Source organism: Ochotona curzoniae, unplaced genomic scaffold, assembly GCF_017591425.1.
Source record: "Ochotona curzoniae isolate NIBS_2020 unplaced genomic scaffold, NIBS_Ocur_1.0 contig_2321, whole genome shotgun sequence".
NCBI lineage: Eukaryota > Metazoa > Chordata > Mammalia > Lagomorpha > Ochotonidae > Ochotona > Ochotona curzoniae.
In genome coordinates, this window is record NW_024465421.1 from 19,427,233 (window position 1) to 19,557,353 (window position 130,121).

At 51.3% G+C, this 130,121-nt stretch overlaps 1 protein-coding gene and 1 long non-coding RNA gene across 2 annotated transcripts; one reads left to right on the plus strand and one right to left on the minus strand.

The window, feature by feature from the left end:
- Positions 1 to 45,185: 45,185 nt before the first annotated feature.
- Positions 45,186 to 65,809, minus strand: CUNH16orf72 (chromosome unknown C16orf72 homolog). The gene is made up of 4 exons (XM_040973353.1): positions 65,196 to 65,809; positions 64,390 to 64,470; positions 58,355 to 58,630; positions 45,186 to 47,569 (listed from the first exon to the last, which is right to left on the minus strand). The coding sequence occupies exons 1-4, from the start codon at positions 65,419 to 65,421 to the stop codon at positions 47,325 to 47,327; spliced, it is 828 nt and encodes a 275-aa protein (XP_040829287.1). The 5' UTR covers positions 65,422 to 65,809; the 3' UTR covers positions 45,186 to 47,324.
- Positions 65,810 to 67,396: 1,587 nt separating this feature from the next.
- LOC121151679 lies at positions 67,397 to 88,040 on the plus strand. The gene is made up of 3 exons (XR_005883193.1): positions 67,397 to 67,561; positions 77,119 to 77,258; positions 87,961 to 88,040. It is a non-coding gene; the product is annotated as an uncharacterized LOC121151679 (long non-coding RNA).
- Positions 88,041 to 130,121: the final 42,081 nt, after the last annotated feature.

Below are 130,121 nucleotides of genomic sequence, written 5' to 3' on the forward strand. Positions count from 1 at the left end.
CCTCTGGTGCTCGGGAGAGCCAGTTCGGGTGTAGAACAGGCCATGCTAGATCTTGATTCCCACTGAACCATGTGAAAGCTGTGTCTGGGCATGGATCAGGTATCACTGGGCTGCAACACCCAACGACAAGAACCAGAATGGGTGTGGCCAGTTGAACCAGGCCACTGTTCTTGCCAGGACAGACGGTGGACAAAATCAACCTGGACCAATGACCCACTGTTGTGCGTGAGAACTGCCACTGGGAGGAGACTCCACGGAGGAGCTTGGGAAACTCCTTCATAGGGTTACAGTCCCTGCAGGTGAGTGCAAGAAGCAAGGAGGCATGGAGCAGCCCAGACCATGGCAGGTTACAGCACCCACCGGCATACATGTGGGTCAGGTCTGGGGACAGACCAGTCTGGGCCAGCACATAACACCCACTGGCAGATCTGAGAACCAGGGTAGGGGGCAGGAGGAGCCAGATTGGGCTGCAACACCAGCCAGTTCGAATTAGGACCGGGACAGCAATCAGGTTGGGCTGGGATAGCCTGCAGCACCCAGAGCAGGAGCTGAAACAGGGGGCAGACTAGACTAGGCCAGGCTGTGCAATAAGACTGTGGATGCTGAGATGAGGCGAATCATGCCAGCCTAGGCCCATCAGGGCCAAGTTTATCAGCCCCAGGGGTGAGGAATCTGGCAAGGCTTGGGTTGCCTGGCTCAGATCCTGGGGACTACTTACTAGGCGGGTGCCAGGTTCATGAGCCCCACAGGTGGGGGATCTATGGGGCTTGCATTGCCTGGCCCAGGTCCTTGGACTCGCCTGTAGGAACATGTCCTACTTAATGAAAAAGGTAGCCTTTTACACAGGCCCTGATGTAAAATGAGAATTTGGTGCTGTTGCAGAAGAACAGAACTAACTGTGTAACTATCCCAAACAAATGATGACAGCAAAAAATTTCGGTGAATGCAGCAAACGGACAACGGGAGGGTGACATCATCCTTGGATCAGTGAAATGGGCAGCATTTCAGAACTGTCCAAACCACATGGACAGAACCCTCGGAATGTGTACACATTGAGACTCTGGGTATCAAGCAGAGGTGGCAGTTCTTCATCCCTGGATACTGGGATGTGTGGAAAGTCATGAATGGTTTCCCCTTTGTCTCTCCCTTTCCCCCAGGAACAACAGGAAGAAATAGCAAATTTGGAAGCAATAAGTTCACCCAATTTTCCCTAAACTTGGATCCATCCCACCCTCACCAATTATGCAATCATTATAAAAAAATTAAATTATTTTTTAAATTAATAAAATTTAGGACAAAATCCATTTTTTTAAAAAAGCTAACCACATCTACAAGGTGCCTTCCCCACAGCACTCTGATCAGTCTCTAAACAACCAGGTGCCGTGGCCTAACTAGATTTGGAGGTAGGAAGAACCATTGAAGTCAGTCCACAGAAATTGGCCCACAACTCCAGACCACAGTCACAGTTAACACAGAGACCAGAGGAGTCCCAGCCCCAGCCCCGCTGTCTCTCTACCAGAATTCGGAAACTTCAGGCAAGCTCATGCCAACGGTGGCCGCTGCCTTCCTAGCGGGACTAGTGACCCAAGAGTGGAAGTGGCAGTCACGTAAGGCATGAGAGGCACCGTGGCCTTCACTTTCAGTGTGAGGCAGAACTGAAGTTTTCTGCTACTTTAGAGTTCACCCCGGGGGCAAACAAATCAAAAGGGGCCCTTGGAAACCCTTCATTTGTAAATGAATGAGCTCACTTTTCTCTTACACCAATACTGGGAGGTGAAAGTTGGTTGAGGAAATGAAAAGTCACAAAGACAAGTACCTGACTGTAATTAAGCAGAGTCAATACCAGGCAGCATTGGAACCTGAGCCCTCTCCTCTCTAAGGGCCGCTGGGCCACTGCCATGGATGTTCAACAGTCTTGGGAGGACAGCTGGGCTGACGGTAAGGATTCCATACTGAGGAAGATCCAACAGGGTCCTCCAAGGCAAACTCATCTGTGTGTGGCTCTGGTCGGGAGAAGCCCATGAAATTCAGGACCTACCAATCTCTCACTCTCCTTGCTTTCCCTCCGAATCCTGGCCGGGAGTTCATGCACCCAAGGAGATAAACAGACATCATCCAGATGCAGTCGGCTCTTGTTCGCCAGGATAACTATATTCTATGGAAATCGCCAAGCACACCGAACTACCTAGACCTGAACTGCTGCTCTTCACAGCAACGTAACAGACTCCAGTTCCTACAAGCCTCTGTCACAACATTTTGTCAATCAATACAGAACTTTATTTTATCTGTGTTTCTCTTTCAAGACACTTGTTTAACATATTTTTTGATTCGTTAACATTGAACTGACAGCCAACAGCGCCATCACTCACTCCTGAACAAGGCAGGATGAACACACACGTCTCCCAAGGCACAGCACAGCCTCCTTGTGCTTGGGAGCCATGCGCGGTGATTCATCGCTACGCTTGGGAGCCTTTTTAGACAGAAAAATCACCCCAGAGGAAGCAAAAAAAAAAAAAAGGCTGCTAAACACCCTGCGAAAATAATACTGTGACTAATAGGAGAGCAGATACGAAGGCAAAGCATCACCCCAACTGACCTCAGCTTGGGACGTGCGTGTCGGTGACTCAGACATGTCAGCCATTCCGTGTGCAAGTGTGCACATGCCGCCAGTACTCACCATGAGACCCCAAGTGCATGTTACTAAGTAATAATAGTGAACTGACTGTCCTACGGCAACGGAATGAACAGGTTTGAAAAAGGCAACAGAGCTTCAAACACACTACCCCAAAGTGATCCAACCCACTGCAAGCTGAGAAAATGAGCAATCGCTCTACCCAAAGCTGCTCCTGTGCAGTGAGGTGAGACTGTCGGTGTTAAAAGAAGGAGAAGGAAGGGACTGGTGCTGCGGTGCGGCAGCTTAAGCCATGGCCAGCGATGCCAGGAGCCCTTGTGGCTGCCAGTTCCATTGCCGCTGTTACACTTGCAGTTCGGTTAATACCCTGCCGATGCACCTGGGAATGCACCAGAAGATGGCCCAAGCGCTGGAACCTCTGCTAGCCACCTGGGGAGACCCAGATGGAGTTGCAGGCTCCCAGCTTCAGCCTGACCCACCCATGGCTCATATGGTCATGTGGGGAGTGAACTAGTGCATGGAAGATTTATCTCCCTCTCTACCTCCGCCTTTCAAATAAATAAACAACCAACTTCAGCACCTGGCAGGTAGGCTGCCATCCTCATTCCATATGCAGCCATTGATGCCAATGGCCAATGCTTTATTTTGGCAGCAAAAGAGAGGCTGACACGGAATGCCAGAAATTCAAGACCAGACAGAGAAGCAGGGTGAAAACCCAAAAAAGACTTCGTTGGATTTTTAGCCGAAGGACTAGGCAGAAGGCAATCTCTGGTTTATTGGACATTCTCTCACCCGCCCCTGTGATGGTGGCTGATGAAAGAAGCGTGCCTGACAGTTCACTTAGCTCTTTAATTACGGAAAAAGACGAGCCCTCAGAAGTCAATCCATCAGCTGAGCAAGAAAGAAGCAAGTCTGGCTTCTAATTAATGCTTGTTCCAGGCTCCTTCATCCAAGGGCTGATTTGTCATTTTCTATTGTCTGGGTTTAATGAGTCCACTTGAATTAGGGCCTTTCTGGCAGGGCCACAAAGGTGGAAAAAGTTCCCTGACCCTGGGGGCTGCTCGCTCCTCAGTGATGTTGCCTGTGACCCCCTGCAGCTCAAACAGCTACAGCAGGTGCATTTACTGAGTACATACGATGTGTATCTAGGACTCTGTGTGTCTCAATGTCCTTGATCTTCATGTCCAGAAGGGCAGAATGTCTGTTGGCTTTCTGACTTCCAGGCCCTGCACTTGCAAGTTAGAAGACACAGAATTGTTTGGACCTCTGTTTTCCAATCTGTAATATGGGAACAACAGGAATATTACAGAGCTATAAAAATTGGATAAGGCCAGCAAAGTGCTTAGAACAGGGTCTAGCACAGAGTCACCACCATCACGTGCGTTCCACTTTTACTGCTACCCACATTCTACGAGCAAAGGGGCTTGAGTTTATGAATAGGGTTAAGGAGCTCAGCCAAGCCACACACATGCTCAGCAACAGAGCTGAAACTGGACTCTGATCTGTTTTATGCCAAAGCCAAGCTCTTAGATAATAAGAAGTGAAGGAATAAGGGGTGTGCCCACTCGTGGCAAACTGCCAGGGAACTGGGCTCGGCAGAACACGCTGTCACACAGAAAGCCCACAGCAGCCCTAGCGGACCATGCTGACTCCCACCGAGACAGCTCCAGCTCAGAGGAGAGAGCCCCCAACCAGTGTCAGAAAAACCCAAGGAGCTGCTCAGAATGGAGCCCATACACTACCTTAGCATCAAACTCTCCTAAGACTGCCAACCCTCCCGGCACCATCTTTAGGCATCCCGCAATCTTCAGCGTGCACACGCACGCACGTGGACAAACACCTTGGACCCATACCCATACCAGTCTTCTGCTCTCCATGCCTGTTGGTACATATTCCTTCTGATATCTGAAATTCCTTCCTCTTCCCCAGCCTGTAACCTACTTATCATCTGAAACTTAGCTCAGGAGTCATCACCTCCAGGAAGCTGTCCATAGCCACCCCCTCCCCACCTTCTACGGGATCAAGTGTCCCTTTGGGGGCCCCACAGCTCCCACAGTCTGCTCTCTTTGTCTCCCTAGGTCTTAATTACCCTAGGATTACAATTCCAGATGGATCCCATCCAATGAGTGCTGAACTGCTTCAAGGCATAGTCTAGAGCCAGGCACACAGTAGGGGCTCAGGAAATGTGTATGAATGAGTAAATGGACAAAAGAGCTCTTAAGAACCCACACAGCCTCTCTGAGTGCCCCTCCACTTTAAACGGGGATTTCACTAATTCTCCAGCTTCCAGACAAGTCATAAAAATCACTACTCAGGGTCCAGCACAATGGCCTAGTGGCTAAAGTCCTCACCTGGAGGACTTAATCCCATATGGGCACTGGTTCTAATCCCCAAGGCCCCACTTCCCATCCAGCTCCCTGCTTGTGGCCTGGGAAAGCAGTTGAGGACGGCCCAAAGCCTTGGGACCTGCACCCTGTGGAAGATCTGGAAGAAGCTTCTGGCTTCAGCTCAGCTCAGCTCAGCTCTGGTCATTGTGGCCTCACGGGGAGTGAATTATCGAACAGAATATCTTCCTCTCTGTCTCTCCTCCTCTCTGTATATCTGACTTTCCAATAAAAATAAATAAATCTTTAAAAAAAAAACCACTATTCAGTGGAGACTAACGCATAGTAGGTTTGTGGGACCACTCCTGCAAACACATAGTGGGTACACTGGACCACTCCCATGAAGAGAACAGGCAGAGCTCCCCAAGACAAAGGGGACATTTGTCACGATGCCATGGCTCTTTTCTGAATTACTAAGATGATAGTCAACCTGCTAAAATCAACTAACAAAGCAAACTTAAGGACGACAGAAACCCGCACGAGAGTCTTCAATGAAACCTCGTCTCTCTCCTAGAATCTTCCATCGTGTTTTTCTCTTTTCGTAGCTGTCCGTTAATTTTATTCTTTTCTTTCATGACGGAGTGACAGGCAGTAAGCGAAGCACAGAGGTCTTCTGGCTGCAGTTAAAGATCTCTTGTGCTGGATAGCTTTTATGATTTTATCTCCCTCTTTTCTCCCTCTGACTCGGTTCTATTTAGTTTATGAGACTCGCGATCCTCTACCAGCCAGCTCAGCACTTCTTCTTTCTGCTTGGTTTTATGCCGCAATCACAAAAACACCATAAAATATTAAGCTCTTGGCAAAAGCACTGCTGTACAAGCGAAGGTAGAGACCCTCTTGGAAAAGAACTGTTTTCTCAGAGGCCTCATCACATAAGCCTTTAAGATGGCCTTGCCCCAGCTTGTGCACAAAAACTCAGACTCACACGCAAGAAGCGAGACGTGGGCATTAGCATAAATCTCCAAATGCACTGTTTGTCCCAGAGCTGAACGTGTGAAACACCTTAGCCACCAGTGGAAGGCTGACAACCATTTATCTAGTAAGTTGCTATGGGTCAGAGCAGTCAGCTTATCTACCCAAAGTCACACAGCCTAGGAGAAGCATGGGTAGGATGTGGGTCAAGGTGGAAGCCACCACAATGCTTGTTGAACACCTCCTGTGTACCGCTTTCTTGTGTACTACTTCTCTTTCATCCAATGAATTCTCACAGCAGCACTAAGAAGATTCCCACACTCCCACCCAGTACACAGCTGATGACACTGAGGTCCAGAGAGACTCAGGGACTTGCTGTGGTCACCTAGCCAGGGGCAATGGAGGACGCCCACATCTCTGGTCAGTGCCAGCACCCATCTCTCAGCCCCAAACAGACCAGCAAGCCAGAATCTCAGGCCAGACTGAGCTTAAGAAGCAGAAGAAGGACCAAGGTCAGAGTCAAGGGGAAGCCTCGGCCCTGAGCCCCAGGTGGTTGCAGTGGCTGCTGTTTTCTTGCAGGAAAGAATTCCCCATCCAAAACTCACATTTGGGAAGCTGACCTTGGAGCATCAGGATAGCCGCAGCCAGAGCATGGTCTTATTCTAGAGTACATGACTCCAGGCGTCTCCTGGGAATGCTTGTTATGCGTGCTCCAGTCCCACGAGGATAGTCAGGCCCAAGCTGACTCAGGGACTCAGTGGAAGGCTGCAGAGAACAGGACTACATGAAGGTCTCAGAGCCCAAGGGACCGCTTTGGCCCCTAAAACTCAAACTGCTCAGCAAGAGACTCTCTCTCTGTAGGAGGACAAGGAAGGGCTCAAACAGGCCAGGTCCAGTTGAGTCTTTGTCATGACCCAGGACAAATGGCTTCACTTTCCTGGGCCTCAGGCTCCTGCACCCGTGGAGTGCCTCTCTAAATCCCCCTATGCTGCTGATGTGCAGGGGTCCTGCACCCACAAACTGAAGGAGACACATGGCCTGACCTGGTCTGAGCTGCCCTCTGAGTGCTCAAATACAGACCTAAGAGCCCGCAACCTGATGGGAGAGGCCCATGAGCAGGAGTTTGTGGAAGAATTCAGAGTCACCTGTTGGGGTGACTGCATAGACCTGCACAGCTCCCAATATCTAATCAACTCCATGGAACAATCTGCCCTCGCTGGATGTCCTGCCTGCTGGATGCCCTGCTAGATGCCCGTTATTTCACTCACAACAACAAGCTAGGAGATAGGTATGCCCATTAAGCCCTTTCGAACAACAGGAAACTGAAGCTCCCATGGTCAAGTGCAGATGTCTAACAAACAGCACAGCAGGAACTAGACCTCAGGTTTGTATGGTAGACTTCTGTGTTCTTTCTGCTACTTCTCCAGTCCCAACTGAAGCTCTAGAACAACTCCCAGGTTTGGTATCCATTCCGCCGGGAGCCGAGGGACCTCTGACTACAGCCAGGTGCTTGCAAGTAGGTGTCGATCCCAGAGAGACAAACTCAGATCCTTTGCTGACGGAGCCTCAACCGTTCCCCACAGGGCACACCGTGCAGGCTCAGTAAAACACGGCCATGGAGCACCTGCAAGTGAGAAGTTAACAGACGCACATAGGAAACATTCGCTTCCGTTCCCAGCCAAGAAAGCCCTTGATTGGAGAGCAGTAAATGTAACGCAGGGAGGAGCGGAAGAAAATTGCGTTCAAGCTGCCTGTCTACAGATTTACTGCTAAATGAAAGCCGTAGCTGAATGGGAAAATGTTGAAGATACAAAATTGAAATGGAATCACAAGCGCAAATCATTCTTGAGTGTCGGGAAATTCTAAAGGTTGCCTGCATAAAATTCACCTGGAAGGTGGGTGGAGTGTGGAGGACATGTGCAAACAGGTGGATTTACCTATCAGTCCAGGGTACTGCTCGCCAAAGAGCTCAGAACTGGAAAGGCAATATTTGGAACATTTTTAAGTGAAATATTGTACTCATTTATTCATTCAACAGACCCAGTCCTGAGGCTAGAGATACTTAGAAAGGAGTGGGCAAGGAGTGCCACAGATCTCTCATAACACAACACTACAGTGTGGGCCCCAGGGCGGTAAGAAGCCATTAATTCCAACCTTAGCGGACTCCCAGGGCTTCTCCTGGAAATAGAGACCCCCCCAAAAAAAATGGGTCCTGAAAGTGGGTCCCAGGGTGTCATGGCAAAGTGAGTTAGACCAAGAGCAGCAGAAACACACATTCCAAGGAATGAATGAGAGTCAGGATGGGCACAGTGGACCAACAGGACGAGAACGAATCTCCCAGCAGTAACACAGTTGGCATTTTGGAGCCATGTGATTCTGAGCTACAGTGGGCTGACCGTGCATCCAAGGATGCTCCCTGGTCATCCACTGGATGACCACAGCCAAGAGCACTTAGAAATCTCGATTGACCCAGTGAGTGAAAGAGAAGGGACAGGAGATGCGGAGGGAGGAGGAGGTGAGGAGGAAGTGAGGAGTATGGACTCGCCTTAGCTGTCATCACACCTGAGCATTTCCAAGACCGTGGTTCCTATGTCTTGTAGCATTCAATTCTCCTCGGTGCCTTTCAGCAGGTCTGTGGGCCACCAAGAGCCAGCACTGAGACTTCCTCCGTGCACCCATAGGCTTGGCCACCACACTGCCTTATCATACCCATTTTGCATGAATCCCTTGGAAATTTTAGAATAAAATTCTGCATTATGTCCAACGGGGGGTGCTCTGTTCCAAGCCCATTTTACATTTGATTGGGGCTGGTTAGAGTTCTGATTATGATGCTAGATTTTAGTATCTGAAGGGCCTTCATCAACAGACTTTAAAGCAATTGTTAGCAAATCATAAGAGAAGGGAAAATTCCCCCCCCACACACACACACACACCCTTTTCTTAATTAGGTTGACCCAGATTGATATGGAAAAATTTTCCAGACTTACAATATTTTCTCTCTTACGATTGAAAAAAATTACTGTTTTTTTTTTTTTTGAGAAAATGAGATTCTAGAGTTAAATTTATCTAACTGATAGTTTCAGGCCCCCACAGCAACAACAGATAGAAAAAGTCCTTGGGCCTGGTGCAACGGCCTAGAGCGGCCAAAGTCCTCACCTTGAACGCACCAGCATCCCATATGAGCACCAGTTCTAATCCCCAAGGCCCCACTTCCCATCCAGCTCCCTTCTTGTGGCCTGGGAAAGCAGTCGAAGACGGCCCAAAACTTTGGGTCCCTGCACCTGCGTGGGAGACCTGGAGAAAGTTCCTGGCTCCTGGCTTTGGATCGGTACAGCATCGGCCGTTGCGCTCACTTGAGGAGTGAATCCTCAGATGGAAGATCTTTCTCTCTGTCTCTCCTCCTCTCTCTATATATATATATCTGACTTTGAAATAAAAATAAATTTTTAAAAAAAGAAAGAGAACGTCCTTGACTGAGCCAGGGGATGACTCCACTGTGGACAGTGTGCGATTTGGATCCCTTTTGGTCTGTCTCTGGCTGTGTGTCCTGGGACGGCGTAGCCACCTTCTCCATGCACTGTTTCCAACCCCCCACACACACCCACTTCTCTCAGTTCATGCATGGCTAAGTAGCCAAAGTTTCCAAAAACATAAATCAGCCCAGGAATAGGTCTGATTAAATGAACTTAACCTCTTCCCATTTCACTCTCAAGGAAAGTTCACATTTCAGAATACACCCAACAAAGATCTTCCAAATCTGACTTTGGCTTTCTCTTTAAAAAAAATAAATATATATATGTGTATGTGTGTGTGTGTGTGTGTGTGTGTGTGTGTGTGTGTGTGTGTGTATTTTAATTGCAAAGTCAGATATACAGAAAGGAGGAGAGGCTAAGAGGAAGAGCTTCCGTCCGATAATTCACTCCCCAAGTGAGCACAATGGCCAGAGCTGAGCTGAGCTGAAGCCAGGAGCTTCCTCCAGGTCTCCCACGCGGGTGCAGGGTCCCAAGGCTTTGGTCCATCCTCAACTGCTTTCCCAGGCCACAAGCAGGGAGCTGGATGGGAAGCAGGGCTGCCGGGATTAGAACCGGTGCCCATATGGGATCCCAGCGCGTTTAAGGCGAGGACTTTAGCTGCTAGGCCACCGTGCCAGACTCAGCTTTGGCTTTCTATGTTATATGTGCTGGGGTCACATTTGGCTATGAGCAAAGAAACCTATGCTATTTGTGCAACCAAACAGAAGGTTGCTTTTTTTTTTTTTTTTGCAAGTGATAGAAAATCCAAAGACACCCCCAAGAGTCCCTGGAAACCCAGATTTTTTCTACCTTTCCATTCTGCCATCATCCGAAATTAGAATGCCTCATGGTCACAAGATAATGACTCAAACTCCAGACTTTTCATCCAAGTTCCAGACAAGAAAGGGAAGGAGCAAAGGGGGAAAGATACGTGCCAACAGGGCCTGTCCCTTTCTCTCAGGAGGTGACAGGTGACATCTCTTAGTCATCAGCGGTCACTTGAAGAGACCACCCTCTTACTTTGTCTGCTTAACCAAACCAAGGTTTCAATGGTCAGGAAGAAAAAGGGTGCAACCCTGGACTTGCTACTCCGGTTTGTCTGTTGGAAATGTGATGGCGATGACATCTGGAGGTGTGGTCTCAACCAGGAGAGCCTCCTGACTGGCACGATGGCACAGGCAGCCACGTGGAGGAGCTCCAGTGGGCACACCTAGACCTTCCAGGCCCGGGGGCCAAGGGCTGTGTGCTGCAAAACGCCAGGCTCTCTCTCACCTGGGGTCCTGCAACAGAGCAGATTCAACCTGCTGCAAAGTGGGGCTGGAAGCGCAGCCCCGCACAGGGGGAGCCCTGGGGTGAGAACGCAGGCCAATTAACAGTCCCGCTGTGGCTTTGAGTCCCTGACACCGAGCACCCAGCCAGGCCCTACTCCACGAGCACCGAGGTGGTGGGCACTGGCCATGTGACAGCAGTCCTACCTGCTGTTGGGTTGTCTGCACCCCCTTCCTGCCTCAGAGCCTTTGCTAGTACTGCTACCTCCGTCAGAGCCGTTGTCCCCCCAGCTCTGTACAAAGCCACCCTTGCCAGCAACACCTTTGCTCCCCATTCCACCTGCTCACCCTGTGTCCCCCTTTGGACCTCCCCTCCCTTCAAGGTCTGGCTGCTGCAGATGCTACTTTTCTTAGCACTTAGGTTCAGTCGAACGTGGGAAGAGACCTGGTCCAGGCCTTTCATCACAAACAGGAGGGCACAGCAAACCCACAGAGGTGGCAGCATGCTTTGCCTAAAGTCACACAATGGATGTATTTGCATGGGCACATAGCATTAATATTCACACAGGAGCCCCAGAGAGATTTGGAAAACAAATGAATTTCGGTGTTCAAAGTGGCAAGCTCTTCCTGGATAAAGCAAAGCGCCCCTGTCAACCCGCCCCCTCTCAATTCAGAAACACACTCAGATGGGGCTGCGTTTCCTTTGCGAGGGGAAGGGCCAGCGAGCCAGACAGCGGGAGCTGGACACGCTCGGCGCTGGAGCGTCACAGCACTGCTGCCTCGGGTGGCTCGTCGCTGAACTGAAAGCGTTGCAGACCGAGAGAGCAAAAATCTAATTCGAGCTCATTTCAATAAGAATTGATCGAAGGGCTCATTACATAAAGCAATTTTCACTAACCTAACTTTTAGCGCGTCTCCAGCGTGGGTCAGAGGCTTGCCTGTGATGGCAGCGCGTGATAAGGGGAAATTGGCACACAGCTAAAGCGACCTTACAGCTGCAGATTCTCTGTGTTCAACTGAGCTAAGCTGTTCTGTGCATTTTATATATATATATATATTTGCATTGAAGAGGAAGGGTAGAGAGGGCTTGGAACTTGGAATAATTTTTAGTATGTTTATTTGTATGTAATTGAAAAGCACAGAGAGACAGAAGGACAGACAAGGCAAGATCTCCCCATTGGCTGGCTAGGTCCCCCAAATGCCCACAACACGAGAGCTGAGCCAGGCCAAAGCCAGGAGCCAGGACCTCAACCTGGGTCTCCCGACGTGGGCGGCAGGGACCCAGCAGCCTTCACCGTTAACAGGAAGTGGGAGTGCCTTCACCCAGACACTGTGACGTGGGACACAGGTGCCCCAGGCAATGGCTCCATCACTGTGCCCAACACCCACTCCTGGCACTATCTGTTACAAGGTTCTAGCTTCTCAAATCCACATCCCTGGTTACTCATGAGCTGCAGGCCCTAGCAGCTCTTCATCTCTAAGCATGCCTACGTTTCCTGAGAAAAAAATGGACTAAGAAAACAGAGATGATGTCCTTAGCAGACGTTCATGTTCTTGACAAAAGGTAGCTGTAAAAAGCTCCGAATGTCAATGGATGGGCTCAGCGTATCAAGATAGAGACCCCTCTCCGGAGATGTACCTGAACAAGATGGCATGGAGGGGGGCCCGTAGCCTGCGGCCAGAGGCAGCAAGGCCATGGTCAGAAACGACATGACCCCTGCGCCTGATCTGGACACTCCAGACCTGAGAGCCTGCATTTCCAATCAGCCCCCAGCTGATGCCAGCACTGCCTGGAAGGCCACACTGCAGGAGCCCCTGCTGGCTGGACGTTACACTGGGGACAGAAGCCTCGCGGTGCATGCTATACGGTTCTGCACAGAAGCTGTGCATCAGCTCACCTCAGAAGCCAGCGCTGACACCGATTCATGGACCCAGAGCCAGCCACAGACACGTAAAGCCCCCTCCCACCCCACGATTCTAGAGTGAAGCCGGAGCAGAAGCCAACCATCCCTGCTCACCGTGTAGCCTGTGGACCTGCAGAAACGCCTGGGAGCTGGCTGGAAGCACAAGACTTGACACCTGCATTCTAACACCATCTTCCCTGCCCCAGGTTGTTGAAGAAGCATGGACACAAACAGCATCCAGCCTGGAATGACAAGACCAGCTGGCTGCATGGCAGAGGTACAGTTGGACTCCTTGGGCGATGACCCTGGAAAGGATCTTGGTGAGGAGAGAGACTTGCTCAGGTCCAGTGGGCTAGATGGGTTATGCCGTGTGCTGGGCACCGGTCCAAGTACAAGGCAACCAGCCAGCCTCAAGGCCCTCAGGACACAATGAAATGAAAGGCTTGGGGCCCTCAGGGAGCAGCCCGGGGTGCCCCTCAAGGCATGTCCAGCATGAGCACCCTGGCACCACAGACTTCCTCCCTACACATGGCATTCCAGGCACCTGCCAATGTGAGTGTATTTGTTGAAGGAAAAGTGAATGCAGTGCTGGTAGAGCAGGGAGAAAGGCGAGGCTCCTACATATAGAAGGATCCAGAACCAGGCTCTGCCTTGCGTATGAAGGCCCCACGGCCCCAGTACCACATGGCATGTGCTTCCTCCCAAGCGCCAGGCCATGAACGCCTCAGACTCACTGAGCCTCATGGCCTTGGCTGTAACCACCCAGCCCTGCCTGACAAGCGACAACGTGACACAGACTACCAGGAACAAGGGATGTGGCTGTGTTCCCCAAAGGCACCATTCACAAGAACAGAAATCCATCGGAGCTTAGGCGAGGCCTTAGACAACAAGCAGAGATGTGTGAACTTGGTCAACAACGGGGCTGGACTGAGGAGGGCAGAGGTCAGCTGGGACAGACCAGTGAGGCAGAAGGACAGAAGACAGAAGATGGGGAGCAGGAAGTCAGGCACAGGGAGCCAGTTGGGACAGTGGTGCTTCCAGAAGAGATGGACCAGGGCCCAAACAGGCACCGTAACACCAGCATTCCACAGGCCATTGGTTCAAGTCCCGGCTGCTCCACTTTCCCTCCAGCTCCCTGCCAATGCACCTGCGAAAGCAGCGGAAGATGGCCCAAGTGCTTGGACCCTTGCACTTCTGTGGGAGATCCAGATGGAATTCCAGGCTCTTGGCTTTATCAGCCTGGCCCATCCCTGACTGTTGTAGCCATTTGGGAAGTGAACCAACAGGTCAAAGAATCTCCCTCCCTCACTAACTCTGCTTATCCAAATAGATACACTGAATCTTTTAGAAAGAAGAAGGAGGAGGAAAAGGTGTAACTGGTTCAGGGTCGGTGAGAGCCTGGCCTGAACAGAAAGCCTGGGACGTGAGAGAGGCTTCCATGTCCAAGGTGGGAAAGACAGCATGCCACCTCACTCACTGGAGCAATGAGGGTCGCTGTGACCAGAAGCAGGGACTTGGCAGGGTCTGCAGGGAACCAGGAGCCGATCCCGGAGGCTCAGAGAAGTGTGTCAAGAGAGATCATTGGCCGTGGTGGCAGCCCAACCCCGCTGGAGAAGATGCTGGGGACCCCCAAAGCTAATTCTACATCCTGGACCCAAGTCAGGTGCATCACGGGCCCACAGAAGGGATACCCCTTCTGAAGCTCTCAGGTAGCCTTGGAGGAGCCCAGGCCCACGGAGCTCCCGCAGTGCCAATGAGCGCCGCAAACGCAAGCGGAGAACTGCGTGGCCAGCATCCTTTCCAGGGCCGGCCCCCCTCTGCTCGGGCAGGATCCCGGGGTCCGGCGCGCGTTGCGATGCTGCCACCGGGTGGAGATGCGCGGAGCTGCCGCGGAAGTGGGATGGTCTTAACACCCCCAAAACGACCGGGGAGGCTGCATCCTGTTAGCACCAGGCGGGGCGGTGGCTGTTTTTAGCTGAGTCTCTCTTGCTGTGCCACTTTCATCATAGAAACTGACTCTCTACACCCAAAAAAAGCTGCTACGTGCTTTGCACAAAGCTGTCGGAGGGTCCATTTTAGCTGCATTTGGGCTCCTGGGAGGAAGGAGGGGCATGCGGCTCCCAGGAAGTCGGGCCTCTTCTTCCCGAGCGGGGGTGGCGTGGTGGGGGGTGAGATCACCAAATCCTGTAGGTTGCGGCTTCAGCACCAAGCCCTGGCAGAGGACACATGGTTGGCTGAGGATCGAACCTGGCCACCACGGACTCGGCGTGGTCCCAGTCCCTGGCCGCAAGCTACGCAGATTCTTTTGCAGATTCCAGGAGATGGGCGCAAGGCCTCCACGTGGCAAGCAGCCCAGAGGTGCGTGGTCCTCTGAAGCAGGGACTGCTGCCTGTGCCTGCTTCCAGGGTAGACTGTGGTAGGCAAACAGCAAAGCGCATTCCGTGAAGACCTAGCCACCCACCGTGTGCCAGGCTGCTCCGCAGGGCACTGTGAGTGCAAAACGGAGCAAGGCACACAGGCCACACTGTGAGGCAGAACTGGCACACAGCAGCCAAGCCGAACAAGTGTGTGGCTAGGGAGGGCGCAGGGTCGTATGGGATCGCAGAAGGACCCTAGCCCAGCCAGAGCAGGGCGATCTGACTCCAGTGGAGCCCCCAAAGCTGAGTGGGTCAGGTGATGAAAGAGGACAAGTGAAGGTTTGCTGGCCACGGGACAAGCGGATGCCCTGGCTGTTAGCCGAACCCCAAAAGTTGGAGGCATCACCATCCTGCGCAATCCCCCCAAATCCCACAAAGCCCTCAGATCTCTTCCCATTTTCTTCTCCTCTCAGTGCTGCCCCCACACTGCCCACCCGGCAGAACAGGGACATTGGCTTGCGTCTTTGCCCTGTAAGGTCCAATTTCACCCCTGAAGAGTTTGCATTGGTCAGTGGGAGGGGTCCAGCTGCTCCTAGGCCTGGCTTCAAAAACACGGGATTACTCCTTTAACTCAGAAATTGAGTCTCAGGGTCACTGTTCCCGTCCTGCCTTGCTCACAGTGGCTGGCACCCGCAGACACAGCCATTCTGGGAAGTCACTGCCTTCCAGCGGCAATGCAGTCCTCCAGGGAGGACGAGGCAAGGGCCAGAGGTGTCTTTAGGCGTTACAATGCCAGGGAAGTGGACAAGCGCTCCTGACCGCTGGTGGGCGGACGGGGACGCCACCAAGCACCCTACACACATTGGGCAGCCCCCAATACCGGGTCAGCTGGCTCAAACGCCAGTGATGCCAAGGCTGGAAAACAGCATTGTAATGTAACCGTGGCGGGCACGAAGGGAAGCCGCCAGGCGTGTGTTAGGCCATCCATCCTGCTGGACAGAGACAGGTACAAAACAGTGAGTGTGACTGTCTAGCCCTTACTGCATGAGGCCGCATCACAGGCACCAACACTGCTCCCAGCCCCAAGACAGAGGTCAGGCGGGGTCTCAGCCCTTCCTGGTGCCTGCTCCTCCCACCCACACTGACTGAGCACCTGGCGTCTGCCAGGCCTCCACAGGGCACGGGTGGTGATGAATACACGGAATCCAAGCTTCTGGAGAAGGCAAGGTTTGGTGGGTTTGGGTGACTGGAGCCGCCTGGAACCAGGGCACAGGCAGGTGGGACTCCAGAGGACCCCCTTCTCAACAAATAGCCTATGCACGTGGTGCCCCCTAGAGGATAGTTTCTGAAAAGCAGTTAACGGCACTTTCTTACTGACCTATAAAGTGGTCATGAATTGCTCAGAAGGGAGAGGTCAGTGGGGAAGGGACTGCTGGACAGCATCTTAAAGGGGTAGGGCCCACGCCAGGAAGGGATACAGAAAGTGAAGCCAACAGAGAGATGACTAACAGAGAGACCAACACTGGAGACATGACAACAGCTTTGGAACACACAGAACTCACCCCGGTGTGCCAGGGGTCTCTGGATTCTCTCATACTGCCTTCACTTCCACCCTGGCAGGTGCACGTTATTCTATCTGCAGAACTGCTGATAATGGAGGTGAGCTTCTGTAGCTAAATGATGCACTCCAGGTTGCCACACACTCAGAAGTAGGAAGGCAGGAGAGATTGAATCCATAGAGTCTTATTCTAGAAACTCCAGATTTAACAACTCCCCTGTCAGATAAGAAGAAAACCATTCCTTAGCCCAGTGAGGAATGAACATGTTTGGGTTTAAGGACATAGCCAAGATCAAAAACATGTTGACAGCAAAAAAAATAGCTCCTTCCCAGTGTCCAATGCCAGGCAGGTGGCTGACCCTTGATCCTCTGGACCTGGGAAGGTGGGGTGATTTCCCTGTGGTTGACCCCAGTCGATAGCCAGCAAAGGGAGGAACACTACAGAGAAAGACATTGTGCCTAACTGTAATTGATTGGTGATGTCTGCCTTGAGTGTGGCCAAGGGGAATAATATCCACTTAACCTACAGCTGCCTGCCTGCTAGGAGCGGATCTCCAAGGGGAGCCAGGGTCTGTGGCTGTAACAGAATTCCACAGGCTGGAAAATTTACAAACCAGGGAAGGTCATTCGGCTCATGGCTCTGAAGGCTGGGCAATCCAAGAACCTGGCACCAACAACCGGCCAGTGGCAAGTCCATATATGTTCAGGGTTTTGTTTTTATTTGTTGATTTCTTTTTAGCAACAGGGAAGCAGAGAGAGGCCATCTGACAGATGAAGATCTCTAACTGGCTCACTCCATAAGTGCCCGCAATAGTACAAGGGATCTAGGCCAGGTATCCCATGTGGGTGGCAGCAAGCCAACTACTAGCACCATCACTAAATCGGGGTGTGAACTGGGACTTGAACCCAAGCACCTGCTATGGGTGACAGGAGGCTGAATGTCCACCCCACAACTGGGGTAGGGTCATCAAGGCCACAGCAGGCCAGACCCCAGGGTCCCAGAACCTAGGATTCTATGGAACCCACAAGAGGCTGCCTCAAACTTGATACCGTATTTGGACCATTCTCTCTCATTCAGTAACCTCATTCACAAGTGCCTGGGAACTCCATCCGGCTTGTCCTCTGCATCATTCCTTCCCACCTGACTTGAACTCATGGCGACACTTGTTGGAGAGGGAGTGGCCCATGAGACTCAAGGAATAACCAAAAGAAACAAGAATGACTCAGTAGCCACAGAGCTCACTCTGAACGATCGCCCATGATGTTGCAGCATGGAAGTGCCTTCCCCATGGGGGACACACCGGAGGGGTGGAGGCGTTTTGGGGGGCGGGGTGTCCTTGCAAGCCCAGGGACTCCTCTGTTTCTACGAAAGGAAAACCCTGACCGACAAAGGGCCTCACAAGATAGACGAGGACCGCAGGGCTGAAATGCTAGGAAGACCACACAGTGGGTGTTCAGTCCTCAGAGCCCCACCCTTGCATCCCCTTTTTCTGTCCCCTAAAAGCCCAGCACAGGGTCTCAAGCCTAGCCCTGCATGATGACTGCGTTTTCCTACTGTCACCTGCCTAGCCGGTCACAACTCCTCACCGCACCCCTGAGGCCACAATACATCCCCATTCCCTCACTGAGCCGCCAACAGTTCCTCCTGGCCTTGTGTCAGGTGCGTATCTGATAACTGTCCCTTTGTTCCTTGCGTGACTGCTTGGAGGGCCTGGCAACAGTTAGTAAGTGAGTAAGTTAGAGGTGCTCTTGTCTTCCCATGGGAGTGACATGGCAGCCCTTGGTGGCTGCCACAGGTCTTCAGCCTTCCTTGGCTCGTGGACCCATCACTGCAGTGGGCACCTCTATCTACCCTCTGTTTCTCTGGGTCCCAGCCTCCCTCTGGGACATGGGAGATAGGGGACCACCCCAGTAGGACCGAGTATGACTTCATCTGAACTGATCCTATCTGTAGATATCTTGTTGATAAAGATCCTATTTCTGAAGATACACTGTCTGGACCTTGAGCATAACCGGTGCAGGGGTGGGACACGCGGCCCAGCCCTCTACAGAAGCAGGTGCTCTATTCCTTTGTGGACAAAGGAATCGATAGCACCTCCTTGCTCTCGAGGATTCAAGTGGGTGGTCAAGGATACTCAGCCTGGGCAGGCATCTGGCACCGTGGGATGCCCACATGCGAGTTTGGGTTCAAGTCCACGTCTTGCTTCCAGCCTCGCATCCTGCTAGTGTGCGACAGGTCACGGTCCAAGCACCTGAGCTCCTGCCACTCATGTGGGACACTCGGATGGAGTTCCCACCTCCCAGCTGAGTCCAGGCCCAGGCCCAGCTGTCATGAGAATTTAGGAATCTCAGCCAAGGTGTGCAAACCTTGCAAGCAATTGTGATGTGTGTCACCTGGTAATCTGTAGCTGATAATAAAATGCCAAATGTTGCAAATATGTGTGCGAGTAGATTCAAGGTTATTCCTAAGAAATATCACTTTCACTTGCTGCATGTTGATTAGGTGTCTCCAGTGGGAGAGGAGGGGAGTGAATTTCCAGCTAGGCAGGGACAGGAGTGTGTCCACGTGTGATTGGACAGGAAGCCAGAAACGCCTGGTGTGTGCCCTGTGCCCTGTGAGACACATGCAAAAGTGTTGAGCTTTCTCCGTGTAACACACCCACATTCAGCATCCAGTTCCTGGCCGGGGAGACCCAGCGAGGGGCCAGAGAACACTAGGAATGCAGCTGAGGGAGAAAAGGCCCCGTCACTCCTCATCCCCTTGACGGAAGGCATAGAGTTTCACCCTCATGGGAACTGACACAAACAGTAGTTTCTGACCGACAGGATCGTCCTGGGGGCCTTGCAGGTCTGGGCGCCCCTGCTGACCTCAGCGTCCCTTTCATTCGCCAATGCGATGTGTCTTCTTCTGGGGTCATTGGCTCTGCAGCAAATTCTTGGATCACAAATCTGCTCTTCAAGGCTCCCCACATGTGCAAACTGGGCCATTTCTGGAAACTTCTGTGCCTCTGTTTCCTCAAATGGAGATGACCACAATAACAACAATACTACTAACATCTCCCAGGGAGAGCATGAGGATTAATTAGCATCACACACACACACGTGGCGTGCCTGACACCATGTAGGGATGGGCTGAGGGCTAAGTCCAGCACAGCCATCACCACTACTATTAGTAGCTGTATTATTATTAGAGCTATTGTTATTTCAGACATGTCACCAGGGTCCTTTTCATCCTGCATGATGTATGTCACTGTGCCAGGATTCAGTGTCTCAGTGTGTGACGCTTCTTATTCTGCAACAGACAGAAGTAGGGGACATTTTCACTTTGCTGTTTATTGCAGTTAGGAAAGTGTCCCTGGTGGTTACAGATCCAGCAAGCAGGCTCTTCCTCTGTTATTCTTATGCCAGAGTTGCTGGATGGTGCGTGTGTGTGTGTGTGTGTGTGTGTGTGTGTGTGTAGCTGGGAGGTGTGTGTGTTTATTCCTCACAGTCCCCACAGATCTGGCATGTTTGCGTTGGTTGCATATGCTTGGCTCATGTCGCCCGCATATGTAGTGATGCCATCTCAGAAGAGATAGGGAAAAACGTCAGACGTAACCAGAGTCACCCACTGTCCCAGTTTGCCTGGGATGAGCAGAATTCCTGGAGATTCAGGTTGGAAATCAACAAAAGCCTGGGCAAGCCAGAGTACATAGATCTCGCCCACCACAGCCTGGGTGGATATTCCCTAAACACCACTCTTTGGTCCCCCACTTGCCCAAGCACTTGCGCCTGGACTGCAGAGTCAGAGGTGTGGGCTCAAATTCCAGCCCCGCTCTCTGTGTCTCCCTCTGCTCAGCTCACAGATGGGGTTAATAATTGAAGTAACCTCACTGGTGGTGAGGATGCAATGCCCTATGGAATGGAAGGGACTTCAGCCTGGCCTGGCCCACAGGCAGCTGTCGACAAAGCTTTGCGATTCTTGTAATTACATCTGCCAGCACCTCTGGTATGCATTTAAACATTTTTTTAACATCTGCACACTCTGAAAAGGCTTACCTGCATCTATTATCTGATGCAACTGGACATCGCTGCCCTACTGGAAATCCATCCCCATTAGTCAGAAATAGAAATGCTGATGCAGATTCATAACTGTCCCCGGGAAGCAGCGACACTCAGCCCACGGATGGGATCCCCACACCCTCGGGAACACTGCCAGGTGGCCCGGTCTCTCTGCGGAAAAGGAAGTGGGCTGAGACATGCACAGCGGCAGGACAAGATAAAAGAAGAGCTAAGAGCCCAGCCCACGAACGCCAATCCAAATCCACACACAGCACGCATGTGCTAGGGCATCAGGAAAGAGCCGGGGACCTTAGGGGACCGTGGGTTTCCCAGACCTTTGTCCTTCACAAAGCAGGCATCTAAAGCACCTCTCCATTAGCTCCAACCTGCCCCCCAGTGGACAAGTAGGGACTAACATTGAGCAACTCTGCTCGGGCTCTGCTGCTTAGCACGTCTCTTTGCCCGCCCCGGGGCCTCAGTGAACCCCATCTACCAAATGGGCAAACTGATGTTCGCCTTGCAAAGTTGCCAAGGAGACCAGACGGGGAAAGGTAAACGCACCCCGTGGCCCTCTAAGCATTTGAGAGACTTGAGTTTTGCTGTCCTGCCCATGCCGGGTGGGAACCATCTCACTCCTGGGCTGTGCCGCCCGGGTGATCCACAGCACAAGCGTCAGCACTAACGGCCAAGAACGGAAGATGGTAATTTTATCACTTTTAGGTAATTGTTCTCTTTTTTTATTATTTTTTTCTTGGGCTTGCAAACCTGAGCTCCCACTTAAAATACTCCAAACATTGAACTTGAATCACCGTACAAGCTCCAAGTGACAGGCTCATAATACAATTAGAGCAGCTGCTTATTATCTCTCATTATGGAATAATATGTTCATTAATAGCGCTTCTCTTCCTTCGCCGCAACATTCTCCTGCTAAAAATAAACACAGATACCAACTCTGAGGATGATTGAGTGCTGGGCTCAACCACTGAGTGGCCAGCGGCAGCTCTGGATGGGACCTGGCAACCAAGCATGCAGTGGACCAAACCCCGCCTGGGCTCGCCCTTGCACCTGCTCAGAGTCCTCTCTCACCAGCCCAAGTGAAGGTGAGAGGAAATCGGAGACCCTGCTTGGGCTGTGTCAGGCCTTGTCCTGAGAGTCAGAAAATCAAGACTAACTTCCTGTGTTATGCAGGGTGCCAAAACCAATGGCAGCTTCCTCTGGCAGTCCTCAGGGCATTTGCTGCCACAGGGAGTGGGAAGCCCGGTGCAACCCTTGGAGCCTCCACATAATGGCCTGGAAGCTTCCAGCATCCCTCACCTGCACTGCCAATCTCCAAGATCCTAAGACCGGGGATGAAGGTTTTGGGGACCTCTTCTCTGGCCTGAACTTGCTCTGCTGCAACTCAAAAGGAATCAAGCTGAGCCTGGTGCAGTGGCCTAGTGGCTAAAGTCCTCGTCTTGCACACGCCAGGATCCTATTTGAGCACCGGTTCTAATCCCAGTGGCCCCCACTTCTCATCCAGCTCCCTGCCTGTGGCCTGGGAAAGCAGTCGAGGACAGCCCAAAGCCTTGGGACCCTTCACCTGTGTGGGGGACCTGGAGGAAGTTCCTGGCTTCTGGCTTCGGATTGGCACAGCACTGGCCGTTGCGGCCACTTGGGGAGTGAACCATCAGAGGGAAGATCTTTCTCTCTGTCTCTCTCCTCCTCTCTGTATATCTGACTTTGCAATGAAAATAAATAAATCTTTAAAAAAAGAAGAAGTCAGTTTCCTGTGCGTCCAGGGCCTAGGTGTGACCTTGGGCCAAGCTGCTTGCTTCAAGCTTTTTGTTCCCAAAACAACAGCATACACGTATCATCCACTTGCAACATCCTTGCAAGTGCAAGTGCATTGTCTTCTCAAGTCTCATTCCAGCGCTGCAAGGGAGGGATGACCCCTCCCTTCTCACAGATGAGGATGCTGAGGCCCCGTGGGAGTAGGGCAATAGACAAACTGCCCCAGGCGGCAAGAGGCGATGCTGGGACCAGAACAGTTCTGTCCGGCAGTGAAGGCGCTCCTCCTTACACAACCCACACTGCACAGCGGGTTCTTCCCGGAGAAAGAATCCATAGGGTTTGCCCATGCATGGGGATGCCGCCATAGAAGCTCAGGTCGGAGCCCTGGGAGCAGACCCTAAGACGGGACAAGTGGTCTGCTTAGGAAAGACTCCTGGCCACATAAGCAAGAAGAATGGGAATGGAGAGCAGGGACGGAGGGGTGGGCACTCAAAGACACCAACCCAGCAGGATACCCTGTGTGCAGGCTGCACCCCAACACCAGTGGGCAGCTCTGCCCTGGCTTACACAACTCACCCCATTTCTTGGGGAAGGGGCTGGGGATCTGCAGGGCCATCTACTATGCCCAGCCCTGACAGCTGATGGCATGACTCCCAGGTGGTCAGCCTGAAGGTCCAGGAGCCAGAGGCACCAGAGCAGAGCTGCTGTGGGGTGAACGTCTATAGCCCCTGTCGCAGCAGCCGGAGCAAGGCTTGCCACGGTCAGCTGGTCTACCGCACCATGGGTGAGAAGAGGATGAGAGGCCGATTTTAGAATCATTTATTGATTTGCACAGTGTCAGTTCTGATTTCAAAAAAAAAAAGTATTTGCTTGATTTTAAGACACTATTGCCTGTAAAATGCACCTTGGTTGTAATAACAGCTTTTCCAGACTTAAAAAAAAAGAACACCTGCATTAAAAGCATTCTAATTTCAGATATGTTTAAGAAAAAGCATCCTGAATTCTAAACAGTATGCCTTTGTCATGCCGTCACCATAAGAGCACCTGTATGCTTCTGACCCTCTGGCCCAATTTAAGCTTAGAAAATAGAGTTATTTTCTTGAAGAATTCATTCTGGCTCTGAATTCTGTGATCTTTATTCCATGGCCTTGCAACATCTTTGTCATGGCAACACAAGGCACATTCGCATTTCAGAAAGTGCCTCTGCCTACTCCATACGTCAACACAAAGATTCCCACCTTGGTATTTTTAAACAGATGATTTCAGCCCCTCGCGTCCAGGTCGCTCTCCTTTAGACAGCAAAGGGAGCCATGGCTCACTGTGTCGCCAATATTAAATTGCACTTTTATGTATCAGCTGTATTAGGGGCCAGCTATAATTCTATTACAAGGAGAACTAACATTTATTACTGGACTGTTCCTCCCAGACGCTGTGCTAACAGCTTCAGATGTAGCATTTCACGCAATCCCCAAAACCACTCCAAGGACAAAAGGAACTGAATCCCAGCAAGGTTGGCACTAGCTTGCCCAAAGTCACACGGCAAATCTAAGATCTTGTTGGTGAAACGCAGCCTTCGTAATCAGCATCTTGTCAGGCTTAATAAACACAAAGACCCAGCCAGAAGAGGATGGGGGAAGCGGGAGAGAAAGGAGAAAAACAAGGTGGATGAGTTCCGTTCGGAAAGATCCACCCACCCCGAGACGCTGACCGCCTGGTGTTGCTAAGAGACCAGGGCCCCCGCATTCTGCTTCCCCGGGCCTGGAGCTGCAGCCCCGATCGCCCCAAGAAACGAGCATTCCTTTCCCTTTTCTATATTCATCATTTGTCCTCCTAAATATTCTCCAGCCAAAATCACTCAGCCAAACTCTTTAGTCACAAGCTTTTTTTTAATCGGTCCTCTGATCCATTTCATTTAACGTGTCATTTTTTATCTGTATTTTTCTTTCTTCCTCACTGGCAAAGTTTTACAGCACCGTAAATCTGGTGTCTTTATAATCTTACATGAATCTCTAAGGCGTTGTTTTTCCACTCTGGGGCAATAAAATCAGTAGTTAGACATTAAGGCGCATTAGCACAGCTGTGAGGGAAGCCTGGCCCAGCGAGGGTCAGTGGCCGAGGCTCCAGGCTGTCCCAGACAAGCCCCTGCAATAATTGTCCCCTTAAGGCCTCATTCCTGTGACTATGGACAAAAACAGATGATGCCCAGCAAAGTGAAGCAGACAGAGTATCCAGTGGTACTTAGCGTCCTAAGCTACAGAGAACAGGAGCTTGGGACTTCTACGGGCAGCTGGTACTGACAGGGCACGGGCCGGACATGGGGGAATAATGGCCTCAGGCACAGGCTACCTTGTGGTGCCAACAGAGCAGCGAAGTGGGCTCCATGGAGCCCTCACCAGTCGGCCCAAGTCTCCGCACCCCAAGTCATGCACAACTGGAGAGAGAAGAAAGCCCCGCCAGGAGCCTCTCAGCAACGTCAAGAGAGGCCAGCACAGGCCTCTCCCTCTTTCCATGTGTCAAGATCTCCACTTCCAGTCTGACACTGGACCCAAGATGTGCCTATCCCAGGAGGCAGCCCATTCTCCTGTCAACTGTCAGTCATCAGCCTACACCACCCATGAAGGGTGCCCGCCCCCACATGCCCCTGATATCTGGCTGGACCTCACTCTGTGGTAGGAGGGAGGTGTCCACAGGGGAGGGTCCTGCTGCGGGCGGGGGGTGCTGTGAATGAGGAAGACAGAACAGCAGGTCTCCCACAAGCCCTCCAGACACCTGCAGCCCCAGGGACCTTGGATGGATGCCCGGAGGCCAGGAAGCTCTGAGCAGAACTGCTGAGTCGACTTGCTTTGCGCCTAGACCATCTCTGATCAGAAGAAGAGCCACTGTGGGGCTCCTTGGACCCTGAACCATTCTTCCTGTTATCTTCCAAAGGTTCCTGAACGTTTCCTTGTGTCGCTCACTGGGCAGGGGTCCCTCTGCGGGATGCCCACCTGGGAGGACCTGCAGAAGTTCTTTCCCTTTGGTGCTCCCTAGTCAATTAGGAAACAGCTGGCCAATTCCTGCGTTGCCCACTTGAAGCTGTTATTTTCCTCACAAATGGTGAGGTTCCCAACAAACAGCGAAATTCCCTTCCCCCTGTCGGCCTTCTCAGGGTTTAAGCAGTACTCGCAGTTCAGTTCGAACAAGCAGGCCAACGTGAGGCATAAGATGGAGGCCTGAGGAGAATGGCCCCACAGGACTTGCCCCTGGACCTGACACGACATCTCAGCAGGGAAGCAGTGATCAGACTACACCTGCAGCTCAAATCGCTGGGCTCCTGCCCGCCCCTCCCCCAGGGGGAGACCTGCTCTGAGCTTCTGGCTCCTGGCTTCGGCCCAACCCAATCCTGGCCATTGTGGGCATTCGGAGAATGAACAGACACAATCTAGACTGCGGTCTCTTTCCTGTTCTCACTCTTGCTGCCTCCAAAGCAAATCTAAAATCAAATAAAGCTCTAGCCCCAGCCTTGGTCCAGCCCCCCACGCCGACTGCCACATCCTCCGGCCTGTGGGGAGATGGATGCAGCTAATCTCCATTAGGACTCACGGAAGAAAGGAAGGGCCATTCTTCTTATAATTACAATTCAGCTCTCACAGTTAACGAGTGTAATATGTCAGCTTACATAACAAAAGGAAGACAAAGCAAACGGATCTAATCAGGAAAGTGAAGAACAATTGGGATTGCTGGTGGTAGAAGTGATGGGTACAACACAAATTAGGGGAGAAAGTGCCCTGTGGCCGCAGTGTGGGATTCAGACCCCCCACCACCGTCATAGTCAAGGCCACAGCCTCCAGAAGCCACTTGCAGCGTGTCCTTAGCGAGAGGTCTTGGGGGGAGAGTGGGCTGGTGCTATGTCCATTTCAGATATCAAAGAACTGAGGTCCAGAGAAGCCATGCATTAGTCAAGTGCCACAAAATACATTCCAAACACACACAAGCAGGTGCCCACTCTACAAGTGCACGCAACCAGACACTCAGCAGGGCAGGGATGATCCAAGGGACAGATCAAGACTGCCTCACACCAAATCCACTCCCTTTCAGAGAAGAAACTTAATCCGTATGGATCGACCAAATGAACTTCCTCGAAGTCTCCGTTCTAAGGCAGAGTGTCTCAAAGCGGCTGGGACAAGCAGCCCAGGGCCTCCCCAGCTGCCATCAGCCGTCCAGGCCTCACAGGGCAGCTGCTCCTGCTCCAGCCAAGCTTCAGTTCTGCTTGCACAGCCCCCGGCAAGCCCTGGCAGTGGCCTCTGTTAGCCAGCTATGCAAGGTGTTAGCTAATGAGATATTGATTTTTTTTTTTCCTTCTCAGAAGCAAAATTGCAGGTGTTGCTACAATCGATAGCCAGGGAGAGAAAGTGGAGAAAGAGCAGGAAGTGCAGGCCCATAGGGTGTCCAAGCACGGCTGCTTGACTGCGCCAGTCCCGCTGTTCCTCCCGGGGGCAAGAACAGAGCCAGAGGCTCGGACAGGAGGAGTGCACGGTGTGAGTGGACGGCAAGTTACATGCTGTGTTGCTGGGGCCTCACGGGGCCTTCACCACAGTTCTAGAAAGGAGAGATTGCCTTTGCTCAGCACATGAAGAAAGCCATGCTCTTAGCCAATGTCAGACAGCTGGGACTCAAGTGTGTGTAACTAACCCGAGTAGCTCAAACTTACTCTAAAGAAAACCCTGAAACAAATGTGCAGAGCTTCCTGCGCACATCTGTTGCACCCACTCAACCACTAAAACAGAATTTTTTTTAAAGATTTAGTTTATTTTTATTGAAAAGTCAGATATGCGAGAGGAAGAGAGAAAGATCTTCCCTCTGATGGTTCACTCCCCAAGTGGCCGCAACGGCCAGTGCTGTGCCGATCCAAAGCCAGAAGCCAGGAACTTCCTCTGGGTCTCCCATGCAGACGCAGGATCCCAGGGCTCTGGGCCGTCCTCGACTGCTTTCCCAGACCGCAAGCAGGGAACTGGATGGGAAGTGGAGCTGTCGGGATTAGAACTGGTGCCCACATGGGATGCCGGCGCATTCAAGGCGAGGGTGGAAGATCTATGTGTGTCCTTCTTTCTGTAAACCTCCTCTCTATAAACCCAGAAGACTGGCAGCAGATCTCAAGGCTCACAAGTGGTGAACTGCCAAATGGTGTCCATTCCCAAGGAATAGCAAAGGGATATAGCACAGCTCTCAGGTAAGATCAGAAACTTTTCCTTCTGCCTTGTTTGTAGGTTGCCATGGTGATGTGAAGGTAGAGTTGAGAAAAAAAATCTGGCAAATTTCTCTAATGCCTGTGCATGCACACACACACACACACACCTGCCCAAGGGATATAAACCTGGATATTTACAAGAAATCAGGGGCCGGTGTTGTGATACAATCAATGAATTAAGACACTGCCAGTAGTGCTGGCATCTCCGTATAAATGAGCACGAGTTGAGAGCTGGCTGCTCAGTTTCCAGCTTCCTCCTCATGCACTCGGGAAGGGTAATGGAAGATCGCTCAAAGGTTGGTCTCTCCCACTCAGGTGGGAAGAGGAACCTCGTTGGAGTTCCTGGAGCCTGTTTGTGGCCTGGCCCAGCCCTGGCCATTGTGGCCATTCAGTAAATGAATCAACACAGCTCCCCCTTGCCTCTCCTTCTCTTTGTATAGCTCTGCCTTTTGAATAAATAGATAAATCTTTTTTAAAAGAGTTAAGAAATCAAAAAAGCATTAACTAAATATCTTACGGTTCTTTTGGATGGAAGTCCTCTGTCTCTGGGGTGACGTTGGTGTTCCAGAGACAAACAGATCTCGCAATTGTAACCTCCCCCAGGAAGCCCTCCAGGCCAGGCGGGGTGTTGCCTTGGTTTCCAGAGAGGCCTATATGCAGCTTAATCCAGGAATCCATCAGTCTTCCCTCCAATCATCAGCCACCGGTGCACCTCCTGATGGCTGCAAACAGCTGCCGGCAAAAAGGAGCTATGTTTTCGCTTCATTTACGATACCCAGCACAGAGCACCCAGCACAGAGCAACCGGCACAGAACCCAGCCCAGCCACCTGGCACAGAGCACCCAGCCCAGCCACCCGGCACAGAGCACCCAGCACAAAGCGCCCAGCCTAGCCACCCAGCACAGAGCACCCAGCCCAGCCACCCAACACAGAGCGCCCAGCCCAGCCACCCGGCACAGAGCACCCAGCCCAGGTACCTGGCACAGAGCACCCAGCCCAGCCACCCGGCACAGAGCGCCCAGCCCAGGTACCTGGCACAGAGCGCCCAGCCCAGGTACCTGGCACAGAGCGCCCAGCACAGAGCACCCAACCCAGCCACCCGGCACAGAGCGCCCAGCCCAGCCACCCAGCACAGAGCACCCAGCATAAAGTGCCCAGCCCAGCCACCCAGCACAGAGCACCCAGCCCAGCCACCCGGCACAGAGCACCCGGCACAGAGCACCCAGCCCAGCCACCCGGCACAGAGCACCCGGCACAGAGCGCCCAGCCCAGCCACCCGGCAGGTGCGTGCTCAGTGAAGTGAAGCTGCATTTTCTTCCTACAGTGCTTTTGTAAACCCACCAACATCTTCCACACTTGTGAGCCTTGAGATCCGCGGCCAGTCTTCCGAAGGGGCTGAATGATGTGCGTACTAGCTTAACGCTTCCCTGTTGTCGGACAGTTGAGCGATTTCCTTCGTTCTCCTTTTGTGTATGACACTGTGAACAGAACAGGTAAATCAAGTCTGCTCTATATTTTAGGTCACTCCCTAAGGCGCTATAGTCCAAGTCTGGAAACCACTGGATTAAAAGCGTATTGGCCATACTGAAGACTCTTGGGTCAAACCAGGAAACTCTCCTCCAACAAGGTGACCACACGAACCCTGTGGCTGCATTTGAATGTGTAATCTAAATACGTAGAGTGATATCACTGGTTTGTAATGACAGTGATATAATACACACCTCACCCAGGGCCACATAGCCTTCTCAGCTCTGAACGTGAACTATCCTCCCACAGCACTGTGAGCAAAGCGCTGTGATGATGGCCCATTTACAGACCGGGAAACAGGGAAGGACCTTCTTACCCTAAGGACACACAGCCCAAAGACGACACGCCAGGATTCAAATCCAGATAACCCTAACACAGGGCAGAAGACGCTCATGCATTCCTTGCTTTGCAGGACACCAAGCCTTTTGGCCGACCAATCGCAGGGTGAACCTGCCATTCCTGGGTCCCCCTGCCCTGCCCTCAGAGAGCCCGGAGTGTCATCCGCCTTGGGAGTCGCTCGGCCTTCCTAACACCCTTCACTGAGCGAGCCCTCACATCCAAGGCCTCGCAGGCAAGCGCATCCGATGAGAATCTAAAACCAGCATGGCTTTTTCCACTGTATTTGTCTGTTCTGTCGTTACCTGTTACTTTCCAACTGGCAGTTCCCTTTTCACACTTTCGAATAGTCTCAAGGCTTACACAGACTTTTAACTGTTTGGCTTGCTTTTTCACATGCAGAAAAAAAAAAAACATTTTAAAGAAAACAGGGAGAATAAACTCAAGGAGTAAAAAACTATCTGATTTTTTTAATGTTGTATTTATTTTGACACCCAGGGTTTATTTCTTACTTGCGGTATTGACTACAAAGTCTCTTATTTAAATATATCAATTTTTAAATTATGAGAACTAAGCCCGCGTGAAACCACTTACCCACCAAAGGACAGATTCAGTAACACAAAGGAAGCTGAAGGTGAGGGGTTGGCAGATAGCCCGTCCGGAGGGCGGTGGCCAGCACAGACATCAGACGGTCAGCTCCTTCTGTCACTCCCACGCAGAGGTCCCTTCCTCCAGATTCCCACAGGCTGAGAAGCTTGGGAGATACAACCTAAATCCGACATGGCACCTAAGGCCGGATGACGGAGGGCGGGTGCTGCTAGGAGAGCTAGGACTGGGAAGGGGGTGACATCACGACTTTATCAGGGCCCTAGGCCTGTGCCCCAGGCGGTTACAGACTACAGAACTGCTCCAAGCTACAAAGACGACAGGTAGTGTGCACACTTTGCCAAGCGAGTTCAGCAGCTGACCTGCTCTGGGTTTGCTACCCCAGGTCCTATCTGCTCTCAAGGCTACACCCCAGCTGCACCAAGGCTGAGCTAAGCCTTTTGTGAAAATACTCCATGGCCACGTCTCACACATGGCTTCCTATTAAGTGCAGAATACAGAAAAGTTATAAATTCAGCAAAAAAAATCACTCAGAGGCGTTGTGTGCACAACTCAAGCCTAGGTGAGGCTGGGAAGCTGGATGGGGTTTTGCGCTGTTTGGCTTCCTGGATTCCAGCTCTTGGAAGCGGGAGCCCTGTTCCCTCTTAGGAACACAAGGCTGGGAGGCGACTGGTACTGGAGAGAGAAGCAGAGCTCAAGGGAGCCGGCCAGCAGAGGGTATGCGCGGGCCCTCCCCAGCCCACCCAAGCCAGTGCCCAGCATCCCAGCCAAGGTCCCTTCTCCCGGTTAATAAGCCGGGAGCAGACAGGGAGCTAGCTAGCACTGGAAATGGGATATTTTTAAAGAGGCAGCTTAATGAGCAGCCATTGGAATTGAGACCAATTTTAATGTCTTTTTTGTTTTCCACCAACCCGTCATAGAAATTGCCACAAATGATGTCTTACTTCTGTTCCCTAACGGGTCTCCGAGATGGCGGAGAATGAATTTTAAATTGTTTGATCAGAATTAGCAACATTAGTCACTGCAAATAGCCTTTTAATTTCCACGGAGCTGCCAAGGGGAGCAAAAATAGACTTGGCGGGGAGGGTTCCAGCCAGCAGATGTGTTCGCGGCGGAGGGGGCCGTGTGACCTTGCTGCTGCCCCAGTTGTAAACTCCTGGCCATGGTGAGGGTTGCTCTCCCAAGCAGCCCTGAGCTAACAGGTGATCCTCAGTGGCTCTTGGAGGAGGTGGTGAGCCTGCGGATTCTGTTGGAAGTGCAGATCCTCCGTGTCACCCACCAGGACCCCAGGGACACCTGCCACAAGCTCCTGCTCAGTGCCCCTCATCCGACCTCTGACTCCCTCTACCAGGCAACTCTGCTCCCTGCTTCAAACTCCGACCAGGGCTTTCCAACTCCTTCTAGAACATTCCATGTTTTTCTTGCAAAAGTTTTTCACTCCAGGTTATCACTCCTTAGGCTCAGCTTAAAAGCCGTCATCTTTTAGGCACAGACAGGATTCAAACTCAGGTCTCTTTGTACGGGGCCAGTGCGTGGCACAGTAGGCTAACATTCCGCCTGTGACATCCTCATCCATGTTGGCACCATTTCAAGTCCTGGCTGCTCCACTTCCCATCCAGCTCCCTGCTCTTGCCCTGAGAAAGTAGACGAGGATGGCTCAAGTGCTTGGACCCTGAAGCCATGTAGGAGACCGCTTCAGCTCCTCTGCTCCCATATGGGCGCCAGTTCTAATCCTAGCAGCTCCACTTCCCATCAGCTTCCTGCTTGTGACCTGGAAAGCAGTCAAGGGCAGCCCAAAGCCTTGGGACCCTGCATCTGCATGGGAGACCCACAGGAAGTTCCTGGCTCCTGGCTTCAGATCGGCACAGCACCGACCTTTGTAGTCACTTGGGGAGTGAATCATCTGACTGAAGATCTTTCTCTCTGTCTCTCCTCCTCTCTGTATATCTGACTTTGCAATAAAAATAAATAAATATTTAAAAATAAAATGTAAAACAGAGAAGCTGGTATGGTGGTTTGACAGGCTAATCCTCCACCTGCAAGCACCAGCATCCCATATAGGCACGGGTTTGTGTCCCAGCTGCTCTACTTCCCACCCCACTCCCTGCTTATGGCCTGGGAAAGCAGCAGAGGGTGGCTCAAAGCGTAGGATCCCTGAACCCACGTGGGAGACCCGGAGGAAGCTGCTGGCTTCGGACAGGCTTACCTCCAACCTTTGCAGCTATTTGAAAAATTGACCCAGTGCTTGGAAGAACTCTCTGCTTCTCCTTCTCTCTATAAATCCACCTTTCAAATAAAAATAATTTCAAAAAATGTAAAACAGAGGGCCAGGTGGCGTGACCTAGCAGCTAACGTCCTCACCTTGAACATGCGAGGATCCCATATGGGCGCCAGTTCTAATCCCAGTGGCCCCGCTTCCCATCTAGCTCCCTGCTTGTGGCCTGGGAAAGCAGTCAAGGACGGCCCAAAGCCTTGAGATCCCGCGCCCGCGTGGGAGACCTGGAGGAAGTTCCTGGTTCCTGGCTTCAGATCGGCACAGTACCGGCCACTGCGGTTACTTGGGGAGTGAATCATCAATCAGAAGATTTTCCTCTCTGTCTCTTCTCCTCTCTGTGTATTTGACTCTGCCATAAAAATAAATAAATAATTTTTTAAAATGTAAAACAGATTAGAAGCAACATTCACAAAATACATATTATACGCATACATACTTACATACGTGGATATGTCTGCACATATTAACATTAATAAACACATGTTAATACATTCATACCCATTACCCAGAAAGGAACACCTGAGGAAAAAATCAGTTCCCCTTGCGATGCTATTTGAATTCAAATCCCACATCTCCCTATTTTCTGAAGTGGCTCTCCTCTCTGGTTCTTCCTGCAGCGATGGGGACAGGAAGCTGCCAGCTGATCACAGAGGACACACCGTTACAATGGCAACCATCTGCAGGCTGGTCAGGGTGCGGCAAACAAAACATGCGTCCACAACCAGTCCTGTCCTTATTCTACTGAGGAATAAAATACATCTCTTCCTCCCACAAAGGTCGGTGAGAGAGAACAGAAAGCGGGGAGGTCTGTGCATTTTGTGGGTGCTAAGGCTGCTGGGACCAAGGGGTCCACCCCTGACCCCCTGGACTCGGCCCGAGCTGGGCAGTCAGGGAAGCCCTGCCCGTTCTCCCGTGCTCACCATCACTGCCCTTGCCTAGGCCACGGTGCTACATCCGTCTCCACACGGGACAACTGCCCATGCGTCTGCCTCCGTCACTGGCCCTTGATCCCATAAGCCAGAATCCTCACCCAAGTCAACACGCCCAGGACGCACAAAGGCCTGGACCCAGACCTGCTCGCACACACCAGCATTTCCTCATTGCACAGTTTTGTGGCGGTGTGACACTCTCTTCCTCTTGCAAGGGAGAAATCTGAAGCCAATATGACAAAATGTTAACATCTGTTACCTCCATCGGGTGGGTATATGGGTGTCATGTCATTTCCTGTACTTTCCCGAAGGATTGAAGCATTTTATTATGAAAATGTTCCCAACCTTAAAAACAGAACGTAACAGGCTATCTTGGGACACCAGCAGGACTTTGGAACGCAGTTACTGGAAAAGGCATTTCTGTTTGAAACCACGTGCCTTGACACACATTCCCAGAGTCCCCACAAGTGCATTGGTGGACCAGGCCATCCCTGTTCTGGCTGTGTCCACAGGCCTGGGATGGCGTGTGCTGGACAGGAGACTGAGGCAGGGTCACTCAGCTCACCAAGGGCAGAACTTATTCCTAACAGAGGCCGGAATCACTACCCAGAGTCCCAACCACCTGGAGACAGAACCAGTCCTCGCCACTGAGTCATTCCCACCTCAGAGCACAGGCCGGCGGGGGCTCTGCACGGCACTGCACCCAAGATCTGTCCCAAACCCCCGGGGGGACTTGATCCCACTTCCTTCGTTGCAGACAGGCAACACAACAGAGCAGGGCAGACGCTCTGCCACAGCAGCGCTCAACGCCAGATGCACGCGAGCGCATCCAGAGCCGTGTTAGTGCCAGCACCCGAGCCCCGCTCTGCACACGCTGATTGAACTGGTCTAAGTGGGGGGCTGAGGGTAACCCTGACATTGGCCGTGCTGTGAGCCGTTGACGGATGCGGAGGCAGCCAAGCACAGCAGCACAGACCAGCGTGAGAAGGTTCTTCACAGATGGGCGATGACCCGGAAGTCCACCAGTGATGGCAGCAGGGAGGGCTGGGCAAGGGTGACGTGGCACGCCAAGAGCTATAGAGGAGAGAGAGGCTCGGGAGAGGAGCAGGGGCGCGAAGGCCTTTTACGCCTCTGGAGTCCAGCTACTCACAGCGCAAGGACAGAAATTCAAGTCCACTTGTGAAGCTGACGGCAAGCTGCGCCAGTAGGGGCGCTATGGTTCGGGGGGTCTGGGTGTCGCCCAGAGGCCCAGGTGGTGACAGCTTTGCCCACAGGGTCTCATGTTAATGGTTGGTGGATTAAGGGTGGACACTTGATCCAGTTGTGGTGTCTAGGAGGTGGGGCAGCAGAGGGTCACTGGGGTGTGTCCTTGGCAGGAGAACTCAGTCCAGCGGCTCAGTGTCCCCGTGCACCAGGTGACCCTCCCTGCAGGTGCACAGCCACCAACCCCACCGAGGAGAGAAGTGACCGACAAGTGTGGGGAGGGGCAGCCCGAAAGCTCCCAACTCCAGGCAGAAGTTGAAGCCGTGGCTCGGGGTTGGAAGACCCCCAGACTCCCAGACCCCTGAGCTGGATGCGCGCGTTTGGACAATCTTCCCAACGGGCCGCTCCGTAATAACCTATTTACATGGAATCCGTCCGTCCCGTGCTTTTTAATATGCAAATTAAATCACTCCGGGAACACAAATCGGTTCAACCTTTTTGGAGGGCAGTTTGATACTACCACCCAAAACTTGAAACACACTTACCTTTCAGTTCAGAAATCTCAGCGCTAAGGATCTGTCCTACAGAGACACGCACGCACACCTGTGAAGGAGTGTGGATTACGCTTGATTCGTGGGAAAGCTGGAGAAGTCACGGGAATGACTTGATTGCTCACTGACGGCAAGCTGGTTAAAAGAATGGGCTGGGACAGACGTCCTCATTCTAGATTTCCAAAGGGACTGCCCAGTGTGGGCACGGAGCGTGGGCACGGAGTGTGGCATTCAGGTTTCACACACTGATGCAAGGTATGCCACTCGCATCAGCAACCTCGTTTCTTGTCTCACGAAAGAAGAATTTTCATGCGGACAATTCCAGAGAGCAAAGCAAGGTTTATTTAAGAAAAAGAGAGAAAATGGCTCTTCCCCGAGAGACAGGAGGGCTCCAAGCTAGGAAAGACCCTCGCACAAGGGCAGTTAGCTTGTCGCCCATCTCAAGTGAGTTACCCAAAGAATAAAGGAAAGAATTTGTTCACGATAGCACCTGGCTCTGAATCAAAGAGCCTCAGAAAGGGTGGGACTGGTAACCTTCTCACACTCTACGGATAAGCTGATCGCTCGGACCCAGAGCTGAGGGCAGCGGGCGCTCGGACCCAGAGCTGAGGGCAGCGGGTCACTCCTTGCTCTGAGATCCTAAACTCCCAAGTTAATTCTGCCCCTCTGTCCTTCCTCAAGGAGAGGGTGCCCTTGAAAAAACGTGCTCTTGCAAAGTTTAAAAAAAAAATGGGGGAGAAATATGATTTTGTATGAGGAGGCAAAGGGGTGGCAGGCAGTTATGGTTTTTCTGGGCCCTGGTGAAGTTAGTTCTTAAAAATATAAAATTGTATTTCTCCCCCATGTCTTAACTTTATCCTGCTTGGCAAACTGAAATTGTCCGCGTGAAAATTCTTTCACGTGAGACAAGAAATGAGGTCGCTGCCGGGTTTCCTTCGCGTTGAACTTCCTACAACAATTCTATATAAGAAGTCACTTCACCAGAGACCAGAAACCCTGCCTGCTGTCCCATCTGGCTGCTCGCACAGCATCAAGCAGGGCGCTTGGGGTTAACACGCTGCCTGAGGCACCTGCCCTCCGCAGTGCAGCTCCCAAGCCCTGCTCCATGTCTCGCTGACGCACGCCCCCTTGTGGGAGACTCAGACTGACTTCTTGTCTCCTGACCTCAGTCTGACTCAGGCCAGAGGCTAAAGGCATTTGGGAGTGAACCAGTACACAGGAGAGCTCTGCCTCTCTGTCATTCAAATACATTATTTTGTTTTGGTTTTAAAATATTTATCTAGTGGGGGTCCACCACAGTAGCCTAGCTGCTAAAGTCCTCACCTTGCATGCCAGCATCCCATAGGGATGCTTGTTCTAGTCCCGGCAACCCCGCTTCCCATCCAACTCCCTGCTTGTGGCCTGGGAAAGCAGTCTAGGATGGTCCAAAGCCTTGGGACCCTGCACCCACGTGGGAGACCTGGAGGAGGCTCCTGGCTCCTGGCTTCGGATCGGTGCAGCTCCAGCCTTTGCAGCCACTAGGGATGTGAACCAGCAGATGGAAAAACTTTCTCTCTGTGTCTCCTTTCTGTATATCTGCCTTTCTAATATAAGTGAATAAATAAATTTTTTTAAGTGGAGCATTCTGAATTTGAACCAGCACCCACATGGGATGCCGGCATCACAGGCAGAGGCTTAACCTCCTACATCACGACACTCCCTCTTCCCCATCAAGTACTCTTGTATAAGTTATGCTGGACTGTGGCTCTCCCTGGCCTGACCAGCTGCAAACACCCTATTCCTAAGAAGGCCCGGGTTGAGACTCAGCATCTTTGCAGGAGACAGGGCCAGCCGACACCACACTTACAGCCCTGTATGCACCAGCAAGCTGAGCCCAAGGCAGAGCCCGTGGCAACCGCTGGGGCAGGACTGTGGCACCTGCTCCTGGCACCTGCTACAGCCTCTACACTCTGGCAGCAAGTTCTCCTGGTTGCCCTGCCAGCACAGAGCAAGCCAGGTCAAAACCGCCAAAGCCATCAGCTCCTCCAGCGTGACTACAAGATGAGAAATCACAGCTGAAAAACCAAAGCCAAGGGTTCCCGGTGGCCATGACTTCAGCCGCTTTGGATGCCAAGAGTTTCCAGAACCCAGGAGCCGCGTGATGGCGGGAAGTACCCCCCAACGGCACTGCCAATCATTTAAAAGTTGCCAGGAGTTGGCGGCCAAAGCTGCGTCATACTGGACAGGCCATTAGATCAAAGCATGAGCTCAGCCCGCCATCTACTCTGCATTAACAAAGTAGGTCCCGCTGCCAACTCAGCAAGATGGAGAGCTGGCCAGTGAGCCACAGGGCAGTCAGAACAGACGGAGTGCCCCACTTCCACGCTGGGTCACCAAGTGAGACTCCAGGGGGCCTGGAATAGAATACCTTAAATACTATCCTGTGAACAGAATGACTGAACGAATGAATGGATGAGTCTTCCCTCCAGTCCTACAAGCTACTCAATTCCAACAGCTTGGGTTGGGGTTGGCACTGAAGCACTTGGTTCACCTGTGGCCACCTGTGAAACTGGCATCCCATACAGACTCTGGTTCAAGTCCCGGCTGCTCTGCTTCCAACCCAGATCCCTGCTAATGCTCCTGGGAAAGCAGTGAGGACGGCCCAAAACCATGGGCCCCTGTACGCACATGGGAGACCCAGAAGCAGCTCCTGGCTTTGGATTGGTCCAGCTATGGCCACTGTGGCCATTCAGAGAGTGTGCCAGCAGATGAAAGATTCATATATGCATCCCCTTCCTCTCTCTGTCTCTACTCCAAGCCTTTAAAAGGCAGCTGATGCTGGGCCAAGCATGCTGGCCTAGTGGCTAACGTCCTCATCTTGAACGCACCAGGATCCCAGATGGGCACCAATTCTAATCCCAGCAGCTCCACTTCCCATCCAGCTCCCTGCTTATGGCCTGGGAAAGCAGTTGAGGACAGCCCGAAGCCTTAGGATCCTGCATCCACGTGGGAGACCTGGAAGAAGTTCCTGGCTCCTGGCTTGGCACAGCACTGGCTGTTGTGGTCACTTGGGGAGTGAATCATCAGACAGAAGATCTTCCTCTCTATATATATCTAACCTAGCAACTTAAAAAAAAAAAAAAGCCTCTGATCCTTCACTGAGAGATCCACTCCTGGGAAGAAGCTCCTTGCTGACGCTAAGGACGCTAGTATGGGGCCCAGGCTTAACCACTGACCTACACCAGGGACTCAGCTCCTTCCCATCCTGCAGCTGGCGACACCGGGGCAGCCCACTCATCCGAGAACGACTCCATGACGGCTGCACCTTGCAGCTTTCTCCAGGTTTTGGCAGCTTGAGAGGAGTGTCATGTGTGGGTCCTCAGTGCCCCAGCCCAGCGCAAGTGGTCTAACGAATGCTCTCATTAAAGCAAGCCCTGGCTTTCCTGCCCATTGATTCTATAAAAACACACACACGCACTAAAGGAATGGTGAGCAAAACACCGTGTAACTCCAAGATGACCGCAGTGGTGCTGTTTTCTGGCACCTCTTGGAAAGCGGTCCCCTTCCCGGGGCGGCTCACCAGAACGCCACCTCCCGGCACCTCCCATCACCTCCCAGCACCTCCCAGCACCTCCCGGCACCTCCCGGCACCTCCCAGCATCTCCCGGCACCTCCCGGCACCTCCCGGCACCTCCCGGCACCTCCCGGCATCTCCCGGCGTCTCCCGGCACCTCCCGGGACCTCCCCGCATCTCCCAGCACCTCCCGGCACCTCCCGGCACCTCCCGGCGTCTCCCAGCACCTCCCGGCACCTCCCGGCACCTCCCCGCATCTCCCAGCACCTCCCGGCACCTCCCGGCACCTCCCGGCGTCTCCCAGCACCTCCCGGCACCTCCCAGCATCTCCCGGCGTCTCCCAGCACCTCCCGGGACCTCCCATCACCTCCCGGCGTCTCCCGGCACCTCCCGGCACCTCCCGGCACCTCCCAGCATCTCCCAGCACCTCCCGGCGTCTCCCAGCATCTCGCAGCCACCTGGGTACCCAGAGCAAAGCGATCCCATGGCGCCCCCTGCTGACGGAATGGGGAATAACGGTGAAACCAGCGAACAGTATTTTTCTGAACTTTCTGAGTCACCAGCCACTTCCCAAGCCATGCTCTCCAAAACCGCCTGGGGAGCTGCCGTCTGCCTGCCCCCAGACAGGGAGGGACTCTCGAGAACTCAAGGAGTTAGAGTACCTTTATTCTGACTTTGAAAATCATGCGTGTAAGTCTCCCCAACATCCCTGAGCAAGGGATTGTATGAAAAACCATGCATAGGGCCCAGCCGAGCAGCCTCTAGATGGCAGTGTCCAGCCAGGATCAGAAGGCGCTGCTGGCCCCGGGGACCTCCAACCACAGGGCCTGCTCTGGAAAAAAGCCCCGGGGTTCAAGTATTGGTACAGCCTGGAGGGGCGCACCCTTGCTAACCGAGGAGGGCAATCGCTTCTTGGCCTTTTGGCTAAGATCAAGTGTAACAAAGGGCAGCCAGACGATCATCTGATCAACACCAGCTCACATGTATGAGACGCTTGCTGCCCATCATCGCTCTCCCCAAATTAAGACTGCGTTTCTGAGGGTGGGCGGCCTCTGCAGCCCCTACCAGGATGCCTCGGTTCAGGTCCTGTTTCTGTGTATTCTAGCAGACAGCAGGTCAGGGTTCAAGTACATGAGCAACCTGGTTAGAGTTCTGGGCCCAGCCCTGTCTGTCAGGGGCATTTGGGGAGTGAGCTATCAGACGTGAGATCTACCTAACCCCATTTCCATACCCAGCACATCAGCTTGAATCGGTGCAATTCAGTCAGCATGCTATCCCTCATTCACCAGTTCAGCAACCTGCCCAGCAAGCATTCATTCTGGGACCGTGAACTTTGCGCCCAAACCAGCACCCATATGGGATCCCGGCACCTAAAGGGTGAGGAGTAGCCAGTTGAAACAACTGCTATGGGCTCACCTTGGGGGTTTCTATGTTGACCTAATAATCAGAATCTGGTTATTACTCCGGGCTATAAAACCAAGATCGCTTCCATGTTCCCCTTAAATAAGACATCTCAGTAGACTGACGGTGAGCAACACGGATCACCCCAGAACTGCGGTGCCTGCATTTGGTGTACTTAAGTTGGGGAGCCATTGAGGGACTTGGCCCAGCCACCTGCTTGTGGCTGAAGATTCTCCAACTGTGTAATTGCAATGAGCTGCCACTGGGCCATGCTTGGTGGACACAGGGAAAGAACCCTCTCGTATGTACTTTCTGCCTTCTAAAACATTTTTTAAACCATATCATATAAGTTTCTCACCATATCGTGGGCATATTGAGAACCTAATTAAATCATTTACAATCTGATGAAACTGCTGTGTGTTTTTTTAAGATTTGCTTTATTTATTCTTTACTTTTTTAAGGTTTATATTTTTTGATCCAAAGGTCAGATATAGAGAGAAGAAGAGAGACAGAGAGGAAGATCTTCCATCTGAAGATTCACTCCCCAAGTAATCGCAATGGCCAGAGCCGAACCAAGCCAAAGCCAGGAATTTCATCTGGGTCTCCCAACATGGGTGCAGAATCCCAAGGCTTTGGGCCGTCCTTGACTGCTTTCCCAGGCCACAAGCAGGGAGCTGGATGGGAAGTGGGGCTGCCTGGACAGGAACCGGTGTCCATATGGGATCCTGGTGCATGCAAGGTGAGGACATCGGCCACCAGGCTACACTACACCAACCAATACTACACTCCGCATGGGTCCACAGTGTTTGACGTGGAGTGTTCCTTTTAGAATCTGTGCTTAGACACAGGGTTGCGGTATTGAAAGGTAGGGACAGAGAGGAAGATCTTCCATCCAATGATCCACTCCTCAAGTGACCGCAATGGCAGGAGCTGCACCGATCCGAAGCCAGGAGTCAGGAACTTCCTCCAGGTCTCCCACATGGGCGCAGGGTTCCAAGGCTTTGGGCCGTCCTCGACTGCTTTCCCAGGCCACAGGCATTCTAGGAACGGGAAGATGGTTGCAGAATGGGGTTAACAGCACCTTAACCCAGAAAATTCAGGACAGGTCACACAACTCACCGTCACCGGAGCAGCTAAGTTCCGCTCCCTTCCCTGCCGGGCACTGCCAGGATCCTCAGTCTGAGGCTCTAGAGGCCTGCAGGGACTAGGAAGCTGATCCTGGCGGTGAGGGTGCTCTCCCAGCACAAATGGCCCAGGGCACAGGATTAGGCAATGGGGGACAGGAAGGGACCGGGGGCAGTGGGTCCTAGGGATAGAGGCGGCACGCGGACTGCAGTGGACCTCTTGAGCTCAAACCCCACCTGGACCCAGGGGCCCTGCAGGACCAGCTCTGCCCTGGGTGACTGTCGCTTTAAGGGCCCAGTGGGAGGGCCCAGCTATCCCCAGGGAGTAACTGGTGTCAGTTTCAGTCTTTCACATTCCAATACCCAAACAGGAAGTGAGTAACCCAGGAGGAATGTAGGGCTCCTAGCCTTAAGTGCACCCAGGGGGAGGGTCAGACTTTGGTCGGTGTGCGGCTGGCCTGCAGGAAGATCTTGGCCTTGTCCCTGAATGTTAGGGTTCACACTAAAGCGGGGAGGCACACACTCAGGGTTCACCAGCCTGGAAACCAAGAGTTGTCACATGGCTGCCTTTGTCAACCCACTTTACAGACAAGTGAACCGAGGCTTTGGTTAGAGATCAGCCCAGGTTCCTAGAACTCCCCAATTTTTGAACCCATGCTTGAATTGGTCAATAGCGCTCACAGACACTGGCTAGACAGACTGAGCCAGCTGGCTTCAGATCCCAGTTGGCCACGCCTTACCCTTTTGGACCCCTCTTCTCCTTCACCCCTTCAGGGTTCAGATTTCCCTACAACTCATTCTTACCTGCACAGCCTCCGCGGGTTCACGCCCCAAATGCCCATGACCAGCCATGGCTGGACCAAGCTGAAGCCAGGGGCCCAACTCATCTCCCCAAGGAGGGACAGAAACCCAGGGACTTGTGCCACAACCTGCTGCCTTCCAGAAGCGGACCAGCAGGAAGTGACTGGAAGCAGAGCTGGGACTGACCCCCAAGCATCAAGTGACACCTTACCTGTGGCCTCAAAGCCCACCCGTTCACTACTCACAGGGTGTCTACAGTCCACGCGCAGACACTGCCAGCAGGCAAGCCAGGAGAGCACAGGAGGGTGAGAAGGGCTGGACATGGAAGAACCCTTCCCCATCCCAAAAAAGGGGGAGGGCCCAGCAGCACACAACGGGATCCCATATGGGCACCAGTTCTAATCCTGGCAGCTCCGCTTCCCATCCAGCTCCCTGCTTGAGGCCTGGGAATGCAGTCGAGGACGGCCCAAAGCCTTGGGACCCTGCACCCGCGTGGGAGACCCGAAGTTCCTGGATCCTGGCTTCGGATCGGCATAGCATCGACCACTGTGCTCACTTGAGGAGTGAATCATTGAATGGAAGATCATCCTCTCTGTCTCTCCTCCTCTCTGTATATCTGACTTTCCAATAAATAAAAATAACTCTTTAAAAAAAAAAGGGGGGGGGGGCCACAGACTTCATAAAGAGGCTGGAAGGGATTCCCAGAGGCAGAGCTCCAAGAACATCATGGTATTTTTACAGCCCGTAGCTGGAGACCCCAGCCCCTGCTAGCTGCACTGCAGAGAGAAAATCCCAGGACCACTACCCACCAAGAGCCTACACCTCTGCCCTGGGTCTCTGCAGCAGGGTGTGCTGTGATCCAGAGGAAGAGGACCTGAGGACAGGTGAGCAGCCGAGGGGCCGGGGCTGCGGCAGCCAGGCAGGCGAGGGTTGCCCATCACTGGTGAAGGTGATGAATGTACATAGTACTCACCCACAGCAGCGACCTCCCAAGGGCTACAGGCAGCCTCTCCCATGTCCTCCTTGCAGTCCTACCATCCTCCTGGGCACAGGCTGATGGCTAAGGTACACACACTGGCATGTCTCCGCACGACCCCCTTGTACGCCCATATTCAGGAGCACATGGACCCTTGATGTGTGTTTAAACCAGGTCCCCCCACCCCCAGTAAACACTGCACAAGATAAGGAGACTTGGGGTCCATGGAACACGGTTAAGCATGCTTCACTCAACAAGACTGCAGAGGAGTTGGCATGATGGCGGACACGCCCAAGGACCGAGGGCCTGTGTTTTCTCCTGTACACATCAGCCTCGACCTTGGCAGTGTCCCTCGTAGCTGTCAAGAGGCTGAGATGGCTCCAGGTCGCTGGGCAGCTCACATCCAGGGAGATGTTCAAGATGACTTCACCCACGCCCTTCTGCACAAGCCCTTCTCCCCTGCCCACGTACAAGCAGTAGCCAGTTCTTACATACTCAGGGTCCTTTTGACATTTATTTATCCTCTTACCTTGCCTCTTTGAAGATCCCCTTAGCATAACCCAGACCTTTTAGAATTGGTGTGAGCATGGGCACCCACCTTCCCCAGGGTGACAAAGCCCTGCCAGGTTCCGGAAGCTGTTGTTGGGTCACTCCTGGTGAGTCATGACTCACCGTACCCTGGGGCCTTGTGGGTGCCAACTTCCTCCTGCCAAGCCCAACCAACCACCCTGCCCCAGAAAAACCCACCAATCCCACCAGATTTCCTCAAAGTCCGGGGAGCCTGGAGGTGGGTGGCAGGCAGCTGCAAGCAAGGCCCAGTCCTCTGATGAAGCACTTGCCCTCAGCCGCGGGCAGCCTGGCACTACTGGACACCTGCTGCCTAGTCAACATCAGCTCCAACTGTCCTGGGGGTAAACCTGGCCATGGCTGGTCCTAGTAACGGACAGATGAAGAATCATGCCATCAGAGGGAGGAGCTGAGGATAAACTGAGGACGGGGGCTGGCGCAGAACTCCAGAGAAGGACCTCAGGCGCTGTGCAACAATTTCTTTCCAGATGGGTGATGACAAGGCACACACCATGCACCACCCCTGGCAGGGTCAGGCTGGGGAAATCACACCCACACCTCACAGAGCCCCACCCCAGCCCCACCTAATTCTGGGTACTCTACAAGCCCAGGAGGAAAAACCTGGGTTTGTGAAAACCCAAGAGACTTTTCAAGCCACCTTTTCTCTACTTGCTCATTCGAGAAACATTGGTGGTGAAGTCAGATGCAGTAGGCTACACGGGACAAATGGCCCCAAGCGTGCGTCACAACCTCCTGAGACTATGTGCTAACGTGGGAGGGCAGGGAGCAGAGAGAGGAAGAAGTCACTTGTTGCTCCGGGTGTGCAAAGCAAGTGTGCACACCCACTGTAACTGTGTCCATACAAGCAGTGCCAACGGCACATCTGCACCTCTTGGTGGTTAAACATTTCTTGAAAGCAACACCGTCACTGGAATCTGGGTGTCATCATGGGGAGAGGCAATCTCCTGCCCGGGAGCGCCATCTCAGCACTGTGAGCAGCGGGCGCTGTGCGAAGCCACAGTGGCACATGCCTGGACAGAGCTGCGAGGACGAGTCCAGAAGTGACCATCACAGTGCTCCATGGGACCCCACACCCTCCTTCACGAGTCAGACTGCAACTTCCCCCACCTCACAGACAACTGTAGTCACACGGCAGCCAGACACCAAGCCCCCAACTCGACCTGGGGAGCCCGCCTCACCTCCCTGAGGGCGTCAGTACTAACCATGTGAAGGTGCCACATCCTTGGCTGCCATTTTCATTTTCTTCCGAAAACTGCACTGTGTCAATTTCTCAATGGCAGGACCCACTGACAGCATGGGGGAGGGCTCAGAACACTGCTGTGCAAGGATGACTCAACCAGCTCGTGTCAAGTGAGGCAATGGGCAAAACCAATGGGCTGTGGAGAGTGCCATGAGCAGACTCGGTGCACAGAGGAAAGGACCTCTGCATGTGCCGGTTTTGGAATCCAGCCTGCACACTCAGGAGACTGAAAGCATCAATGTCACCTTTACAAAGTACCACACAATCGCTTCTCGGCCTTTTGCTTAAGATCAAGTATAGAAAGTGCCACACAAAGATGTCATCTTTCATGATTTGCTCTGCATCCTAACTGCTATGAAGACGCATTTCAAAAAATCCAGCTGTCAGAACTAAGTTTTTCCTTGGAGAAATCGGCTCCCTTGCTGCCTGGGGGCGCATTAGAGAACAATGGGGGAGGGGTGGGCACCACAGTACTTAACATTAATGCAGTGGAACAAAGATAACAAATGCTAAAGTTTTTAAAAAGTTTAATGGGGCCAATAAGGCATATAAATTGTGTTCTGGCAGACATGAAGACCTGCTTTCTCTTACCAAAGAAAATGGCACATATTTTATCAAAATTTGACAATCGAGAGTAAAGGGTTCTGAGAGTAAGCTTCAGAGCACCAACTTAAACAACCAAAAATTGTTATTCAACTTGGGAAGAGGAACTAGAACAAAGGTGTAGAGGAGAGATTAAATACGTAATCGTCAATCTCGAAGTCCCGCAGGAACCAGAGCTCCGGCTGCCTGGGAGCAAAGCATCGCCCCAGCACCCCAGCTCTAGAGCCCCAGTCACAAGGATAAACAAAGACAACCCAGCGCATCTCCTGCTGGACTCCCTCGGGAGCCGTTAGGCCACACAGGCTGGTCCGACTCGGGTAAATGACAGATTGCTAGAATTCTTCCTGCTATTGTTATGTTCAAACCAGGAAAAAAAAAAAAATACCCATTTCGCAAAAATTTAGAAATACCTCACTTTCATAGCTAGTTTTAGTATGGAATTCACTTCTTTAAATAAGGGCTATATCTATAAGGATTACAGAACTTCAATTCACACATTTCTAATATTCCATTCACATCTCACCCAGTCAATGAATATTATGGTTAACTTAGCAAAGTTTCTTCACAGAAAGATATTATTAAATAGCTAAAGAAATTGCAAACTTTAACAAAGTGCTGTGAGTAATTACCAGAAAAAAAAAAACCCTTACACTGATTTGCAATGGTCATTTAAGGATAAAAATAGGAAGTAACTGATCCTGGACTACAAGTTTGCAAGGAAACATTTTTCACTGTCCTACTTGATATATACTATAATATGATAGAGTAAATTACAGTACCTGGCAGGCTGACATCAGTTCTTCATCTAAAAAGACTATCGTTCAGTTCAAGGTATTAAAAATGAAGGTGAAACATGCTCTAAAACACCGTAGCTACAAGAGATCTCACACTCCAAAGAGGAACCTATTGGGACCTTCTATTTAGGTTCACCTAACATCTAGACAACCTCCATGCGATTCCATCTTTTCCAGAATGAGACTTTCCACTGCGCCTTTCAGGAGCGGGGCTGGGAGACAGGGGGAGCTGGATTTTGTTAAGTTGTGATCGTTCCAGCAGATAAAATAGGTCTTTATCATCTTCCATCTGTGACCATGGAACTGCACAAAACAGGGTGTCCATGAAGAATGGCAGAGTGTGAAAGCCCCAGCACCCGCCCTCCCTCCCCATCCATCTCCCGCTCACTTGACACTGCCCTAAAAGGAAGCCCATTCTCAAAGTTCATGACCTCTCTTTCAGGTCACCCTGAATGCCGGCTACATGTTGACATTTACCAGGAGGAAAATATCCTGCATAGGAAGTAGTACTTGTCTTAAAACTGAGTATTTTAAGCCTAGGGGGTGAATCTGGGGCAGGTGAGTAATATTGCTACTTTTAGAGCACTAACACACACAAGTGAGTCCAATAAAGTTCTTTGTATTGATTTAAGTATTACTTGCATGGCCATCATAGCACCTCTTTACATCACACAATCACCAGAATTGAGAAACTGTTGAAAAACTTAAATGTGGGCAAAGTCAATAACTAGAAGTTGCACACTGTAATACAGAACCAGGTGCAAGGTACAGTGCCACTGCAAGAATGGAAGCCTAATGATTTGACAGTGAAGCCAAATCGTATTTTTAGACAATTTTAGGAACCTGGCAATACTGTTGAAGCAAAAAATACTCAACACAGCAGGCAATGGACAAAACAAAAAAGGCATTCTATAACCAAATAAACATCTGATATTTTCTTTCCCTTTGAGAATAAATACAGTTAAGGTCACTTTTTGCCTTGGAACGGATATATGTTTGCCTATGATGATCTTGCTAACGACTACAGGATATCTGATGTCCTCTGCTAGGATTATAGTTTGAAGAAAGCCATAGTTACAAGAGGCATCTACTGGAAATACCTACAACTTCCTTTTATGGCAACCACTACAGAATTCACTTGTCTTAAACAGTGAACAAGGGAAGATGGCCTCATGTTTCCTTTGCAATCATAGTATATGTTGAGGATCAAGTGGCTTTCAAGCAGCATGGTGGGTGTGAAAATGTCTGCGGTTTAGATCATTCTGTTGCGTTTATGGGTTGGTGAGTCTGTAATGACATCGCCACACTGGGCTGAGGTACGCTTTCTAGTTCCACCATTGTCCAAGTGGAGTGCCATTTCTTCTGATATGAAAGTGTTCAAATCGACATCATGGAGTCCATTTCTCCTTCGACTAGCATTCGATCCACTGCTTACATGTGTAGGAGAGCCTGGGGTACTCGAACGCACGCTTATACTAGCCATTGCACCACTAAGACCTAGGAAGAAGAAAAGAGGGTTTAGAGTTGCTCGGTTATTCGACCCTTTTGAAAGCAACCCACTTTACTTTCCATGTTGTCACAGTGCCAAAAGATTTCTACTTCCTTTGTAAGAGGTCACCAATGAGCACTTTAATTTGGGAGAAAAACAAAAAACCCTGGTGATACTACCAGTTGTTGAAAACTTCCTGTGTCCAACACCAGACTAAGTGTCCAGGCATCGTGAAGCTCTCACACTTTCTCATTAACAAACACCTACGCTACACAGCTCACAGATAAGGACAGGAGGGGCTTGCTCTAAACCGGGGAACTCTGGTGACCCCCCTACTTTGGGTCACCAGTCTGATAGATCCCTCCAATGTGCTGTGTCCTTAAATGGTGCACAACAGAGACTAACATTTCCAGGCCCTTCACCCAGTCCAGTACACTGCAAGCCACCATGCCAGCACCGTAAGGGTATGAAGTGGGTGTGACCACCCAGTGTCAGGACTGTGTGTGACACACAGCCCGCCTTCAACAGCCTGCACCAGCCTCACCTCCCTTAGAAGAGCAAGGGCAGGGACAGTGCCAACTCCCAGGGCACACTCAGGGTGCATGAAACCCACCCAGCACTCACTGTTGGACTCTTTTACACACCTTTAAGGAACTCAAACTCCAATTCTACTCCTAGATGTTTAGGATAAACCTGTGAAAGGCACAATATTGGGCCAAGAAGCATGAACTGAAAATTTTAAAATCTGACATCACTTGTAGTGGATTTTCTGCCTCAACTCTCCCTCCACTAGCCCCACCTAGATATTGGTACTGATAAAATTCACACCTAAACCTAGGTAAACCAGTATTTCAGAGATCAACACTCCTAGGCTCCACATTTTAACATCAGCTGACAGTTTGACTCAGTGGGGGCTCATTCTAATCTTTAGAAAAGAAATGGTTTCAAATTGAATGGGAGGCACCTCATACCACATGAGTAAGTTGAATTCCACCTCAGTGGATAATGGTATTACCACCACCCAGCCCAGCCTCGGGCAGCACCTGCTCCCTGGCTCTGAGCACTCTACTCCAGGAACCTGCCCTAGCTCCTCTCCTTTGTACTGGCCCTCACAGGAACTCAGTCTAGGATCCCTCTGTAAGACTTGCCACAGTCATCATCTTAAAAAAAAAAAAAAAACCTATTAGGGGCTTCCTAGACCAATTACTCTCAAAGTGCTTTTTAATTTTAATCCTCCGAACAATACTGTGACATCTTCAGTACTTCCATCCTGCAGAAGAAAAATCAAGTCTCAAAGGCTCATTCGCCCAAGGCCAACAGGTAACCACCAAGTGCCGGGACTCACTCAAGGCGAACCTACATTCTTATCACAACTCTGCTGCCCCTGTTAAGGCCTCACACATCTTGGCAAGTGGGGCACGCGGGCCTAGGGCTGGCAGGCCAGAGACCTAGTTTCTCACAGCTGCTCTCTCCCTGCCGACACTGCAGCCCCAGTATCCCAGTGTGAGCGTCCTACCTAGCTTCCCATCATTTCGGTGGGGTGGGAGGGTGGCCTTCAACCTCTCAATGCACACTGCTTTCCTACTTCTATTTCAGTCTCTTGCTAACTTGTCTTCCTCCTGCTTTGAATTCTCTGTTCCTTTTGGAGACCAATCTGTAGGCTTTTCTTCTGCCCAGCGGGCTGGGGTCACCCAGGGTGACATCCTCACTCCTCAGCTTACCCAGGGGCATCATTTTCCTAATTGGTCCCACAGGGACAAACCTTTCTCATGTGCCCAAGGGCACACCCATGTTTATAACTGCCCAGTGGGCATCACAGACTTAGCATCTTCAGAAAAGGAACTGTACTGGATCTTCCCCCAAAGCACACCGGATTACTTCATTTAAAAAGAGAGACCTCTGCACAATCAACCCTTCCTTCCTTATAGTGTATGTTATCTCTACTGAACGAACTTAACACAGTACCTGGCACACAACATTCACTGAATTCTACAAAGTAATGCTGCAGGGTCCTAATCCTCCTAATTGAAATTCCAGGTCCAACTGTTGATGTCTATTCACCTCCAAGGCCAGAGATATACCCGGGCACCTCGGGACTGAAAACTTCACAGCTCATAAGGTGGTACCCCAAAATCACCTACAGCCTTTAATAACAACCTTTCCACACTTGCTGCATAATGCAAATTTGGGCATCTGGCAATTAACTGGGCTACTTCTATCACTAAATTTAGGAATCCCCCTTCACTTGAAATCACAGAACAAAATCCAACAAAGCCCACCCAAATGCCCTTCTTGTTATTGTTAGGGTCCCAGGGCAATGTGCCAAACACTGAAGGCTCACAACTGGTCAGAAGTGTCACAAGCCCTTGGAGCAATGTCTTACTACATCCATAAAAAAGATACTTAAAGAGACATAATTTGGTCTATTTGGAAAGCTCCCCAATATCCTCTGGAAACTTTCCATCCAGTGTAGGACAGCAGTCTGACAGGTCGAGTAAAACCACAATGCACAAACGCTACTCTCCAAACTGAAAGTCTGGTTTGGGTTCACCTATTTCATTGCCCCCAAAAAGACTTCACAAATGTTAAAAAAAAAAAAAAAAACAATTAAGATTAACAACCAAAAAATATGTATTTTTACAAATCCCAAATTTTATTTTATAAGCCAGTGACAGCTGCTGGGAGATGCAGCAGGAACCTTAGCTAAGCCACATGAACAGTCAGGCCTATACAAGTACAGAACATCGGAACATGCTTCGCAACCAAAAAGCTAAGTGATATGTCCTGAGGCCATACAACTTAATTTCTACCAAAAAATACACTTTTCCAAAAGGCTACAGAAATATCAATTGACAAAAGCAGAACAAGTAGCATGATTAGACAGAAGTCTCAATTGCTTAACAAAAGATAAGTAAAAATTTCAAAGTTTCTGCATAAATTGCAAATGATTAGTGCAGGAGCAAGGGGAGATTGAGATGATTTAATTAACCTTTAAAGCTTCCACTGCAGCTAATACAAATTTACAGTCTGGGTTATTGGAATTCGAGTTACATGGCAAATTATTAAAATAAGCAGCACAGAGCTATTATTATACCAAGTTCATGCTTAGGATGATAGGAAAATGCTGTTTTGCAGAATTAATTACATGTAATCCCAGTTTCCCAGTATAGTTAGATCACATACAGGCAGAGAAAGCAAATCCACCCCATTCATCTCACAACTGACTCCCTGCTCCCCAGCCCCTCCCCAGCCCTGGGGTGCACAGGCACTACCCCACCATGCAGGGCCAGGCCCTCCAGGCCACATAATGGGGGATTTGCAATCCCCACGACTTGATCCAAGGGGGCAGCATCCTCACCATGAGCCCTAGACAGCACCAGGGCAGAGCACTCCCCGTTCAGAGCTGTGTGCCGAGGCCAGGCCAAGAGAGCATTTACAGTGTCCGAGAGGGGTCACGGATGTACCAGAGGACTCGCCCATTTAAAGAGAAATCCTACCAGGAAGACCTTAGGCATTTGAAGGAGATACCACTCCCCACCCCCAATCTGTAGATCATAATACTGAATTTTTATTGAAGTACACTAAATCAAACCAGTTTACAAAGATACACGTGTCACACCAAGAAAACATTTCAGTTAAATGCTGACAGCCCAAAGTGCTTTCCATTTTTCAAAGACAGTTTTTAATGCCATGGGAAAAATACTCACGACGTTAAAATAAGAAAAAGAATAAAAGAGCAAGATACAGTACCATACATGCAGTATGATCTCAACTCGGAAATAATTTTCATACTTTATACATTGAAAAAGACTGGGAAGAAACGTACCACACATTGACTGCATTTAGCTCTATAGAGTGGGGCAACAAGATACTCAACTTTTTATTTTTAGGAAATTTTCAAGAAATGTCATAATTAGAAAATTAAAACTCAGATATTAAACTGCTTCACAACTACTGACAGAGAACTAAGTCAAGCAAACTGGCAATGAAGCATGGCCACATGGTCTTTTTTACAATTAAAAAAAGTCAAACAAAATATTACTACATTGTTCAAGACAATTTTGTATTATTGGTATCAGCAGCTTTTAAGTCCTACCTCCAGAAGTTTCCATAACTTGGATCTACTGATGTTAACATACAGAAAATGTCCATCTCAATTGCCTTAACCATTCTTGTTGTCAGAGGCTAGTTTGAACAAACGTATAATTCAGAAATTTTAGCCTTCAGCAGAGATTTAATGAAAGATTCTTCAAAATATTGTGACGAGGTTTAAACAATTAAATAGTATTGGTGCATTAATCTTACATCTGCATTTCCAAGTTAGGTTTCTTAGACACATTTTTCTGTAAAGCAGCCATCAGCAACAGTTCTGTTTTTTCAAACAGATGCAGACTACAGCACTGCACAAGCCTTGAGGCACACGCTGGGCGTGTGGGTGTCCTCTGACAGGAAAGGGATGCTCCCAGTAGTGAAATAAATCCCCCATAGGTCCTTGCAACAGTAAGCACCAAGGCCTCTCCTCCGCCCTCCACCGTCAGGCCACAAGCCCCCGACTCCACCCATGTGTCAGCAACCCAGGCATATTCTGAAGGGTCGGCTGTATCAACAGAGATGAAGAGTGACAGGAAAGGGATGCCAAGTGAGAACTAAACAGGAATCAACCTCTCCACACGTGTGCCCAGCATCAGGAAAGGCATAGCTTGACAAAGTTTAGTAAATCCCCATCACTCTGGCCTACACAGGCCATAGAATGTTTTGAGCAGTGAAAAAAAGAAAAGCTACAAAAACTTGTGTTCAGAGAAAATCCAACTGGTTCAGGTCACCTTTAATCACAGCATTCCATAAAGTAAGGGAAAAAATGGTAGCTACTTCATGCTTCCATCTGACAAATTTGCCACATGCCTTACTTTTTTTCTTCCTTTCTGCCCATCCCAGGCCAAGCACTGTGGCTTACAAGGTAAAACCACCACCTGTAACATGAGCATCCTGCATGGGAGCTGGTTCATATCCCTGCCACTCCACCTGCTTCCCAGTTTCCTGCTTGTTAATGACCTGAGGAAAGTAGGAAATGCCCCAGTGTTTGGGCCCCTACCACAGCACTGCACAAGCCTTGAGGCACACGCTGGGCATGTGGGTGTCCTCTGACCCCCACAGGAAGCTCCTAGCTTCAGCCAGGGATAATCTGGGAGTGAACCACCAGATGGAAGGTTTCTGTGGAGGAACCTGATGACTCAATGAGTCGGGGTTCCTACAGCCCAGAGATCTTGGGGGTCCTCCCCTGTACTGCACTGGGCAGGGCAGGGGAAAGGGAGCCACAAACGCCCAAGATGACAGTCACCCAAGGTGACAGCAACATGTGCACCTGGTTTATATCCTTCAACATGTGTAACATTCTACCAGGCCAGAAACCCTAACAACACTCCAGCTTGTCCATCTTTTTATCACCTGCCCTGACACCAACCTGCTCACCATGCTGAGGGCTCAGCAGACAACACAAAGACTACAGAATGAAAACGTGACAACACACACTTTTTAAACGGCTTCACCTTTTCCAGAAGTATCTAAAGAAATCCTAACCCCTAACACCAAATCCACAAAAGGGTTTTCAAACCAAAAAAGACGCAGCCTTCAGTGTTGAGGGGCTGCTGTCTTAAATCACAAAGAATTTACGGGGGAAAAAAGGCTTTCCTTTCACTTAATTATTTTAGAAATTTTCTGGTGTCATTAGTATGTGCTGGAGCACCTAAGTTAGCCCAAGCCCCTTTCTGTATGTATGCTAGAGATCTCCTTAGCCCACTGTCTTAGCTTGCTTTAAACAGAAGTTATAAACATGGCAGCGTACAGCTTATCTGTACAGCCTGTTCTACACCAGGCCCTACATGTGACAACATTTGAGTCTGAAAAGATGTGTCATTTTAAAAAGTTAACTACCAGACAGGCCCAGTGAAGATTACTACCAAGAACTAAAATCAAGGGCCTCAATGTCACCAGACAACCCTGGAAAAGTCACCTAGGCCGTGATGTGTGCGAGAAAGAGCTTTGGGTAGAAGCCATCAGATGCTTGCCCTATACACCCCGCACCCTGAACACACTCCCAGCCTCATTCTGGGCCCTTCTGTCCCAGTTCACACAACAGAGGGAGTAACTCAGCAGGAGGAGAGACAGCCTGGCAAACCAACGCAAATCCCTCTCCAGTCAGAAAAAACACATTTCACTAGATCAGGAGTGGGAAAGAAGCTCTGGAGCTTAGCAAGTAAAAATGAACTCTCCCTCTGCAATCTAAAAGTTGAGGCAAAAATGAGCAAGTCTGGGATCCTGGGCACAACGCCCAGCTTTGGAGTAGCACTGTCCAGGTTCCAAGAAGTCGCTCCCCAAGACCTAGGATCAACCAGTCCTCTTCCTTTCCTCAAGGCAAATAATGCCATGGTCAGTGGGTAACCTACACCACCCTGATACAGAACACACCACACTGGCTTAGAGAGTTGGGAAGATGCCACCCGGCGTAACCCAGAGCATGAAGCTTCTACACAAAGCCTGTGTGCTGCTCTCACCACAAAGCAAGAGACGGCAGGTCACAAAGCATCCGTCACCCACAGGGAAAACCCCAGACACACCAGACCTATGTGTTCTGACGTCCTCCTCAGAGCAGAAAGCCTGGAGACCTTCCCCACCTACTCTCCCAACCCTACAGAGCAGTGCAGGGAAGCAGAGGCAGAAACCCTAGCCCTGCCAGCACAGCGCAGGCGGGTGAGCCACTCTACCACGCAGGAAAGTATTCTACCTTAGCCCAGCACACCTTTCTTTACATTGGGGGAGAACCTCCTCAGCCCTATGTGGACAAAGCTAACACTGAAAATGCAGCCCAGAAAAACAGCCCCCTCTCAGGTGCACCTAGGACCACGAGGCACACAGCTTACATTTTACCCTAAATGCAGTCACTGCAGATTGTAATCCCTCCCCACTTGGTGTTGGACTCATTCATTTCATAAAATGTGTTAAACCTACATGGTGAACACAGAAGACACACCTACGAGAGCTTCCTGGGTCAGGTTTTTGTATAGTCAAAAGGAAAAAAGACAACTCCTCTATACCCAAGCAGCCCTGGCTGACTGGAAGGGAGAGAAGCCTTGGAGAGAGAGCAGGGCAGCCTGCGGAGAACAGAGGACTGAGGGAGGGCCCAGAGGATGAGCAGGCTGGCAGCATGAACAGAGATGGACTCCTGACGAAACAAGGTATTATTCATAAAATTGAAACAAGTATTAGCAGCAGTGTGTGAGGGCCACGACAACCCCAGGCTAATTCAGACTTCACCCACCTACAGGGTAAGCAACCAGTGAAGCACCAAAAGCAAAAGGATCACTCCGGGGCTCTGGTTGGGTCAGCCGAGGCTTAGACGAGAGACTACACTGAGCCCATACCCAGGCTTCAGTATGAAATACATTTGAAATTTCTGCTCCAGGAACAGCTTACATCAGCCACATTCCTGAAACATTAAAATGTAATTCAGACGCATGTTGTTCCAGCAGAAGTTCTCTGGAATCTGAGAGGCTAAAGGAGGGAGGGCAGCACCCTGGCTGTCTCCAATGGCCACGGGGATGTGCACGACAGCAGGACACACGTGTGGCAGCAAGAGAAGGTGGAAAGGAGGTGATCCAGAAGGGCCCACGCAGGAAGCAGCTGCAACTAGAATCCCAAGAATGAAACTAAGCAAAGTGAAAAACCTAAGGAAAGGCTTGGAGGGGCGGTGTCCAAGAAACAGAAGAAACAAGGAACAATCAAAACGATGAACTGGACCAAATGGCATTTGGTCCATCAGAAATATTACAAAAAATAAATTTATCTACGTTTGCAATAATGTCCTCATTTTCAGACTAGAATTTGAGAAAGTAAGGACAGACACTAACTTAGCACAAGCTTCTGTGCCTCCACTCTTCCTTTTTTTTTTTCCTTTTGACAAGAATGGGTTGGGTAGATATCAGGAGTTTGTTTTTTGTTTTAAATTGGAAAGTCGGATATACAGAGAGGGAGAGAGACAGAAAAGGAGATCTCCCATTCATTGTTTCACTCCCCAAGCGGCTGCAATGGCTGGAGCTGTGGCAATCCAAAGCCAGGAGCCAGGAGCTTCTTTCGGGTCTCCCACGCGGGTGCAGGGTCCCAAGGCTTTGGGCCGTCCTTGACTGCTTTCCCAGGCCACAAGCAGGGAGCTGGGTGGGAAGCAGGGTCACCAGGATTAGAACCAGCGCCCATATGGGATCCCGGTGCATATGAGACCAGAACCCTAGCCACTAGGCCACTGTGCCAGGCCCTCCGCTATTCCTAATGCCCAGATGAGTGGGTGCCAGAGTAGACAAACAAGCAGCAAGCAGCAGAGAAGTGTCAAAGCCAAGCACTTTCACAGCCTCTGCTCACCAAGCACCCTGCAAGCACCGAGCTTCTCGCTACACGGGGCCACAAGCCCAAAGAACAGAACATCAGGAACTTCCGTCCTCACAATAATCAAAGCATCTCATTTCTTCCTGCAAATAGAGTATATTTTATGTATCTCTGGGTGTGTTTTCATGAAGTACTGGCAGTATAGGGGCTTACGATTTTAAAAAAGGGCACGGGGAGGAAAACTGTCCTCTCCTACAAGGAGACAGGACATGAGGGACATGGCATCTGACCACATGAGCAGACTGCACAAATCTCATGGGAAATATACTTCCTGGAAATACGTGTGCAACGCAGATTTCTTAGGCCAAAATCATGTCTGCCTCAGAATACCAACGACTCTTTTTCCAGGTCCCTCTAACTCCAAAAACCTCAAGCACTTCCCCAGGAGCCAGTGGGCAACTCCAAATAAAGGACCTCAATGTCCACTCACACCTCATCAATCTGGCGGATCAACTGTAAGCAAAATTACATTCTGCCGTATTTATCCTAATTAAGATGTTTCTAACTATATATGTTAGATTACCTTAAAAGTTATCACTTGATTTACAGACTACTCAACACTCAGTTGTTAACCTAGCTTTCAGTCACCAATGCCCTAAAACTACAAACAATTCAAATTACTTTCATGCTCTAATCAGGCTAGTGGTTTCCCTCAATATCTGATGTGTTTGCAAATCATCAGAGCACAAAACTTGTTTTTGCAGACTTTCAAGGGGTCCTATTTACAACCCAGTTCTACCTGCATAAATTATAAGTATGAACTCTAATAGTACCATACCAGATGAGCGCTACATTATGAATTTGCTGGAAGATTATTTTTCTATGAAACTTGCTTTTCAAATGCTCACAATTTAAATATCAAATTATAAATAGTCCTTCCTATAACTATATCATGATTAAATCCCCAATGTTCAGGAACGTAAAAAAAAACATGGGTTGAACAGAATCAACTCAAGAAATACAATGAGAGTTGGAGGGCAATCATTTATCCAAGGACAGAGGCTGGCTTGACCTAAAATACACTGCGACATCAAGATTTCTAAGACTCCTGGCTTGTGTATTTCTTTAGCCTCTTCTCAAATACATGAGTATAATACAAAACCATATTGTTATGGAGTATGGAATGAGTCATAAACCCACTTGATGATGGAAATCAAGGACAGAACACTAACACTCCCATGCCCTAAAATTGGTCTGACAGACTGTGTACATCTCGAGCCTGTTTAAAGGAAAAGTCTAATTTGACAAGAGCTAATTGACCTCATTTCTGCCCAAGTTCCTCAAATTCAGCAGTCTATTCCACTACACTAGAGCTGTAAGATGCATCCACACAATATATCCACACCTTCTTCAAATAAATGTCCTTATTCTTAACTTGTCAGAAGCAATCAGGATTAAAGGCAAAGCAAAAAAGAAGCCTTTTCCCAATCCTGCGCTTGGATGGGGGATTTAGGGGGTAACCTAGGTTTCCTAGGCCACAAGAATCTGTACGGGCATTCACCTCAATGACACAGAAGCGCTATCTGACTACCAGGTTAAACACTGAAACGACCTACATTACAGCCCAGGAATATGAGCTCTGAACGGGCCCCAGTAGCTCACTCACTGCATCGACCTGCTCAGCTGCGTCCAAGATCCAAGCTAGCCATCAGTCTGACTTTCCATTTTGTTGAGTATTATTCTATAGCAGTGTTAGATGCTGTCATGTCCCAGTTCTACTTGGAAGTCTGAACTGGAGAGCAACACACCACACTCACTACCTTCCCCAGGCTTCTCCAGAAACACTAGCACCCCTGGGGACGTAGGCCTGCAGCTGACAGCCCAGCCTGCGGAGAGGGTCATGGTCTCTGGCTGCCCTTCTGAGGGCCCTAGCAAAGCAACAGGACTTGAGGGTGGCAGTCAAAAAGAAAACTGCCAGCTCTCCCATCTATCCGCTTTCCCTGTCAAAGGCAGTTAGTTCCCAGTCTCCACAGGATCCTGGCAATTACTGTCTTACCTGCTTGTCCCCAAGGAATTGTAAGTTTAACAATTCTCAAGACACAAGAACTTCCTGTGACTCAGAGTATGAAGATATATACAACATAGAAGTATAAATTAGTAAATTCTAGCCAATGTTATCTGTTATCATCACACCCATAAGCTCACACTAACTCTGAACATGTTTTTTAGGATGGTCTGCTGACAGTAACTGCCCACGTGAAGTCCTTGGCTTACATTCTAATGAAACATTGCTAGAGCAAGTGTTAACTGCAATGGACAAAAAACAGACAATAAATCTGGACCTAAGCCTACTCGTGAAAATGGGTCCACAGGCACATTCTTAACCATTTTTCCAAAGAAATATGTTTAAACGGCTTTACCATGCAGAGCTATGGCTTCCCGGAAGGGCTGCAAATCAGTCTCTACAGATGAGCTAGTTTCCGTTGAAGTAGCTCGGTTAGGGGACACTACAGTCAATCGTGGGGGAGCTCTAGAATTGCGTGGTGGAGGAACCTTGCCACACAGGAAGCTGATCAGATCTTCTCTGCGAATAGTTCTTCTGCGTTTTTTGACCCAAGCCAACACATCCTTATTGCGTCGCTGATAGCCAATCTGAATTCCAATATCAAAACTTCGTTGATGGGTATCCACGCTCTCTGTTAGAAAAGAAAAAGGATACATGATGAGCACTAGCCAGGCACGATTCACTTCAAGCCAACCATCTTACAAGTTAGCCAAGATGAGCAGGGGCTTCAAGTCTGTAGTACTGAGCTGAAATGCATCAATGCATCCCTGTCACCTTAGAAATGCAAGGTTCACACACAATATACTCCAGAGCTTTTCTTGTTCTTTAAAAAAAAAAAAGTGATCGCATGCCTTACTTAATCTAGCGTAAGAGCACTAAAGAACAGCGTAACTGTCAAACGTGCATTGATACCGTATTAGCCACACCTAAGATCCTGCTGACCTGAAGTCTCCCTTGTCCCTTCACTGCCAACAGGGAGACAGATTGAGTAAGAGGAACTACCAAGATCACAGGACAAAAGCAGAAGCGCAGCTCTTAACTACTCCTCAACAGATGACTACACCACGCACGAGGCTCGGGTCTTGCTCACCCATGCTGTCATTTGGAGACACAGTCCCACTGACAGGTTCACTGCACCAATTAGCAACACGCCAAAGGCAGTGGGAATTAAGAAATAGTGAGGAAAACTCATTCTGATCGACTACAACACCAAAACTAAACACCAGAGTAGAAATAAAGTGAGTCATCCATTTCCCAGGGTATATTCGTTCATGCTACTTGCAGTACTCAAAAGCTTTCTGTAACTCACAACCATTCCAACACACATTGCCTTAAAATTTTTGATTATTCTCCCTGTATCTACTGAACCTGAGTTTTTAGTGAGATGACCCCTATTCTTTTGTGGTTTTAAAAAAACTATCTGAAAATGTAAGCCACTAGTTATTTTCAGTTGAGTTGCTATGGCAACAGAAAACCAATGTTTTCCTTTATTTCTGAATCTTTAAAAACATCTGCACGTAGCAGATACATCTCTCTGCTACATTTCCTGGTTTCAGCTATCTTAATTCCTTGTCAGCTACAGCTGAAGTAGAGTCTGAAAAGAAGGACAACAACGAATAAAGACCTGTGTTCCAGAAAAAGACAGTCACCCACCCAGATACCACAAAGGATCTGAACTGAATAGACATGTTGCCAAACACACCAGCAAGGGCAGCGGCACAAGCCAATCGTTTCAACAAGGCTATCTCTTCAGCAGATGATCAGTCTGTATTGCTAAAGATTGACAGAAAAATGGAGTTATCCATTGCAGGCCAGCACTATGGCGTAATGGGTTAAACCACGCCTCCAACGCCAGCATCCCGAGGACACCCGAGGACACCTGGCTGCCCCACCTGCTCCAGCTCCCTGCTAGCACTCCTGCGAGAGCAGAAGATGGCCCAGGTGCTTGGTGCCTTTTATAATTTTTTTTTGTTTTTACGTAAACATTTGAAACTGAATTCAAGAGTCCAGAATCTAGTTCTCGCACCACTTGAGGGCACAGGGAGGCTAAGCCTCACATGGAGTCTACTGTAAAGATTAAATGCAGAACTCTAATGCACAATACAGACATTCTGTTGCTCTATTTAGTTACCTGAAATTCACAAAACTTGGCGACTTAGCCAGAACAGGTATCTCAATGTCATCAACAGGCTGAGGCTTGAAGGATCTTTCTCCAAGTCAGCTAAGTGGCAATTACTCCTACAACCTGTTTCTTTTTCCTTGGCAAAAAAGCAGCTCTTACTCTGCTTAGAGAGTAACTAACCATAAAAGCGCACTGTTAAGTCAAAACAAAACTTCCAAGAACTACTGCTCACTATAAATATTTCCACCTAAATTTTTACTATCAGACTGCCAAAGGGGGAAAAATAATGATATTTCATTAGCATCACAAACATTTGACTCACAGCCAAAATAAAACTATTTGCAAATTATTTTGAGAAACTCCTACACATTTCCTAACCAACTGGCATCCAAAAATAGGTACCATCATCCTGATTTACTCTTCATCTAGCACACACAGCAAACGGGGGGCTAGTGCAGGGAGGCAGGGAGCGCCACACCTCAGTGCCGCCATCCCAGCTGCTCACTGCAGAGCCCTCTCCATATCCTGGTGTTCTACAGTCTCCAGCGCCAATCAGCCTAGGGACAAGAGGCAGCAGGTGGGGAGACAACCCCCAGGCAGGGGAGCCTGAGGCCCGGAACTCAGTCAACTCTACCTACCGCCTCCCACGCACCCGCCACTGCCAAGGGACGGCACACGCTTCACAGCCTAACTGCCCTTTACTGGAAACACTGCCCAGCACGCTGACATACACTGTACACCAGGCACAAAACTCAGCTGGTACTCTAAAGTCCGCGTTCTGGTAGTGGGTTACACTGCCACCTGTGAGTTAGGTATTTTTTTTAAGATTTATTTATTTTTACTGGAAAGGCAGATATACAGAGAGAAGGAAATATACAGCAAGATCATCTGTCCACTGGTTTGCTTCCCAAGTGGCTGCGATGGCTGGAGCTGAGCCAATCTGAAGCCAGGAACCTGAAACTTCTTCCAGGTCCCCCACAGGCAGATGTGGCTGCAGGGTCCAAGGCTTTCCCAGGCCACAAACAGGGAGCTGGATGGGAAGTAGAACAGCCAGGATATGAACCGGCGCCCCATGGGATCCTCATGCATGCCTGGTGAGGACTTTAGCCATTAGGCTACCATGCTGGGCCCACATGTTAGGTATTCTTGAGTTCTGGCTGCTCCACTTCCGATCCAGCTCCCTGATAATGCACCAGTGATAACAATGCAAAAGGCTCGCGTACTTGGGCCCCTGTCACTCACAGGGGAGACACAGTTGAGTGCCGGTCCCTGGCTTCAGCAGTTGCGCTCATTTGGCAAGTACACCAGCACCCAGAAGAATGTCTAACTCTACCATGAGGACAGAAGCCCTTGGCAACGCTGCTGGAGTAGACACTGCAAGGCAGGAAGCAGCCTAACGTAAGCAGCGGCACACAATGCTCCAAGCCTCACAGGCCTCTCAGCAACTAATGGTTCAAATTCATCTTGGAATGCAGCCATGGAACTCAAGAATCAAGAGAAAGTGGTAAATAATACCTGAGAAAGAATAATTCCAGAGGCCACTCTCCCTGCCATAAGCCAGGGCAGGCACTCCAGTGCAGAACATCTGGGACACCAGCTCCCACTCCAGGCAGCCTCCAGGCCCCACAGCGGCCTCCACAGGTACCACCTCAACAGGGCTACACTCCTCTCCCATCCCGGCCACTGAGCAAGAAGCCCCAAGCAGGATTCTAGACTCAGGTAAGACAAAACAGCTTCCCGCTGGGGCATCAGGAGCAGACACCCAAAGAAATGGGAGGTGGACTTGAGAAGCCAGCAGGCTGACCAGGTAGGCATCAGCTCTCTTGCTGCATTATAGATACAAGACACACACCAGGCCAACCACACAGACGTCCTCAACGGAGAACAGCAATCAGAATGTCTCATCCCTTTCCAAAAAAGGATCCACCATCTGAAAAAACAGGTACCCCAACTGCCTCAGGAAGGAAAGACCCCAGCATACATTCTCTTCCATATCCTTCCATATTCACATTACCCCAAATGAAAGTTCAACTATCCAGAAGCCTGCTGACAACCAACTGGGCCCCAACTGGACCCTTCTCATTCTGACCCAAGGTGCTCATTTCGGCAGTCATCAAGCCCTCCCCATCCCGCAGAATGCCCCATCTGAACCTGCAAGACGACTGACTACACAAAACCAAGGCATCAGCCCACTTCAAAGGATCCTCAGAAATCTCCCTGTCACTTACAACCACTATTTAATGTTAAGCCCACTTAGGACACCACCACACTAATTCTCCTGGCTCTATTTAAGATCAACAATTATCCCTAACTCACTACAGGCCAGTCCTCTGAAGCCCACACCCTGGGAAGGAAGGCCGCGAATGGGGTACCACCATACTCCTCTGGAATGGAGGCAAGGGATACAGTGTGGCTATCCAAAACAAAGATGTTGCACTGGATAGAAAGCAGATACAAAATGTAACTAGTTCACTCACAATCCAGTACTGACACAGTAAAACACCACAGAAGGCTTACTTAAAATAAATGCCACTCAAATTTTGTGACCAAAGAAAACTACAAAATCCTCAGGATTTTCAAATGAAATCAAATCTGCAAGCATTTCAGAGTTCAACTCTGAGCTCATCTTCCTGTACTGTGAATCAGCAATGGACAAAGCCAGCCAGCATTAGTCCTAAGGGGAGACATTCGGGATACAGCAGCACGAGAGTCCAGGTCTCGCCTGTGTCAGTCTAAGCCAAGAGCCTGGCACCCTGAAACCACTGAAAATGTGTCCTTTTCCCCTTCAAACAAAAAGGTTTCAGCAGCAACAAAAAAATATTATCCTGCAATAAAACCAGAACTGAACTATCAGTAACTGCAATGCAAATTAAATAGAACTCAAAAAATACATATACTTTTCTAAGTAGAAACCAGCCACAAATAACTATACTGCACTGGGGTGCGTCACTGCCAAGGCCACTGTACCCAGCACAACCAGGTCGGTGACTGCCAGGCAGGACGCAGGGAGATCGCCACTGGCCACTAATCCAAGAAGCTGATTTTGCTTCCTGTAAATTACACTCCAAGGACCTCAGGTTTTTAAAAACTAAGATGCAGTACTAGATCAAAACCCCATTTCTAGAAAGGGAGTCTGGAGCCACTCCACAGCACTCCCTCCACCCTCAAGCATGCAAGAAACAAAATCCCAAACACTCAGCCGCCTAAGATCAAAGCTGCCAACAAGGGCACCATTTAATTATGCGCCCCCCCAGGCTAGAGTACTGGCTCCTCAGCCCCCCAAAACGAGCATTCCTCCTCACCAGTTTGTTACCGGTTCTCACATTACTGCCCCCGCCCCCCAAAAGCCAGGATGTCCACTCACGTATGAACCCCCCAAACAAGGTTGTTTGTCCCATAGAACGCTGCCATGCCTTGCAAACAGGCGCTCCACTGCCCGCTTCAACTGAGCTGGGCGTTTCTTACATTGCCAATTCCCAGAAATGCACAAAGCCGGCCAACATTTGATATTCTTACTGCGATCTAGAGTTAAACTCAAATCCCATTTCTACAGAACCTTACCAAATACCAAACACACATTTCCAAATCTCCAAAGTCAGTAAGGCACAGAATCTCAGCCTGTGGTTCCCAGAAGCCCACAGGCGACCATCAGGTGCACTGACATACCTTCTTGTCAAAGGGACTCCAGACAGGCACCCCCAAAGACAACCCTAGCCATTTCAAAGCAACCATGGATTCCCTGCCAACCACGGACAGATACAACACGGCTTCTAAGAGAAGCAGCTGATGAGAAGAGCTTCCTGGATATGTGCACGGCCCAGGTGAGCAGATTTTCAAAGCTCTTAATCGCTATTTAATTGCTCTGCACCAAGCAAACGCCACCCAATTCAAAATCTCCTCCCAGCAGGTCCCTCTCCTCGGTCTGTGGTACAAATTTTAAGAAAGAAAAGCAAAACCAAACCACGAAGCAGCAGCTCCCCTCCCTCGACGCCTGTTCTAAAGAGAAGCAGGGTCTCTCACCTGGCAGCTCCTGGCTCCCCAAGGCTTTGGGGCCTAGCTAACTGCTGGCTGAGGGGGAAGGGGCCAAGGGGCAGCCCGGAGCCGCAGCAGGGGAACCTCTGAGCAGCAATGTCTCCGGGACATGGGGTGCAGCGGGGTGTCCGCACCACACCGGGGAGCCCCGCCTGGCGCCGGGGGCAGGGGCGGGGCCTGCACCTGGACCAGGGTGCCCGTGGCCCAGGACACCAAAGCAGGAAGAGTGTCCTCACCTTTGTAGAGATTGGTCACCGCGGTGGCTGCGTTTTGGAAGGGAACCCAGAGAGAAAGTCCTGGCTGCTGACACACACGGTCTGAAAACAAAACCAACCAAACAACAACAACAAAAAAAAAAAAAAAAAGGAGAGAAAAGGGAAAAAAAAAAAACAAAACAACACAGAGAGAGAGAAAAAGAGAGACGGAATGTTATTTGGGCGTCAATCACTCCGGAACGGCCATATTAGGTTTCGCCATTTTGTTCAAGGGTTTCGGGAATCCCAAACTAAGTGAGAAAGAGCTGAGCAGGCCGCCGGGGTCGCGGCGCGGTGGGCGCGGGCCGCGGCGGGGGCGCAGCGGCTGGCAGGGGGGCGCCCCCCGAGCAGACCCCGCCCCGAGGCCGCCTCCGGACCACAATAGCGCCGCGGCCCCGGCGCGTCCCTTCGCCATTTTGTGATGGGGGGGCGGGGAGAGGAGGGAGGAAACCCCGTTAAGGTCCCTCCCCGGCCCTGGAGACCCGCCCCGGGAACATCGGGACCCCCCGGCCCCGCGACCAGCGGACCCCAAAGTCGGACGATCGCCGCCCCCTCCCCGCCGGCCTCGGGAGCCACCCTCCCACCCCCCAGCCCGGGGAGGGGACAGGGCCACCCCCCGCCCCCGGTCGCCGCTCCGCGGGGTCGGAGGCGTCGGGGCCCGGACGACACCCGCGGCCAGCGCCTCCTCCTCCGCGGCGGCCGAGGGTGCGGGCGGGGAGCGGGGAGCCGGGTGCGGGGAGCGGGGAGCGGGGCTGGGCCGGGCGGCGCCAAGATGGCGGCGGCCTCACCTTTGTAGAGCTGGGCCACGGCGGTGGCCGAGTTCTGGAAGAGGTGCCACAGTTTCTGCTGCTTGTGCTCGGGCTGCGCGGCCGCCGCCGCCTCCTCCTGCAGCTCCGGGGACAGCTGCTCGTCCTGCTCGGCCTCGGCCAGGCACTGACGCTCCCACTTAGAGAACCAGTGCTCGGGCCCGTGCTCTTGGATCTCGGCCTCTCCCTCCTCCTTCCGCTCCTCCATCCTCCGCGGCCTCCCGCGGCCTCGTCGCCGCCGCCGCCGCGGCCTCCTCAGGCGGGGCCCCCGCGGGAGCGTCGTCGTCGAGCGGCCCGGCGCTGGGGCCCGGCGGCCAGCGGCGGCTCCTCGCGGCGGGGGCGACGACCCAGGAGGCCTCAAGCACCCCGGCCGGCCCCGCGCAGCCCGGGACGACCCCCCGCCCCGGGCTTGCCTACCGCCACCACCCCCGGGCCCGGCTCAAGGTCGCCGCGGACCAGACGACGAGCACCGCCTCGCCTCTCGCTTCGCCTCGCCCGCCGCCCTGGCCACTACCGTCCCCCCATGGCGCCGCGGCCTGCCTAGAGCCGCCGCCGTGGACCCCCCGACTTCCCCGCGCACGCCGGCCAGCGCAGCCGAGCCCCGACACCGAGCCCCGCCGCCTCCGCCGCTGCCGTCTCCGTCGACGCCTCTGCGGCTCTGGGCCCCCGCCCTCCCCCGCCCACATGCTGACAGCAGAAGGACCGCCCCCTCGGGCCCGGCGGCCCGGCCCGGTTGGGGCGCGCCCGCTCCGAGAGTCCGCATTGGTCCGATCCGACCGGTTCCGCGTGCCGGCCCCTGAACACAGCGCGAGGATTGGCTCGCTGGCTTGTCGGCCTGACGTCACCACTGGGCGGGGTGAATGGAGTGAATGTCAGAAAAGATGAAGAGGAAGGAGGAGGGGGAGGAGCTGACAGTGGTAGCGTCCGAGCCGACCTAGCGAGCGCTGGCGGCGGGGGGGGGCGCCGGGGGGGGTGCGCATGCGCGCTCGCGGCCGGGCCCGGCTGCGGGGCGCCCGGCGGAGGTCACGTGACCCCGACCGGCGACCGCACCCCGCGGGGCTGTTCCGGCGCTTCCAGGCCCTGTGAGGGTGGAGAAGGGGGACGCCCAGCTGAGCCCGGCGACTGCGCCGCGGGCACGGAGGGGCGTGGCGGCTGGCCAGAAGTTTCTCCTGGCCCTGGGGCCTCCGAAGGGAGTAGAGAAAGTGGGGATGGGAGAGAGGGAGAGAAAAAGCCCTGCTGGAGGCCCAGTGGCCACGCGCTTTCCGTGTTTTTTTATGTCGAGACCCGTTTCTTGACTGGAAAGTGGAGCGTCAGAAGGCCCAGAGAGCCTTGGAGTGGCGAGGCCGAGGAGCCCCTCCTCAAACCCCGGTCCACCCGCAGCCTAAGGGGAGGAACGTGGGGGTGCCGGAGCGGCCCCCGCACCTGTCCCCGCAAACACACTCCCGGGCCGGACCTCGCGGGTCAGCCGCCCGGCCACCCTCCCGGGGACGTCCGCTCCGTCGGGGTCGGAGAAAAGGGGCGGCGGGAGGCCCCGCTAGAGGACCGCCACGCGTGGCAGGACGTGGTCAGCTGGCCCCGGGCTGCCCGCCCACCCAGGCCTGCTCCTGTGCCCCCCACCGAGTCCCCCTGTGCCCCGACCCAGGCCCGGCTCCCCGGGGGCTCCTGTCCTGTTGACCTCCTGGAAGCCAGGCCCTCCTGTCAGCTCCCCGCCACCTGAAGTGACCTCCTTTATTCGCAGTTCCTGGAGGGCTAGGATCCCAGGGAACCTTGCTGCTGCTTGAACAGGGAGAGAGAGAGGATGGAGACAGGGGGCGCAGAAGCAAGGGTGAGTTTTGGGGTTCCTAGGGGGCCGGAACCAGGCAGGCACTGGTCCATTTAGCACTTGGAGACACAGGGCTTGGGCCTGTCCCAACCCTGCATGCACGCTAGGCACGTATATTGTATGGGAAAAGAACGTTTCAATAGCGCTTACAAAAAGGAGGACCGCATGGGGGAAAAAAAATGACCTATGTTTTGTGTTTTTATTAAAGATTTATTTATTTATTTGAGGGTTACAGAGAAAAGTATCTCCCACCTCTTCGTTCACTTCCCCCAAATGTCCACAAGCCTCGCACTCCATCCAGCTCTCCCTCCTAGGTAGCAGGGACTCAGACTCCTCTGCCTCCCCAGGCCGCTGGCAGGGAGCTGGAGCAGAAGTGGAGCAGCTGGGACCCGGACTGCGCTGCCGTGGGATGCCGGCATGGCGGCCAGCAGCTCTGCAAGGTGTCAGAGGCTGGCCCCTGTTCGTGTTGTCCGGCTGAGGTGGCCTGAACGGACTTAGGAACACAGTTTGGTGGATGGGGAGCAAGGTAAGGGATGTTCATGCGAAGCCAGCTGACTGCTTGTTAAAACTTTGACTTGGTTCTTACTAAAGCGGCACGCTAGCAGGGCCACCTCGCCCTGGTTCTGTGAACACGGAAGTCATGACCGCTGCTGCTTAGCTGGGGTCAGCTCGGGCTCACCCGCCTCCCGGGTCTGCTGCCAGGAGCTGTGAGAACCATGGTGCCCTAAGCCCTTGTGTTTCCCACAGCCCTTGGTCTCAAGAGTTTTGGTTTAACGTGTGTAATCGAAAGTTTTCTGGGGCCTGCCAAGGCCTTAAATGACTTTGGGAGACAAAGCCACTGCCACGTGCGTTTCCGATGTTGAAGGTTGATTGCACGGGGAGAGTGATGGGAAGAGACAGGCGTAGTGTACACTTCGGTAAGCCAACTTTTCTAGTCTGCCGTTGATACGTCTTCTATGTTCATTGCAACTCCTTAGATAGGTTACATTTCAGCATCTGAATTTTGGACTGAGCTTAAAAAGGCCTTCCACTTACCAAATTCTTTCTCAAATCCCATTAAATGCAAAATGAAATAGCACAGTTTTCTACCCTTCACGGCTACCCTGTAGCAGAATCAAGGCACACGTGACACTGCAGGGATTAGCTGTAGCAGGCAGCAAAAGCAGACTCATCCTGTGATTATGGGGGAGAAGGCAGAGTTAGACCTGAGGGTCGGAGTCCACGGGAAGGGGCGTGAGGGGCAGGTGTGCAGCCTGGCACCTTGGTCACCTGTGAAGATGCCTGCCGCCCAACGGCTCTGAGCCCGACTCCAGCTTCCTGCGGAGGCAGTCGTACCGACTCAAACCCAGGTTAAGTTCCCAAGTCCCAGCTTCAGCCTGGTCCAGCCCAGGCCATACAGAATTTAGGTGGGGAACCAGTGGAACTCTCTTACGCTCTCTCTTGCCTATGTGTGTGTTAAATAAATTTTAAATATATGAAGAAAGTTAATAAAAAATATTTTCAAAAGGTGAAAAGATCAAGGATAAGCCTGTGATGGTATGAAGTTTTGAAATCAATACATTTTTTTCATAATACCAATTCCCCATGGATTTTTTGAAGGCTCTTCCTATTATAAAGCACAGAAAGTCAGTAAAATTAACAAGACAAAAAAATTAACAGGACAGAGACAGGCATTTAACAGCTAAGATGCCAGTTGGTGCGCCCACTTCTCATATCACGTTTTGAGTCCCGGCTCTGCTGATTCCATGAGCAGATCACATGTTTCCTGGCAGGTCGGACAGGGTGACGCAGATGTCTGGATAACCCCCTCCCCACGACCCTCCAGAGCAAGCCTGAGTTCTGGGCATCTGAGGAGTAAGCCAGAGGATGGGAGATGCCTCTGTGTCTCTCTCTCAGCCTCTCTGCCTTTCAAATACATATTTAAATATCATTTACATAACTATGAAGGATACCTGCTCATGTGGGTCTCTGATAAAGGTGGGGAGGGTAGAGATATGGAGGAAGGTGGGTGGATAGCTGTTTCAATTCTCTTTTTTTTTTTTTTTCTGTGCATACAGGGAGGTTGAATATATTTTTAAAATTTTTAATTTAAAAAATGTTTAATTATTGGGGCCGGCCTTGTGGCATTGTGCGTAAAGCTGCCGTCTGCAACATCAGTATCCTGTGTGGGTGCCGGTTCAAATCCCATCTGCTCTACTTCTGATCCAACTTCCTGCTAAAGACCTGGGACAAGCAGTAGACGATGTGATGACCCGTGTGCTGGGGCCCCTACCATCCGTGGGGGATGGCTGTGTGAAGTTCCTGGCTCTTGGCTTTGATCTGGCCCAGTTTGAGCCATTGAGGCCATTTAGGCAATGAGCTGGTGGATTAAAATCAAAATCTCATTCTCTCTGTTTCTCAACCATGTCTGTACCTCTCTCTCACATAAGTCTTTTCCATGCAGCCTGCATCTGGCTAAGCGGGCAGTGGAGAACAAGAGGTTCGGTCTTCCGGGAACATACCTTGCCCATTTGGCTGTTGTTAGGCACTGCTTCAGTGGTCACTCATGGCCTCATCTTTGGCAGCCTGGCTCAGGCCTGAAGTTTGTTAGCATGGGGGCTGCTTTGTGCTCCACCTGATTTAAATCAAGTTTACGAAGCTTCTGACCCTGACCTTTCCCTGTAAATACAGAATAACTTTTTCCTTTTTTTTTTTTTTAAGAATTCATTTATTTTTATGGCAAAGTCAGATATACAGAAAGGAGAAGAGACAGAGAGGTAGATCTTCCATCCAATGATTCACTGCCCAAATAGCCCAATGGCTGGAGCTGAACCAGTCTGAAGCCAAGAGCCAGGAGCCTCTTCTGGGTCTCCCACATGGATGCAGGGTCCCAAGGCTTTTTTTTTTTTTTTTTTTTTTTGCCATCCTCGACTGCTTTCCCAGGCCACAAACAGGGAGCTGGGTGGGAAGCAGGGCCACTGGGATTAGAACCAGCTTAGGATCTCGGCATATGCCAGGCAAGGACTTCTGCCCATAGTTCATGGGGAAGCACACAGCTCGTCAGTAAGAGAACCAGGGCTGTGGCTCGGGCAGTCTGTCACAGAGGGAAGCGGGCACCGGCGAGCATGAGACGTTCTCCTGGAGAGAAGGAAGTTGCTCGTCATTGAGAATTCTCTCTGCCCATAATCAGATTTTTCACCCAGCCAACTGAAACATCACAAGATATATATATATATATATATATTATATATATATAAAATATATATATATATTTTGCTCTAGAAAACTCTCCCAGTGACAGGAGAATGGACTTCAAAATGACCTGGAGGTGGTTCTAGGAATTGCTCATAGCATTACAGGCAGCTTTTAGAAGGGACCATGTTCAAGTCCTGGCTGCTCTATTTCCATCGCAGCTCCTCACTGATGTTCCTGAGAAAGCAGTTGAAGATACCCCAAGTACTGGAGCCCCATCATCCACATGGGAGGCCTGGATGGAGTTTTAGGCGCCATTCTGGTCATTGCAACCATTTGGGGTGTCCATCCTAGCCATCGCAGCCGTGTGATTCCAGCAGATTGAAGATCTCTTTGTGTCTTTATTTATGTGTTTGTTTGTTTGTTTATTGGTCTTTCCCTCTGTCATTTTGCCTTTCAAATACATGAATATTTAAGATATATATCTGGAAAATATTATTAACCTCTTTTCTGTAAGAATCTAGATAATATTGGCCAATTCTCAGAAGCTGTGAGGAAATAGTGAACTTTCCCAAGTGTATCCCAAAACCACTCCTGTAGTAGAATAATATACAGGTGTACATTAAGGTGGAGTCTGCTGGTCCCTTCCCCATCTCCACTCCATCCTTATTCTTTCCTGAGGTAGTCAAGAAGGCCATGTCCCCACCTTAAGGACTACAGTTCCCAGAATCCTCAGTGGACTACATTTTCCAGCCTTCTTTGCAGCTAAAAGAGAATGATGAAATAATGACAGGAAATCATACTGGGTGGACCTTCCAGGAAAGATATTTAAAGGGAACTGAGTTGGCTTGCTCTGCTCTTTTTTTTTTGCTTCCTCTTTTCTTTTGCCTGGGACACAGACAACATAGCCCAGGCTGCAGCCATGACTTTAAGGAAGGAAGCCATCGGTTAAGAATGGCGGAGCAGCAAGGAAGAAGCCCCAAGTGAACTGTTCTAAAGTGGGGAATAAGAAGCCTCCGCATTGTTATAAACAGTTGTGGTCAGATCCCCACCAGCTAAGCACAGCTCGTTACTCATCAGAGTCCATGGTGCTCACGGCCACATGCAGATTGCTCATGGAGAGACTGGAATTGACAGCCCGTTTGGCTTCTGCTGCTTTGGCTCTCTGTGTTCAGGCAACTTCTCATCACAGTGAGTTCTTTCCACTGCGAGACCTTGGCCTAGAACGGAAGCTGCAAGTCGCTGCCTGTTCTGAGGTAGCCACTCAGGATAAGAAGGTGTCCGTCATCCTGGCTGCTGTCTGACTGATGAATCACGTGCAATTAAAGTGTGTTTTCAGAAATGCTGCCTGTGGCCTTCCCCGTGGCAGCCAAGCTGTGGTTGCTTCTCAGCCAGACTTCCACACAGTGAAAGGGATGCCTCCTGGACCTCCCACTTCTGACAACCACATGGTACCCCATTTGCCCAAAAACGTGGCACAACCCTAAAAGCAAAAACAGACTTGGGCACATCAGCCCAAGTGAGCATCACAGCTGGATTTGCTTCTCAAGGAGCAAGATGGCTGTGTAACACAGCCATGCCGCTGAAGATGACAGAAACCCGGCCTACAGGTGAGGCCTACATGTCTGCGTTTGTCAGCAGCCCCCAGGGACACCCGTACTGTTAGTCTACAGACTGCATCTTGAGGAGGAAGGTGCTTCCTGGCTGTTCTCTCAACAAGGGTCCCCTTCTGTCGGACTGCTTCTAATCTCTCAGGTTTTAGCTCTGTTGTCCCTTCCTCAGATCTCAGCCAGTCCGAGGCAGAGCTTGGGGTGCAAGTCACTTGCTCATACTTCACCCTAATTCCTTTTCATAGCATTTGCTTATCTTAAAATGAATGAGGCACCTTCATGCTCTTAGCTGCCCATTTCTCCTTGCCCCTTCTAGAATGTTCCGTCAGGGTAGAGGCCAACTGTGCCTGCTGTCCAATACATGACTGCAAGTCTAATACCTAGAACAGTGCCCTGCACAGTAGGAGCTTAGCAAACATCTCTAGCCTCTCCCTCAGCAGGAATATTCTTTCAGAAATGAGCTGGTCCTGGTCAGTTATCTCAGACTTTAAAAAAAAACAAACTATCTGTTTTCTGATAAAAAAAAAAAAAAAGCACTGTTTGTCAACCATGAGAAAATAATTTCAGGGCCACACCAGAATCCTGGGTGGGGAGTGACTAGGTTGGCGTCCCTGCCTCTGCTCTCAACTCCAGCCTCCTGTCCATGCCCACGCAGGCGGGCAGCAGTGACGGTCCCTGCCGCCCTGCGGGGAGCTGAGTTGAGTTGCAAGGGTGCTGGCTTAGGCCTGACCCAGCAGCTGTGGGAATTCGGGGAGTAAATCCAGAGTTAGAAGACCTCCTTTCTCTCTGTGTCTTTCAAAAAATACGGATAACATTTTGGAATCCGTGGTTTCACTCGGGAGATGGCCCCGGTCACGGAGGTCTGCAGGGAAGTTGTAAGCAGGTTGCTGGTGCGGGCAGCTGGGTGCATCTGGGGGGGGGCCTGTTGGGGGTCTGTGTCGAGCATGCCTCCTACTTACCAGCTTGGAGTGAGGAAGCCGGGGCACAGCCTGTCACCAGTCTGTGTTGAGGGGAGACGGTGCCTGCTCAGCCTTTCCGGTATCCCTTGGGAAGAGGTAAAGCCACTGCTGGGGCCACAAGCCCCTACCACTCACTTAGAGGACCCAGACGGAGTTCCAGGCCTGTCCCGCCCTCAGCTCTTATGGACATTCCCGGAGAGAAACAACAGGGAAAAAATCTTTCATTCTCTCTTTCAAAAAAAAAAAAAAAATGAAAATCAAAGTCTGAAACTGGAGCTTTAGCGATGGCCAGCTTTGTGCCACTGCTCAGGTCTCTGGCATCCCATATTGGAGGCCCGGGTAGGCCAGCCACTCCATGTCTGACCCAGCCCCTGCTAATACACCTGGGAAAGCAGCAGAAGAGGGCTCCAGTGCTCGGGCCCCTGCACCCATGAGGGAGACATGGCTGAATTCCTGGTTCTTTATGCTGGTCCAGACCTGACTGCTGACATCTGGGGAGCAAATTAGCAGATGCAAGACTGCTCTCTCTCTTTTTTTATTAGTAAGTTAATAAATCTGGTTTTTAAAAAAGATTTATTTTCATTAAAAAGATAGATTTTCAGACAGAAGGAGAGACAGAGAAAGAGCTTACATCTGCTAAGTTCACATCCCAAGTGGCCACAAACAGCCAGAGCTGAGCCGTTCTGAAGCCAGGAACCAGGGTTTCCTCTGGGTCTCCCACGTGGGTGTGCGCCATTGGGGGCATGAACCAGATGAAAGACTTCTGTCTCTTCTTTGCTCTGGGTCACTCTGCCATTCACATAAATAAATACATCTAAGACATAAAGGGAGTAAATCCAGAGTCTAAAATTTTTGAAAGAAATCAAATATGAGATTGGTTTAAGCCTGCCAGGTAGAGGTGTGGTTGCATCATCCTCATATTTCCCCCCGCAGGCTAATCCTTGGTGGTGTAAGCGATTAGGGCAAATTAGCTATGCTCAGGTGTGCTTTTGACTTAAGTAGCACCCTTCAGCTCAGGATTACTAAACATCATTTATTTTTACCTTAGGGAGACTCTGCGAGACTCCAGCCCCCAAGAGAAAGTTAAGAATAGAAAGCAAACGGGTCATCAGCCTGGGCTGCAACCACACATTGTGATTCACTCCTCATCGGAAACTTGGTTCTCTAAATAAAGCGCATCCTGGTCCTTGCAGGAATCCAAGAACCACAGAATGCGCAGTCAAGGCAAGACACGCCACTAACAGACCCTTCTAGTCATTTGCTTGAGAAGCAGGTTGCATGGATTCAGTTCAGATTCTGGATTCCTGAGGCAGAAACCGGGTGAAGTGGCTAAATCAGTGTCTGGGACACCCACAGCGGAGTGCCAATGTAACATTGCAGCTACTCCACTTCTTGTTCAATTTCCTGCTAAGTAGCAGGTAATGGCTCAAGTACTTATGCCCTGCTTAGGAGAGCAAGGTTAGTCCCAGGCCCCTGGTCTCCGGCTAACCCAGCCGCTTCTGGTGCGAGCATCTGGGGAGATGAGAAGTAGCTGTGTGCATACATCTCTCTGTATCTTGCCTTCAAGTAGAGGCAAATGAGTAAATTTCCATAACAATTAGAGACAATTTTGGAAAGGAATATGGATTCATAGGCTTTCCTGCAGAGAGTTCAGGGCACCCACCCCACAGCATGGTCCCTCGGCACTGGAGAACATGGCAGACATCAGAGGGTAACTCAGCTTCCCCTTGCCCTCACCCTCGCCCTTTTTCCTAAAACCTAGAAAGAATTCTCTGACCTTCCTCCAAAGCAGGGTCAAAGCAAGGTAGCTGGCCTTCTCTCCGAAGACAGAGAAGAATCCAAACAAACAGGCCCTGCTGACATCCCCCAGCTGGCTCCCTCCAGGTCACAGCTCTTTCAGTCAATCACGTTTCTCCCTGCCAGCCCACTCTTCTTCGCAGCTTCCCTGCCTCCTCAGGCCTTCATATACCCCTGCACACGAAAGTCCCGTGAAATGACGCTGCCAACCTGCCGTGGGCTGCAGAGACTCAGCCGCACTGCTAACATAGGAAGAAGGCAGCTCCCTTCGTGTCGTGTGGCTTCCGAGATCCCTGTGTGGATACCCAGCCCTGCCCGCAGTGGCCTCACAGGAACACTGGTCTAGCACGGCTGGATCCCCCGTGGCATCAGCAAACAGCAAGAAGGTGCTGGTTGGCACAGGGCTCAGGGACCTTGGCATGCAGAGGTTGAATGCCAGCCCTGTTAAACGCAAAGGCTGCTGGTGGAGGGTGCAAAATGCTACCAGCACTTTGAAAAGGAATGTCAAAGTCACCAGAAAAATTCAACGTAGACCCAGCCTAGGTACCATCATTGCACCCTTCACTGTTTACTAAGGGACCAAAGGGGCACCTGTGTCCACACATACCCATGAATGTCCATTTCAGTAATCACCAACAACTGGTGACAACCCACACGTCCACCAGCAGGTGGGCTGGTAAATAGACCATGGCACATCCATGCCATCTAAGTCCATTGACTTACAGCACAGCAGCAAATGGGAGTGAACTGGTGATACACAAGACAGAATGGGTGAATGGCAAAATAATCCCTCAAGCAGTGACATAGCTGTTGCTGCGTTCACACTCACCTCTCTTCGTGCAAATTTCTGTGTGTAGAATTGATGGATTAGGTGGCACACCTTAAGTTTCTGGACATGAAATTTCATGTTTCTGTTGCAACCCTTACCCCCATTGCGTAAAATGTCTCTTTCGCTAAGTCCTCACCAACAGTGCCTATTACATAGCTGTTCAAACATCTCTGCGGACTGCGTCATCATGGTGGTATTGTGTTTTTTTAAAATAATTTATTTTTATTGCAAAATCAGATTTACAGAAATAGAAGGAGAGACAGAAAAATCTTCCCCCTGCTGATTCACTTCCCAAGTGACTGTAATGGCTGGAACTGAACTGATCCGAAGCCAGGAGCCCAGCGCCCCTTCCGGGTCTCCCGTGCAGGTGCAGGGTCCCAGGGCCTTGGGCCGTCCTCAGCTGCTCTCCCAGACCACAGGCAGGGAGCTGGATGGGAAGTAGGGTCACCAGGATTAGAACCAGTGTCCATATGGGATTCTGGTGCATGCAAGGCAAGAATTTAAGCCACTAGGCTGCCATGCCAGGCTCAAGTATATTTTCTTTTAGAGATGATGAAAATGTTTTGGTATTAAATTGTGGGAATGGCTACACATCCTCATGAATATGCTAAAAAAAATCACTGAATTATACACTTTAGAAGGGTAATATCATAGTATGTGAGCTATGTGATTATCTAAATTAAAATAAGGAAGGAGTTGGTGCTATGGAGCAGCAGGTTGAGTTGGCACCTGCGCACCAGCCTCCCCAGTGGACAACAGTTCAAGTGCCGGCTCCACTTCCAATCCGGCTCACTGTTAATGTGCCTGGCAGCAGCAGAGGATGGCTCAAGTCCTCAGGCCCCTGCCAGCCAAGTTGGAGACCTGGGATAAGCTCCTGGCTTCAGCCTGGCCCAGCCTCAGACATTACAAGCCATCTGTGGAACAAACCAGCAGATGGAAGACGTCTCTGTCTCTCCTTCCCTCTCTATTACTATGCCTTTCCAACAAATAAATAAATCTTAAAGCGAACAAAGTAAAAACTTGTCATGGCAAGAAAAAGCCGAGACAATTCAATGTCACATGGTGTTCCAGATGGGACACAGCACGGAACCAGAAGTAAGATAAAAACCCAGGGGTTCTGGAGTGTTGATGTTGCTTTCTTAGTTATCACAATTGGACAACAAATATCCAAGATGTTTAGAATTACAGGGAAAGCTTAGGAGAAACTGGACATGGGGTATTACAGGAACTCCATTCTATGTGGTGTTTCTGTAAATCTACACTGTTCTGAAGCTTCAAGCATGTTGAAGAACACTTGCTATAGATAGCAGAATGGTTAAGACACCACTTGGAGTTCCCAGGTCCCAGGTCTGACTGCCTTGTTCAAGTCACGGCTCCACTTCCAAGCCAGCATACTATTCGTGCCCATCCTGGGAGGCAGCAGGTGGCTCAAGGACCCAGTCTCTAGCACCCACACTGGGAATTTGAGTTGAACTATCTCTTGACTTTGGCCTGACCCAGGCCTGGACGTTGCCAACATTTGGGGGAATGAATTAACAAACAGAAGATCTCTATATGTTTGTCATCTTTCTGTCTGCCTTTCAAATAGAATGAAAATAAATTTAAAAACAAAAATTGGCCAGGGCAAACCCAGTTATAGTCATTGGGTCCTCTTGAAGACACACACGTATTCTTGCCTTTGGCTGAATGACCCAGGCTATTCTGATTTTATCACCAGGAACCGGAGCCCAGCTGTAGCCTGATGGGGCGCCAGGGACGCTGTTGGCCAGGCTGAGGATAAACACAGCAGTTCTCTTCTCAGCCCGCCTCTGACCACAACCACCTTCCTTCCTCCTCAGGCACCGAGTCACGCTGCTGGTGAGTGCTGATCCTAGCAGAACTGTAGGCTTGACCAATATCAGGAGACGACAGTAGACCTGCCTGAAAAGACTGACATGGTGTCAGCAGGTGGCCAGCTTCAGCCTGAATGCCAAGGCTTGTGACTGGGGGATCAGATGCTGCAAGGCTAAGCAGGTGTCAAACTTCCAAATGACACGGGACATTAGGGGACATCTCAGACACCAGTGTGCAAGCTTGCACGGTGCAGAGCTGTAAAAGGGGGAAAAAAACTGCTTTTGCAGAAATACCTGGGTTATCCATATATTCAACGGGGAAAAAAAAATACTACCTGAAACTGGAAATTGTACCCGTCTTATAAAACAGTATGTACACAGGAGGCAAAATTGTGGTTGAAGAGGTTTACGTCACGGCGGGAGGGTGGGGTAAGAGCAGGCGGTGAGCATCACTCTGCAAAGTCATGGAAGTTCACTGAAGTTACTGCTTTAGCAGCAGGAGAAGGGGGAACTGTGTGTGTGTGTGTGTGTGTGTGTGTGTGTGTGTGTGCGTGTGGCAAAGTCATGTGTGCTCCCTTTTCTGAAAACATCTGTGACTCTTCCCATGACATCTTGCACAGGGTCAAGGCCAAATGCTTTCCCAAGATTAACCTCCTGCAAAAGCTTGAGCCACAGCACTGCAGGACAGAAACAGCCGAGTTCTCGGCTCCTCTAGTTGCTCGGCAGGCTTTCCTAAAATCCACGGCAAGGATAATAATCTTGAAAGCCAATGCTTTGGATTTGTAAGATTTGTGAAGAAGGTGAGCTTCTCTCCCCCCTAAGTCTTTATGATCAAAACTGGATTCAAAGGAAATCCCTGAAGGCACCATGCCAACAAGCTTTGGCCACATGAAACACTGGATTACCGCAGGGGAACCTCAGGCAGGTCACGCTGTCCTTCCCTGAGACTAAAGCTTTTCGGAAGAAAGGAGAGCATCCCTGGGGAAGTAACTCAGACCCCCAGGAAGTGGGAGTGGGTGAGGCACCATCCACCCATCTTTGACTCAGCTGGAAAAGCAGCTTGGGTCTGTTTTCTAGTCTCATTACTTGTATAGATTTTTTTTTTAATTTCCAAAATAATTTTAGGGGGCTCAGACTTTTGGCCTGTTGATTAAGAGGCCATGTGCATCCACATCAGGTACCTGGGTTCAAGTCCCGGCTACACTCCCCATCCAGCTTCCTGCTGATACAGAGCCGGGAAGCAGCAAGGAGGGTTCAGGGAGTTGGAGATTGGGGTTGAATTGACAGGTTTCCAGTCTTGGGTTGGTCCAGGCCGAGTTGTTGCAAGCATTTGAGGAGTGAATCATTGGATTGAGTTCTCTCTCTCCAATACAGAAATCATTTTTGTTGTTGTATATCACATAGAAGCTGAGAGCCTAGTGAGGAGGTCCTGACACCTATACAGAAGAGACTGCCTGGAGAGTGTGGGTGGACTGGGATGGACGGATTCAGATTCCGTGGCTCTACTGGTTTGTTGGGATGTGCCAGCCCCTCAGTCCCAGGCTTCCCTCCTCCTCTGCTGCCTGGGCTCACCCTCGCCCTTTTGGCCTTTCATCTGAATATCATGGCAATTTCAAGAGGTTTCCGACAGGGTGTGGCTGAATCATAACGTTTGAGGTCCTCTCAGGACGGGCACCTGCTGGGGGCACATCCTGGAGTTGGGGACTGCCTACGGAAGAGCTCCGCAAGAACTTCACAAACGTGCTCACCCTCCTCAGAGCAGCCTCGGGGAACAGCGGTGGTTTTTGATAATGGGGTCTCAACCTCTGAGGCCAGACAGGTTGAAAAATGTGTCCAGGGCCACACAGCAATTGCCTGGGGGGCGGGGGGCAGTTACCAGACAAAGGACAGGAAGGCAGAACACAAAGCTTCTAGTGCTCCAAATTACCCATTGCTCATTTGAAATTAAAATTTAGCTAGGTGACCTATATCTTTTTATTTATTTATTTTTATTGCAAAGTCAGATATACAGAGAGGAGGAGAGACAAAGAGGAAGATCTTCCGTCTGATGATTCACTCTCCAAGTGATTGCAGTGGCCGGTACTGCACTGATCCAATCCGAAGCCAGGAGCCAGGAACTTCCTCCAGGTCTCCCACATGTGTGCAGGGTCCCAAGGCCCTTGACCAGTCCTCGACTGCTTTCCCAGGCCAAAAGCAAGGAGCTGGATGGGAAGTGGAGCTGCCGGGATTAGAACCGGCGCCCATATGGGATCCCGGCACGTTCAAGGCGAGGACTTTAGCCACTAGGCCGCGCTGCCGGACCCTATTACAATACTTTTCAAATAAATATATCTTTTTAAAATACAGTTTATTTAATATTAATATTTTTAATTGGAAAGTCAGATTTACAGAGAAAGATCTTGTGTCCACTGGTTCACTCCCCAGGTGGGCACAATAGGCAGAGATGAACTGATCCAAAGCCAGGTGCCAAAATTAAAAAGAATAGTAATAATAAAAATAAAATGAAAAAGCCAGGAGCTTCCTCTGAGTCATCCATGCAGGTGCAGGGTCCCAAGGCTTTGGGCCGTCCTTGACTGCTTTCCCAGGCCACAAGCAGGGAGCTGGATGGGAAATGTAGCAGCTAGGATATGAACCAGCGCCCATATGGGATCCCGGTGGATGCAAGGGAAGGACTTTAAGCACTGGGCTACTGCATCAGGCCCAAATAAAAAAAAATCTTTAAACAAAAGAGAAAGAGGAGGAAGAAAGGAAGGAAGGGAGAGAGGGAGGGAGGAAGGAAGGAAGGAAAGAAGAGAGAAAAGAAAAGAAAAAGAAAAAGAAAAAAAATCTCCCAGATTTCCCATGTGCCTAACTGCTAAGTTATTCCCCTAAATGACCACAACAGGCAGGTTTGTGCTGAGCCGTTCCAAAGCCATGCCCAGTTTTCCACATGGGTGGCAGGGGCCCAATTACTTGGGCTAGCTTTGGTTACCTTCCTGGGCACATTAGCAAGAAGCAAGATCACAAACAAAGCAGCCACCCATCAGACCGGCGCTCTGACGTGGGATGCCAGTCCCTGCTGTGCCACAACACTGGCCACAAGGAAGTAAATATTTTAAAAGAAATTCTAGGGCCCAGCGCAGTAGCTTAGTGGCAAAAGTCCTTGCCTTGCACACACTAGCTCAGCTCCAGCTGTGTCAGCTCAGCTCCGGCTCAGCTCCAGCTGTCGCCCCTTGGGGAGTGAATCATCAAGCGGAAGATCTTCCTCTCTGACTCTGCTCCTGTCTGTATATCTGACTTTGCAATAAAAATAAAATAAATCTTTTTTTTTTAAGTTTTTAAAAATAAGTTCTAACATGGGACAGGTGTTTGGTGTAGCAGCTAAGACGCCACTATCCTGCCCCACATCAAGACATTCCTGTCCTGCATCGGGACATTCCTGCCCCCCGTTGGAGTTCTGCCTCTGAATCCAGTTGCCTGCTGATGTGCATTCTGGGAGACAACAGGTACACGGGAGACTAGATTGAATTCCAGCTTCCTGGCTCAGCCTGGACCAGCCCTGAGATTGCAGGCATCCAAGAAGTGAACCTGTGGCTCAAGGATCGCTCTATTGGTCCAGCCACTTTGACTCAGTGTCTGCATCCGTAAGAACAGGCTTGATGATGACAGTATCGGGGTGGGTGTTTGGCACAGCAGCTGAAGTTACTGCGCAGATCGGTTGCATCCCATATTGGAGTGCCTGGTTTGAGTCCCAGCTGCTCCACTTCCAAGTCACCTTCCTGCTAACACACTCCCTGACAAGCAGCAGGTAATGGCGCAAGAACTTGGGTCTCGGCCACCCGTTTGGTAGACAAATTGAGTTCCAGGCTTTTGGTTTCAGCCTGTCCCAGCTCTGGCTGAGTGTGGGCATTGGAGAAGTGAATCAACAGATGGGAGATTCTCTCTCTCTCTCTCTCTCTCTCTCTCTCTCTCTCTCTCTGCCTTCTAAGCAAAGTGAGAACACATGCATGGAGTCATAACGATAACAGTACATTGCCCAGAGGTCCGTGTGAGGACTGAGTGAGTGAGCCCTGCAGTGCTTGCCTCACGCGAGTGAGGCATCAGGAAAGGCAATCTCTGAGGAGGGTCAGGAGTAAGAGAGCCAGCTCAAGCGCTGCGCAGCCCCTCCCTGCAGCGAACGCACAGGGCCGTCGTCCTCCGAGTGGGGCCACGGGGATCCTGGGCCATGGCTGCTGCCCAGAGACCTGATCAATACTGACAGAACCGATCGCTAAGCTGGCCGGGGGCTGCCTGTTGCGAGACGGGCAGGAGAGCTCTGCGAATAGCTGAGAACCAAACCCAAACAGGAACTGTGTTATCGCGAAGTAATTGGAGGGATGACTCCAGCATGTGACAGTGACTCAAAGCTCCCATTATTCCAAAGATTGTGTTTTGAAACAAATGTGTGATAGCTCAGAAAAAAGAAAAAAAAAAAGACAAAAAGAGGTAGAGGGGAGTTGGGAGAAGGGTGACAAACTGTGACAAATACTGTCATTAATGCAAAATTAGTATAGATGTTACATTCCAGAGGTTACCAAACAGCCTAGCTGAGCTCATCCATGCCTCATTATTGTGCCTAATAATTACCTTGACTAATTAGAGCAAAGGTTTTGGCGCATGCCCCTATTCCTAGACACTGAGTCACCAGTGACCCAGAATAACTCATTTTGCTCTGTTTGTGTCCTGGATCCTCCACATAAAAGCACTCTTGGCCAGCCCTTCAGGGACATTCCAAATGCCTCATGACTTGATACTTGGAAAACAGGATGGTTTGTGTATGTCAGGTCTGTAGAAACGTGACCTCTGCGTGTTCCGTGTGTGGGGTTCACCTGTTAATTGTGCAGGGACACTCCAGGTGCAGTTTGGCAAGCTCCGGCCTGACCCAGGACCCGGAAGGGCAACAGTGAGCAGGTAGGTAGGCCCTACCCTCACAGAACTGGCGGAGCAGGGAAGGTGAAGTCCCATGAGGAGAACGAAGCAGATCCTAGGAGGAGCAGTCTATTGTTGGTGAGCTGGCACGGAAGGCTCCTTGGAGCAGGTGATCCCTAAGGTAAGCACCCGAGGGCAGGAAGATAACAGTTTGGAGAACAGAGCAGAAGAACATTCAGGCACAGGGAACAGCCGGTGCAAAGCCCATTCAAAGCGTGTGCCTGAGGAAGGTGACGTGGGGTCAGGCCTGCAGCACACAGGAGCATCCCAGGAGCTGAGAGCTTAGCACAAGGCTGGTCCTGCCCCTTCTTGGCACATGACTGGACTATATTTCCCAGATTCCTTTGCTGTTGGTGGACCACGTGACTAAGTTCTGCCAATGGAATGTGAGGAGAAGCAAGGACTGCCTCTTTCAGACCTGGCCAAGAGCAACTGCCCAGGCAAGCCCTCCATGCTCCCTTAGCTTGGTAACAGGATCCTGGGTCCCTGAATCAGGGGTCAGAGGAGAGCCTAGTGTGTTCAACCACAAGGACTTGGGGGTTTGTCAGCTGGGGGATAGGTACCTTATTGTTTTCTTCAGTAATACAGAATCCACCCTCAAAGGTAGCGCACAGGGCCAGTGTCGGGCGCAGCAGGTCAGACGCTGCTTGGGGTGCTGACAGCCCACATCTGAACGCCTTGTGCAGTTCCAGCTCATGTCTCTGATCCAGCTGATGAGAATCGTAGGGAGCAGCAGGTGACGGCACGTGGGAGACCTGGATGGAGTTGTAAGCTCCTGGCTTTGGCCCAGCTCAACCCTGGCTGTTATGAGCATCTGTTCCTTTCAAATCGAGTGGAGGTGGGAGAGAGGGTGCTGGGGCAGGCAGGGGGCAGCTTGTCCTGACTCCTCCCATCAGCTGCCAGCTCCACTCTACAAGAACAGGGAGGCGGGAGGCTCTGGGTGTCAGGTAAGGCACAAGACACCCTTCACACTGCATCCCAGATGAGTACCGGATTATTTCTTAGAATCACTTGCATCATATTGCATCTCTTTTTGAAAAACCCCAAGCCACACTCAGACTCAGAGATTAGTCGTTGCTTATCTGAAATTCAAATCCGGCTGGGCACCCTGTGCTTCTGTTTGCTGAATCTGGCTTCTCCATGTCAGGCAGAGAACTCTCTGTGGAGGAAGCATGCCAAGCCAGAACTGGCACTCCGAATCCGGGGCAGGTGTGAGAGGGAGCAAACCGCCATGGGTATGCCCAGGATGGGGTCGTGAGGAATACAGGCTTCAGGTCCGAGTCCTGCCGAGACTCTCTGCTCCTGGACCAGTTGCTTGCCCTAGTTTCTCCATCTGTAAAACAGGGACCATCATAGTGCACATTTCATGGGACCATCCCAAGAAACCAGTGGGCTGACATGCACTGAGCACTTGGGCATCATGGAGTGGGACCTGGAGGCTGTGGAAGCTGCCCAGCCCACTCCTCTTCGCCCGCCCAAGCTCACCTGCACCTGCAAGCTTCCAGTTCACCCAGTGCGCCCCTCCTCCACTGTGCATGGCTCCTGTTGTCTGCCCAACAGTCCTGTCAGGAAAGTAGGGGGCCAGTTAAAGACCCTACAGCCAGCTTCAACCAGCCAATGTCCCAATCTAACATTGGGAGAAATGTCCCAGGCTCCTGACTCCACACTGGGGCTGCTCAGAGGACTTCCACCGCAGCCAACCAAGCTTCACGTTCTCCCTCCCGTCATCTGCACACGTATGCACCTACTCTTCATGAATTGCTCAGATTCCCTGCCTTGCTGCACTGCCTTTCCATGGCTCCCAGAGCCACCTGCCAGGGCTGGGGAGAGAGGGACACGGCATCATGAGTTGGCCATTTAGAGATGCATTTGGACAGGTGCGTGCTGGAGAAGGCGACGTGGGCATGCGATGTGCCACAGGGGAGGAACTGAAGCACAGATGCAGGCTTCCTCAGGAATGAACCTCAACAACCCTGCAGAGATGAGAGAGCCAGACAGACAGGGGTCCCAGTGTAGCATTCCGGGTCAACAAAGCACCAGGAAGAGACATCAACTCACGGAAGGTCACTGCCCCTTCTTCCCAAGTTGCAAGGGGAGGAATGCATATTTCTTCTTCTTCTTTTTTAATTTATGTCTTCATTTGAAAGGCAGAATTACAAGGAGAAGCAGAGAGAGAAAGAGATCTTCCATCCATTGGTTGACTCTCCACATGGTTTCTGCCACACAGAAATCAGGAGCCAGAAATTTTAAACTGATCTCCCACATGTGTGGCAGGGGCCTAAGCACCTGGGCCGTTACCCACTGCTTCACTAGGTACTTTAGCAGGGAGCCAGCTCAGAAGTGGAACCAGCATCCACATGGGATGGCTATGCTACAGGCTGCGGCTTTACCCACTGTGCCATGGTGCCGGCCCCAGTGGTCATCACTAACAAGAAGCAGAGATTGGATTTGAACTCTGGCCTTCTGATGGGGCACAGCCCACAGAGCAGGGAGTTCTTCACCAGCTTCCCGCAGTCTGCTGTAATGAGCAGCCACAGAACCTTAAAGGCAAGGAGTTGATGACTCATCTGTTGCTGTCAAGAGGCAGAGCCTGACCCAGTGCTGAGTCATCATGTCTGCCTCCCTCTGGGCTGACTCCCTCAGACCTCAGTTCTGGGCTTTCCCAGAGCTTGTTGCTAGACTGGGACCAACGGCTCTGCATGTCCCGGGCTCCTTTCTGCTCCTGCCGTAATGGCTGCAGCAGCCACCCTGACCCAGCCACACATGTGGGTTCTGGCAGCAGTCCCCACAGAGCCACACAGATCCAAGTGCAAGCATCTGAGGCTGTAGTGAGCAAGGTGCCAGTGACCGTGGAGTACACGGGTGCCAGTGGAATCCCCATGCTACCTGACTTGTTGAAAGCACAAATTGCCTTTATGCTTTAAGAAAGACTGTGAGGGGCCAGCACAATGGCTCAACTGGCTCATCCTCAGCCTGCAGGCTCCAGCATCCCCTGTGAGCACCAGTTCATGTCCCAGCTGCTCTGCTTCCAACCCAGTTTCCCTACTGCCTGGAAAAGCATCAGAGAAGGCCCAAAGCCTTGGGACGCTGCAACCATGTGGGAGATTTGGAAAAAGCTCCTGGTTCTTGGCTTCATATCAGTTCAGCACCAGCCATTGCAGCCATTTGGGGAGTGAATCAGCAGACAGAAGGTCTTTGTCTGTCTCTCCTCTGTGTAGATCTAGCTTTCCAATAAAAATGAACAAAGCTTTTAAAGCAATAAGGATCATGAGCTTCGACCTGAGAAGGAAGTGGGTGTGAGGCCTCGCTCTGCCACTAACGACCTTGGCCGTGCCCCCTTGCCACTCTGCACCTCAGCATCTTCATCTGGAAAGCGAGAGCTCGGTGCTGTCTGCTCGCACAGGTCAGCAGGAGCAGGAAGACTCCTGAGCTCTGCCAGAAGGAGAGAAACACGCCCCCACAGCCACCAAGTGCAGGGGACGTGACCCCTCTGGACAGAGCGGGGTGGGGCCGGGGCTGGCCAGTGAGTCAAAGGCTCAGAATGTCCAGATGGCCCCGTCGCTGCCGTTTCCCAGCCATGCAAGAGAGTCGTGCAGATTCCATTCCATCCCACCCACAGTGTGAGAAGACTTCACCGGAGGAAGAATGCTAACACACGTCACGACTGAGGACTCAGAGGTGGACGAGGTTAAAAATATGACTGGAATGGGCATTGAGCTGAGCTGCTCAGATGTCCTGGCCCGAGTACCTTGGTTCAGCTCCGGGCTTACCACTCCAGCTTGCTGCAGGTGCACATGGGGAGGCAGCAGGAAGACTCAGGTGTTGGGGTCCCTGCCGTCCACGTGAGGGAGCAGGCCGGAGCTCCTGAGGGCAGGCTCTGGCCTGGCCCTGCCCCACCTGTAGGGGGCCTTAGGGGGACGAATTAGTGGGCGGGAGTTCTTTGTCTCTCTCTCTCTCCAAAAAAATGTGTTTAATATACCTAATGCATGAATATTTTTATTGTGAAGAGTTTAGCAATCTGGATTTAGATAGAGCAAAACACAAAATCCTTTCCCAAGCTTCCACCATGTGCAGTTTGGAACACACCCACACCCTCTGTTTTCATTGACACGTGCGTGCACACGCAGCTAATTGCCAAGAGCAGCACTTTCTAGGGCTCACGTCCAGCTGAGGGAGAGGGAGGGATCACCCTCCAATGACTCATTCCTCAAATGGCTGCAACAGTCCGGGCTGGTCCAGGCCAAAGCCAGGAGCCAAATGAGTGCAGGAACCCAGGAACGTGGGCCATGATCTGCCGCCTTCCCAGGCAAACTAGCAGGGAGCTGGGTGGGAGGTGGAGCAGCTGGGACTTGAACCGGCGCTCATCCAGGATGCCAGCAGTACAAGCTCACCGTGCTGCAGTGCTGGCCTCTGTCTCCTGCTTTTTGTGCCTAATGTATCTTAGAAAGCCTCCGTGTCCGCTCCTGCAGGTCTGTTTCCATTGCTTTTATGTGGCGCAGTCCTGCCTGGCATCATCGGGCAAAGATGCTGCCATGCTTATCTGTTCACCCTCTGCTGGTAGAAGGTTGGGATGTTTCCAGTTTTCAAAATGTTTATAACTGATGCTTTCACCGTTGTTGCGTGTGCATACCTCTTCAGCCCCTTGGGTGGGTTTCAGAAGTCAGGACGTCAGTGTTGGAGAAACACTGGTACACTGACTTTCCACAGCATGCCTCAGTTTACCTGCAGGGTGTGGATCGGTGCCCTGCACCACTCTTTTAAAAAGCCAAGTATTTAAAAGGCAGAGATACAGAGTTTTTGCATTCACTGGTTCACTCCCCAAATGGCTGCACTGGCTAGGGCCAGGCCAGACTGAAGCCAGGAGCCAGCAGCTTCTTCCAGGTCTCCCATGTGGATACAGGGACCCAAGCACTTGGGCTACCTCCTGCTGCCTTCCCAGGCGCATTAGCAGGAGGCTGGATCAGAAGAGGAGTGGCCAAGATGAACAATGTTCATAGGAGTTTGTTGGTACCACAAGCGGCAGCTTCACGTGCTATGCCATAGCACCAACCCTCTCCTTCTGTGCTAACTCTGAATGTAGTTCTAGGTAGTGCCACTCTGTTGGGGTGGGGGGGGAATTGTGCCTGGGCTGGTGTTTTTCTCTGCTCTCCCCAGGTTACCAACAAGCTCTAGCATCTTTCCAAATGTTTTTGGAAACCGTGTTCTGTATCCTACTTCATGCCGGGCCTGCCAGAGACACAGGCATTCACATTTGTTTCTCAGTATAGCTCAGCTCCACCAGGAAATGGCTGCCTCAATAAGATCTATTTATTTATTTGAAAGACACACACACACACACACACACACACACACACACACACACACACAAGGGAGAGAGAATGAATCTTGGATCTGCTGGTTCACTTCCCAAATTACTGTAACAGCTGAGGTTGTCAGGTTGAAGCCGGAAGCCGGGAACTCCCTCTGGTCTGCCATGTGGACTCTCCCGGCACATTAGCTGGGAGCTGAGTCAGCAGCAGAACATCTGGGACTTGAACCCACACCCATATTGGATGCCAGCGACATAGAAGGCAACTTAACCTACTGCGCCCCAGTGCCAGCCCCCACAACTCTCTACACAGCCACTCTTACAGCCTCTGACCTCAATGCTGCCGAGAGGTCCACTCCATCCCGGAAGCCAGGGTGACCGGTGAGGGCTCACCATCCAAGACAGGCCGGCAGAGACAAGACTAACAGCTCCACTGCATTTTGATCTCCTGTCTTTTTGCCCTATGTGACAGGAGGCACCGAAGAGTACCTGGAAACCCCAGGAGATGCTGGAAAGTGAAGACGAAGAAGAAAAAACCACGCAGAGAAGCACAGGGTCCCGAGGCCCCATAGCACCGCCTCCACGGCCCGTCCCTGGACCCAGAGAAGCACAGGGTCCCGAGGCCCCACAGCACCGCCCTCCGCGGCCCTGGACCCGGAGAAGCACAGGGTCCCGAGACCCCACAGCACCGCGGCCCGTGCCCTGGACCCGGAGAAGCACAGGGTCCCGAGGCCCCACAGCACTGCCCTCCGCGGCCCGTCCGTGGACCCGGAGAAGCACAGGGTCCCGAGACCCCACAGCACCGCGGCCCGTGCCCTGGACCCAGCCTCTCGCAAGGTCGGAGTGCGTGTGGACCTGCCCGTTGTGTCGGTGAGTCGCCTGCGTTTATTTTTGGATTTTGTTAGAACCGCTTCGATGGGGGCCATTTTGGTTTGCTCGTGTCATTGTTCCGTGTGCCACCTTGCAATGGGTCCTGTTTGGGCCACGGGCTCGCGTGCAGCCCGAAGGCTGAAGACACGGGTGGAGGCGATGAACGCTCAGGTGATTAACTGCGCTTCGTGCAAGGAAGGAGCCACGGAGTTGGGGCAGGAGGCAGTGTGGGTGCAGAAAAGACAGTGGCAGGCTGAGCAGGTCCTTGCAGATGTTATTTGTTTTAACTGCCTTGGTGATGTGAGCAAATAGACGGTGGCCTGAGGAGCCGGCCTCCTCCTTGCCGTGTCTGACTCAGGCTTTCTCACATGTGGGGAGGGGTAGCGCCGAACAGGCTGGAGGCTGCCTTTTGTGCAATGAGCCTCAGCTGGCGCCAAGCGAGGCTTCACATGTGTGAACCATCGTCTTCGTGGCCTGGTGGTTTCCTTTCTTACAAATGAAGCTGGCTGGGCCCGGCGCGGTGGCCTGATGGCTAAAATCCTGGCCTTGCACGCACTGGGATCCCATATGCGCGCCAGTTCTAATCTTAGTGGCCCCACTTCCCATCCAGCTCCCTGCTTGTGGCCTGGGAAAGCAGTCAAGGATGGCCCAAAGCCTTGGGACACTGCACCTGTGTGGGAGACCTGGAAGAGGCTCCTGGTTTCGGGTCTGCTCAGCATCAACCCTTGCGGCCGCTTGGGGAGTGACGTCATTGGATGGGAGATCTTCCTCTCTGTCTCTCCTCCTCTTTGTATCTCTGACTTTGTAATAAGAATAAATAAATCTTAAAAAAAAAAAAAAAAGAATTGGCACTCATATGGAATCCCAGCATATGCAAGGTGAGGACTTTAACCACTAGGCTACTGCAATGGGCCCCTCCAAGACTATGCCTACTTGCCTTGTCCGGTTAACATTTCTCAGAGGTCAGATCAGGCTGACAGCCAGGCTGCAGTCTTGTCCGATTCTGGAAGGAGCAACGGCAGAGGCTGCAGTGGGAGGTTCGGTAATATGGCAGAATCACCAATCAGAGAGAGACCAAGAAAGAGGTTCTCGTCAGACTCACTCTGCTGGTTGGCCCTCAGGGACCAAGGGTGGAAGGTAGGAGTGAGATGGTCTAAAAGTCCTGCCTCCTATGCTTATTGGAGTCAAGGGGGGAATCCCTCAGTACCGTCGTCGTCTCCAGCATGAAATGGGGGTACCAAGGGCCACGGAGAAAGGTGCGTGTAGGTGGGCGACACCTTACGGGAAAGCGAGCTTGTTGCCATCTACCCTGAGGGTGGCCTCCAGCGCCCTCTAGTGTCCACCAGTATAGCCACAGTCCCGGCGCGGCAGGGTCCAAGGGCGAGTCCTTGAGGGACAGTCCGATGTCCTAACGACGGACGAGGAGGAGCAGGTGAAGCCTGGACGTGGGGGCCCGTGGGAGTGGGGGACGGTCCTGGAGTCCCCCACGGAGACTGATGCTGTCTGGTTCCTGCGTGTACGTTAGTGTGCGTGTCAGTGCTCAGAAGAGGGTCTGCGGAGATGCAGGCAGGACTGAGCGCCGGGAAGATTCAGCACTGTGGACAGGGCCACGTTGCTCCAGGACCCCAGCCCACTCGGGGCAGCTGAATCACCGCGGTGTACGGAGGGTATAGGACTCAGACACGGACTCCGGGTCTTATGAGTTATGTAAGAATAACTGAATAATAACACACATGGGTTGCTTTCTTCCTCAAGATACAATTAGCAATAATGGTGACAAGGGACATACTCGTGAGATCTCGTCCGCCGGTTCTCTTCCCAAATGGCTGCAACAGCCAGGGCTGGGCCAGGCTGAGACAGGAGCCAGAAGCTCTATCCAGATCTCCCATGTGGGTGCGGGGGCCCAAGCACTTGAGCCGTCCTCTGCTGCTTCCCTAAGCCATTCACGTGGAGCTGGGTCGGAAGTAGAGCAGCCGGGACTTGAACCAGGATATCAGTGTTGCCAGCAGCGGCTTCACCCACTACCTCACAGCGCCGGCCGCCTTTGTATGCCTTATCCCAGTTTGTCCTCATAAGCTCGCTATCAAAAACATGCTCTTCTTGTCCTGCCGCACAGATGAAGAAGCAGAAGCCCAGGAAAGTGGATTAACAGGAGTCAGAGTTTTCTGACCTTACAGGTGTACACACAGCACTCTAAGAAAACCCTCAGTGTGGTACCACGTTGCCGGGGGCCTCGTGTCAGGACTTAGTGTGGGTGCTGCTGAAACATGCTCCTTTGCTGCTTCATACATGGGAAGACTAGGCCGGCACCCTCTGGCCTAGTGAGGCTGGGCCCTCCGGAGGCCACGGCCACATCTCGGGTCGCCTGCTCGTCTCTGGAGCCATTTGCAGCAGATGCAGGTGCCCCAGAGCTTGCCTGCTTACTGCCCCAGGGGGACCTCTCCCGCCTCCTGTTCGCCCTCTGCCGTCCACTTCCCAGACCGCAGCTCTGTGAACTTGCTGGCAGGTGCGTGTCTGAGCTGAGCCCGTTGGGTGGCAACTCAGCATGCTTGTGGTGCAGCAAGGTAACACTAGGAAATCCCTATGTGACATAGTAGGATTTAGACCATGTATATGACAAGTTACCTGGTTCAACCAACTTCTTTCCTTCACCCTTGAAGTACTGCTACCTGGGTTTTCTAGAACCCCTAGAAACACCTAGGAAAGGCCATGGAAAATGCATGCTATGAAAAAACTACGTGAATATCAAAGCATATTTTTTCTGCACCAAAATAAATTTATCTTTTTACTCCATCCTTCTTGATTTTTTGAAGTTCCCTCGGGCTGTGATGGAGTGTTCCCAACCCTAAGGTCTACAATAGCATCCCGTCTGGGTGCCAGTTCTAGTCCTGCTTCTCCAATCCAGCTTCTTGCCAATAGCTGGGAAAACAGCAAAGGATGGCTCGAGTGCTTGGCCTCTGCCATCCACCTAGGAGACGCACACGAAGCTCCTGGCTCCTGGCTCTGGCCCAGCCCAGCCATTGTGACCCCTGGGGATGAGCCAGCAGATGGAAGCTCTTTCTCTCCCTCTCTCTTCTCTCTCTTCTTCCCCTCCTTCCTCCCTTCTCCCCCCTCCCATCTCCGTGTTTCTGCAACTCTTTCAAATAAATTAATCAATTTTTTTTTAAAAGAAGGGCTTTGAATGTCATTCTAGAAAGCTTTGAACTTGGCCGTGAAGTCAACTGAAATCCACTGAAAGGTCATTACTGTTCACTGCTTTTCTGTATTTTAAAACACCCAAGTGCAAAGGTGGTCTTCACTTTCGCCCTGCTGAAGTGACTTTAGGCTCCCAAGCAGTTGTAAGGGCTGCACTGAGGTCCTGTACACCTTTGCCTTCCTTCTCTTTAGGATATCACCCTGCATAAATGCCATCCAGTGTCAAAAGCAGGAAAGCAATTCTAGTCGTCACAAAGCTCGTTCACTGTCACCTGTTGTCACATGCATTCTGTGTGGGGCGTGTCAGCCCGTGACGTGTCCCGTGTGCAGCCTTCCCTCAGGCCTGGCCTCCCTTAGGACCGGCCGTCCCTACCAGGTGTGCGTGTTCTCAGCAACCAGGTGCCTCCCCCTGCCCTGTTCGGGAGGTCATAAATGAGAACTCTGATTACATGTGTGTGTATTCAGTCTGGATCGCTGTGGAATGTATGTCAAAGGGGAAAGGACAAGACGCTTCCCCTTCTGACTGCTCTCTGACATGAAGTTGGTCATGTGTGTTTCTCTAACAGGCAAGGAGTGTTGTCTTTCCTCCTGGGTTGGAGCGTCCCAAGAGCGGTGTAGTAATAACAGCCTTCTCTCAGCAGACTGCCTTGCTCGGCCAAAGGGCTTCAAATCAGTGACCAAACCGTGTGGGATGGCTTGCTGTAACCCCTTGCTGTACTTTCCTTTCTCTTTTTTTTTAAGATTTATTTATTTTTATTGCAAAGTCAGATATACAGTAGATATACAGAAAGGAGGAGAGACAGAGAAGAAGATCTTCCGTCCAATGATTCACCCCCAAGCAACAGCAACGGCCAGTGCTACACTGATCCAAAGCCAGGAGCCTGGAATCTCCTCTAGGTCTCCCACATGGATGCAGGGTCCCAAGGCTTTGGGCCGTGCTCGACTGCTTTTCCAGGACACAAGCAGGGAGCCGGATGGGAAATGGAGCTGCTGGGATTAGAACCAGTGCCCATATGGGATCCCGGTGCATTCAAGGCCAGGACTTTAGCTGCTAGGCCATGCCGCCAGACTCCCTTGCTTCTTTTTTATCTAGAAGGAATCATCAGAATAATTTCTGAAATAGTTCTGGTCATGATTCAAAATGTTTTCAGTTTTCCTCCTGTCTCCTCTTTCTTCCTTCCTTGTTGAAGGACAGAGTTACTGAAAGAGTCCGAGAAAGAAAACTCTTCCGTCTGCACATTGACTCCCCCGATGGCAGCAGTGGCCTGGGCAGGTGGAAGGCAGAAGCTAGGAACTACTGTGCTCTTGGACGGCCTCCTGCCGCTGCTGCCCGCCCCAGGTGCATTTCCAGGGAAACGGGTTGGCAGCAGAGAGCCCAGGACTCCTACTGGCACTCTCGTGCCATGCTGGCGTTGCAGGCCACGGCAGCACAATACCAGGACCAGTGATTCAGAACTTTGATTAGTACATCTCAGTCATGACTGCAAATGAGGAATACTGGAATTCAGTGTGGGGCGTAGCAGGTGAAGTCACCTCCTATGACAGGGCCAGGTCTCCAGTTGGCTCCACATCCCTCCCCTTTGGAGCACTTCCTTACTTTGTTGGAGCCTCATCTGGTGTCTTCTTGGCCCCAGCCCTGGAACCCATTGCAGGTTTTAAGGAGGGAAGTGACATGACTGGATGTGAAAGACCGCTCTGGCTACACTCTTAAGAGGCACTGGAGTAAGAGGTAAAAATGTGACAATCTTTTTAAAAATATCATTTGAATAAATAGCACTTAGAGGGCCTGGCATGGTGGCCTGGCAGCTAAAGTCCTCGCCTTGAATGCACTGGGATCCCATATGGACGCTGGTTCTAATCCCAGCAGCTCCACTTCCCATCCAGCTCCCTGCTTGTGGCCTGGGAAAATAGTTGAGGACGGCCCAAAGCCTTGGGACCCTGCATCCATGTGGGAGACCTGGAGGAGCTTCCTGGCTCCTGGATTCGGATCAGTGCAGCACTGGCCGTTGCGCTCACTTGGGAAGTGAATCATTGGACGGAAGATCTTCTTTTCTGTGTCTACTCCTCTATCTATATCTGACTTTGCAATAAAAATAAATCTCTAAAAAAAAAAAAAAGCACTTCAAGGATGCCGGCACAGCAGCAGGCTGGCCCGGGGAGAGGAGCAGAGGTTCTCGATCCTTGGTGGCAGTTGCTGGGCTCCAATGGCTCTTGGAATCCCGGGGTTCCCGCTCTGGGCAGATTTGACAACCGAGGAGAGGTCCCAGAGGTTCCCGTTGCTACCAGAGGGAGCCTTGTCCTGCCTCTCCTGGCCAGGGGCAGCCTGGGAGCCCAGCAGTGGAGTTTCCACGGGGAGGGAAGCCAGGACACCGCTCCCCGGCCTGGGGTCTGCACCGGGCCCGGCAGCTTCCCAAACATGACATCTGAACTATGGACAGAAAAAGAAAGCGCTTCTACAGTGGCAAAGGCATGCAGAGAGGAGCTTCCGGAATCAGCCCTGTTCTGGAAATTCGCCCAGCAGTTGCACAAAGACACAGGCGCTGGGAGAGAAGGGGATGGGTCGGGGATTCCTGTGCGGAAGAGCGCGGTGCCCCGGCCTCACGCCGTACACAGGCGCAGTCGCAGTGGGCCAGCCAACTGGCTAAACCAGCCGAAGCACAACCCTCCTCGAAGGAGACGCAAGCGTCGGCCTTTGTCACCGCGCATCAGGGTGGCTTCTTGGGCACCAGCCACAGAAACACGGAGGAATCAGCCTTCCTCCAAGTTAAAACGTCTCATGCCTTGAAGAACAGCATGGAGAAAATGAGAAGAAGATCCTGAGAACTGAATAAAACATCTGCAAACATATGCAAGAACCACGTATGGAGGCGTGCACCTGCGAAAGGCTTTGTGACAGGTGCCAAGCTACAGGCACTGGGAAGTGCTGGGGTTCCAGCACAGAGTGGGGAGACCACAGAGAAAGACAGATTGGGGAAAAAGGATTGGAGTGTCTTCACCGTAAGGAAGTGTTAAAGGTTTGAAGAGATTCCTAGGGCGTCAAGGCATTACATAGGCTTCCAGAAATAAGATTGCTATGTACCCATTGACACATCTTATAATTTTTTCTTTAACAAAGAAAACAACTCTTATAACTCAAAAAAATGTTTTAATCTAGTTTTTTCTTTTTTTAAGATTTTATTTATTTTTATTGGAAAGTCGTATATACAGACAGGAGGAGAGACAGAAAGATCTCTGATTCACTCCCCAAGTGGCTAAAGCAACCATAGCTGGGCCAGTCTAAAGCCAGGAGATGAGAGCTTCTGGGTCTCCCACATGAGTGCAGGGTCCCAAGGCCTTGGGCCACCCCCCACTGCCTTTCTAAACAGTTAGCTGGGAACTCGGTGGGGTGTGGAACAGCTGGGACATGAAGCAGTCCCTCTGCTGGCATGTTCAAGGTGAGGATTTAAGCACTGGGCCATCGTGCCAGGCCCAGAATTGTTTTCAGTTACCAAAAAAAAAAAAAAAATTACAGTAGTGCAGCATTTCCGTACGGCTCTCCCTCATCCTCCACTGCTGTTAATATTTGATATTACATGATCTGTTTGTTAACCCAGATCTCCTTCACCCAGCCACCCCTCCCGTGTCTAGCAACGGCCGTTGTGTGTACAGAGGCTCAGTGCGGGCTGTCCGCAGCAGCCGCTGTGTCTGAGAGGGCTGGCGGAAGCTGAGCAGTTGGAGTGCGAGACAGGTGCTCCGCACCTCGAGAACACTCGTGGCTTGGCTCTTCGCCTCTCCCGTCTCGGCAAGGCTTCTCCTTGCGAGGCAGCAGCTGAAGGCGCCGCAGGAGTTTGTGTCTCCTCGGTGAGTCCCTCTCGGAGGGCACTCAGCCTGCCTGCAGTGCCCATGGCCATGCCCCCTGCGTCCTCATCACTCCTCAGAGAAGTTGTTGGCCTCCTTGCAAAGGATCCAGCAGCATAAGCCTGCTCAGTCATGCAGCATGTGCACCGGGGCCAGACCATACACGCTCGGGCAACAGTGGAAAACAGCAAGGAGGGTGAGGGTGGAGAAGTGAGAAGGCTGGGGCACTGCCAAGGGCAGCGTCAGTGACCCAGCGGCTGTGGAAACCAGTCTGGCTGCTTCTCAGGAAGAGGGCCGGAATCAGCACGGCTTGCAGTTCCTCCCCCAGCCGTAGGCTCACAAGGTCGGCTCAGGGGGACCAAGCCAGCGTGTCCAGATGAGGTTCGCAGCAGACAGCCAGGAGGTGGAAGCCACCTCCGTGTCTCTCCGTGGGGGGCGGGTGAGCACCTGGTGGTGCGCCCTGTGGTGGAAAGGAAGAAGGGACAGGCAGTGGGCCACGCGGTTGACATGGCCAGTGCACCTGGGGCCCACGCTGGGTGCTGACTTCAGCTCTGTGCTGACGCAGGCCTGGGAGGCAGAGGGCGTGATGACATAAGCGCTGTCCTTCCTGCCTTCCACATCTGCAGACCTGGGTTGAATTTCAGGCTCTGGGCTTTGGACCAGCCGCTGCAGGCATCTGGAGAGTGAACTAGAAGTCGGGAATTCTGTCTTTGTATCTCTCTCATATAAGAAAGAAAAAAGAGGAGAGGTGAGGGGCCTGGCGCAGTGGCCTAGTGGCTTAAGTTCTCACCTTGAACCCACCGGGATCCCATAGGGGCACCAGTTCTAAGCCCGGCAGCTCCACTTCCCATCTAGCTCCCTGCTTGTGGCCTGGGAAAGCAGTCAAGGATGGCCCAAAGCCTTGGGACCCTGTACCTGCGTGGGAGACCCGGAAGAAGATCCTGGCTCCTGACTTCAGATCAGTGCAGCACCAGCTATTGCGTTCACTTGGGGAGTGAGTTATCAGATGGACGATCTTCCTCTCTGTCTCTGCTCCCTCTCTATATATCTGACTTTGCAATAAAAATAAATAAATACATCTTTTTTTTAAAAAAAACCAGTTTTTTAAAAATAAATTAAAAAATTTAAAATATAATGAGGAGAGGAGAGATGAGGCGAGGCGAGGCGAAGGGCTGGGTACTGATCCATGCTAGGAGGCATTATCCTATGGGATCGGCACTGTGACACAGTGAGTTTAGTCTACACCTGCTGTGTCAGCATCCTCAGTGACTCCGCTTCCGATCCAGCTCCCCGCCGACTGGGAAAGCAGTAGGAGATGCTCCGAGTGCGTGGGCCTCTGTATCCACATGGAAAACTCAGAGGAAGGTGGCCCAGTCCAGGCCATTGCAGCCACGGTTGTTGAGTCAGCAGGTAGGAGATTGCTCTGTCTCTCTCTTCCTCTGTGTAACTGACTTTCAAATCAATAAATCATTCTTTAAAATTAAAAATAGGTAGGTGAGTTGGTAAGCAGGTAGGTTAGTGTGCAAAACGATGTCTTCCACTTGCGAAACTGTAGCCTGACACATTATATAACAGTCTAGTGACTGTTCCTTAAATGGTTCATCTATGGGCATCCCCACAAACTGACCATGACCTTGAAAGCACGTTAGCAATGTGCTTGGCCCAGTGCCTAAGGTCTGACCAATTTGTTAACCCTCAAAGTGTCTTTGTTTGCTCACTGCAGTTGGGGCTGTTGCTGCCGGAGCCTTGGGGATGGCGCCCAGTGCTCTGGCCCCTGGGGATGCGAGTGCCCTGTCGTGTTATCGCCATCCCCTTTCATTATCCCTGCAAAACACCCACTCATGGAACCACTGAGTTACTGAAGCAAGGGACACAGGTGAGACCTCTAAGCCTGGGCCACAAAGACCGTGAACTGTCCCCCTTACTGTCCTTGGGCTCACCTGCCCTGGGAGACATTGGCTGCCATGCTGTCAGGACACGTGAACACGCAGTGGGGAGGAACTACTGCCTCCCACCGCACTTGTGGATGAGCCACTGCACAAGAGGGTTTCCCAGCCAGGTCACAGCTGTGCATGGCCCCAGTCAGTGTCTGAGCCACAGCTGGCTGAGAGTCTTAGAGCCAGAGCCGTCGAGGCAGGCTGCTGTGTGGCTCCTTAGCTGCAGGAACCACAGCAGCTGACAAAGCACTGTGTGGGCTGACAGGTGCATCAAAGCCACTGAATCTGGAGGTTATCCATCGTACATCTTAGAGGACCTATGTGTTGATGTCATGGTTTTATAAAAATTAGATGTAATAATACAGATAAGGTTTTAGCATACCACCTTGTAGAAAATGTTTGTTGTTGTATATTTTGTTTATTTAAAGCCAAAGTGAAAGAGAGAAAAGGAGAGAGAATTTCCATACACAGGCTCATTTCCCCAAACAGGTGTAGCAGCTGGGCAGGGCCAGTTTGAAGCCAGGAGCCAAGAACTTCAGCCAGGTCTCCCCCGTGTGCACAGGACCCAAGCACCTGGACCGTCTGCTGTTGCTTCCCCACAGACGTCAACGGGGAACTGGTTGGAAAGCAGAGCAGCTGGGACTCACACTGGCTCTTGGGCCTTTGCAGGTGGCAGTTTAGCTCCAGCACCAACATGCCAGTACCCAGGGTGTGTTTTTACAAATATGTGCGTAAGAGACGCCCAGGACAGTGGCAGAGAGGTGGGGCACTCAGAAGTTCTTGAACAGAGAGGAGAAAGGCGACTATGGCCCAGCATCTCGAGTGACGGCTTAGAAAGTGAAAGAGGCATGAAAAGCAGAGTAACCCAGGAACATGTTTTTTTGTGTGGCTGCCAAAATATTTAATTAAAAGATAAAGCAATCACTTGCAAGGCAAAAAAAAAAAAAAAAAAAAAAAGTCTTAACAGCAAACTCTAGCTTCTCAGATTCTCTTAAAAATTCCTAAAATAGGCTCACGATGTGCCCACACTTACCCAGGCCAGAAGCAGCCAGAATTAAGCAACAGCTGTCTGTAGGTGGTACGTAGGACCCCAATTAACCACAGTCCCCACCCAGCCCCACTACTGCCCAGTGCTGAGGCTGAGAACTGTACGTGCCTGGGTGTCTGAGCCCCTGGTCTCCTTGAAGTAGGGCAGTATTTCTCACTGCTCACTCAGTCAAAAACAGGAAAGTTCGGGCTTTGTGGTGCGGCCCTGTGAATTGTTACCTGGGACACAGGCATCCAAGATGAGCTCCGAATTGAGTCCTGGCTTCGGCCTGGTCCAGTCCTGGCTGTTGCAGCCATCTGGGGAGTAAACCAGCAGACAGATCTCTCCTTCTCTCACTCTATCCCCCTCTCTCTATAACTCTGAATTTTTTTTAATCAGAAAGTTAAATAGGAGGGCCTTTGGCATTTGATAAACAACCTGAGTGCTGTGTTATATGAAGAAAGATTGCCCAAGACTCCCTGGCATTCAGTTCCATGAACTGAACTTTCTGAACCTTAGACTCTTGATGAAACCTGTCAGAGGCTGACACGCCCACGAGGCGTGTGGGGGAGGCGTCAGAGAGCGAGCTTGTAACCACAGACTGGGAGGAAGGGGCGCAGAAGGAACTCTGAGCAGCTCTGGGAGCCCAACACAGACCGCAGGCGCCCTGCACGCTCGGCTGCTCTGAGTTACGCTGGACCAAAGAAGGAATCGCTCAGCAAACAAGCATTCAGGTGTAATGACTTGACTCAGGACATTTTTTAAGGATTATTTTATCTGAAAGGCAGAATTACAGAGAGAGAAAGGAAAACCGAGCTCTCCCCTCCACGTTCTGAGTGGCCACAGCAGCCAGAGCTGCAGGAGCCCCGTCTGAGTCTCCCACTCGGGGGGCACGGCCTGAGCACCTGGGGCATCCTTCTCTGCCTTCCCGCTTACATTGGCAGGGAGTTGGTTCAGGAGCAGAGCAGCTGCTCCAGTGCTGGTTGTCAGTGTCCAAAGTGACAGCTTAGCACACAGTGTCACCACGCCAGTGACTCCTTGCATTCCGTTTTCTTCTCCAATAAGTAGTAGTTTGGGGCCCGACGCGGTGGCCTAGCAGCTAAAGTCCTCGCCTTGAACCCGCCAGGATCCCATATGGGCACCGGTTCTAATCCTGGCAGCTCCACTTCCCATCCAGCTCCCTGCTTGTGGCCTGGGAAGGCAGTCAAGGACGGCCCAAAGCCTTGGGACCCTGCACCTACGTGGGAGATCTGGCAGAAGTTCCTGGTTCTTGGCTTCAGATTAGCGCAGCACCAGCCATTGCGGTCACTTGGGGAGTGAATCATTGAATGGAAGATTTTCCTGTCTGTCTCTCCTCCTCTCTATAATCCGACTTTGCAATAAAAATAAAATAAATCTTAAAAGAAGTAGTTGGCATTGTGGTGAAGCCTTCCGTACAGGCTGCTCCAAAGCAGCTGGGAACAGCAGGAGATGAGCGAGTGTTTGGGCCCCTCCGCCCAGAGGGAGAGAGCTGGAGCAAGCTCCTGGCTCCTGGCTTCAGCCTGATGCAGCCCTGGCCATTGCAGCCATCTGAGGAGTGAATCAGCAGTTAGAAGATCTCTCCATCTTCCCTTCCGTTCTCACTCCCTCCCTCCTTCCTTCCCGCTTCCCTCCCTTCTTTCCTCCCATTCAGTTCTGACTTTCAAATCAAAGAATTTTTTTAAAGTAGCTGTATGAGATGGGCTCTCTCGGCTGTGCTGGGGCAGTTGCTGGTCTACACAGCCTGCCGCAAGTTCCCCCCCAAGACCCAGCCTAGTTCACTGGGGCTCCCAGTAATGCAGATCATGACTCAGTAACTCCAGGACTAATCCTCCATCTGCAGCGCCAGCATCCCACACGGGTGTAGTCGAATCTCGGCGGCTGCACTTCTCATCCAGTGTAAGTAGCATAAGTTGTACAAGCCAGGAACCAGGAGCTGCTTCCGGGTCTGTCACATGAGTGTGGGGGCCATCTTCCACTGCTTTGCCAGCTCATTAGCAGGGACCTGGATTGGAAGTGGAACAACTGGGGCTTGAACCAGTGCCTATATGGGGTGTCATCAGTGCAGGCAGTGACTTTACCTACTGTGCCATAGAGCCAGCCCCACAATGGGAGATTTTAGAATCCTGAAAGATATGCAATATTCACTATGTCATGGCTATATGTCACACTTGTAAGTTGAATCATTATATATACTAGTGCCTTCTGTAGGAGTTATTTATATTATATATTTATTGGAGAGAAAGAGAAAGATCTTGTACCTGCTGGTTTACTCCTTAAGTGCCTACAGTAGCCAGGGCTGGGCCAGGACTTATCTGGAAGCTGAGAACCCAGCTCAGGTCTGCCCCCTGGTGGGAGGGACCCAACAACCTAAGGGATCAGCCTGGCATCCCACGCCTGCATTGGCAGAGGGCTGGAGCAGCTGTCAAACCCTGGTACTGCACTGCCCATTCACTATTTTTTTTTAAAGAAGATTTATTTTTATTGCAAAGTCAGATATACAGAGAGAAGGAGAGACAGAGAGGAAAATCTTCTGTCTGTTGATCCACTCCCCAAGTGACTGCAACGCCTGGTACTGCGTTGATCCAAAAGAACCTTCTTCAGTTCTCCCACACGTGTGCAGGGTCCCAAGGCTTTGGGCTGTCCTTGACTGCTTTCCCAGGCCACAAGCAGGAGGCTGGATGGGAATGGAGCTGCTGGGATTAGAACCGGTGCCCATATGTGATCCCAGCGCATTCAAGGCGAGGACTTTAGCTGCTAGGCCCCACCACACCGGACCCCCATTCACTATTTTGAAAAAAGATTTATTTATTTTTATTGGAAAGGTAGATTTGCCGAGAGAAGGAGATAGTGAGAAAGATCTTCCATCTGCTGGTTCACTCCCCAAGTGGCCACAACTGCTGGAGCCAGCTCCACAAAGCCAGGAGCCAGGAGCTTCTTTCCAGGTCTCCTGCATGGGTGCAGCGTCCCAAGGCTTTAGGCCGTGGTCAACTGCCCTCCCAGGCCACAAGCAGGGAGCTGGGTGGAAGTAAAACAGGCAGGGAGCTGGATGGGATCCTGGTGTGTTCAATGTGAGGACTTTTAGCTGCTAGGTCACTGTGCCAGGCCCAACCCGTCAATGGTTTCCACACCCTTGTTTGAAACTATCTTTTTGTTTTGCATATCTAATCAAGTGTCCTCATGCAGATATTATCCGATCAGCTGTTATACGAATGATACCCTGTCACTTGTCATCCTCTGTTCCTTGTCTTTCTACAAACCTCCAAGCTGTTGAAACCTGGAAGTTTCCCTTCCAGGGCCATGAGGTCAAAACCCAGGTGTGAACAGAGAAACAGAAGAGGCTCCTGAAGGGCGTGCAGGCATGACTCTGGGCCACGTGCAGCTCGGAAAGACCCAGTCCGCACTCCGCAGCCAGGCCCCTCACTCTGCAGGCGGCTCTGGGCATCGCGTGCGGGGCGCGTGCCTCTGGGACCCTGACGCAGTGGGCTGCATGAATACTAGCAGACACCTGGGCTTGCCAGGGACCCCAGCACTGCACTGGCTCGCTCCCATTACGGATGGTGGCTCATCTGGTGCCAACTCGGATTCCACAGAGAAGTTCACAGTGTTACAGAAGAACGCCTCGGGGAAGGGTGGCACAGAAGCCCCTTGTGCACGCCTCCTAACTGCCCGGCATGGGCAGGAAGTGGGGAAGGCGGGCCACCCAGGGACACATCACCTGGCAGGTGCAGCTGCCACAGCTCTCCCAGCAGGAAGCAGGCTGCCACAAATCCCAGGCACAAAAGCGGGCCTGATTCCTCCCTAGAAGGAGCCCTGGGGGACTCGCTCCCACACCCCTACCTCCCACTTGCAGGGAGAACAGCTGAGGGTGCCTGCCCTGCCCCCCTCACTCCCCACTTTGTTGTCCCACTCCCCCTCCCCCCCCCCACTCCCAGCAGTTGGGAAGCAGCATGGCACCACGGCTGGGCTACAGCCAGACGCCTCTGGGATCGCCTCCTCCTCAGCATCCGGACTCCAGAAGTGGCCTAGCCCTGTCGCCCACCTGCAATCCTGGCTGGGGAGAGCGGGGGACGGGCGGGGTTGGGGGGGGGCGGGAGACAAAGAACAGGTGTGGCCACCGAGGCCAGGGTTCAGGCCATTGCTGCAGGCTTGGAATGAGGAGCAGCAGCCGGGCCCAGCCCCCAGTCCTCAACCCCAGTCTGGAGCAGCCAGCCACCCTCCTCTGGAACCCGTCCCCTGGGGCAGAGGAGGGCTAGCCTTCCCTCTTGGCCCAATTCATGTTCAAATTACCCTGGACTTTGGCTGATAATGGGGTTTGGGGAGGGGGGTGGGGAGGGCTGGAGTATCTGATTTCCCTGCAGTTACGGCCCGCAGGGGCACCGGCAGCGCTGGGCAGGCCGTCCTGAAACGCCGGGCTGCTGCCGTTGCTTGTATTTTAAGGCCTAAAGAAGCAAAGAGATGGGCACTGGGAGATTGGACGCGTGGCACAATCAGGACACGTTCCTCTGAGGTCAGTCACATTTAGTGGTCTGGGCAGCTGGGCAGCGCTTGGCACGGGCAGGAAACAGGGTTGGATTGTCGCTGCTCAGCCAGTTAGTGGCTTACATAGGGAGTTAATTGTCCCTCCATCTAACCATTGCCTTCTGCTGCGTCGTGCAGCTCCTCCTCCCAGCATGATGAGATTTTCTTCAGCCTGGGATTGAGGTCCTCCAAGCCCCCCGCCCCTGCTTGCTGTGTCCTGGCCACACATTTGTGTGTTTCTCATCCTGTGTTCTGCCAGCTGCCGCAGGGTTTTCCCAGCAGACTCCAGCCCAAACTGCTCTGATAACAGTGTAGATAGAGGTCATTGGCCAAAGCTCTGTAGGAAACTGGCCCGGCCCTCGGCCTGAATTCCTTAAACCCTCTTGCCTGAGTCTCCCTGCAGACACAAGGGCAAGACTGCCCTTTGCCCTGTCTCTTTTCTGTTTTAAAAGATTTATTCATTTTGGCATACTGAGTTAAACTGCTGCAATGTTGAGATCCTCTTTGGGCACCAGTCATGGCTGTTCCACTTACAATCCAGATCCCTGCTAATGCACCTGGGAAAGCAGCCAGCTGGCTCAAGCGCTTGGGAGACCTAGAGGAAGCTCCAGGCTCCTGGTTTCACCTTAGCCATTGCAACCATTTGGGGAGTAAACCAATGGACTTAAAAAAAGAAATCGCTTGCTTGCTCTCTCTTCTTTTTTCTCTATAACTTTACTTTTGGAATAAGAAAAAGAAAAGGCAAGTGAAAATTAGAATACCAGTGTGATACATGAAAAACAAAGGACTTACTAGGAGCTAAGACCCCTGCACTCCCTGTCGGTAGCTGTTCTGCCTCCAGCCTGCTGCTAAGGGCTCCCACCTCCCATGCCGGGGACCCAGCCTTCCTCCTGGGCCCCTGCCTTCCTCCTGGACCCCTGCCTTCCTCCTGGGCCCCAGCCTCCCTCCTGGGCCCCAGCCTCCCTCCTGGGCCCCAGCCTCCCTCCTGGGCCCCAGCCTTCCTCCTGGGCCCCTGCCTCCCTCCTGGGCCCCTGCCTCCCTCCTGGGCCCCTGCCTTCCTCCGGGGCCCCTGCCTTCCTCCTGGGCCCCTGCCTTCCTCCTCGGCCCCAGCCTTCCTCCTGGGCCCCTGCCTTCCTCCTGGGCCCCAGCCTCCCTCCTGGGCCCCTGCCTCCCTCCTGGGCCCCAGCCTTCCTCCTGGGCCCCAGCCTTGCTCCTGGGCCCCTGCCTCCCTCCTGGGCCCCTGCTTCCCTCCTGGGCCCCTGCTTTCCTCCTGGACCCCTGCCTTCCTCCTGGGCCCCTGCCTCCCTCCTCGGCTCAGGCTTGGATGCAGGTGTTTGGGGAAACAACTACCAGGTGGCAGATCTTTCTCTGGCTTTCAAGTTAAATAATAACATTCTAAAAGCTTTAAGGAAGTAAACAAAAAACAAAATTGTAACAGAAATAGAGTTATTTCAGGTAAAGTGGTACATCTCAAGAAAGTTTTCCCAGGGGTGGGTGTTGTGGCATAGCCAGTTATGCTTCCATTTAGGATGCTTACATCCTCTGTTCTGGAATGTGCCAGTGATCCAGTCCCGTGCTGATGCCCACCCCAGGAGGTAGCAGGTGCTGGACCAAGTTGTTGGATCCCTACCACTCATGTGTAAGACCTGGTTGGAGTTCCTGGCTCCTGGCTTTTGCCTGACCTGGTCTCAGCTTTGGCAGGCATTTGGGTACCATTTTCAGTAACTTGTGGGTCTCTCTGGCCATCATTCTGCCTTTCAAGTAAACTTGAGAGCAAAAATAAATAAGGAAGAAAACAAGATTCCTTTAGCAGCTAACCAGCAGACAGAAGCACGTGCCCCTGAGCGCCCACATCACCACTGACCGCCAGAGGGCGCCCTTAGCACTCCCCGTCCACCTCCCCTGGGAAACCCAGGCTTGCAGTCCCAGGAGCACCTGCTGGCTGCGGAGTCTGTGCATGAAGGGTGGCAAGCACGGGAGACCCAAAGAAGCAGTTGGTGTGTGTGTGTGGGGGGGGGGGGTTTGGGGGGAGTCGGGGAGAGGTCTTGCCGGGGCGCAGTACTTCCCTTCACATAGCAGCCTGAAACCCTCCCAGCCGCAACCCCTTTGCATTCCGCAAGGTTGGGTCAGAGAGTGCACGTGTGCGTGAGCGGCTAGAATAACCCTGTAAGGGATCAGGCCGTTCTTCCTGTCTGTGTCCTGGTTTTCACTTACCGTAAATAACCCTGCTTTTCCAAGGAGCCTCAAGAACCAGGGAGGGGAAGGGCACGGGCGTAAGTAGCTCTGGACTGTTGGAAACCATGTCAGCCTTGGGCAGTGGTGGCCACCGAAGCCCCTGGAACTAGGTCTGTGAGGAATGGGTGCCCCTGGCCTGAAGGGCAGCAGGCAGTGGGAAGTGCGAAGAGCTGGGGCCTCCAGAGACAGGCAGACCAGAGTTCAAAGCCAGCTGCCTCGTGCACCATTCTGATGGTGTGTGGAGGCTTTAGTTTCCTCATCTTAGAAGAGGAGGTGGAGGGCCCGGCACGGTAGTGTAATGGTTAAGGTCTTCGCATTGAAGGCGCCGGGATCCCATATGGGCACCAGTTCTAATCCCAGCAGCTCCACTTCCCATCCAGCTCCCTGCTTGTGGCCTGGGAAAGCAGTCAAGGACGGCCCAAAGCCTTGGGACCCTGCACCCGTGTGAGAAACCCGGCAGAAGTTCCTGGCTCCTGGCTTCAGAATGGCGCAGAACAGGCCATTGAGCTCACTTGGGGAGTGAATCAGCAGACAGAAGATCTTCCTCTCTGTCTCTCCTCCTCTCTGTATATCTGCCTTTCCAATAAAAAAAAAGAAGAAGAGGTAGAGATGCAGGGTGAATAGGGATACGAATGAGGTTTTGATTTTTATTTTTGTTTTTTAAGATTTATTTATTTTTATTGGAAAGTCAGATATCCACAGATTTCCCAGGTCACAAGCAGGGAGCTGGATGGGAAATGTGGCCGCTGGGACACAAACTGTCACCCATATGGGATCCCGGGCAGGCGAGGTGAGGACTTTAGCCACTAAGCTACTGAGCCAGGCCCCATGAATGAGTTCTTAGTATTCCACAGCCTCCACACTCTGCTCTCAAGCCATGCTGCCTTCTGCCACTTGCTAATTGTGACTTCGGAAGAAATGCACTCACCTGTAGTGGTTAGGAGTAACCCGGCTGTTGTGGTTCTGGTTCTGCAGGTAGACCAGGCTCGGCTGGGCTGTCTGCTACTGATCTAGCTCAGAATCTCTCATGCTGCTGCAGCCGGCTAAGCTGGACTCAGCTGGATTGCAGCTGGGGAGGTTGAGCCCCAGGGCCCCAAAGCAGGATGGCCAACCTTCCAGCCCCGTCTCGAAGGACTCCCAAAGTGCAAGCTTGGAGCCATACAGCCCCTCAGTGCTTGGCCTGGATTTGACAAGGCATTTTCTTGGCCAACATTCAAGGCCAAGTCCCGCACGGCACAAAGTCAGCCTGGGAAGGGGGCCCAGAAGCCACAAGGAAGGGTGGGCTCTTGGCACAGTGATTAAGATGCAGTTTGGGTTGCTCCAGCCCATGTAGGAGGCCTAGTTAAGTCCCTGCTCTGTTCCTGACTTCAGCTTTCAGCTAGTACACACCCACGGAGGCCTCCCAGACCCAGGTCCCTGTCTCCTAGACTTGGGGTCCCTGCTTCCCGGAACCCAGTTCCTTCCCTCCCAGGACCCGCTTCCCTCCCTCCCAGGACCTGGTTCCCTCCCTCCCAGGACCCAGCATTGAGTCTGGACTCTGGGGTTGGCCTGGCGCAGGGCCCTTGTGAAGTGAACCAGCTGGATCAGTATCTCTTTGTCTTGCCTCTTGCTGCTGGTGGCTGTTGGTGTTCCTGTGCACAGGGACTCTGCTCTCACCTTCCAAATTCATCCATGGCTCCAGGGTCCGCTTCTGGCCTCCTCCACCTCCTCCATGAGGACCCTTGAGATGACATCGGGTGGTACACCATGCTCTCCCCATCCCCCAGTTCTACCAGCAGCCTCATTGTCCCTCGCCATGAGCATGAGCTAACCCCAATCCCTTGGGCACCTTTGGGGTCACTTATTCTGTCTGCCCACCAAGGCAGCAAGAAAGGAACCTTATCAGTTGTCCTCGGCAGTGCCTGGTTAGGGTCCTGCTCCCTGCTCAGGCACACCCCGGAAAGCAGCACGCGCTGGAGCAGCCCCTGGGCCCTGCCACCCACTCGGGAGGCCCACATGCAGCGCTGACTCTGGGTCTCGTTCTGGTCCTGCCCTGTCACAGGCACTTGGGGAGTAAATCCGCAGATGGGAGATTGCTCTGTGGGCGGGTGTCTCACTCAGGCCCTCAGCCCCCTCTTATGGTCTTACTGTAGCAGGTACATTCATCACCACTGGGTACGTCTGTATTGCTGCTTCATTCTTCACTCTTTCTGCCTCTCAACCTCTTTTAAGATCTTTATTTTGGTGCAAAAAAATGTTGAAAGGCATGCATACATAGCTTTTTCATAATATGCAATTTTCTTTTAAAAATAGGTAATACAGGTGTCAGCTAACTTAGGCTAATATCAGACTTTTTAAAAAAAATATTTATTTATTTATTTTTATTACAAAGTCAGATATACATAGAGGAGGGGCAACAGAGAGGAAGATCTCCCATCTGATGATTCACTCCCCAAGTGAGCGAAACGGCCGGTGCTATGCCGATCCAGAGCCAGGAGCCAGGAACTTCCTCTAGGTCTGCCACACGGTGGCAGGGGTGGCAGGGTCCCAAAGCATTGGGCTGTCCTCAACTGCTTTCCCAGATCACACGCAGGGAGCTGGATGGGAAGTGGAACTGCATGGATTAGAACCGGTGCCCATAGGGGATCCTAGTGCGTTCAAGTTGAGGACTTTTGCCATTAGGCCAAAGCGCTGGGCCCCCAACCCAGATCTTGTTTCCCAGTGAGTTTGAGCTGGGTCTGTAACCCACTCCCTAATCAGTACAGTGAGTACCTGTTATTGGTGCAAGCTGTGAGCGGTGGCAAGTTCCAGAAGGCAAAGTTCCAGAAAGTTCTACTTTAGAAGGTCTAGAACTCAGCCCTAGGAGAAGGAGAGGGAGGGCTCTGCATTGGGTGTCCTGCTTCAAAACCAATGGCCAACTCCCTGCTCGCTACTTCCCCCTTAAGACTAATGATTATTTGTTTATTTGTTTAAAATAGAAAAAAAAATGATCTTTGGTTTGCCTATTCACTCCCCAAATGCTTCAACAGCTAAGGCTGGGTCAGCACGAAGCTGGGAGCCAGGAAGTCTCCTGCTGCTTTTCCTGGGTATGAAAGCTGGATCAGAAGTGGTCCAGCTGGGACTGGATCCATTGCTCATATTGTGTTAACTAGCTATACCACAATGCCAACCACACACACATTTTAAATGCACTAAAATCTTGCCGTTCTAAAGTGACTCTGTCAAGAATGAGGGGACACTGAACACTTGCAGAGTTTGAGGACTCCTGCTATGTTCATGTTTTGGGGAAAATCGAAGCATCGGCCACCTTGCGTCAGGCTTGATGAGAATCATTCAGACTTAAATTACACCTGTCTGGAAAGACGCACTTGCACGGTGTGTTAAAGCACCCCATGCCTCGCTGGCATTTCATATGGGCACTCATTCGCATCACAGCTGCCCTGCCCTGCTCGTGTACTTGGGGAAGCAGCAGAGGATGGCCCGGCCCTGGCCATTATGCTCATCTGGGGATGATGGGCCGCTGTCTAGGACATCTGCATGGGGTTTTGGGTTCCTAGTTTTTGCCTGGTCCAGCCCTGGTTGGCAAGGTCATTTGGCTAACAGCAGCCGGTGATCTTTCTGATTTACCCTATTTCTATCACACTGCCTTTTAAATTAATCAATCTTTCTGTCTGTCTGTCTGTTTAAAGACCCTAAGCTCTCCATCACAGTGTCTGGGTGCCTTGAGTCTTAGAAGGATCCGTGGAAATATTTTAGATATGTTTTGGAGCTTTTGGCTTTTCAACCTGCATTCCCATCCTACATCTAAGGAAATGGGGCAGAACTGTGCTCGCCCAGCAGGTAAGAAGAGGAGCTGGGATCCCAAGATTCCACTGTCACATCCTGTATGGATTAGGACAAGCGATGCCGATCAAATGACCTGGAGTGACGATCTAGAGAGTTGGATGTATTTCCCTCTTTTTAAATCTTTATTTGCTTGAAAGCCAGTGTTACACGGGGGGGGGGGGGGAGCAAAGAGAGAGAAAGCTCTTCTCATCAGTAGTTCACTGCCTAAACAGCCTCCATGGCAGTAACTGGGCTGGCGCAAAGTCAAGTGTCAGGAGCTTCTCCCAGGTCTCCCACACGGGAGCAGGGACTTACGTATTCAGACCATCTTCCATTGCTTTCCCAGGCCTTTAGCAGGGAGTTAAATCAGAAGTGGAATGTCTGGGACTTAAACTAGTGTTCATACGAGATGTTGACACTGCAAACGGCAACTTCACTCACTGTGCTATGGCACCAGCCCCTGCATCCATTTCTACAGAGCCAGTGCCAGCAGGTTTAGGACAGGAGAGAGTGGCATTTAGGAAGTGAATTTGGAAGTGGTGCTCAGCATCTCGGTGGGCTGTCTTGATCCTGGGGAACACCCTCAGAAGTGCTGGTGATGGGCAGTGGCCCTGTGTGTGGCCTTGTGTCTGGAGACAGCGACTTGTACCTGCTGCTCATTCTGCCTGAGCCTTAGAGGGAAACTGAAGTCTTCTGGCCTGCCCACCAGCTCCCTGGGTGGTCATCCGAAAGCCCTGCCTTGACGTGCCCTGACCAGAGATCGAATGCTGTACACCCCACTCACTCCCCCAGCCAGCTCCCTCGTAAGTGCCCAGAGTCTCATAGAATTGGGGGCTCCTGTATTGGCCACTACAGTCTGGAAGGGCTGAGTGAACCAAGCACAATTTCCACAAAGAGTGTCTGAATTTGGGAAAATTGAGCTAAGCACAGAGGGTTGAGGTGGGTACCGGTACAGGGCTGGTTGTTTAACCCTGGAGCTGGAAGTTCTCTGAATGACAAAGAAATCTCCCACCTTTATCTGCCAGGCAGGAGACTGCGGCTGGAGGGTAGGGGCGAGTCAGACATGTTGAGATTCAGATCCCTGCTCTGTGTCCTGGACGGGTGACTCAGTCTTCTGTGCCCCTGTGTTCCCTTCTCCTGCCCTGTTCCTAACGGGGCAGGAAGTCATGCCACCTGCCTTGGAGACTGTTGCAAGCTGGAAGTGTGCAGCTCTTTAGAACAGCGCGGGGCCCGCAGAGGGCATCCTTTAGGCACTGGCTATTCCCAGGGAATTGTCTGCAGCTCCTACATTTCTGATGTGCAGGAAGAATCAAGAGGGGTAAAGCCGTGGCCTGTTGAGTGTACTGTACTTCAGATAAGCACGTGCAGAAGGCAGCATGTTCCTAAAGTCCCGACATAAGGAAGTGGGTGGTGGTGCAGATACAGAAGCACGCAGAGGGGAAGACTTGGCCACCAAGACAAACAAACTAAGGAATAAATAGACACGGATTAACCATGGCCACTAGTCTTGACCTCCGTGTGCTGCCCACAGGTTCCGAGACTCGTATGCCTATAACGGCTCAGCTGATTGTTCAGATGAATGGAGGCAGCCTAAGGGTTGGACAGCAGAGCACAGCAGGGTCTGTGGCATTAAGTTTCTCAGCTTAATATCAAAGTGCACCTCTCTGGCCTGGTGCAGTAGCCTGGTGGCTAAAGTCCTCATCTTGAACGAATACGCCAGGATACCATATGGGCACCGGTTCTAATCCCAATGGCCCCGCTTCCCATCCAGCTCCCTGCTTGCAGCCTGAGAAGGCAGTCAAGGACAGCCCAGTCTTTTGTCCCTGCATGCAGATGAAGCTGCAGGCTCTGGCTTCAGATAACTCAGCATCAACCATTGCAGCTGCTTAGGGAGTGAATCGGTGTCTGTCCTCCTCTCTGTATATCTTCCTTTCAATAAAAAAAAATCTTAAAGAAAAGAAAGTGCACCTCTCGGCAGCATGGAGAGACCAATCATCCTTGGAGCCTCAGTAGCTGTATGACTTCGGACACATATCTTAAACTTTCTTGGTTGTTGTTTTTTTTTTTTTAAGATTTATTTATTTATTTATTTATTTTGGAAAGTCAGATATACAGAGAGGAGGGGAGACAGAGAGGAAGATCTTCCATTCGATGGTTCACTCCCTAAGCGGCCGCAGTGGCTGGAGCTGAGCCAGTCCGAAGTCAGGAGCCAGGAGCCTCTTCCAGGTCTCCCATGGGGATGCAGGGTCCCAAAGCTTCAGGCTGTCCTCGACTGCTTTCCCAGGGCCTGGGACCCACTGGGCCCAACCTTCTTGTTTCTGTTTCTTGCTTTGTTAAATAAGAGTAACTACTGAGTAACTACTTTTAAGGTGTATCTATTTCTATGTATTTGAGAGACACCGAGATTCCACTGGCTTACTCCCCAGATGCCTACAATAGCCAAGGCTGGACCAGGCTGAGATGAAGTGCTTAGAACTGGTTCAAGGTCTCTCGTGTGGCTGGCACAAGCCCAGGTCCTGGAGTTACCACCTGCTGTCAGCAGAAGCTGGGTTTGCAGTGCAGCCAGAACTCAAACCTACGAGCTCTGACATAGGTTGTGGACCTCACAGTGACAGCTGAGCGCTCCGCCACAGTCACTTCCCATAATGGTAGCTACTTAAAAGAACTAACGTAGAGATTGGCATTGTGGGATAGGGGGTAAAGCTGCCACCTGAGGAGCTGGCATGGTGGCTCAACAGCTGATCCTCTACCTGCAAGCACTAGCATCCCTTGTAGACGCTGGTTTGTGTCCCTGCTGCTCCATTTTTGATGCAGCTCCCTGACTATGGCCAGGGAAAGCAGTGCTAATTGAATGAAGTTCTTGGGCTTCTGCACCCACATGGGAGACCTTGATGAAGCTCCTTGCCCCTGGCTTCTCTGTGGCCCAGCCCGGGCACTGCAGGGAGGGGGCCAACAGGTGGAAGAGCTGTGTTTCATTCTCTCTCATTTTGCCTTTCAAATAAATGTATAAACCTTTAAAAAAAAAATGAATGTGAGAGAGCCAGCTAGAGCAGTGTCAGCACACCAGGCATCCAGCGAGCATTACCTGCATGGTCGTGTGGGTCCTGTGATTGGTAGCCACTGGAGCATGGAAACCTCCCACTGGTTGTTATTAGCACTGGAGTCAGGCCTCACTCTGCCACTTACGGGAGGAGTGACTCATTTCTGTTACATAACTTCTCTGAGCTTGGTTCTCCCAAACATAAAGCAAAGGTAATAGCTGTACTTATCAGCCTGATGATTTGGGCTGTAAGAAGCAGAAGTGTATTTCAGCCACAGAGAGCGTATCATCTTACATAGCAGACGTTAGAAGCAGAGTGGTCACCAAGACCCAGCCTGTTCTCGCTCCCTCCTGGCTTGCTTTCTGGTGTCAGAGGGCTTCCTGTGCTAATCCACACGGCTGCCCTGGTCACAGCCAGGGAACGACTGAGAGTCCTCCTCTGCTCGTAAACTAAAACTTCTTCCTGTAGAGGTAATTGGTTCAGTGTGAGTCTCCTCTCTGCCCTGGACTGAGAATTCATTCATGGGGGAATGCCTGGAGCTAATTGGCTAGGCCCTTTCCTTCTGAACCAATTACAGGCATAGAATTTGGAGTATCATGTTTAGACCAATCAGAACCCACAGCTGGAGCTGGGGTTGTGCTGGCCTCCCCGCAGTCATAGCTGCTTCATCCAGGAGTTTGGTTTCCTTAAGGAAGTCTGGACTAGGATGCCTAGTGGGTAATCAACAGTGTCCACTGCTTTGCCCCGGGGTTATTAAGAAGATTAAACCAGGAAATGTCTTCAAAGCACTTAGTGCTGCGCCTCGTGCTTACCTGTGTCCATAGCAGGAGCTGAATTGAGTTCACAGAGCTGCCAAGTTGATTTCCAAAGGAGGAGACAGTACCAGTGGGTTGGAATTTTTTTTCCCCCTTTGATACAGTTGGAAAGAAAGGGAGCAGAACTATTCTTAACCATTTGCCAGCTTTCAGGCACCTTATGGACAGACTAAGTCAGTCAGCAGGCAGTCTGAAATAACATGCAGAAAACAGGCATGAGTGGACACAGATGAAATGGCTGGTCCAAGGCATCCAGAGCCACCCATTGGACATTTGCAGCGTCTACCTCTTCTATTCTTAAGCCTTGCCAGCAGAAGTTGCCACTTTTGTTTTAGGTGTTGCCTTTGTGAATTATATGCCCCCTTACGGGTCAGCATAGGATAACATTTCCAGCCAAGTCCAGCCCGCTGCTGCTCCAGGCCATAGTGTGATTGTATTGAAGGAGTATTTTCGTAGAAGCAAACCCAGGAGTTTACCAGAAGGCCATGGATCGTGAGGTCCCCCAAACTTCAGGAATGGAGAAGAGCCCTGCCCTACTTCCCTCTGTCTTCTCTCCCTCTTTCCTCTACCAATTACTGCCCTGGACTTCTTTTGTACACATGCTTTCTTCAATGGTAGCAACAAATGTCCCTGGTGGCTCCAGGCTCCCTGTTGAGCTGTCCCTGTGGAAAGGGAATGTTTGCCTCCTGCTATCCAGCCATCACTCCCGGAGAAGATTCTGACCGGCCCAGCAGGAGTCACATGTCTTTTCTGGGAAGCCAATCCACATCCATAGGGACAGGCGACTCAGGAACATCCCAGGACTACTGAATGTTGGTCCAGAGCATCGGGAGAAAAGGAGATGGATACCTACCTCAGTCAGCTGGGCCAGGGCCTGCAGCTGCCTCCTCCGCGTCCATCCTGCTGTCCCTGAGGGGGTGGAGCCTCCGAGAAAGGGCATTTTGGTTGACACAAGGCTGCGCCGTGTTTGCACAGCCGATTAATCAGTGTGACGAAATCATGGACCGGATATGGGAGACTCTTAGCTGCGACAGGCCCCAGGATTTTGTAGACAGGAAGTGGCCACAGTTATCATGGCACCGGCTAGGGACTCAGTGTCCCAGGCCTTGTGACACAACAAATAGCCGTAGAGTCAGGCAGTCTAAGAGAGCAGATTTGACGGTCCCTACAAGGCATTTCTTTGATGACTTGTGCAGTTCCTCTTCCTTGGGGGAGCTCTCACTGCTGTCAGAGCTGCTTTCCTAGAATAACTAGGTCCCGGGGGCGGAGGCTTGCACACTCCATCAGCAGCTGCAGAGCTGCCGCCATCATCGCTGCCTCCAGGAACAGCCGACACCATCGCCCCGTCTCGGACATTGACTGGGTAGAGTCCCAGTGGGTTCTGTCCCTCCCCATCAACCCAGCAGAACGATAGCTGCCACCAAGGGCGGCCCCTGGGATTAGGCACCTGCTGAGGCAGGACTGCAGCTGCCTGAAGCAGAGGCTTGGCTGCCAGGCTTCCCACCCAAGCTGAAGGCTGGCAGGAGAGGATGCAGGGAAGAAAAGTGATTTGCAATTCAGGAGGTTCTGGGTTTGGGATCTCTCTGCAGGTGCATCTGTGCTTCCTTCACTCCTTGGACCTCCCTGAGGAGGGCTCAGGACTGAGCAGTTCCAGAGGTCAGTGCTGGCCAGGTTCTGTCTCGCTCTGTTTCTTGATAGAGCATATAGGGTGGGCATGGGCGGTTGAGCAAGTTCCGCCCTGCACAAGGGCCTCCGACAAGGGGGCACTTACAGGCATACCCTGGCCTTCTGTCTGCTGGCTTAGCCATGAGCTAGGTTTAGGGCTTCTGTCCCTCCACCAGGAGAGGGGTGATGTGCACAAAGCTCCCGAATAGGCTAGAAGCACCCAGAGGGAAAGGCGATCTGCGTGCTGCAGTCACAGCCCTGGCTTTCCTTCCAGGAGCTGCTCTTTCCCAGTTCTGGGCGGCTCCTTTGAGGTTGTCAATCAAGGTGCGGAAGGGCAAGGAAGTGCCGTAGCTGCTCCCCCGGGGATCTGGGTGCTGGAGTCCAGGAGTCGTGCCTCCTGGCTCCTGGAGGCTGCTCATGCCCCGGGCCAGAGTTCACCTTTCTCCTTGGAGTCCTGTGAACTCTCCCTTTCCAGCAGATCCCTTTTTCTTCTCCTTTCACTGCTGAAGATAAAGTTGAATGTTGTTGATAACGGAAGAATCCTCCTATCATAAAAATAACTCTCTACTGAGTAATGTATGTTAGACTCTGGTCAAAGCAGTTTGTGCTTAAACTCATTTACTCCTTAAAACAACCCTGAGAAGCTCTGCCCTGATAATTCTGCCCATTTTATAGATAAGGAAATGGAAGCCCAGAAGGACCAGAAGTCCTGGAACCTGGATTCAGGCAGCCTAGCCTGAATGTACTTTTGTCTTTACTTGGAGAGAGGGGAGACACACAGAGACACTGGGTCACTCCCCAGATGGCTACAATGACTAGTGCTGGGCCAGACCAACGCCAGGAGTCGGGAATTCCATCCAGCTCTCCCACATGGTTGGGAGACCCACCTGAACCATCTCCCACTGCTTTCCTAGGCACCTTAGCCAGATTGGAACTGGAGCTGCTAGGACACAAACCTGTATCCGTAACAGATGCCAACATCACAAGCAGCAGCTTAACCTAGGAAGCCACAAGGCCAGCCCCATATGCATATTCTGAACTATTCCTCTCTTGGTCCCAATTCTAAATTTCTAGGGGAGAGATTTCCGTTTTCCCAAGTCAGAGGAACAACTGCACCCAGTAAGTGCTCTGGAGCGAGATGTGTACAAAAGTGACTGACACATTAGTGATGCTATCTGAGCAGCCTCTGACCCCCCTGTCTGGGCATTCATTGGGATGACTCTTCCCGCCCCCGGTGGATCTGCAGGCTCTGTGACTGTCATGAACGCTGCCTCCTGCACAGCTAGCCCAGGTGACCGAGTCACTTTTAGGAGCAGAACTCACAAGTCCAGGCAGTAGACATGAGGCGTGAGGAAGAAGTGACTTTTTGCTGTTGGAGGCCCTGGGTTTGTGTGTTCCTGCAGTGCAACCCAATCTATCCTGATTTGTTCAGTGGAAGAAGTCACTTTCAGAAACTTTTCAGGAGCCAGCACTGTGGCATATTTAAGCCACACCCTCCTCCCAACTCCACCCTCACTGCAGTGCCAGTATCCCATATGGGAACCTATTTGAGTCCTGGATGCTCTACTTCCAACCCAGTTCCCTGCTAATACACTTGGGAAAAGCAGTGGAAGATGACCCATCCCATGTTGAAGGACCTGGGTTTAGTTCCTGGCTTCGACCCGTGGTCACAGTCGAGAATGCAGACTTAGAGTCAGGGATATGGTTCAACAACCTAATCCTCCACCTGCAAGCACTGACATCCCATATGGGCACTGGTTTGCATCCTGTCTATTCCACTTTCCATTCAACTTCCTGCTTATGGCCTGGGAAAGCAGTGGAGAATGGCCCTGCACCCACATGGGAGACCTGAAAGAAGCTCCTGGCTCCTGGCTTTGGACCGATTCAGCTCCAGCCATTGCAGCCGTTTGGGCAGTGAACCAGCGGATGGAAGCTGCTTCTCTCTGTCTCTCCCTCTCTCTATAAATCTGCCTTTCAAATACAAATAAATAAATCTTTTTAAAAAATGCAGATCTTGGGCGGCAGCATGACAACCCCAGGAACTGAGACCTGGATGCCAGCCTCAGTCCCTCCTCAGGCCACCGGTGACATTTTGAAAGTGAACTAGGGACTGTGAGTGCTGTTTCTCTGCCTCTCAAGTAAATAACTGGTTTGTTTTGTTTTGTTTTTAATCCAAGATCTGCCATTCGCTGGCTATAGTTTGCTAGATGGGTTATCTCATTTTTTTCTCTGGGTAGTAAAAGCAACCCTTAGAACATTGTCTCCTGGGAGTGTAGCTCAGGTAAACATGCAAACGCAGATGCAGATGTCATGCAAATTTGCCCGAATAAATATTTGCTGTTGCTTTTACTCTGATTTCCATCAGAGCAGTAACAAAGTTAAGAGCTAAGACATGTGCTAGGCCCAGATGTTGCTACGGGAAAGACACTGAGGACTAACACTTCCACCCCAGTTAGCTGTACCTGATTAAGATGAAAATGCTGGGCTGTATGCTTCATGCCAAGTGGGGACCAACACCACTTTTCTCACAGTCTCTTTGGGGACAAAGAACGAAAGATGGGAGGGGGCTTGGTGAACATTTTAGAAACTGACTAAGGAAGCTGCAGGGTTTTGTCTGTTTGTGTGTGTTTAAGATTTATTTATTTTTTGAAAAGGCACATTTACAGACAGAAAGATATTCCATCAGCTGGTTCACTCCCCAAATGGCCACAATGGCTGGAGCTGAGGCGATCTGAAACCAGGTGCCTCTTCTAGGTCTACACAGATACAGGGTCCCAAGGCTTTGGGCCGTCCTTGACTGCTCTCTAGGGCCACAAGCAGGGAGCTCGATGGGAAGTAAAACAGCTGGGATACGAACCGGCAATGTATAGCAACCTGGCATATGCAAGGTGAGGACTTCAGCCACTGAGTCATCATGCTGGGCCAGGCCGCTTTGTTATAAAGAATCTTATTAGGAAGGCCTATCTTACATAGGCACCAGCTCATGTCCCAGCTGCTCTGCTTCAGATCCAGTGGCCTGGGAAACAGATGATGGTTCAGGTGCTTGTGCCCTGCACTGATGTGGGAGACCTGGAAGAAGCTCCTGGCTCCCAGCTTCGGACCAGTTCAACTATGGCCATTGCAGCCATATGGGGAGGGAACCAGCAAATAGAATATCTCGGTCTATTTCTCTCTTTCTGTCTCTCCCTCTTTCTCTGTAACGCTGAATTTCCAAGTAAGATCATTTTTTTAAAGAAAGGATCATAGGTTACTGGTTGAAAGGCTGAGCTGCAGGGAGGGGGAGAGAGAGAGATCTTGCATCTACTGGTTCATTCTCCAAATTCCCTCATCAGGCAGGTCTGAGCAGGCTAGAGCCAGCAGCCAGCAACTCCATTCCAGACCTCACACAGGTGGCAGAGACCTGAGTGCAAAAGTTGTCTGCTGTTGCCTTGCCCGGTTCAGTGGCAGGGGCAGGATCAGAAGCTGGTGTGCAAACCTGCACTCCCAGAAGTGATTTGGACATTGCAACAGCAGCTTAACCCACCATGCTGTAACCAGCCCCTGGGATCTCCACATTAAACCCCAGGGATTGCTGGGCTCAATGGTTTGAAGATTGCTCTGTCTTTGTGGAGACCCTGCACAGGAAGCAGATGTGTCTGGAGTCAGGGCTGCATGGAAGCAAGTAGGCAGTGCAGTATATCTGGCCTTTTCCCTTCCTGGGGACAGCGTGGCCTGGCGGTGTTTTCCCTCTGCTGGCCATTGAGCTTGGTCTGATGCAGCTCGTACCCGACCTCTGTGACCTGCCCTCCGAGGTGACAGCTGCGCAGAAGAAGTCGGGCATCTATAGAGGTGGCAGCCAAGGCCCCTCATGGGCATCTGCCTGGCTTTCTTGCAAGCAGCGGGCACATGGCAGAGACTCCACCCTGCTTTTCCCTGGGAAGCTTTCTTTCCTCACCAGCTCCTATGGCTGGGAAAACACACCCTCATCCCACTCACTCACTGACCTCCGCCCTCCCCCACCGCCTGCCCTTGCACAGAGATCAGGAGCACGTGCATCAGGCAAGTCACTGCGCCTTATCTGTTGATCTCAATTTCCTCATCTGTAAAATGGGAATCACGCAGCCTGCACCTCATAGGGCCAGTACAAGAACCAAGTGCACACGTGGCAGGGACCCTGGGTACCTGCCGCCCGTGTGCAACAAGTGAGAAGCCAGTGTTTTGTTTGGTTCCTTTCATGATTTCCTGATTTTATTTGTTCTTCTACCTGCCGATTCTCTCTTCAAATGACCACAGTGGCCAGGGCAGAGCCAGGCCGAAGGCAGAAGTCTGTGGGACTTCCTCCAGGTCTTGCATGTGAGTGGCAGGGGCCCAAGCCCCTGGGCCATCTTCCACTGCCTTTCTCAGTGCGTTAGCAGACAGCTGGGCCAGAAGTGGAGCAGCCACAACTGGAGCTGCTATTCTGATGTGGGAATGCCTGCATTGCAGGCAACAGGTTCAACTGCTGTGCCAGCCCCTGGAAACAAGTGTTTACAGGTTCCATTGTCAGTGTTACCAGTTAATAATTAGACAGTTCTCTGTGTGCTTTTCAAGCCCCCAAGTCTGGGCAAAGAGCTTTGGGCCCATGATGTGGGTAATCTAGCAAAAAACTCAATGAGTTGGGAAACTACGGGGTGGTGATGGTTGCCCAGCATTGAGAATGTGCTTAATGCCGCTCATTTCACACTCATACATAGCAAAAATGGCCATTCTGTGCTTTGCTCACAGTAGTACCCCCAGGTAACACACTGTTCCTAGCTCCCAGCAGAGGAGGCAGAGTAAAGAACCCCATAGACACTGCTATTCCTGTATGACATACATACTTCTGATGGAGCGTAGTTTACGAATTAGGCACCGCAGGACATTAGCAGCAATCAGCAGTGAGAAGAACAACATTGACAATGTGCAGTAATGCAGGGCCAACGAACGCTGATGCTCCAGACTGCAGATGACTGCCGAAGCCGAAACAGCAAGACTGGAAGCCACGGACAAGAGCCAACGGATGCGTTCTATCATAGCATCTCAGGAAATCTACTGAGAAAAACAGGCTCAGAACAACACGGGGACCAGTACTGTGGCAAAGCCACTTGCCACAAGGTATCTTACGCGAGTGGCTGCCTTGCATTCCAGCTGCTCCACTTTCACATTCCTGCTGCTATACCAGGGAGGGCAGGAGGAGATGGCTCAAGTGCTTGGACCCCTGCACCCACATGGGAGACTGAATGCAGACCTAGGCTCCTGGCTTCTCCCTGATCCAGCTTTGGCCCTGGGGCAATTTGAAGAGTGAACCAGCAGATGAAAGATGTCTTTCTGTCTCTTCCTCCTTCTCTGTTGCTCTGCTTTTCCAATAAATTAATTAGCTAGAGAGAACAACCATGAGGCTCGCCCAAGGACAGAGCTGAGAGTGGCCAAGTCTGGATTTTCCATCATGGGTCCTGAGCCTGTCCTGGATGCAGATCCCACTCATCAGGGCATCCTGTCAGGCAGCATGCCCAAGGTGCTGGATGCTGGGGCCCTCAGATGGCGGGGTGGTTGTTCAACACCCACCCCAGTAAATACACATATTGGCCAGAATGACACAAGGGCAAGGTAGGACCCAAGAATGAGGAGAAGCCTGGCCCCAAATTGTCAAGGCCAGGAGAGGATGGTTCCCTGTGCCCAAAAGTCACAGGCTGGAAGGGCAGGCATCTCCCAGGGAAGGTGGAAGAGTCCCCTGGGCCAAAGCAGGTGCCCAGAGCCAGATCCAGTGTGGCTTCAAAGATTCAGACACATCTGGGCATTTATTTACACTGCATCTTTTTTTTTCTTAATTGGAAAGTCAAATATACAGAAAGGAGGAGAGACAGAGAAGATGAGAGACAGAAAGAAAGCTCTTTTGTCCGCTGATTCATTCCCCAAGTGGCCACCACAGCCAGAGCTGAACTGATCTGAAGTCAGGAGCCCAGAGCCTCTTCTGGATCTCCCACACAGGTGCAGGGTCCCAAGGCTTTGGGCCATCCTTGACTGCTTCCTCAAGCCACAAGCTGGAAGGGACATGGAGCAGCCAGGATTAGAACCAGCGCCCATATGAGATCTTGGGCTTACTTCCTGCTGGTACACCTTGGGAGGCAGTACTTGGGTTGTTGCCACCTGCGTGGGAGACAAGGCTCCTGACTTTACCCTGGCTCAACCCTGGCTGATACAGGCATCAAGGGGGAATGAATTAGGGAGGGAAAGATCTGTGTTTATGTGTGTTTTTCCCTATCTCTGTCATTCTGCCGTCAAACAAACCGGAAGTTTCTAGAACCTAAAGAAATTAATCCACACCAATATGCAATGCAATGAGTTTTGGTTACAGTTGCACAACCCTCCCTTGTCATCTAAAATGATCCCTCCTGTCTATTTAGTTAATCCCATTCCTCCCACTAGCCCCAGGCCACCACTAATCCACTTTTTGTCCGTATGGATTTGCCTGTCCTGGCCATCCCATGTAAATGGAATAGTCCCAAAGGTGGCCTTTCCTGGCTGCCCACTCTTCCGGAGCCCAAGCATTCCAGGCATCCCGCAGGCTGCTGCTGGAAGCAGCTCTGCACCATTTTTGTGGCTGAAGAATAATTCTTTGTAAAGGGAGCCCCTGTTTGAGAAATCCAGTCACACACCTACAATGTCTACAGGCCAAATGCCCTTTTCTTGTTTTGTTTTTGTTTTTAAAATGATTAGTTTTATTTATTTGAAAGGCAGAGCAAGAAAGAGATCTAACCACTGGTTCAGTCCCTAGAAGGCTGCCATGGCCAGGGCTGGGCCGGGTGGAAGCCAGCAGCCAGGAAATTCATCAAAGTTTCTGCCCTCAGAGGACTTAGCAGGAAGCTGGGTTGGAAGTGGAGCAGATGCTACTTGAACCACTGGTCTGACATGGAATGCCAGCATTGCAGGCTCAAGCCACTGTAGCACTGCATTGCCCCGTTTTCATATTTCTGGGGTACATCCCAAGCAGTAGACTGGCTGATTTTATGGTAATTGCAGGCTTGGTAAGAAATCCCCAGCCTGTTTTAGCAGTGCTTTCAAAACCACGCAGAGCACTACTCTGGAAACAGAAGGCTTCCAGCAAGATAGGCTGCGTTTCCTGCCCTGATACCCTGACCCGGACCCTGCCTTGCTGACTCCTGTGACTGCCCCAGCAGTTTGTGAGTGGAGCAGTGACTGGACAGACACACAGACAAGCCAGGGCATGATCATGGGAGAGGAGAGCTTGGCCAGTTCTCACAAGGCCTCACAGCAGCCCAGTCCAGAAATCACATCCTTACTAAAGCTGTCAGCCTGTAGATTCTACCTAACCGCTCTAGATTGCTTGCATTGTGCTTGCGTGAGGAATCAAGCCCTTCTGGAAACTTCCCCAGCGATACAGTCTCATTCCCCAGGAGGTAATTCTAGGAGAGCCTCAGAAAGCACTGAAAAAAAGTGACCTTGAGGTTTGCAAAACTTTGATGTATCTCATCATTTTATGATCCAGTACCATAGGCCCTGAGATTTCCCCTGCCGCCTGTCCCTTCCCCAGACACCCCCCCACCAAGTTCCTCTATTACTACTATAGCATAGCGCTTCATAAACAGTCACATGTTCATCATTGCGGGCATGGATGGTGGCAGCAAGTCCAGCCTCCTATTGTCAGGATGCAGCTGTAATGTTGCTTAGAGCAGAAGTAAACTTATTAGAAAGGTACCAGAAAGCTCGTATGCCGCTGCGTGCCCCAGCACTTCCTCTTCTTCCTCTTTTGGTGACCGTATAATGTTCCATTGCCTGATTATACTACAAGGTTACTCTGGTTACTGAGCACTTGGATTCATTTTGGGGGGTTATTGACATGCCTGCTTTTTTTTTTTAAGATTTATTTATTTTTATTACAAAGTCAGATATACAGAGAGAAGAGACAGAAAGGAAGATCATCCGTCCGATGCTTCACCCCCCAAGTAGCCTCAACAGCCGGTGCTGTGCCGATCTGAAGCCAGGAGCCAGGAGCTCTTCTGGGTCTCCCACACGGGGGCAGGGTCCCAAGGCTTTGGGCCTTCCTCGACTGCTTTCCCGGGCCACAAGCAGGGAGCTGGATGGGAAGTGGAGCTGCCGGGATTAGAACCGGCACCCACATGGGGTCCTGGCACATTCAAGGAAAGAACTTTAGCTGCTAGGCCATGGCGCCAGGCCCATGCCTGCTGTTTTGTAATATACTTGCAAATTATTCAAATTTGTAATTAAAATCTATTTTGGGGAATGGCATGGTAGCCTAGGGGATGGGATCCTTGCCTTGCATGCGCCAGTATCACATATGGGCGCCAGTTTATGTCCTGGCTGCTCCATTTCTTTCCCAGCTCCCTGTCCTGTGGCCTGGGAAAGCAGTCAAGGGGCCTAAAGCCTTGGGATCCTGCACCCGTGTGGGAGGTCTGGAAGAAGCTCCTGGCTCCTGGCTTCAGATCACCTCAGCTCTGTCCATTGTGGCCACATGGAGAGTGAAGCAAAGGATGGAATGAATGGGCTTTGGATGTGGAGAGAGGAAGCATTAGTAAAAATACCCGCTGTCATTTAGCACAGTATGCCATTATGTTAAGTTACATTAAACCACATAAAGATACTGTTTTGTGATACAATGAAGTAGCCTGTTAAATGCAACAAGGATGTTATCAAAAGTGGACCCAGGAAGGGCTCAGTCTTCAGGAAATGAACATGACAAAGTTGAAATTCACCACATTCAAGCCATAGGCACTTGGGAGCATGGCACGATTTATATGTATGCATTGTTCATTTATTTTTTTTTTTTCTATTAAGGTATCCTAGAGAATATTTGGAGAATGCTGGCTGGTCCCACCGGAGGAGCTCTCTGAGAAAGGTGAAGCCTTTTCTTTGGTCCTAGGGCCCCACCTTAAGGTAGGCCTTTGCGGTATGCAAATGGGCGAGGCTTCACCTGCAGCCTGGACCTGCTGGTACGCCTGGGGCGGGGAGGCGGGCTCCAGGTCGCTTGTAAGGGCTGAGAAGGATGCCAGGAATCAGACCTCAGTGGGTTCCTCTGTTTGCTCTCAGCCTCTGAAGCGAGGCCGTGGGGAAGGCCGCATGATGCAGTCCTCCGCCACTCGGTCCGCACCATCTCGGACTCCACGGACGCCGCGGACACCGCGGACTCCGCGCAACGCCAAGAAAAGACGGCGAATCCAGGCTCCGGCTCTGACTCTCCCCAAGTGCCTGATGGAACCTCCCCCGGACTTCCCCAGCACCAGCTTCGTGAGCAGGTTTTGGTTGCCTGACATCAAGAAGGAAAACAACCAGACACAAGGTAGGCTTTTCAACCGTTACCTTCTGCTACTTGCTATGGATTCCCCGTGGGCCTCCAAGGGACCTTCATTGGCCTCCTGGGGGACCCGTTTATTATTTGGAAGGCTTGCATGCAACGGTCAGAGCTGCGCCAATCCTAAGTCAGGAGCGCAGAGCCTCTTAGTAAATAATTTTGTAAAAATTTGTTTTTATTGGAAAGGCAGATCTATAGAGAGAAGGACTGGGAAAGATCTTCCATTTACTTTCCAAATGGACAATAGCTGGGAAACCTGGAACCGGGAGCCCCTTCCAGATCTCCCACGCACGTGCAGGGTCCCTAGGCCTTAGGCGGTCCTGCAATCCTGCGCCATAAGCAGGGACCTGGATAGGAAGTGGAACAGCTGAGACTTGAACCAGTGCCCACAAGGAAGCCTGGCCCTTAAAGGGAGAGGATTAGCCAATCAACACCTCCCCACACCTCCCCGGCACCCACGTGGGAGACCCAGAAGAAAGGCTTCTTTCTCCTGGCTCAGCTCAGGCCCAGCCCCTTACAGCCATTTGGGGCGTGAACCCGTGAATGGAAGAATTGCCTTTGTCTCTCTTTCGCTCCCTAAACCTGATCTGCCTTTCCGATAAAAATGGATTCATCCCTGCTGCCTGAAGTCAACGTTTAAAACTTCTGTCTGCTGCGCCTCTCTCCACATGGTTGCAACAGCTGGCATTGGTTCATAGCCAAACAGATCCCCCACATGGTGGCAGGGGTGCAAGTAACTTGGGTTAAAGGAAAGCATAGGGACTGGAATCCGTGCTCCCACATGGGATGGCAGTGTTGCACGTGGCCACTTAACCTATTAAATCTCAGTGTCCAGGAAGAATTCTTTTGGTTTTAAAAGTTATTATTGTTTTATTTATTTATTTTAAGATTTATTTGTTTTTATTGGAAAGGTAGATGTACAGAGAGGATAGACAGAGAGGAAGATCTTCCGTCCATTGATTCACTCCCCAAGCGGCCACAACGGCTGGAGATGAGCCAATCCGAAGCCAGGAGCCAGGAGCTCCTCTGGGTCTCCCATGTGGGTGTAGCGCCCTAAGGCTTTGGGGTGTCCTCTGCTGCCTTTCCAGGCTCCAAGCAGGGAGCTGGATGGGAAGCAGGACTGCCGGGATTAGAACCATTGCCCATATAGGATCCTGGTGCGTGCAGGGCAGGACTTTAGCCGGTTGGCTACTGTACCAGTTCACAATTTTTATTTATTTAAGATTTTTTTTTAATTGGAAAATTTGATAAACAGAGAGGAGGGACAGAAAGATATTGTGCCCGCTGTTTCGTTCCCCCAGCAGCCGCAATGGCTAGAGCTTCTTCCTCGTCTCCCAAGTGGGTGCAGGGTCCCATGGGTTTGGGCTGTTTGACTGCTTTCCCAGGCCACAAGCCCGGAGCTGGAGGGGAGGTGGAGTTGCTGGGACATGAACCAGCTCCCATATGAGATCATGGTGCCTGCAAGGTGAGGACATTAGCCACTAGGCTACCACGCCAGATGTTGGAAGGCTATTTTTAAAGTTACCAATCCAATCATGCCTGTTCCTGTTTAGAGCCCGTCAGAAGAGACAGGCTTTGTGGTAACAGTAGGTTAAGCTGACTCCTGGAACCTCTGAGATTCAATCCCATTTCCAGTGTTTCCCACTTCAGCTCCCTGACAGTTTGCCCCCGTGAAGGCAGCAGGATGATGGCTGCATTACTTGGGTTCCCGATGCCCACATGGGAGACCCTGACGGAGTTCCTAGCGCCTGGCATCCAGGCCCAGCTCTGAATATCATGAGCGTTTGGTGGGAGCTGTGGCAAACCAAAACAAGAGTCTTTCAAACAAATAGAAATAAATTAAAAAATCATCCATCCTCCAATAGCTTTCCGTTATGATTACAGCAAGTATAAATTCTTTTCATGGCACACATTTGATGTTGAGAATATGTGTGGAATAAATAATGGAAGTAGTTTGTTTTCTGTTTCAATATAGATATGTATGTGTGTATATACATACATATATTTATATTTTCTTTATACGTATGATTTATAATTTATATAATTATATATTTATCCATATAAATATATATATAAGTGTTTAAAGGCATTTTGAATTTGTTTTGGAATATTTAGAAAGGAAGAAAGAGCAAGATCTTCCTGCTGCTTTACTCCGCAGGTGCCTGCATTATGTACATATTAACAGAATGTAGAATTGTAGTGTGTGGGGGATGTTGAAGGTTATGTCTGTGATGCAATCGTGATCGTTAGCATTCTCACCTCCTTGTTCCTCTGTGTGGGAGCCTTTGAGCGCCTTTTCTTCCGTCTCTGTTCCAACATGGTTGGTCATCGTGAAATGCAGGGTCGTCACCCCCTGGGCGGGAAAACGGTGAACTCACTATTCCGACTGTTGGTACCTGCTGTCCCTTTACGCCCTTCTAGACCGTGACCAGTACTATTCTTCTAAGTACTGTAACTCTTCATCGCTTTCATCTGAAAGAGCAATACACACAGGCTTTCAGCTTGCTGCTTCACTCAGCCAATGTGCCCACAACAGCTAGGCCTGGAAGTGGCGCAGACCCACAAGCCAGGCCATGGCCTGCTGCCTTCGCAGGCAGTGTAGTAGCAAGAAGCTGGACTTGGCAGCAGAGCCAGGGCCTGTACCCAGGCACTCCGATAAGGGACGCAGGTGTCCCACGCGGCAGTTTAACTGCTGCGCCCAACACCTGCCCCTTGCACATCTTTGATATCAACTGTATTTGTTTCCATACATTAGGGGAAATGTCCCATATCTTGCTGAGTGTCATTTAATTTTACATTTAAATAATGTTCTGCAGTTCCATCCATTTTGTGGAAGTGATGGGATTTCATTCTTTTTATGTTGAATAACATTCCATTGTTTCATGTGTTTTTTTTAAAGATTATATTTTTGGTTTTTTCCAGAAATTTATTTTTATTGGAAAGGCAGATGCACAAGAAGCAGAGACAGAAAGATCTTCCATCCGCTGGTTCACTCCCAAGGGGCCTCAATGGCTAGAGCCAGCCAATCTGAAGCCAGGAGCTTCTGGATTTCCCCTGTGGCTGCAGGATCCCAGGCTTTGGACCATCCCCTTCTGCTTTTCCAGGCCTCTGGCAGGGAACCAAATAGGGACAGCTGGGACATGAACTGATGCCCATAGGGGATCCCAGCACATGCAAGACAAGATGTTAGCCACTGTTGTTTTTGAGATTAATGTCTGCCCTAGCAGGAACCTGTCCTTTCTGAAGGCTGAATATTTTAATACAGGGACACGTTTTGACTTTTCCACTTAGCTCTGGATGGACACTGGATTGTCCCCAGAGCTAAACTGTTGCTGCCGCCTCCTCCTAGACTGGTTGGTTCTTGGACCAGCTAACTTGGCTGCCTCAGCTTCCTCATCTGCAAAGTGGGAGTTCTAGCAGTACCTGCCTTGTCACCAGCCAGAGCTGATGCAGGATACAGTGCTTCTGTGCGACTCAGAGGAAGCTGCCCACCAGCCTGCTTGGCAGGCTGAGCAGGTGTAGCGTTTGGTGCCAACAGCAAGCTTGGCTATGAGTAGTTCCGGAGCTGGACTGCAGCCCTGTCTCTTTTAAAGTGGAGAATTTTTAAATTTAGCGTTATAATCTCCTTCAAAAGATGATTGTCTTTTTATCTGAGAGGCGGATTTAGAGAGAAGAAAAGACAGGCAGGGCCCGGTGCGGTGGCGCAGTGGTTAAGGTCCTCGCCTTGCACGCCCGGGATCCCATATGGGCGCCGGTTCTAATCCCGGCAGCCCCGCTTCCCTTCCAGCTCCCTGCCTGTGGCCCGGGAAAGCAGTCGAGGACGGCCCAAAGCTTTGGGACCCTGCACCCGCGTGGGAGACCTGGAAGAGGCTCCTGGCTTCAGATCGGCATAGTATCGGCCGTTGTGCTCACTTGGGGAGTGAATCATCGGACGGACGGAAGACCTTCCTCTCTGTCTATCCTCTCTGTATATCTGCCTTTCCAATAAAAAAAATAATAATAATAAAGATAAATCTTTAAAAAGAAAAAAAAAAAAAAGACGGGCAGATCTTCTATCCACAATAATGAGGGCTGAGCTGAGTTGAACCCAGGAGCCAGGAGCTTCCACTGGGTCTCCGTGTGGATGAAGAAGCCCAGGAGCTTGAGCTATCCTGTTGCCTTCCCATGCTATAAGAAGGGAGCTGGATGGGAAGTGGGACAGCCAGGACTTGAACCAGTGTCCATATCGCATGTTGACAGTAAATCGGTGGAGGATCAGCTTGTTGAACCACTGTGCTAAAAACACCATTTTCTAAGTCACCAAGTAAGTCCTTTTCTCCTGCCCTCTTTCATGACGTTATGTCACTCATTTGCAACATGCTTATTAGATTCCTTTGTAGCAGTTTGCTTTCCTGGAATCCTCCAAATTCCTCGGTTTTTTTTTTTCTTTTTTTCTTTTTTTTTTCTTTTTTTTTGAGAATATTTATTTGAAACAAAGTTACACAGAGGGAAAGAGACACCTTCAATCTGCTGATTCACTCCCCAGGTGGCTCCAATAGCCAGGACTGGACCGAACTGTTGCAGGAGTCGGTACCTCCATTGGGCTTCCTGGGTGGGTGGCAGAGCCTAAGCGCGTGGGGCCCTTCTGAGCCGTCTCTCTCAGGTGCCTTAACAAGGAACTGGATCAGAAGAACAGGAGCTGGGATATGGGATGCTGGTGTTGCGGGCGGTAGCTTCACCAACTCCACTAACAACTCCGACCTCTTGACCTGTTTTTAAGTTGACATGTATTAAAGGTAACTACTTGATCAAGATTCTGTGAGTTTTGATAAGTGCACAGGGCCATTTAACCTCACCTCTAGTCGCCTGTGAACCGCTCCGTGCTCTTAAACATCTTCTGCCATAGAAAATGGGGAACCCCAGGATAGAGTTGAAAAGGTCAAATCCGACAGGATACTTAAATGACTTGGTTGTCCAGCACATGATACATGATGAGTAAACAACATACTTGGACAGGTTCTTCCACAGAGCAGAACTCCGAGCATCCTCACCTTCATCCATTGGCTTGGCACCTGAGACTGAGATAGCCCATCTGCCTCAATTCCAACAGTCATCATTTAAATTAAGTAGACCCTCCGCAAGCTGGGTGACCCCACAGATAACATTCAGGTGCCCTTGCAATAGTCACTGCATTTTCAGTTAAGTCATTTTCAGTTAAGTCATTTTCCTTGATCTGCTGTGCTGTCGTATTTGTTGGTTTTCTGAGCAGAAGCGTTGGAGGATCCTGGGGTGGAAAGTGTCTGCTGCTGGGCCAGGTCAAAGCCTGGAGCCAGAATGTCAATCCGGAGGGCCTGCCTGGGTCCAGGCACCCAAACGCTGGAGGCGCCACCTGCGGACTCCCAGGATGTGGGTGAGCAGGAAGGGGCCCCAAGAAGCAGCTGCTTCACCTACTGTGTCACAACACACTCTCTGCCCCCTACAGAGAAACTTGCCTCCTGCTTCTAAGCCCTTCCTTCTTATTTTTAAAGAAAGATTTATCCACTTGAAAGGCAGAGTAAGAGGAGGGGGTGATCTTGTATCTGTTGATTTATTCTCCAAATAGGCTGGAGGCTGGACCAGGCTGAAGCCAGGAGCCAGGATCTTGGACCCAGTCACCTGCATGGGGCCCAAGTACTTGGCATCTTCTACTGCTTTCCCCAGGGCTGAGCAGGGAACTGGATCAGAAGTGGAGGAGCCAGGACCTGAGCCAGCTCCCACCTGGGGTGCTGGTGTTGCAGCTGCTTTCAAATCAGAGCATATAAAAGCCGAGTTTAGAGACATGTAATACATTTGACCTGATGCACAGACATGGCCACCCTCCCACTCCCCTCCTGTCCTCAGACCTTGGAGGCCACTCATTGGTTTTCCATCTCTGTGCATGTATCCGTTCGGTATCCATACACTATCCGTGTGTACATGTGTCTGGCTGCCTCCTTTTCAAACTTGGCCTGAAGCGTAGCTGGTGTCCCTGCTGCGTCCCTTGACTTGGCTGAGTACCGTGTCACTGCCCAGGTGGGTGCCTTATCCTGTCTCGGTGGAGTTGATTCTTTGATATGCTGCAGTGAACAGGTTGGGGAATGTTTGGTTTTAGTGATGGCTGGTACATACTTTGTAGTTGGGTCACTTTTACGGTAATTCTAGGTTTCATTTATGTTGAAATCCCTTCCTTGCTGTTGATCGCCTCTGCCGCCTTGCTTTTCATTGCATTTGAAGGGGCAGAGATGGATTCTACTGTTAGATTCGACGAGGCACACTTGAGCCAGAGAGGCCATTAGTCTAGGCAAAGGAGCTTTATCGGTGAGAGGCTGACGGGCCATTTTCTCCC

Coding starts and splice junctions, on each gene's coding strand:
- CUNH16orf72 (XM_040973353.1), bottom strand. CDS start 65,421: ATGGAGGAGCGGAAGGAGGAGGGAGAGGCCGAGATCCAAGAGCACGGG. Junction 64,471..65,195: donor CGTGGCCCAGCTCTACAAAG/GTGAGGCCGCCG, acceptor TTTTGTTTTCAG/ACCGTGTGTGTCAGCAGCCA. Junction 47,570..58,354: donor GGAAGCCATAGCTCTGCATG/GTAAAGCCGTTT, acceptor TCTTCTTCCTAG/GTCTTAGTGGTGCAATGGCT.